General features: G+C 39.3%; 16 protein-coding genes, 1 long non-coding RNA gene and 1 other non-coding gene across 19 annotated transcripts; 12 read left to right on the top strand and 6 right to left on the bottom strand.

The window, feature by feature from the left end:
• The first annotated feature begins 9,739 nt into the window (after positions 1-9,739).
• Positions 9,740-11,274, top strand: LOC134813093 (uncharacterized). The gene is made up of 2 exons (XR_010159996.1): positions 9,740-9,958; positions 10,663-11,274. It is a non-coding gene; the product is annotated as an uncharacterized LOC134813093 (long non-coding RNA).
• Positions 11,275-12,383: 1,109 nt separating this feature from the next.
• On the top strand, positions 12,384-15,039 carry LOC134812331 (23 kDa integral membrane protein-like). The gene is made up of 3 exons (XM_063819716.1): positions 12,384-13,964; positions 14,104-14,242; positions 14,397-15,039. Exons 1-3 carry the CDS (start codon positions 13,814-13,816, stop codon positions 14,668-14,670), a joined length of 564 nt encoding a protein of 187 aa, XP_063675786.1. The 5' UTR covers positions 12,384-13,813; the 3' UTR covers positions 14,671-15,039.
• Positions 15,040-15,385: 346 nt separating this feature from the next.
• LOC134812305 (splicing factor 3B subunit 4-like) lies at positions 15,386-16,971 on the bottom strand. The gene is made up of 3 exons (XM_063819685.1): positions 16,854-16,971; positions 16,547-16,692; positions 15,386-16,424 (listed from the first exon to the last, which is right to left on the bottom strand). Exons 1-3 carry the CDS (start codon positions 16,969-16,971, stop codon positions 15,573-15,575), a joined length of 1,116 nt encoding a protein of 371 aa, XP_063675755.1. The 3' UTR covers positions 15,386-15,572.
• A 162-nt stretch (positions 16,972-17,133) lies between these two features.
• LOC134812980 (vesicle transport protein USE1-like) lies at positions 17,134-20,317 on the bottom strand. Its single transcript, XM_063820614.1, has 5 exons — positions 20,142-20,317; positions 19,108-19,298; positions 18,759-18,906; positions 18,223-18,361; positions 17,134-17,571 (listed from the first exon to the last, which is right to left on the bottom strand). The coding sequence occupies exons 2-5, from the start codon at positions 19,238-19,240 to the stop codon at positions 17,293-17,295; spliced, it is 699 nt and encodes a 232-aa protein (XP_063676684.1). The 5' UTR covers positions 19,241-19,298; positions 20,142-20,317; the 3' UTR covers positions 17,134-17,292.
• LOC134813230 (4-hydroxyphenylpyruvate dioxygenase-like) lies at positions 20,103-21,805 on the bottom strand. Its single transcript, XM_063820918.1, has 2 exons — positions 20,823-21,805; positions 20,103-20,298 (listed from the first exon to the last, which is right to left on the bottom strand). The coding sequence occupies exons 1-2, from the start codon at positions 21,803-21,805 to the stop codon at positions 20,103-20,105; spliced, it is 1,179 nt and encodes a 392-aa protein (XP_063676988.1).
• Positions 21,806-22,090: 285 nt separating this feature from the next.
• On the bottom strand, positions 22,091-26,671 carry LOC134812770 (uncharacterized). The gene is made up of 4 exons (XM_063820333.1): positions 26,468-26,671; positions 25,905-26,023; positions 25,595-25,719; positions 22,091-23,505 (listed from the first exon to the last, which is right to left on the bottom strand). The coding sequence occupies exons 1-4, from the start codon at positions 26,641-26,643 to the stop codon at positions 23,281-23,283; spliced, it is 645 nt and encodes a 214-aa protein (XP_063676403.1). The 5' UTR covers positions 26,644-26,671; the 3' UTR covers positions 22,091-23,280.
• A 28,369-nt stretch (positions 26,672-55,040) lies between these two features.
• Positions 55,041-63,178, top strand: LOC134812912 (uncharacterized). The gene is made up of 7 exons (XM_063820519.1): positions 55,041-55,374; positions 57,937-58,143; positions 59,678-59,863; positions 60,151-60,323; positions 60,523-60,671; positions 61,904-62,045; positions 62,281-63,178. Exons 3-7 carry the CDS (start codon positions 59,723-59,725, stop codon positions 62,384-62,386), a joined length of 711 nt encoding a protein of 236 aa, XP_063676589.1. The 5' UTR covers positions 55,041-55,374; positions 57,937-58,143; positions 59,678-59,722; the 3' UTR covers positions 62,387-63,178.
• Positions 61,470-61,542, top strand: Trnat-ugu (transfer RNA threonine (anticodon UGU)). Its single transcript has one exon. It is a non-coding gene; the product is annotated as a tRNA-Thr (tRNA).
• Positions 63,179-65,518: 2,340 nt separating the features above from the next.
• LOC134812215 (small RNA 2'-O-methyltransferase-like) lies at positions 65,519-68,001 on the top strand. The gene is made up of 2 exons (XM_063819476.1): positions 65,519-65,838; positions 66,109-68,001. The coding sequence occupies exons 1-2, from the start codon at positions 65,656-65,658 to the stop codon at positions 67,120-67,122; spliced, it is 1,197 nt and encodes a 398-aa protein (XP_063675546.1). The 5' UTR covers positions 65,519-65,655; the 3' UTR covers positions 67,123-68,001.
• A 96-nt stretch (positions 68,002-68,097) lies between these two features.
• LOC134812214 (decapping nuclease DXO homolog) lies at positions 68,098-73,364 on the top strand. Its single transcript, XM_063819475.1, has 2 exons — positions 68,098-70,056; positions 73,260-73,364. The coding sequence occupies exon 1, from the start codon at positions 68,126-68,128 to the stop codon at positions 69,329-69,331; it is 1,206 nt and encodes a 401-aa protein (XP_063675545.1). The 5' UTR covers positions 68,098-68,125; the 3' UTR covers positions 69,332-70,056; positions 73,260-73,364.
• Positions 73,365-75,330: 1,966 nt separating this feature from the next.
• On the top strand, positions 75,331-79,830 carry LOC134812213 (uncharacterized). Its single transcript, XM_063819474.1, has 4 exons — positions 75,331-75,534; positions 75,982-76,100; positions 76,286-76,410; positions 78,492-79,830. The coding sequence occupies exons 1-4, from the start codon at positions 75,359-75,361 to the stop codon at positions 78,714-78,716; spliced, it is 645 nt and encodes a 214-aa protein (XP_063675544.1). The 5' UTR covers positions 75,331-75,358; the 3' UTR covers positions 78,717-79,830.
• Positions 79,831-80,066: 236 nt separating this feature from the next.
• LOC134812212 (4-hydroxyphenylpyruvate dioxygenase-like protein) lies at positions 80,067-81,484 on the top strand. Its single transcript, XM_063819473.1, has one exon. The coding sequence runs from the start codon at positions 80,183-80,185 to the stop codon at positions 81,179-81,181; it is 999 nt and encodes a 332-aa protein (XP_063675543.1). The 5' UTR covers positions 80,067-80,182; the 3' UTR covers positions 81,182-81,484.
• A 199-nt stretch (positions 81,485-81,683) lies between these two features.
• On the top strand, positions 81,684-83,989 carry LOC134812211 (vesicle transport protein USE1-like). The gene is made up of 5 exons (XM_063819472.1): positions 81,684-81,859; positions 82,103-82,293; positions 82,493-82,640; positions 82,743-82,881; positions 83,552-83,989. The coding sequence occupies exons 2-5, from the start codon at positions 82,161-82,163 to the stop codon at positions 83,828-83,830; spliced, it is 699 nt and encodes a 232-aa protein (XP_063675542.1). The 5' UTR covers positions 81,684-81,859; positions 82,103-82,160; the 3' UTR covers positions 83,831-83,989.
• Positions 83,990-84,585: 596 nt separating this feature from the next.
• Positions 84,586-86,183, top strand: LOC134812210 (splicing factor 3B subunit 4-like). The gene is made up of 3 exons (XM_063819471.1): positions 84,586-84,703; positions 84,877-85,022; positions 85,145-86,183. Exons 1-3 carry the CDS (start codon positions 84,586-84,588, stop codon positions 85,994-85,996), a joined length of 1,116 nt encoding a protein of 371 aa, XP_063675541.1. The 3' UTR covers positions 85,997-86,183.
• Positions 86,184-86,601: 418 nt separating this feature from the next.
• Positions 86,602-88,253, bottom strand: LOC134813229 (23 kDa integral membrane protein-like). Its single transcript, XM_063820917.1, has 4 exons — positions 88,117-88,253; positions 87,307-87,476; positions 87,030-87,168; positions 86,602-86,875 (listed from the first exon to the last, which is right to left on the bottom strand). Exons 1-4 carry the CDS (start codon positions 88,251-88,253, stop codon positions 86,602-86,604), a joined length of 720 nt encoding a protein of 239 aa, XP_063676987.1.
• A 10,262-nt stretch (positions 88,254-98,515) lies between these two features.
• Positions 98,516-114,578, top strand: LOC134812489 (protein unc-13 homolog D-like). Of its 2 annotated transcripts, none has more exons than XM_063819940.1 (27): positions 98,516-98,630; positions 98,818-98,924; positions 100,078-100,201; positions 100,494-100,602; positions 100,812-100,903; positions 101,017-101,091; positions 101,251-101,331; positions 101,460-101,635; positions 101,765-101,903; positions 105,490-105,597; positions 105,835-106,012; positions 108,499-108,668; positions 108,917-109,048; positions 109,392-109,486; positions 109,631-109,772; positions 109,946-110,110; positions 110,294-110,408; positions 110,540-110,648; positions 110,888-111,032; positions 111,371-111,450; positions 112,027-112,219; positions 112,369-112,508; positions 112,692-112,797; positions 112,946-113,106; positions 113,313-113,446; positions 113,651-113,790; positions 114,021-114,578. In XM_063819940.1, exons 1-27 carry the CDS (start codon positions 98,529-98,531, stop codon positions 114,120-114,122), a joined length of 3,420 nt encoding a protein of 1,139 aa, XP_063676010.1. In that variant the 5' UTR covers positions 98,516-98,528; the 3' UTR covers positions 114,123-114,578. The 2 variants fall into 2 exon arrangements, with proteins under 2 accessions (XP_063676010.1, XP_063676009.1); XM_063819939.1 differs by having other exon boundaries at positions 111,338-111,450.
• Positions 114,579-117,526: 2,948 nt separating this feature from the next.
• On the top strand, positions 117,527-122,837 carry LOC134813228 (uncharacterized). Its single transcript, XM_063820916.1, has 8 exons — positions 117,527-117,685; positions 117,980-118,086; positions 118,570-118,661; positions 118,939-119,075; positions 119,306-119,427; positions 120,601-120,755; positions 121,987-122,118; positions 122,296-122,837. Exons 1-8 carry the CDS (start codon positions 117,527-117,529, stop codon positions 122,367-122,369), a joined length of 978 nt encoding a protein of 325 aa, XP_063676986.1. The 3' UTR covers positions 122,370-122,837.
• A 1,234-nt stretch (positions 122,838-124,071) lies between these two features.
• Positions 124,072-126,029, bottom strand: LOC134812307 (pituitary-specific positive transcription factor 1-like). The gene has a single exon (XM_063819687.1). The coding sequence runs from the start codon at positions 125,693-125,695 to the stop codon at positions 124,664-124,666; it is 1,032 nt and encodes a 343-aa protein (XP_063675757.1). The 5' UTR covers positions 125,696-126,029; the 3' UTR covers positions 124,072-124,663.
• Positions 126,030-127,661: the final 1,632 nt, after the last annotated feature.

Here is a 127,661-nt window from a genome sequence, read left to right as displayed (position 1 = left end):
GTTTTGAAGACCGCCTCTTGATAGAGTCGATCAGATCCCATGCGTGATCGCAAATATGTTTCTTGTGTGGTGAGCTTGATGATGGGTCACTGTCTGTAGCTGTTCGTTTCTTTAGGAAACGGTCCATGACGTTGTGATATAGAGTAATCAGATGATGTGGTGAAGGTACGAATGATAACTGATACACTATAATCGAAGTACGGTAACGACGAGGGTTCCATAACGGCCTGGGTCACGGTCCCGAAAGGGCCTGGGTCACGGTCCCGAAAGGGCCTGGGTAACGGTCCCGAAAGGGCCTGGGTAACGGTCCCGAAAGGGCCTGGGTCACGGTCCCGAAAGGGCCTGGGTCACGTGGCCTAGGTATGAGTTCCAAAAGGGCCTGGGTCACGGTCCCGAAAGGGCCTGGGTAACGGTCCCGAAAGGGCCTGGGTCACGGTCCCGAAAGGGCCTGGGTCACGGTCCCGAAAGGGCCTGGGTCACGTGGTAACTGGGTCACGTGGCCTAGGAATGAGTTCCAAAAGGGCCTGGGTCACGGTCCCGAAAGGGCCTGGGTAACGGTCCCGAATGGGCCTGGGTCACGGTCCCGAAAGGGCCTCAGGGCCTGGGTCAGGGTCCTGAAAGGGCCTAGGTCACGTGGTAACTGGGTCACTTGGCCTAGGTATGAGTTCCAAAAGGGCCTGGGTCAGGGTCCCGAAAGGGCCTGAGTCACGGTCCTAAAAGGGCCCGACTTTTAACATATTTTGGTTTTTACACTCGAAAATCTTAACGCAAAAATTTCAAAATTATGCGAAATTACGCGGAAAATGCTAGATTATGCGGAAATATGCAGAAAATTACAAAATGTGCGGAAAACAATAAATTATGCGGAAATGTGCGGAAAACGGTAAATTGTGCGATCCCGCACCCATCGCACCTAATATGTGCCTCTGCAAGTCAATATCAACATTCTATTTGATTTCTGTAACTCCATGGGCCTTGAAGTAAATATTAAGAAAACTAAGATTGTAATATTCAGCCCTCCCAAACGAAAGCAGTCCTATGAAACATTCACATTGGGAGGTCAGCCCATCCAGCACACCGATAAATACTGCTATCTTGGCATAATATTCCACAGAAATGGATCGTTTACAGCAGCAAATACTGAGCTGAGGGCCAAGGCTCTCCGTGCTCTCTATGGCCTCAAAGGCAAAATAGTTAAGGATGCCCTCTCACACCGTGCCCTTAATATTCTATTTGACTCCTTAATAAAACCAATCCTGCTTTATGGCTGTCAAGTCTTATGCCCCCACTCAAAAACCATGAGATACCTTTCAAAAACAGATGACAAAGCCAACCCCCAGCATACCTTGAAGTACATTGCACAAGACCACTATGAAAAATTCCACCTAAAGTTTATCAAGTGGTCTTTGTCTGTACATTCAAAAGCATCAAATATAGGTTGCTGGGGCGAAAGCGGGCGCCACCCTCTATTCTTTGAAGCCTGCAAACTTGCAATAGATTACTATAGTCGCCTTGAAAACACTGAAAACGAACTACTCTGTGCTGCATTTCACGAACAAATCATGTTGGGACTTCCTTGGTATACCAACATCTCAAAGCTTCTCACCAAATACAACTTCACCCCCTCATCTTCCTCAAAATCTAAGCTCTCCACCCAAATCAGTCATAACATGAGGGAAGAATTCGTGAATACCTGGAAAGCTGCCAAGGCCTCCTCGCCAAAACTAGAATTCTATAACTTAATTAAACATGATTTCGAACCAGAGGCATACCTACGAATTATCAAAATACCGGATGTTCGAAAAAGTCTGACAAGGTTTCGTATCAGCTGCCACAACCTCTACATCGAAAGGGGCAGATACGAAACCCCCCTTGTACCAAGAGAAGAACGTTGGTGCACCTACTGCTTTTTCCGCAAAGGGCTCAAGCCTATTGAGGACGAAAGGCACGTATTGATTGACTGTTTGCTCTACTCCTCAGTTAGGAAAAAATTCAATTTCCATCCCCTAAACATTACTGACCTAGTCGGTTTGCTCTCCAACAAAACTCTAGATCCTACCACACTCACTGCCACAGCAAGAGCAATCCATTCAATTCTCTCTGTGAACGAAAATTATACAGCCTACTATAAGAGCCCAGATTTCCACTCAAATACTGGCAAGTGCATAATGCTATAGGACCTTAAAATAAGATTGAACCATACAAACTCGATTTATCTATTTTTCTAAAACTAGCATTATATAACATTTCTAAATTATCCCTACACACTTGTAAATAATTAGAATTGTGTAACTTAAATTATTTCAGAATTACAACTATTGTGTACTCAATAAAGTAATTATCACTTTTGTATCCTTGTATCCTTGTATCCTTGTATCCTTGTATCCTTGTATCCTTGTATCCTGTATCCTTGTATCCTTGTATCCTTGTATCCTTGTATCCTTGGGCAAGAAAAGTGAGAATCACGGTCCACCCTGAAATCTGATTTCTATAACCAAATTGTGATTTTTATAACGAAATTATGGTAGCAACCGCCAATAAAGTTACAGCCCTCCATCCACTGCTTCAAAAGTCTTTTCTAGCACATATGAGACTTCAGGTAAAATATGATGATCACCACCCCCTTGGAACCCCATAATCTGAGTCGGCGGGTTTTTTTATGACTGGTAAAATTTTTGACCGGGAAAAATATGGCGGAATCTTCCAAAACCCACCACTTTATCCCGGTTATAATAATCCCGAGTAAGGTATGGTATTTTAGAAGATCATAAATTGAAACTTTTCTGTCGTTTCCTTGACCAAAATTTCGCAGTTTTGACTGAAATTTTCTTGAACGACCATATTACAGGGTCACTGAGGATGGCACAAGACACGATTGAGGTGTACTCAAAGTTCTATTCTCAAAGAAAGCTTTGATAAACGTAAAATCATCAGAATATAAATAGAGATTTTGGAAGATTTTTGAAGAGGAGCTTTTCTGCCGTCCCCTTGACCGAATTTTCGCGGTTTTAGCTGAAATTTTGACCAGTGACCAATCAGTGAGGTCGGTGAGAGTGACACAAGTTGCCATCAAGGTACTGGAAGCGGTATATCAATGAAAATTGTGAATATGTCCTACCGGTATTATAGGTAGGACATATTAAAAATTAATTTCAGTCTCCTCAACCCAAATTTCACTGTTTTGACTGAATTTTCTTGATTGAACATCTTACAGGGTCACTGAGAATGGCACAAGACACAATTGAGGTACTCAAAGTTTTATTCCAAAAGAAAGGTTTGATAAACGGAAAATCATCAGAATATAAATAGTGATTTTGGATGATTTTGAAAAGGAGCTTTTCTGCCGTCCCCTTGACCAAATTTTCACGGTTTTGACTGAAATATTGACCAGTGACCAGTCAGTGAGGTCGATGAGAGTGACACAAGTCGCCATCAAGGTACTGGAAGCAGAATATCCGGAGAAAACTTTGATGCTTGAATGGAAATTTTGAATATGTCCTACCGGCAGGACTTATTCGAATTTCAGCTCTCTGCGACCCAAATTTCACTGTTTTGACTGAATTTTTCTTGATTGACCATCTTACAGGGTACTGAGGATGGCACAAGACACGATTGAGGTGTACTCAAAGTTCTATTCCCAAAGAAAGCTTTGATAAACGGAAAATCATCAGTATATAAAAAGAGATTTTGGAAGATTTTTGAAGAAAAGCTTTTCTGACGTCCCCTTGACCGAAGTTTCACGGTTTTCACTGAAATTTTGACCAGTGACCAATCAGTGAGGTCGGTGAGAGTGACACAAGTCACCATCAAGGTACTGGAAGCAGCAGTGTTGTAACGAAGGGCCCTGCTGACCCTGCTTAGGGGGCCGGGGGCGCCAAATCGTCGTTTGAATGTGGGACAATTTCGAAAACTTAACGAAAGTACTAGCAAAACTGCGCGTTTCCCTCTAGATACACACTTTTTTAGAGATTTTACCGGTGTATCCTCTAAAATCACCTAATTAGTTTAATTTTAGGGAGGGCACCAAAAGGGGAGGGGGCGCCAACAGGGCGCTTTTTCGGCGGAAGGCGCCAACAGGCAACATTACGCCACTGGGAAGCAGTATATCCGGAGAAACTTTTGATGCAATGACAATTTTTAATATGTCCTACCGGTAGGACATATTCGAATTTCAGCTCTCTGTGACCCAAATTTCACTGTTTTGACTGAATTTTTCTTGATTGACCATCTTACAGGGTCACTGAGGATGGTACAAGACACGATTGAGATGTACTCAAAATTCTATTCCAAGCAGTGTATCTGGCTAGAAAACTTTGATGCAATGAAAATTTTAAATATGTCCTACTGATACCGGTAGGACATATTCAAATTTTAAATTTTCGTGACCCAAATTTCACTGTTTTGGCTGAATTTTCTTGAATGACCATTTTACAGGGTCACCGAGGATGACAAAAAAACACAATTGAGGTACTCGAAGTTTTATTTTAATAAAAAAGCTTTGGTAAACGGAAAATCATCAAAATACAGGGTGGGCCAAAAGTCGGTGGGTAAACGTTGGCCTTAATAGCTCAGTCACTGAGTGCCCAATTGAAATAATTCTTTCTGGTACGACTTACTTGCTCTAACCAGAGCCCTCTCGCTTGCGGTAGCGCGCGTCACGCAGTACGCGTAGACACATGGCTATGTTGTATGTGAAACGACTTACTACCACCACTGGTTCGAGGAATTTATCAAATCGAAACATATTAGAGTTCATTTTTTTCAAATGAAGGTTCATTTTTACATTTATTTGACATTTGATAGTTTGGATAGTCTTCACATAGCCATGTGTCTACGCGTACTGCGTGACGCGCTTCTTTCGGCGGTCGCACGCTACTGCAAGCGAGATTCACCTAACCATGTGCTTTCGCGCCACTTCGGGCGCGCTTGTTTCACAAGTCAAGAAAAGCACCTATCCCACCCGTGCGCGCAGTGTTGTGACCTCTCTTCGTCGTATTTTACATATATTTGGACGTTGACAATTTATTCCATTGATAATTTTAAAGTTTTAACATTTTTATATTAATTTCTTTTATAATTTAGTTCTAAAACGATTAAGGTTGCTTTCTGTGAAAATTTTATGTACTTTCGTAAAATAATTTTGATGTGGCAGCGATTTGAAAAAGAAATTAGTTAAAAATGATACAAAAAAATCGGAAATTTTTTGATATTAAAACATGCATAACTTGGGCTGTGTTGACAGTAGAAAAATAATTTAACCCTTGTCCGAAAGGTTTAGAAAATTTGTACACGCCGCGCATAATTGCCGCGCAATTTCGCGTGTCAAATCCGTCGAAGAGTGAACATAATTGATGAAGGAGCACTTTGAGATTTACATCTCGTGCGTCCAGTGTTGACGCCCTAATCGCGCTCTGTTCACTGTTGCCCCTCGTTATTCCATCATCCATACATCTGCTCTTAGTTGCTTCATAATGTTTCAGCAGTAATCAGCCCTGCTGTATTATATATTGTACTTGATTGTTGATACCTAATTAATTAACTGTTTACGATGGCAGTTATGGCGGATAATGATTAATCACTCTACAATCGCCTGTCACGTGACTTCTTCAACCCGTTCTGTAGATGGCCCTAAACAACTATTCGAAACCCGGAAACCTCTAATCTGATCCCAACCCTAACCCTAACCAAATCCTTTACAAAAGCATATACTGAAACACTAAAGAGTAATTAGGCTAACTTCCTTATACGGTCATATCACGTGATCGAGATAGTTTTTCGCCAATATCTCGTTAGGGGATAATTTTAACCTTATGTCATGGGGGTAATAGGTAAGTGCTTAGTAACCTCTTTGCTTTTATTCGAGCCTTTTATTAAATCGAAGTTACAGTTCTAAATAAATTCTAACGTTTAACTTTAATAAGCAAGTTTGGACGCAGGCTAGAAACGAGTTTAATCCACTAAGTTTTTGATTATTTGTACCTTTTTATCATACAACTTTTTAATTTCAGCAAATTTTAGTTAAAGAGTAAATCAAAGTTAGCAATCATTGAACTCAATAGTTAAAAAGGTGACTGTAAAAATAGAACTTAGATTTCGATACTTTTAAATGAACCCTTAGTTCTAATGATATAATTTTAAATTATAACTATAAGATGTTTAAATTTTCCTGATAGCTAGATCATAGTCATGTAGAAATGAGGTTAAACATTGTCATGCAGAAATTAGGTTAAAATCATTTTTTCCATAGAAAACACAGTCACGCCTTGACCTTAATTCTTGTACTAACATATTACTTTGGAAAAGTCAACAAAACAGTTGCAGTAAATAGTGTCTAAACGTGTCTTTCAGCATTCTTCGTTAGCTTTATGGTTGCCTGCAGCTCGTACAGGAAGAGCTCCACGTGGTGGTTCGTGTAAACGTCTAGGGATTGCCTGCAATATGTATGAGGATCAGTGGAACTGTTGGTCTTAACTCTTACTCAAATCCACCCGTAGGGCGCTTGGTTCATCGTGCTAGTTTTATTAAACGAATATGAATACTGTAGAATACTAAAATTTTCGTGATCTTATAAAATTTTGGTACACGTAATCCTGTAGTTCTAGATATTTTACAATTCTACAAATTTGGTTTACCCGCTACATTTCGTTCAGAATTACGATACAATTTGGAGATGAATTAAAGTAGCTATTTTATGTCCAACAAACTAACCTTGTGGCGGCGTCATTTTGTTCAGTCAACAGACAATTTCTTTCCTCATCAACTATTGTACTGATTGTGATGGGGAGTTAGACTGTATGAAATAATTAGACAATGATATGATTAATTGTAATTTAGTAAAAGTACTTTTAAGATGAAACTTATACTTAGCCACAAACCCAGTTTTTTTAATCTCACAACCCAGTTTCCTATGTTCTTGAATATTAGTCAAGAAATGAAACAGTATTAATTATTGCATGAAGGATCTACTTTTCTGTATTATATGATCTGCAAACATTACACAATACACTTAAAGATTACGAATTTGACAAACGAAATGTGGTGAAATATCTTTGGGGCTGTAGATAAGATTGCACTGTAAAATATACACATGTACATTGTACTTATGAAACAGTTGGCCAGTTTCCAATCGTTAAGTAGAGTCAGACAGTATAGACTCCAAGAAATACTATTGTAAAATATCGTTAAAACCAGAATAATCCTCCGACCGGGGCGTACCAATGATAAACTTTGCCTACGCACTACACACCGTACTAACTAGTCGTATAGAGACTAACACTAGCTACGACTAACACGTGTCTTACCCCGCAAAACCATCGATAACTGATGATAACCTATCTAATCTTATAACACTCAAATCCAAACGGTTTTTCTACATTAAACTAGAACATTCGAAAAGATCACTAAGCTATAACCATGCTGCATCAGCTTACCAATACCATATTACACTGATACCCGATCCACGATTTGGTATGTTACTTCGTGAATATGGTGAACAGGCCGTTGCTATCTGCACTGTATTTCAAACATATCCAGTGGGACATGTTCCTCGTCTCGCACATGGGATACACTGTAACTGCTCTGTCTCAATAATCAGACCACAAACAAGTTGGTAATAAACGTTACACATCTTCTAAATTTTATCACGTTTATATATACAACTAATCTAGTAATTCATTCATTGCTCATTCCGTATGTTGCATTTCATCACTTAACAATTAAGCGGACCAACTATTATTATTATTATTCCTCCAGGTTCAACGGAGAAGAGACATTGGTGTTAGCAGACTTCATTTCTAACACAATATGTAAGCATTTCTGGGAAATCATTTTATTATGTATTGATAAAAAACTAGCAATTGTATACGAAATCGCTAACAAAGCACATAACACGTTAAATTGCGCGCGTGTAACTACACGTGCCAGATTAAGCTCTACGTGAAGATCATATATTACAATAATTGTGCAACAGAAGGAATCCCGATAACTCTTGACCTCTGCTAGATCCGGAGGATGTCACCATTTTACCTTCACACAGACAGTCTACCTCTGGGTGTGTCCAAATTTTCAAAACCCTCCCCTCCCCGGACGTCTATATTTCCAACTGCTTTCACTTTTAGGAGCACAAATAATACTTGACAATAATACATTTAGTGTCGAACAGGTTTAGCATAGTTACATTTAGGTACTCGTTCAAAATACAGGGATCTAAACTTACAGAGTAATTAGTGTCAAAGAGTTGAAATAAATGGGGCTTTTTCGTTAATTCTGACAAAATTTCCAGACGTCCGGATTTTCAGAAACCACACCCTTCCTATTTGCCGGACGTCCTAAGTAGATGGCCCCTAACTATTGCATTTGGTTAAGAGGTCCGGTCTCAGCCGGGTCTCGGCGTTCTCCTATGGTAACTTCAGTTGCTCATCAAGATCAGACATCGCCACCCAGTCCCGAGATGCACTCAGGTCCCAGGATACCAAAACTACGCTCTGTGCACTCTTCTTCGCTGGAAACTTCTTGCTTCCCTCAGGCATAAAATCAATGCATTGCTTGGTCTCCTTCACTCTATTCTTAGACGTGTTCACTCGGCGTTCACAATGGAAAGTCACGTGGTCTGTGAGTTGTTTGAGAACCTTATCATGCCGCCACCTGTAACGCCCTTGGCTCAGTGAGACCCTACAACCAGATAGAATGTGTTGTATGGTCCCTGTCCTATCCTCACACAGCTTGCAAAGTCCATCCTCTTCTTCACACCGCTTCAATGCTAAGGCTGGTGTGACCACAGTACCATAAGTCACACTGAGCATAAAACCTGTGAGCGAATCACTATACTTAAAGAGTTTGTGCCAGCTCATGTCCGTCTTCATAACCTCTTCCCTCCACTGTCCCCATCTTGACTGCATCTCAAGAGAGCCGCATTGAACTTCATGTTCGAGGTTTCTTTTAACTCTCTGAAGGACCTCAGCTTGTTGTTCTCGGGCGTTCATCTTCTTCCACGGTTTCTTCCATTCTCCAAAACCAATCCCTGCCCTGCTGTACGGCTGGACCATTCCTCTCACCTCTTCACAGACTAAGTCCCTCTCAGCACAATCTAGTTCCTTGTCTGGTCTCCAAACTCTCCCTGACCTGACTTGCGGTTGAATCGCCCTTATCATGTCATCAAAAAACTGCTGGTAGGACTGATCTGCATGCAGCGTCGACATTTCTCCAGCTTCCAAGTATCGGACAGGCAGCTGATGGGCAAGGCCCCGTAGATGTTTGACTAAATAAGCAGATGTTACTCAGTGTATGGCCTACACCCAGCCACTTCCTCATCAAACTGTGCTGCCTCTGTTCTAATCCACCGACCCAGGAACTTGATTGGCTTTTCCGCTACGTTTGGAATCACCCCTCCCCCTAGACTAAAACTTTCTTCGACGCCTCCACTTCCACTGTTCTCTTCATACCATTCTACTACTACTCCCTCTTCATGACCAGGGCTCTTGAGTTGGAGGATTTCAACTGGAAACGTGACCAGTCCACATATCTCTTAAATATATTGAGCAGTGTTTTCATATCCTTCATCTGGGCACAAGTCAAACAACTGGATGGATCACATCATTAATTATACGGCACTAATATGCGACAATAATTAAAACTAAAATGAGAGAGTGACGTGCCACACCCTCTGAAATCAATGAAATTTGGCGAAACTTTCAGAAATACTAAGTTTGACCCACATGTGAAGGTCGCTAAACTATAAAATGTAATATTTCAGGTACAAATTCTACTAGTACGATTCGATGCAGTGGAAGAGGTTGAAGTTGACGTTTAAGCAGTCACCCTGCCGAACAAGAAATCAGTCAGGCAAAGAGGCTAGGTTGACTAGAAACTCAATCACTGTATCCGTGGAACTTGCCGGAAGCTATCTGAGTTATTTTACCTCCTTATTTCAAATGACCTCCAAACCAATTACATTGAAGAGGTGAAGAAACCATTGATATTTACTGAATTAAATGCAACTATAAAACCGAAATAGTAATACACTACTGACTACAAAGAAACATCTTACATGGGGCCAGGCTCATATAAGTGTTCATATGTTAGTTTTCATGTCATAGCCGTTGAAAAAATATGGCAGAATGACAGGCTGAATGTGGCCCAGTAGAAGAAAAAAACATTATAATTCTTTCCGACCATAATAGAAATACTATTAAACTAGAATGAAACAAAGAGTATTACATTTTTAAATTAGTCGAGTCAACCAAATTTCACAGAGAAGCTGGACATTTATACAAAAACTTAAACGCAATGTGTATGCGCCGTGACCATGGTCACGGCGCATAACCATTGCGCCGTGACCGTTGGTCACGGCGCATGTCCCGTAAGATGCTGCGCACATTTTTGATTTTAAAATGGCGGGAACACATTTCAACTGCCATTGATATACAATACATTGTAGTGCATAGTGGAGTGTGTGGTCTGATAGTAGACAGAGGATTTATTTGGAACATTTCCGGTGCCTTAAACTGTTCTCCACTGTGCACTGCACTGAGCACACTGACTATTTGATCGCTTAAACGAATAAGCGAGCTTTCAAAAACATAAGCTATCAATGTTTCATGCTGTACACATATTCAATATTGTTTTCTTTTTACATAATTGATAATATCCCTAATATATTTTCAGGAGTATAGGTAATCAGACACTAAAGAGGACCAATTATTCTATGTTCTACATCTTCAATGATGAATAAAGATCTCGGATTGCTTCTACTAATGCATGATGTGTTAAAATGAAAGAGAAAGAGAAACCACTCATTTATGATTTACTTTTAGTATTATGTCTTTCACTGTTTTGACAATGATATTGAAGTTGATCTTAAAAACTGACTATGAACCCTTGCTAAATGATTTGCGAAGGTGTTAGGGCTAAATATGCCTGTAGACATCACTTTCAGTGATTTTTATGAAATCAATGATTAGGGTATATTTTGGGACTGAAATAAGCGCAAGACCTTCGACGTTTCTATTGCTACTGTTTTTTTAATTTAGCAAATATACAAACAAATTTTATACTGTCGTAAAGATAAAATATTTAGTTATCGGATAGAGACTTGAAAATTAAGTATTACAATAACTAAGCTAAAATATTCAATGTTAAACTCAAAAATTTTCACGCGTTTATGAAGAAATATTTAGTTCTGCGCGTAGTTTTTTGGTCACATCTACGGCAAATTTTCGCCAATTTTGTTCATAATTTCAAAATGTTATTTAGTAGACAAATTACTTTCGGACTACATCCATATTGTTTATTTAAGTCTAAAAGAAACCACATTTATTTGACTTCAAAATTGTTCAATCTGAATACAAGCTAATTACGACGAAGGGAGGTCACGACACTGCGCGCAGGAGTGTATCCACGAACCCCGATGGGAAGGATCGTGCGCGCGCGTGCAGTGCTGACAACAGCGTCTATGTAGCGCAGGTAGTCGTGGCACTTCTCCCTTCAGTATGCAGTCACCACTTTTCAGGTTTCTATAGTGCATAGTCACAGTGTATAGGGGTTAATATAATTAGGGATAAACTAAAGTTTAGCTGTACTTACACCTACATTCACAAGCATGCAAGCTCACCTGGTCCAATGAGCGGGAAAGGTTGGACTCGGCGCGCGTCCTGGTAGGTTATAAACCTACAAGAAGTAGCGCGCGCCACTTTTTCTCGAAATGGCCCGAGGCAAGTGCTACGAAATAGCGCGCGCCGGGCTTGACGGATGATACCCCCCCCCCCCCCCCCCCCGAGTTAAAATGCTCCCCTGATGAGATATTGGTGAAAAACTGTCCCGATCACGTGATATGATTGACGGATGTTACTCGTCTAAATTTCTTTGACAGAAGAGTTCATCACGTAGTAGATTACCTGGGGAAGCTCCATGCAATGTAATATGTACGTACTACGGCTTAAGAGAGATGGAGATTAGATATAAGAGAATAATTTTACAAAAATGACAGTATAACAAACGTACATGTGCCAGGTGGTGCATGTGTTACGAACTTTTCATACACATGCGCTTCCATCATCAATCATATTCATACATATACTACACTATAATTATTGAATATATTATGCCATACAATTCCATCCATCACCATCCCACATCTATCCAGTGATCCACATTGGTAAATTTTAATGTAACCGTGCATGCAGCACCCAGCTTACGTGTTAAAAGCGCATGGCACAATTATAAATATTAGTGTAGACACGACGAAGAGGCAGTTGTTTATGTTGTGCAGATCTGTGTTAACGTTACGTTAAGTAAACAAACATACACCCACATCACCTCCGATCACCGATGTTGTTTTAGCTAAATAAACATAGACCAGCAAACGCCGTCTTTTCATCGGTGCATTTCAGCAGCAAACCATTAAACATCTGGTTATGTTTTGCCTTCCATTGTAATACTAATGTTGACGAGTTATTAGCTAGTTTCCAGGTGGACCTTTCATTTAAAATTAAATATTTCATTGAACTTGAAGCATGAAGGTTTCTTAGATGATCCAACGAGTAATTTACTTGCAGTTTTGATAGGACGTGGGTAATATGCCAAACTTTTCAATTTGTTGTATCGCTCAGATAAGATGCATGCGTCAATCGATAGGAAACGTCTGTTCAAACTTGATAACAGATTCGACTTTCAATTGTCATGCTGAATGTACCAGTTGATGATCAACTGAGTTGATCATGTTTTGCAGATGTAAGAGTTTAAACACCTCACATAGTACATACGATTAATGCGCTTTAAATTATCAATTATAACCTTAATTCTTACAAGCAGCAATTATCATGCATGCAGACAATCTGCTAACCTCAAATATAACTGCATAATGTCGCCAGGCAAAATTTAACTCTCAGATCATTTAAAAATGCACTTCATCCACAAGATGACAATATAATTGTATAGCTCATCTCGAATAATTGCTAGACCTCAGTGCTAACAGACTAAATAATATTAAGGAGGGTTGAGAAGCAGAAAGATGGGTATGTGTGATAACAAAACGAACCTCCTACTAATGGTAGTGAACGGAGTGACGGTGTTAGTGGGAATACTGGTCACTATTTGTGGGGTCCTGGGGATCCTCAACCAGGCTACTATCCAGGAGTACAGCGGCGGGTTTGTCAACATACTTATTATTTCTTGTTTGAACATGGCGTTTAAGCGTTATGTGCCCGATTATTTCCATCAATTTTGCTACTATTGAACAATGTACATTATTATGGACCCTACCGACCAACGATATGTTGAGAGAGAATTCAACGTTATCAGTATGCAGATTTCAGGTCATTGTACTCTAAGTAAAAAGACTGAGAGGTGTTATAAATTATGAGGGCCCCACCCTTCATTGCAAATCAGCTTCTTGGCACTACTAGTACAACAAGACCTATAGTCTACAGTTTGAACATTCTTGATTCTAAGCAAATGCTTACCTGGGGACCCCAGGCTATAATGTTCATAAAGATTCGGCGGAATGACAGGCTGAGCGCCGCCCAGTAAAGCAAATGCTAGATGTTTCACTTTCAGTGCACATGAAAGTGAAGCAACATGTACAGCCCCTGCCGAAAATCAATATTATGACAAACTGCAAAACTACAGGTCAGGCTTCTCCTACTGAAATTTTCGAAGCAGCCTGAGAGCCAGAATGCTATCGTCACCGGCACCACAGCACATGTTATTAAAACTCCCCCAAACAGCAACAAACTCTGTGGAGCTCTCCCCATGACATCCCCGGAACTTCACCCCAAGTTCACCCTTCTTCCCACACAGGTACAACATAGAACTGGTGATGTACGGAGTAGTAATTACAGGAGTTATTATTCTACTAGTAGGTGCTGTCGGCTGGTACGCTGGTCTAACAAGTAGCATCAAGGTGTGCAGGATATATTGTGTTCTCATCCTCATTATTATTCTGCTCCAGGCTGCCTTCGCTGTCGTTGGTAATTATCTTATTATTGCAATTATCATTCTTTAAAGAGGATATAGACGAAATTCCGCCAAAATCTTTTCCTATCAGAGTTTCCTTTGAATCAACGTCTTAACCATCGCTGAAGCGGATGATAAATGTCTAAATTTTAGAGTACCTACAAAAGGGAGATGTGGTAGAGGAAGTGGACAGTTACATGAACCAGACCTTCAACGGGACTGCTTACAATGACATGACAAACGCCACTCAGCAGATAGTTGACCTTATTCAAGAGAAATTGGAGTGCTGCGGGTAAGGGAATTAAGTTACATTGACAATTTGTCAATCATAGAAATTAAACAAATTAAATACTTCGTGCTGTGCTTCCCTTAACTAACATAATATCAAGAACTAGGTTGAAACCAAGACATTATAATCTGAAACACTAAATCACCTTCCTCTCCAGGTTGGAAAATTCGACTGACTGGAAGGGAGATCTGCCAGCCTCCTGCTGCTCCAGTGACCCTAACTCTAACTCTACCGAAGTGCTTGTTAAGTGTACCACTGAAACCGCCTACGCAGCTGGGTGCAGGGACGAAGCACTAGCCTTCGCTGATAAAGCTGTCATGTTCACATTCTATATCCTCTGCATAGGATTCTTCTTGGAGATCATGTGTATATTTGCTGCATGCTGGGTAGCCAGGGAGGCTAAAAGGTACTCCAAACTTAGTAGCCAGTAACTCCTAAACTGTTTGATATTGTCTAGTTATTGTGGCCAGTCTGAGTGGTTACGTTATTGAATATTTGGTATTTCTACTATTTACATTTACCCCTCCGTAAACATAGAATGAGCTAAATAGTAAATACCCAAGGCCAACGCCCTTCCCCTCGGCTGATGCCGCAATATATAGACTAATATGAAGTGCACTGCTGCGAGGCGGCAGAGTATTTACTGCAGTGAAGCAACCGCCTTTTGCGGAACCGCTGCACTAAAAGTCCCTTAATGAGACGATTATTTTAGGATTTTACTTGATTTGCAAAGGGAATTTAGTATTAGGGTTTATTTTAAATTGGGGATGTTTTAAAGCATCATTTAGTTACACTTACCTAAAATGTGTATTATTTCTCAGTATCAGGGAGGGGAGATACAACAGTCATTAATGTGCATTAATGGGCATAAATGGGCATAAATGGGCATTAATGTGCATTAATGTATATGTATATTTCAGCAAAATTCTATAATACTGCCATTAATGCCCATACTTTTTCCCCCATTTTTGCCCATTTTTCTATTAAATATGGGCATTAATGTGCATTAATGGGCATTAATGGGCATAAATGGGCATTAATGTGCATTAATGTATATGAATATTTCAGCAAAATTCTATAATACTGACATTAATGACCGTTGTATACCCCCCATCAGGGACGTGGACCGAAAAGAAATTTCATAAATGACAGGTTTTAACTTAAAGTCAAATACTTCATACAATATCAAATGGAAATAAATAAAAGATATCCGTCGGTGAGCATCAAAATATCGCTACACAGCGACCAGCGAAGTGATAGAAATAAGATGTGAGCTCTAAGTATAAATGTTAAAATAATTAATAAAAGCAGAAAAATAAAGCTTCTCGCCTTATTATTCCTGTCTCTGATCGATGCCGGGAGGGCGAGGAGGTCGATTGGGTGGTCGCTGTCCCATGAAGGGTGGTCGAAATGGAGGTCGAGGACCTCCTCGGAAGTTGCCGTCCGGTCGCGGTCCCCATCCCATGGGAGGTGGTGGCATGCCTCTGGGCGGCATGGGCGGGAAGTTTGAACCTGGCGGCATAGGAGGCATCGGTGGCATGTTATGCGGGGGCCCGGGGCCTCCCTTGTCTCCACTAGGTGGTCCACCAGGAGGTACAGGTGGGAAGGATGGCATCATACCGCTCGGAGGTGGTGGCATCATTCCCATTGGTGGCATCGGTGGCATGCCAGGCCGCATGTTAGGAGCCATCGAAGGCAGATTTGGTGGCATATTAGGCGGCAGCATTCCAGGCATCATGGGCGGTGGCATCGGCATTCCATTCCTTACGGGTTCCTCAGTCTCTTCTGTGGCAGGTTTTTCAGGTGGAGCGTCAGCGAACATAGTATGAGGCTTATCAGCAAGAGACAGAGGGTTCTGAGCACAGAGAATACGCTCTGCTGCTGACCCGTGTCTCTCATTCTTACCATCTTTCTTAAACGCGTAACTAACACTAATCGACCTGTTACACAAATACTGTCCGTTCATCGCCTCGATAGCAGCGTCACTCGCCTCAAAGTTTGCAAAGTTTATAAAAGCGAACCCCTTGGAGTTTCCAGTCTCTGGATCCCTCATAACTTTAGGGGTCTGAAGAATAACACCGAAAGCACTGAATGTATCGTAGAGAAGTTTCTCGTCTACTTCGGGGTCCAGGTTGCCGATGAACAAGTTCGCCCCGACGTCTAAACTCTTCTGATGGGCACTGGCCTGAGAGAAGGTATTATAAGTCATAATGTTAAAATTAACTAAAAATTCCTATCCTATAATAAAATAGAATAGAAGGAAAGTTTGCCATTTGGGGACGGCAAAACGGTTCGATTCCAACTTACCTTATTAACTCTGATAGGTTTTCCGAACATTTTGATCATGTTCATGATTTTGATGCTGTAGTCCGCATCGTCCTCTCCCATAAACTCCACAAAACCGTAACCTTGATGCTGCTGCGTAATACGATCTTTCGGCATATGTACGTTCACTGTGGATACCGTAATTATAATAGGGAACACGTAAATATTGGGTCTCAAATTAATATAATGTTTCCTGATCTCAATTAAGTATAGAAAAACTTCTGAACACAAGAATAAGAGACAAAATAAAAACGGATTAGCTCAAAGCGAGTGAACATGAATGTCTCACCAACTGGTCCAGCCTCGAGAAACAGTTCCCATAGCAAAGTTTCGCTCACTTTCTCATCCAGCCCACCAACGTAGATTGTGGCGTCCTGGTTCCTTTCTGCTATTGGGCCTGCCGCCATGGCTAGTAGAAAGGGATGATTATGATATTATAAGTATTACTTCAACGATAATCGTGATATGAACAACCAAGTTCAAATTTGCTATAAGATAGCGATTCATTAGAAATTTTGACTAAACTTTTTAATCCGCTGAAAATTATTGAAGCAATGAGTGGTCGAAACTCGAATGTAAAACCCAATAAAGTCTGGTAATTTATCAAGATCAGAACAAATTTATTAAACACTACAGTCGAAGAACTGTAACTGACTCTGTTTGAAAACTAAGTATCAAGATCAAAACACTAAATCAAAGCATCAATTACGTCAATCTCTTCCAGAATTTTATCTCTTCCTAGGAAAAAGTCTGATAAATATCACCATTACAACAAATATCACCATGACAACAAATATCAGAGTCCAAACCCAGCACTTGCCACTGCTCTGGTTAAACTTTTCCAACTGAGCCGTCTCTTTACCAAGTTTAGCTGTGTTTCGATCCACAACGTCCTGTACACCGGATAAGTTCTGGTTATCTTGTTGTATGATGTCACGTGCTGCCACCGAGACTTGTTTTAGGTTCTGAGTCATCTTTAGCATTTGATCAGCTAGCTTTGATTGTCGCTGAAAATAGTAGAGGGGTTATTTTGAATTCGCTTTAATTGACGCGTGTTCAAATGAAATTCAAAATTCAACGGACAGAAATGAGCAAGGTGAATGATGATTTTACTAGCTGAACCGATATATTATATCTGACCAAATGACCAATGCAATCTCCCACGCTTCAAGTTTTTTCTAACAGGTATATGGATTTAAGAGGGGATCAGGAGTTGTGATATCAAACTTAATAGTTCAAAGTAAGGAAAACTGCCTCAAAGTGATCACGTTTTGTTTACTTCAGTCGGTCGAATTCTAATGTACATTTGTTCATAAGCGTTGAGTCAAGTATCTTTTTGTATCCACGCAGCAAGGTATTTACACAGACAATTTCTATAAATGTGCGTGTTAAAGACATAATGATAGAAATAGAGTATTATTGTGCAAAATATGTAGCTAAGCTGCGCGCGCGCGCGTATTTAAAAAAAACAGAAGTTTATTTTCATCGCAATCTATGCTTCGCGCCCTACGTTTAATACTGTCTTACAGCGTGACTGCCACTTTCGTCGAAACAAGTGATGAGACAAAGATAGTGACATATCTGTGACCTCAGAATGGCAATGAAAGCCGAAAGAGAAATCTTTTGTTGTTAAATGTTCACATGCAATTGCATCATACCTCTTTGTGCTGCTTCACAACCTCAGAAACATCTTTTTCTGGTACATATTCTTCTCTAAAAGGAGTAGAAAGCGAAGTCTCAGCAGCAAATGCTGGGACCACTAATTTTTCAGGCGTTTTCAACCGTTGTTGTTCCTCCCTGAATAGAATCAGTGGCGTAACGAAGGGCCCTGCTGACCCCGCAGTGCAGGGGGGCGCCGTCTTAGGGGGGCGCCAAATCGTCGTTTGAATGTGGGACAATTTCGAAAACTTAACTGAAGTACTAGCAAAACTGCGCGTTTTGCTCTAGATACACACTTTTTTAGAGATTTTACCGGCGTATCCTCTAAAATCACCTAATTTGTTCAATTTTAGGGAGGGGCACCAAAAAGGGAGGGGGCGCCAACAGGGGGCGCATTTTCGGCAGGGGGGCGCCAACAGGCAACGTTACGCCACTGAATAGAATATGTCAGAATCTCTTGATAGCAGGTCAGGACTGAATACGAAAAACAAGCATTTAAGTTTTGATAAGGAATTTTTTAAATGTAAAAACCTACACTTTAGTACGACGGCGATGGATTAACTCCGAGATTTGGGACGGTCGCTCAACTTTCGTCTGGGATATATCAGCCATGACTTGTTCGAGTTCTTTCATAGACTTCTCGTAACTTACACGATCGTCAGCTGTCAATCCTGGCGTTTCTTCTGAAACACAGCTGTTTACAGCGAAGACCTTTAGCAAGGGTATAGGGTTTATTGAATTACTTTAGAATTATTCAACGGGCCACCTTAAAATTGATTGAATTTCAGCCTTATACACACGAAGAGAATATAATGTGTTAAATATGTTATTATATTAATTAATATATTCATTACTTAAACCTCAAGATTCAAGACAGTACTCACTGAGCTGCAAGTGTAGTTTCTTCAGATGCTCATAATAATGTGGTTTTCTCCAACTACCATCCTCCAGCGCGCGGGTTCTCTCCAACAGTTGCACAAACTGCACCTCATTACGTGTCCTTACCGTCAGACCCATCTTCCTGGGCGTCCGGGGTGAAGTCTGGTATTTCTAGTCCTTTCTCTGCTAGCGCTTTCTGAGGAATATGTATTCTTCAGAACTAACTATACTAGGCGTGGGGTCAGCCCAAATATCGACTAATATCGACCGGTAGATATTAGTTGCCCATGGACCTGACCCCACGCCTTATACTTACTCAGCACCAGAGGCGGCTCGTGGGAGCTGGCTGGCAGTTTTGTTGGGGGTCCAATCGATGGACTGGGGGGAGGGGGGCTTGGGAGCCGGCTCAAGCTGATCCCTCCAAACTACCGATTACATTACACACAGGGCCTTGTAAATGTAATGTGTAACACTTTACAGGCGACAGCAAACAAAAACAAAAACTTAAAACATGGGTGAAACAGGACACCACACGTGTACGATCTCAGCCGCGCTGTATCACAACAGTCAATAGTTCAAAGGGTCCTGGACCCCCAAATCGAGGCAAATCATAATAGATTACCTGTAGTGGGATGCGCACGATGTGATTTGTAACTTTTACAATTAACTATGTGTTAAAACTGCGCGGCTGAGTAGTCCAGAGGTAGGATTGGACTCCCTACAACACAAAATTTCACGAAGATCATGCGTGCGCTTACATTAAAACGTATGATAGTATTTAACGAAGACCTTTATATTGCGATTTGTTATTTCCTAACACTATTACTAATTACTATTTCTATTTTAAGCACCAGCCACCAGATAATAATTTAAAGGCGTCCACGGACACCTGGACGCCCTCAATAGCCGCCTCTGCTCAGCACTGAAAATATTAACTATATTGATGTGTCGGGTTACCCAGTCTGGATCTGATTTCTGAAGGGGCGTCGACACTCGACAGTCACTCTACTCCTATCTTACATATCTTTGAAATCCTAACCTTGACACAAGCCTGGTAGTTCTTAAAGAGGTCGTCACACTCGTCACTGGGGATTCCCTTGAGGAACTTCTCGCTGTACCACGAGTTAAAGCAGGCGTCGTAATCGTGCTTTAGAGGAGTGCACTCATCTGATACGCTGTTCATAGCACGTGACACACTGTAACATTACAATTGCTAAGGTGGATAACGTTACCTGTATGTCAAATAATCATTGTTTAATGCTGTTTTTCTATTTATAGAACAGATTGTAGATATTTAGTTTTTTATTGTGGTTTTAATTTCTTTCAATGAGTAATTGTTTGTATTGTTTGACTGATTTTTTGTTGTTATAGAAAAGCTGTATAGTATAAAATGGACAACAGTAATATTTAAATATTGTAAAATGTCGAGGTAAAAATAGAATCAAATTTTGTATTTAGAAAAAATACAAGAGAAAAGGGATATAATAAGTTAACACCCGAAATGTTTAAATATTTAAACTGTGGGTCACATCAAACATTACAAACAAGGCAACTTTATACAACGATATTTCATGAAACTAAATCTTATCAAGATCCAAAAACGGATTATAACTAGCGAGACACAATTTTATTATCGAGCAATAAAAACAGCTAACTGTGATATGAGGCCTAATTTATATTTTAAATCAAAACCTGGTCACTACATCACGACACAGCTGACGACTCCATTTTCTTCTGCAAAGCTGCGAACAAAGCCTTAACATTTCCCGTACCAAAACCCCTGGACCCCCTACGCTCTATGATCTCTAGGAACATCCCATCTTTTTCTAAAACACTTTCAGTAAAAACTTGCAGCAAGTAACCATCATCGTCCTTATCAACTATTATACTGTTCTCAAAAGCAAGTTTTGGATCAATATCTAAGTCTTGAAACTGAGCGAGTTTTTCTTCTAAAGTGTAGTAAGAAAATGGCTGTTCAATGACCCTTACACCTTTTCCCCTCAGTTCGCGAACTGTTTTGAAAATGTCAGAAGATTTTAACCCAATATGTTGGACCCCTCCGCCACTATTCGCAGTTAAAAATCTCTCAATCTGGTTGTACCCAAGAGTGTTTTGAGTGATTGGTTCAGAAAACGCAAATATAGGTAGACCACTCTCCCGGCCACAGTTAACAAACATTTCCATGCCTGACCCATTTACAACAACTTTCATTGTGCCTGACTCTGAACCTGCCAACTTATAAGGATCTACATTCATCAGTTCAGCGTACCATTGAGCATGAAGTTTTGCTGTCTTCCGGTCACAACAGAACAAGAAGTGATCCATGTCACGTGACATTAAAGTCTCATTTTGTGTTTCTATACACTTCTGATACACACGATGACTTAGATTAGCAAAAGGAGATAAGATGTCAATAAACGGCACCCCAGGGTGATAAGCACAGTTTTCTCTTATCTCTGATGATTTGGTTTTCAGGTTGGTGACACTGTTTTTAAACGAAAGGAGATTGGGGCAGGTAAATGCGACGTTTGTGACACGGCTGACATCGGTGGGGTTATTTTTGAGGAAGAGTTTGATGTTGTTAGATTTGAGCAGACAAGAATCCTTCTCCTCGTGAACAAGAGAAAAGGAGAAGTTTGAGGTGAAGATTTGTTTGGCTTTGGAGAAGTTCCTGCAGCCGATCTCAATGTGTTTCAGCAGCATGGTCAGTGGTCACGTCCGTTTTATTGGAATGTGTGGAATGTGGTTGTAGTAGCCTTGTTATCAGTACTGTTACTTTTTATCAGTTATATTCTTTCCTCATAGTCACTCACCACCTTCAAAATATAATGTGTGGTTGAATTTTGTAAAAGCTTGCTGTGCAACGTTAAGTATATATATGATATAACAACTTCAATACTAAATAATTAAATAATAACCACATAATTTATAAATTTTTAAATTTCCAGGCGATTTTGAATGTCTGATGAATCTGAGAAATAATTATGAAATGAAATTTGCATTATTCAGTTTATTTACTAAAACAAGAGTTTGCGTTAGACAAAGTGAAACAAGTGAAGTAAGTGTGCCAATGAAATTATTAATAAACAATAAACATACTAAACAGATACATACCTGATACACATACATAAGATATTTCCAAAGTGAAACAACGCGATCGGGTTAACACACTAAAAGTTTCATGTCGAAGCAATCGTCCGTGTTTCAGAACGACTGCTTTAGTAAGAAACCTTCAGTTTATTAAACCGTTGTTACACTTTGTATCCAGCTTCCTCTGCGCCGGGTCGAGCACATTAGTCACTGGATAAATCAAACCAAACATCATGTATAATACGTATAATTATATGGGTACACGATAAATAAACACATTACACACCAATATAAAATCTGAGTTCGGAAAAGAATTAACACGAATTATATTTTCTGAGGAAAGATCTTGCTAACGAATATTTTCGTTTAAGACTAAGTAGAATAATAAAACTTATCTGCAATGAGAAAATTTTGGGAAAGTGGAAAAGGAATGCTTATCAACGGCTGACAAATTTAATTCAGTTCAGAAAAAATAATTGAGACTGTGAAGGATAGGAAGAATCATGTCAAGGGAGATTTATTTAGATAAGGCTGGTAATTGGTTGCAGTAACGCAATAGCGCAAATAAAATTAATCAAAATAATGTTAAAATACAGCCAAAAACAGCCTTTTAAGAATTGTAAAATGGTTTGTTAAAGGGTCGTTCACATATTATGTAAGCCAGCCTAGGCAGGAGGAGTGGGTTTGGGTGTGGCTACGCTAGTTCCAACACAATAGCTATCTGTTAAATAGCATACGGAGGGAGTGGGTATAAAATGGCCAAAATCTGGTTTACGTAATTTATGTGAACGATATTTTCCGAATGAGTTTATAAATTAAATAACATACACCAAATATTACCTCATATTGTACAGATAAGTATGAAATTTATATTCTACAAAATAATTTTAAACCTGCAAAAGGCAGGTATCAATGGGTCGCTGTGTTATTGTTTTGTAAAAGTAAAAAAGCATGCTGTTTATAAAATGATATAGATAACCACTAACTCTATCAGCTATGTACTGTATATCCCTACCAATTGTTTTCTAGCCAAATATTTAATCTACAATATTGTTTTTATTTCCAAGCTTTATGATCTTCTTCTTCTTTTAATAGGGTTTCCACATTTTGTCAACCCGTATAAAAATCTCTCCAGGATCACTGACCACACCATCGCCTCCAAGAGTCACTTGTTTACAGTCACAGTTCGCGAACGAGCAAAATTGATCTATTTCCATGAGTTGGGTAAGGAAACGTCCGTGAGACACGACAGCTATTCTGGTCTCCGGTCTGGAATTCAGAAATTCCTTGAATTCTTCCACGCGCTGTTCTAACTGAAAAGGTTTCAGTATAAGATATATATCTGATTACATACTTTATAATATGTACGGTACCTGGTAAAAGTGTGATTATTTTTAATTAAATAACAATGATCAGAGCCAGAGGTAAAACCAAGATGGAACAATTTCAAATATTCTCGCTGTCTCAAAATATCTGTGTAAGTTATGATGACAGCTAGAAAGACAGGAATTAAGATGAGTATAACATTAAGATGACAGTTAAGATGAGTATAACATTAAGATGGCAAGTACATTATGAAGTTAACAGATGAACTTTAAACTCTTGTCTGCAGATTGTGTGAGTATCTTGAAGTGTTCTCTTGGCCCGGCAGCTGAGCTTCCTGAGAATTACCACAGCTGTACATTCTACTTTATGATAAGCACCATATAATTATAGAGATCATCCAAGATTGATTATAATTTAAAAATTAACAAGACTTCTAATTTTCTCACCGGAGAAGGAAGCATTATAACAGGACGAAAAGCTGGCCTGGTCGGACAAAGTCTACTTCGAATAAAGTTTTGAAAACTGGGCACAGTAAGACTGTAAACAAAAAAGTTGGAAGCAACGTTGAGATACATGCAGCTTTTAGCTACCCGAGAGAAATATAGACCGCCTGCGCTCTCCCCCACGAATAGCAGCATCAACATGTTCAGACCATCTGGTAAAAAAGAGACACAGTACACAGTAGCTGTAAGGACAACAGTGGCAACACCTTGCCAACGAACCTTGCTACGGGATTGCCTTGACACTCTTCTTGCATCGTGCAAGTGCTTCACCAAAATGATTGATACTAAAATCATCACAAAGGTCGGAAACAATATGTATACACTGCATAAATGGTCGGGATAAGCCAAACCCAAGTTTTGGAACTGAATTTATAAGAACACTTGTACCAATTACCATTTACATATACATCGTCTGAATCTACCAGAAGGAGAATACAAACGGAACTGAAACTAAAAACCCATAGACCTGCGCAGAGAATATGGGCTTGATTTATTGACCACGATCGAGTTTTCATGGGGTACTTGAGTATCAGCCACTTGCCAACAATCATTGTACAAATTAGAATTATTGAGGCACAAGTTGCATAGGCGTCTATGTATGTGGTAATCCAGCACAGTACATTCCCGAAGACCCAAATATTTGCAATCAATGTGACAATTTGAGGAAGTATCACAGTAGTTGATATTATCAGATCACACGTAGCAACGTGTTGAATGACCACCACAATGACTTTGTTCAGTTTAAAGGCCCGGTACTTGATTGAGGCTACAAGAATGGCTGTGTCCCCCAAAAGTGACGTCAGAAACATTAAGATCAGCCATCCAGCCCAAATAAAACGCTCAACATCATTTCTGATAACTCCGTTCTGGGTATCGTTTAAGATGTTGTCATGTAACATCTTGAGACGATCACTTTGGATTTAAAGCATTTAAAAATTTTAAAAGTACATATTGATTAAAATTTTTCGTTGTAAATCGTTGACGTTTTCAAAAATGCCTGTAAAATCTCCACAAAAGAGCAACTGATAAGAGATATGGTTAAACTATTCTGACTCTGATCTACAGCCTGATGTAAGTTATCTCACAGCATATTGGTATGATGATTGATGATGTGATTCTTCTAAAGCCGTGACTTGTAAGAGTGCAATCGTCACTTTGGGATCATTGGTATATTTATCTACTCACCAAAGAAATTTGGTGCCCTTTTACCAAAATTTATACCATGATCTGCATTTGCAAGATGGAATCATTGCTATACATTCATAAAGCTATACTTTTCAGAGTATTTCACCGAGAATTTACTAAGATTCAAGCCGTATTCAAGGTTGATGCTAGTCCGAGTATGAGTTCGTAATTGATGGTTCGTACTCCAGTTTTATGAATACCAAATCTGAGACTCATGAAAACTTAAGCATTTACTTGTCATTAATAACTTAAGTATTTACTTGTCACTAATTACTAAACAAATGCTTAGTTACGGGTGAAAGACATGACCAGAAATTGTTCCATATTTAAAAGTAATGTAAAAATGTATAAGAAATCGCTAACAATCCGTAAGTAAGATAAAACTAACATGTTCCTGCGACTCCTCCTCCGTCCACCATTCCTCTGACTCGACATGTGTAAAGTCGTGGTGAGGGAAGTCACGTGTCAGAACAGTTTTACTGCTCCCGTAATCACATCCTCCGTGTCCCATCTCTACAGAGTGGAATCAGTGTAATTTATTGCAGTTAATATATTGTTATGCAAATTAATAAAACTTGAAAATGGAAATATTCTTGGTTCTTCGACAAAATTCATTACATTTATAACTTGAAAATCTAGATTTTTACTTGAAAATCATTAGCGAACAAAGTAATTGAAATGTTGAAAGGATTAGTTACCAGTAGGGATAGGAGACACAAGTACAGGATACGGAGGCAGTTTACCGAACACGTAATCAGTTGTCAACAGAGCTCGTCTCATTGGAGACGTTATTATCAGCTCTAGATCAAACTTACTCCTGTCCAAGTATAAAAAGAAGTTATATCTTTTAATTGTTAATAGTACTATGTTAACAGTATGCATTGAAGGGGTATCCTAGGAAGTTTCTTGAACTTCTAACAGGTACCCCTCCTCATTTAACCCTCAATTTCCTATCATTCGGCTGAGTCGACCGAGGAGATCGCATAGATCCAATGGATCCTTAGCTACTCCCTATACTAGGTGACACTGGGATTTAAAAAGTAGGATATTATGAAGATTAATGGCTATTACTTAGTGGAGTTTATATTATATAAAACATATATCTCTCAAAGATAATACTCCATGAATTATTCTAAAAATCAATATTTCCGGATTTCCCGCAATCAGACAACGAATGAGTGTTAATATTCCATTTATAGATATATATGTATAACATTGTTTCTAAAAAGGACAATGAAATGATGAGGTTTAACATACTAACTCCAGGAGCTGTTCCTTAAGTTGTATGCCGAGGTTGGTTGCCTGTTTAACCCCCACCTCGTTCAGGGCCGGATCCCGCAGCGCTAGCCCCTCCTCCATCCTGTTCTCGTAGAACAACTTGTTGTGATCTCCCTGACCGTGTCTTATTAGCAGGACATCTTTCTTTATCTTACTCATCACGGATAATTTACCTGCTGTTGTTTTTAGTTATTGATTTGGGTGTTGTTATCGTTTGGTCTTCGTTTATTTAAACCAGGTTAAATCAAGAGGAAGTGATTTTGAGGCAGTTTCATAAATCAGAAGAAACTTAATTTAAATTGTTGGAAATATCCTAAAAAAGCTTTCAGATAAAAGGACTAGCTCTTCCAAACTTTCAATGAAATGCAGGTTTTCAAGAACTATTAAGTTATGAAATGCTGGACCAGTTAAAGCAATAAACAAGAAAACTCGGCGAAATCCGCATTTAAAGAATAAAACTTGATAGATACATCATAATATAATATACATTATTCAAGTTTTATTTTTTATGCGGATTGTTTTGACTGAATTTGGTAGTTGGTGTACGGCTGTGTATAATATACCCCAACATTTACCCTCGAGACCTAAAACAGGTTATCTCAACCGACCCGGTTCATCGAAGTCAAAACGCTTTAAAAGGACTTGGTCACTGTCTTAATAATATTTCTTTACTATGAAAACCATTATGGTTCGCACTACAAGGAGGTACAAGTCCTCAATACAATAAACTCTCAAATAGAATAAAGTTACATTTAGTATATCGATCATAACTTAAACTTTTAAAGAAGGTTAAACAAGTCTATACAAAGATACAATAAGGCGAAATTTATCAAAAATATGCATATCAGAATTCGAAAAAATTATATCACTTTATGCTACAAGTAGCCCCGGACCTTAAAATAATGATGATTATGCCTAGAATCTAAAAAGCTAAAATCAGATTTCCCCAAACGATACATTTACTAATATCCAATGTATTTAATTATAAAATTTTAAAACACCTCAGTTCATGGTGAAAATTATATGGCCAAACTACCAGGCAATATCCAATCAGAATTCCGAAAAAAAAATTTTGTATATCAACTTTTATGCTAACAAAGTAAGCCCCCGGTAAAATCCCTTAAAACAAATGAATGAAATCAATGCCTAGAAATTCTAAAAAAAGCTAATAAATCAGAATTTTACCCCCAAAAAACGATAAACATTTTAAACTAAAATCAATTCACCCATAAATTGTTAAATTTTTTTTAATTTAAAATAAAAATTTTTTAAAAACACCCCCCTCCCAAGGTTTCCCCATGGTGGGGGAAAAATTATATTGGCCCCTCCAACCACAAAAAAATCCTTGGGGAGGCCCGGGAAAAGTGCCTTTCCAATTGGAAACAACTGTTTTTGGGGTTCCCCCCCTCCAAAAATTTTTTTTTCCGTATACCCCAAGAACCCTTACCCCAAACCCATAACATATTTTTACAAAAAACCCCCGGAAATCCCCCGTTCCTACAAACAATTTTTGATTTAAACCCTTTAGGGGGATCCGTTCCCCCACCATAATTGGACGTAAATCCCAAGTCACCCGAGGGTTGGAAAGGGGGGGGTTTTTCAAAAAATGAATAAAAACGGCCTAAGTTTGGTAATTTTGACACAATAATCTTTATTGGTGGGGGGGGTTAAAAAAAACTGATACGGGGACAGGGTTAAATCCAAATTTTGACGCCCCCAAAAAATTCATTACGTTTGTTTAAAATATGTGGGAAACGAAAACCCCGGTTAGTGTAAACTAAAAAACCCTCAGCAGCAACAGCAAAAATTCTGGGGGAAAACGAAAATTTTGGGGACACACTCCCGCCGGGGTCCCCCCCGGCGGGTTTTTTTAAAAATGTTCCAATGGGAAGAAGCCCTTCCGGAACCCCCGGCCTCCAAAGGCAAATGACCCATGAAAATACATCCGAATATAATCCCCAAAAAACCTTTTTCGAGTCCCCAGCCACTAAGGAAAAAAGAAACTTTTTTCCCCCAAGGGTAAAGAAGAAATTAATTTTGGCCAGAGCCCTAAATAAAAAAATTTTTTCCTGAAAAAAAAATACAAAAGGAGACCTGGAAAATTTTTAAATAACCAAAAAAGGTTTTTTTTGGTGGTGGGGGGGGCGGGTAAAATAAATTAAAAAACCATAAATAGAACTAAAAAGAACCTAAAAAGTTTAAATAACTTTAATTTTTTGGGGTTACATAAATACCCTTCCCCCATTTTCAAGGTTTAGCCACTTGAATTTATTGCCACCATCCCTAATTCACCTCCCCCTTTTTTAACCTTTTTAGCAAAATAAATGTGTGGTGGGATGTTGTTTATTCGGTGAAAAACCAACTTCCGGGCCCCAGAAAACGGTAACCTATTCAATGAAACCAATACGTTTTGTTTTCACTGAAAAGGGAAACCAAGTACCCTGAAAAAATGGCGGTTGGGGGGGTCTTAGCGTGTTCCCATTCTGCAAATACCCACAAAAAATTGAAAAAAAAAAGAATTTGCCAAGAACCGCCCCCCTCGGTCAGTCAAACCCAATGCCTTGGTTCAAAAACCGCCCAAATTTCAAAAAGAAAACCCCCTACTGAATCCAGAAAAAACCCAAAAAACATGGGGCCCCCAATACCTCCCGTCCCCCCCCCCCCCCAATCCTGGCTTTTTTGTAGGGGGCACTTCCCCCCTTTTTTTTAAACCTGTAAACTCCCCACCCTCCCCATGAGTGGGAAAAAAACTAAACACCCTATACCGTTTATTTTTTAATCTCCGGAAACCGAAATTATATCCCCCCCCAAGGGTTTTTTTCCCAACCACCAGCCAACAAAAGGGTAAGGAAATTTGGAAGGCCAAAACCCGAAGGAAAAAAGATCCATTTGTTTATTTTGTTCCAGCCCCCTGGTACCCCCCCCCCCCCCCCCCCGGTTATTTTTTAGAAAAAAGAAACGCCAAAAGGATTTATATTAAATATCCTACCCCGGAAAATGAGCTCGGGTTAAAAAAAACCAAATTTTTTGGTGGTCCCCCCGGGAAAAAGGAGTAATTAAGGCGAACCGGGCGACCGGGTATTTTGAAGAAAAGTTTTTTGCCCAGTTTGCCCTGTCACACAACCGAGGCAGCGTCCCCCAGCCCCCCAAAAAAACACCCCCCTTTTTGTAGAAACCTTTTTTCCTTCGAATCACCCAACAACGGTCCCACATAGAAATTATCCTCCCAACGTTCCCCTGAAACTCTAAACCCCCCAGGCGTCCCCCCCCCCACCCTCCGGCCCCTCCCAAGCCCAGAAGATAGCATAAAACTTTTTTTGTATCCTCCCCCCCGAAAACAACAGTTTGCTAACGCACACAAACCAATCCCCCCCCCCGGTTAAACTCCCCGCGCCTGTACCATCCTGCTCCCTTGGATGACCGTTCCCCCCCCCCCCCCCCCCTACTGTAAATCCCCCTCCCGGGAACTTCTTAAATTACACCCCATTAAAATAAACATGTACTCCCCCTGCAAAACTTGTGGTGAACAATTCCCCCCTTTCCCATTTAACCGAAAGGACCCTCTTACAATCAAAAACCGACATCTTTTTTTTCTGGTGTGGGTTATATTTTTTCCTAAATAACCATGGTTTTAGATCCTTTTATTCCCCCCGTGGGTTATGTTTCAATCAACACCCCTTTTGAACAGGGCCCAACGGAGTTATTTATTTTTTTTTGTTCAAAAAAAAAAATCGGTAATAAAAGTTTGGGGGTGTCCAATGGTACAAAAATTTCCAGCAATAACCACGTCCCCCCCTTGCACAAAAAAAAATCCCACCCCTGAGCCTCTAAAAATCCCGGCAAAAAATCAAGAAGATGGGTGTGGGGGGAAAATTCCCATTATTCCCCCCAAGAAAAAATCCTCCTGCCCTAATAAAAAGGGGCCAGATCGGAAGGCCCTGGCCCAATCTTGTTGCTGGGGGTCCCCCCCCCCCCCCCCATAACCCTTTTTTCCCCTCCCCCCTCTATAATACTCTATCCCAACCCTTTCCGCTAAAAAAACCCACCCCTCATTCCAAGAAGTCGCAATTGGAAAAAAAAAGGTTTTTGTTTGAATGTTTAGTATTTCGTAAAACTCCGGGGGGAATACCAATAAAATCTTGAACTACTAACCATGGTAAAAAGAAACAGTCCCCCCCGTTTTCAAAATACTTCGGTTTTTGGAAACCCCTGTCGGAACCCCAAAACACTCCGTGAAGGTTCCGGGATCATAAGCGGGTATAAGGGTAAAGCTGGAAAAAATAAACTTTTTTTTAGGGGGAAAAAGTTGTTATCCCCGGTAGTGGGGGTTGGAAAAAAACAAACCAGATAAATGAACGTTTCCCGTCCCCCCTCCCCCCCCTCTACCCCTCCGAAGGAGGGAAAAAATGTGGGGGGCTTTTTGATTGGTTTTCGCCCCTTTTACCCCCCTCATTGTCCTCCGGTTTGCGGCCCCCATCCGGTAGACCCCGCGGGAGCTATACTGAAAAATTACCGGTTTAGCCTTTTTTTCTTTTTTTTGGAGTGGTTTTTTTATTGGTTTTTCCGGCAAAGTTGGTTTTTGCCAGGAAAACTTTTAAAACAAAATTACGGGAGAGGGGGGGCCCCCGGGTGAGGGGTTGGGTCCATCCCCGGGGGTCAATTTTGGGTAATTTTTTTCGAATTAAAGTTTTTTTTTCTAAATTGATAGAATTGGGAATAACCCTTTTGGAAATGGCGAAAAATAAATTATCTAAAAATATGGGCAAAGAGAAATGTTTTTTTGGCCATTTTTTTCCGGAAATGGGTACAAAGGTATTTTATTTTTTATAATTTTTTTTTTTTCGAATTAAACAAGGGTGAAAAAATGGTTTGGAATGAAAAAACACAACCCCGCCACAAAACCCCCCCGCACCTGTTTTGTTTAATCTTAAAGTTTTGCAAAAACTTAAAGATTTTGCAGTAAGGATGCGCCATTATAAAACAAGCCCCACTACCCATACGTATTTACGTGATATGGTGGGCCCGGAGGGCCGAGGGTCCCATGGCCCCCCTAAGTGGGCTTTCCTTAAATTTTTATAATTCACCACAGAATTATCCTTTATTATCAAGGCAATAAGGATAAGTGAATTAAACATTTCAAAAACCCGAGAACTGGAAAAAAAATGTTGCGTTTTTTTTCGATTCAAACCCAAAGTCTCCCCAAATGAACCCTTAACAGAAAAAATTTAGAAAGATTTTATCCCTATTTTTTTTTAAAAAAAGGATTGCCCCCCCCCACACCATTAAAACATTCCCCTTTGTCCCCCCCCCCCACCCCCCATGCGGCAAATAACTTATGGGAAAAAAATACTTTTAAAATAATACATTTTATTATGAAAAAAACTCTTAAAATTCTAAGAAATGTAAAATCCCAAAGGAGATCCAAAATCATTATGGCAGTGCTATGGATTGGATTTGAAAAATAAACCCCCATTAAAAAATATCTGAAATAAAGAAATTAATTGCAATTAATTACTTACAAAGGTTTTTCCAAATTCCGCCCCCCCAAAATGACAGAAAAAATTGAGAGCAAAAAAGGAAAAAAAAAAGAAAAATCCGACAAAAAATGTTTCGTTGGAATCCCTGAAAAAAAAATTAAATGAGAAAAAGGAGCCGACCCCCAGGGCCCATGAAAAAATGAAATAAAAATGTTAAGACCGCAAAAGTATGCCAAACAAACCCAAAACCCCCTAAGCTACGCCCCTAATTGGTTTAAATCAAATAAAAAACAAATGAAAAATTTCCCCCCCCCCATAAGATAAAAAAAACCGGAAAAGTTTACAGCCTTTGGATGTGATTGAAATATTTTTTTTAAAAATACCAAACGTCCCCCTATTTTTTTTTAAAGGACACTTTTAAAAAAACTGGCCCCCGGGGGGGGCCGGTTTGCCCGTTTAACATTTCTTCTTTGCCAAGGAGTAAAAAGCATTGCCCCGAAACCCAAATTTTCCCTGGCTGGGTTAAATAAACATTTTTTCCGAAAAAATTAAAATATTTATATAATTTAAAAACACCCCTTTTAACCTTCTTGAATTATGTGATGAAAAAAAAAGTTAAAAATCAGAAAACATTCCTCCCCCTTTCATTAATAAACCCTCCCAAAAACCCACTGGCCCCCTCCCCCGCCGCCTCCCCCACCCACTACAATCAAAATCCAATAAATTTCCCCCCCACCTTCACCCAAGGACCAATCGAGTCCCCCACCCTGAGAAGCCCAGGACCCTCCAGATGGGCCCGTTATTCCAGGTTTTGAAGTTTGGAAAACCAATTGGGGCAAATACCCAAAAACAACCACGATTACTCAATCCCGCCATCCCTCCCTCCCATCTAAACCTCAAAGTTTCACTTGGCCAAACGGCACCCACCGTGCCCCCCTCGCCAGCCCCCCCTCCCCGCTTATTGTGCTTCCCCACGTTCCCCCGTCCCGAAAAACTACACGATGAAATGATAACCTACAACTTGGGAGAAAACAGGGTGTTTGTTTTTAGTGACAGGTGAGCTTATGGGGGAGATGGGGAACGTGAAAATACTCTTCCAAAAAGTTCCCCCTTCCCCTCCTAAAAAAAATGAAATTACCTGGTCCCCCCCCCCCCCCCCCCCCCCCCCCATTAACCCCTAAACCGTCTTACAACGTGTAAAAAATCAGCCTATTTTCGTTGGTTCCAGGGTTTTTTGGGAAAGTTCATAGGTTTGGGGTTTGTGGGTCTTGTCCCCCCCCCACCTAACAAGGTGGTTAAAAAAATTCGTAAACTGAACTTATTTTTAACTTTTCGTAACCCCCAGGTGGGCCTAGGGGTGGTGTTTTGGTCCCCCCACCCCCTTTCCTATCTGGGAATGAAAAAGCGAGTTTTGGTATGTTTTTTTATAATAGCGGGGAGGGGGTTCCCCCCCTGGGTCGAAAATATGGGCCGCCCCCCCCCTGGTGTAGCCAGTGCCCCCCCCCCCCGTAACTTGGGAAAATATATTCACCCCACCTAAAGGTTGGGGGGGTCCCCCCCCCCTCCCCACCCTCGAACTAAAAGTTTTATAAGGTTGGGGTAAATCATACATGACTGGAAGATTGGGAAACTTCCCCCCAATCCACAATAAGCCCAAAAAAAACCCTCGTCACCCCCCCCCCGTCTCCCACACCTCCCCCCCCCGGGGTGTTCCCCCCCCCAACTTTTTCCCCCAACCTTGTTTGGGTCACCCCGCCAAGTTGGGGTCCCCCCGACCCCTTATTCTGGAAACCCAGGTAATCAAAAAACTCGAAAACAAAAAACATTTTTAAAAAAACTGAGTTTTTGGGAGTTGTGATTTTGCCCCGCGGGTGTTTTGGGGTTTTTTTCCAAACTGCCCCCCCCCCCCCGAAAAATAAAAAATTATCTGAAAAATGCGGTTCCCAACCAGAATCGTTTTCCCTTGCTTGTTAAGGTGGGGTTTGTTTTCTATGGAAGTTTTTCAACCCAATCGCACAAAATACAAAATCCCCAAAGGGTTGTCCGTTGGGGGGGTAAAAAAAAACTGGAAGTCGAATTCCCCAACACACACCTTGCCACTGCCAAACAATGAATAAAAACTGAAATGTTTGTCAACGGTTCGGCGGCCTCGTTTTTATTTTGTTTTATTAAGAAAATGGAATCCCGGAAACCAAGAGGGGGGTTTACTCAGCGTGTTTTTTTTATTTTTTTGTTTGGGTGTACATATTATCCCAGCAAGCCCCCCGGTCCCCCCCCTAAATGTCCCCCAAACCCGGCAAATAATCTTGGTTTAACGGGAAATTCCCCCTATAATTCCTGATGAATTACTGAAAACGAAGTTTGGGAGTTCTTGCCGGGTGGGCCAAAAAGGTCCCCCCCTTGGGGCCAAATGTTCCGAAAAACCTGGGGGCCCCTTTTTTTATTTGTACAGTGGCTCAAACGAACCCCTGTTTGGGGTTTTTATGGGAAAATCACGTGGGGGGTTTTTAGTTGTTGCCGTTTTTTTATTTTTGTTAACCTTAACTCCATTTGGGTTAAAAAAAAATTAGTGGTTTTCCCCCCCCTACTCCCCCAATGTAAAAAAAAAACTTTATGTAATAATGTTACATAATTAATTGAGGAAAAGACAAAAAAAAATCCCGGAGAGGAGCCAAGGCTCTGTTAACAAACACCAAACGTTAAAGATATCCCCGGGCTGGGACAAAAAGGTGACAACCCTAAAACACTTTTTAACTAAGTATTTTCAAATATTAATATTCCCAACATTAAACATACGGAAAAAATAACGAATGGGGTCCCCCATAACCTAAATCCCATAAGGGCCTTTTTACCAAAAAGTTTTTTGAAAATAATCTCAGCATTTAAAACAAAGAATTGTGGCCTTTACCGGCAAGCATATCTCCCACCCACCCCTATGGAAAGTCAGAGAAGGAGGTTTTCGAAACTTTTTTGTGAACGGCCAAGTTCTCCACTGGGAACTCAAAAAAAACCTCCTGGCGGCCCCCTTTTTATTTAAAAAAAACCGGAAACCTCAGTTTATTTTTTAATGTCCCCCCCCCCCCCCCCCCCCCCAACCCCCCCCACCCCCCCCCACCCTCCTGAGAAGTTGGGGGGGTTTTTATTCTTCCCAGCCCCTTCCTGGAAAATTCGCCGTCCCCCCCCCCCCACCCCATCCCCCCCCCCCCACCCCCCCCACCCTATTTTCCACATCCCCTCCAAAAAGCCCAAAATTCTTTTAAAAATCCCCTGGGTAAAATTCCTTGGCTATTTTTATCCCACAAAACATTGGGAGGAGAAATGGGAAGAAAAGGTTTTTGGGGGTTTTTTTTGGGGGTATGGTTGGGGGTTTGGGTTTTGTTTTTTTTGTTATTTTTGTCTTGGTACTTTGGTAAAGCTGGAATACTCAGAAGAATTGGGGGTGTATAAAAACCATTTAAATAAAGGTTGGGTCCCCCCAAATTAAGTTTGTGTGTCGTTTTTATCCCACCACCAAAACCGGGCCCCCCCAAAAAAAACCTTTTTTAGGGGGTACATATTAAACTTTTCATATTAGGTAAAAAAAAGGAATAAAAAGTAAACTATTAAACAAAAACCTAAATGCCCAAAATTTCCAACTAAATTAAAACCCGTAAAACCTGGCATATTGGAGAAAACCACCCCCTTGGAAACTTGGTGCCCGTTTTTTTAGTTTTATTTTTTCTAGTTTTTATTTTTTTTAGAACTGAAAGAATATAAGCCCCATAAAAGAATAAAAAAAAACCAGGTTTTTTCCCGATATAAACAAACTCATCCAATAAAACAAACCAAAAAATATTAAATTTACTTGAAAAAAACCCAATTCTTCCCACTACCCCCTCCCTTGCAAAAAAAAAATAAAAAAGCGTTATTGAAAAATAAAACCATTAAATACAAGTGGGACCATAAAAATATACAACAAACACGGGTGAAATAAATTAAAAATTAAAAAAAGATCTGCCCCCCGATTTAAAAGTTCAAAAAACGTTATTTAAGTGAAAAAATGGGGTTCAATAAATAAAATTGAAAAGTTTGTGGAAATTTTAAAAAAACCTCCCCCCCGAAATTAACAAAATAATATTTTTTTTTAAAAAACCCAACACCTAATAAAAAAACCGAAGCCAAAAAAAAAAAATAATTAAATATTTTTAATTTAATTTTTAACTTTAAAAATTTCCTATAAATTCAACCTTTTAAACGTTTAAAAAATTTATAAATACCTTTTTTCCCTTCCCCTAAATAACCAATGATTGTGGTTTCCCCCAGAAAACAAACCCCTTCCCCAATAAAGCCTCAACTAAAAACACTAGATTCCCCACCTAGCCAAAGACAAAAACGCCATAGAAAAATCCATAAATAAATACCCCTATGGAACAAAGCTATAATTTAAAAAAAAGCAGGGTCCCTTGTCTTACCACTAAATTGGAAGCATTGGGTTTTCAGATTGATTCCAATGTTTTTAGTTTTTTTGTTAAAAGCTGGTTTAAAAAAAAACAAATGGTCAACATTCCCCCGAAAAAAATCAATAACGGCCCCCCCCCCCCCCCCCCCCTATCAAAAAAGTACCGCCCAAAATTCTCCCCATGCCCCCAAGTAAAGCCCGAGCCCATTAATTAATACATTCTCCACCGGGACCTTGTTCTGAAATCCCGAAAAAACTGGGATTCCCCGGGAAATGAACAAGGAAATTTTTTTCCCTGTAAAATTTTTTTCAGACCCTCAAAATTAAAATGACCCAACCCATAGGCCACAAAAGCTCCCCGGCCTCCTTTCCCCCAGCCCCTCATAGACCAACATCCATTCCCACCCAGAAAAGGCCAAAAGCCCGTAGAAACATAATGCCACCTTTCCTATAAAATTAAAACAGTGGGGTGTTTTTGTTTACATTTTAAAAAAAGTCCGGTTCTTTATTTCCCCCCACCCCTCTGCCCTTTTGTTTTGGGGGTCACCTAGTGGGGGGCCTGTTTTTTTCCCCCTCCCCAATGTACCCCGAAAACCATTACCCCCCAGCCCCACTGGGACAAAAACCCTCACCCGCAAAAAAGTTTTATTATAAACACCCCTCCCCTTTTTCCAAAGAATCGGGAAAATCACCGGATCATTATTTTTCCCCCACTAACCATTGGGGGGGGTAAACCCGTGGGGAAAAAAAAAAGTCCCCTAGACCCCCATAACTTTCATTTCCTTTGGGGGGAAGAAAAGAAATACCCAAAAACAAAAATAACCTCGTTTTTCCCCCCCCCCCACCATCTTTTGACCATGTCGATAAAGTGACGTCCCAACAAACGATCCCTACAGTTTTAAAACCTACCTTTCAACCAAATCGTGTTTTATAAGGTATCAGGTTTTTGGAAAAGTTTTTTTTTTTAAGGCGCTCACCGGAAACATTGGGTCCCCCCACTTGAAAAGAGAATTATCCAATCCAACCCCACATAAACACCCTTGGGTGCAGAACCCCTAGAATAAGGATAACGGGGGTTTATCCTATTCCCCTTAACTGTCAAAAATCCCGGGTACTCAAACAGGCCCCCCCCTATCCCCTTAAAACAAAGACATCGTAACAATAACAAAAAAAACATTTGGGGGGGGAAAATGTCGCGGAGATCTAAGATACACCCAATCCTGGTTTACGATAATTGGGTGGTTATTTTTAGATTCCCCCCCAGGCCCCCCCCTAAAATCACAAATGATCACTATTTAAACCCCCCCAGCAAACCAACTTTAAAGTCCCCTTGGCTAGCCTTTTAATATGGATGTTTTAAAAAAAAAAACAAAAAAAACCATTTTAAAACCCTGGCCTTTTTTTGTTAAGAAACGGGTACCCCCTGTAAAAACACCCTAACGCTCGATAAAATATTTGGTGTGGGCCCCAGACAGCCCACTGCTAACTTCTCCTAGGAAATAACCCCACGTACCCAGTTTTCCCAGCCAACGGGGTGGGGGGAACCCTAGGTAAAACAAAAACCCAAAAACCTGCGCCCCCCCCACCCCCCTGAAACCTAACAAGACCCACAATCAAACATCATCTCCCGAAAAAAAAAACTAAAACGTCCCACCCCAGGCCTGAAACTTTAAAAGCCCACGGACTTGGAAAAACTAAAAACTTAAACCTCGAGATCCGGAGTTTTTTTTTACCCTGACCCACTACTTACCAACGGGCGGTTTCTAGTGGTAAAACTTTGGGGTTTTGGAATCACTTGGTTAGAGCCCCACGTTAAACAAAAACTCCAAAGTCCCGCCTCCCCCCTTGCGGCTAGGTTTTTCCCTCCCGAGTTGGGCCCCCCCCCCGGCGGGGTCAAATCGCCCCCTCCCCTTAACAAAAAAACGGAGTTTTGATATGTTGGTTGTTGAGAAAGCTGGGGGTAAAGAACCCTTATCCACGGGGTTGACAGGAACTAAGGGGGTTAATACACGTGGGCCCGAATAGACAGAAAACGAAAGTGGGGGTTGAAATTGGGAAGGAGGGGTGAAAGGTAAAGGCCGAAACCCCAGAAGGTGATAAACCGAAAATAGAATCTTAGCAAACAGGTTTTTTGTATTTGGACAAAAGCGAGGGGTTGAGTATCCCCCCACCCCCTCTGTTTTGTAAATAAATTCCCGGGGGGGTTTTTTTTGGGGCGTTTTTTTCCACCCTCCCCGCTCCCCCATTTACTTAATAGCCCCCTAAACAAAAAGAGTTAGAATTAAAATTATCCTACTTTGTCCCCCCCCCCCCAAAATTATGTTGGGTCGTATATTAATAAAAACATTTAATTATTATTTTTAATTTTTATAAATATAAGGTTTTTTTTAATATTTTATACAAAGTACCCCAATAGACCTTGGAGTTTTTTGTTTTCTGCAAAAAATGAACTCACTTGTTTACACAGAAAATAATTAACAAAAAAAAAAAAACGAAGGCAAACAGTATTTTTTAAAACAAACCTACCCAACTTTTTAAGTTTTTCAAATACTGAAATTTTTGCGTTCCATAATTAACACGGATCAAAACAAAATTTAAAAACCCAACAAAAAAAGAAACTACCAGAAAAACCCCCCCTCTTGGACATTCAACGGGGAAAAAAAAAGGGGCGAGTGTGGAAAACAAATTCACCCAAAAAGTTTTTTTAACCTTTTATCCCAGACACAGTTTATTGTTTTTTTTTCCAAGGGCCGCCCGGACAAAAAATCCTCCTTTCTCCTACACGTAAAACTCGTAAGGTTATAAAAGAAACCCCCCCTGTACAAAGTCCAGCTCAATCAGAACCCTTTACAATCTATCAACCTATCTGAACATAATTGAAGGGGTGAAAAAAACATTATACTAAAAATATCGGAAGAAATCTAAGAAAATAACATCCTTTCCCACCCGGCAAATCGGAGGAAAAAATAAAAAAAACCATAATAAAAAACCTTTTTTTTTGACCAATTGAACAACCGAGAAAACAAAAATCAAAGAGTAAGGAAAAATAATTGAAATTAAGTTAAAAAAGCTGTTGAGTTTTTTTTTCTTTAAATTGTGTCCCCCCCCCCCCCTCCCCCCCTTTATGTCCAATTTTTTAATTTTCAATGGTCCCCTCCCCAATAAGTTGTTTATAAATCTCCCAGTCCCAAGCACATTTTGTCCCCTCCCTTAAAAGTGGGGATAATTAACCTACTCTTCCAAAAAATTTCAACCACCACGCACTCAGCCGGGGCGGGGGGGGTTCCCCCCCCCCCCCCCCCAAATAAAAAACTATTTTGTAATTTATGCAAGATAAAAAAATCAACTTCCAAACACCCCTGGGGTGGTAAAAATTAGTGGGAATAAATTTCAGTCCCCCCCCCCAACCCCCCCCCCCCCCACACAAAATGGGGGGCCAGCCATTTTAAAATAAGCTACCAGTAAAAAAAAACGTCCAAAATTAAACGTAACAAAAAAAGTTCCCCCCCCCCCAAACAGACCCCCCCCCCACCCCCCACAAAAAAGTTGGGCACAATTAACCCCAGACTAAACATTTCTTATATTGTATTGAAAAGAAAACCCCTAAAAAATACCAACATAGAAAAAAAAGAAACACCCAAATGGAAAGTGTCGCCAAAGCCCACCCCTGGGTTTCCCCGGTTTCCCCCCCACTCCCCCGGCCTAAACCATGCTTTCCAAAAAGCCCAAAAATGTTTTTTACTAAATTTTTTTTTCCCCCCCCTTATTCTGGGCGGGGGGGGAAGACCCCATTTACACAAATTGAAACAAAACCCGTTTAATTTTGACCCAAAATGGACCCCCAGCTGTTTTTGCAAGTTGAAGTTTTTTTTTTTTTTTGAATAACCCTACCCATCACCCCTCCAAATGGACCCCCCCAACTGTTTTTGTTTATTTTAGGATGTTTTGGAACCATTCCCCCCTCCTTTCTCTACCTGAAATGAAATGTTTTTATCCGCCGAAAGGAAACCTTATTTTGGTAACGGGTTAGACCCCCAGGCAGTTACAATCCCCCCCACCCTCCTGACCCGTTTCAAGAAAAGAAAAAAATCCCAAACTGAAACCAAAATAAAAATGGTTGGGGGGCCCCCGTTTTAGGAAAAAAAAAGTGGACCCTAATTGTTTGTGGTTATAAGGGTTTAACAAAACAAAGAAAAAACGGGGTTTTTTTTTGTCCCCAAAGTAGAAAAATATGCACAATTTTCCCTTTTTGGTCCCCCCCCCCCCAATGGGTAAATAATTCCCCACCCTTTCCCCCATACGACCCGCCCTCAATAAAAATCAAACAATACAAAAAAACTCCGGAAAATTTCAAAAAGATGAGGCCAAAAAACCAAGTGAATTTGTGGGCTTGGGCAAACCCTTTAAAAGTTGAAGAAAAATGCGGAACGAAAAAAAAGGTTGATTTTCAAGAATAAATCCAATAAATTGACAAACGGAAAAACAAAAACAGCCTTTTTTTTGGAAAACTATTACATAACCCTTCCCCCTTTCGTGTTTGGGGGTTAAGCCCGGGATTCCACCCATCCCCCCCCCACCCCCCCCCCCCCCCCCCCCCCCCCCCGGAAAAGAGTTAAAAACCTGTAGATTCGCGGGGAAGCTCAGATACAGCCTAATCCGGTAGGGGGTAGCAAAAGCCACCGTGTGTGACGTGAACAATTGGTTTAGAAATTTTTGGCGACCATAGGGCCCATCAATTGGGCACCGCACCCCACTCCCTGCCACCCAAAACACAGCCCCCGATTCTCCCTAATTTATATAGCTTCCTCCTTCACTTTTTTCTTTCCCGTTGGGGGAAAACAAATAATTTTGTTGGGGGTCCAATTGTCCCCGTCGCCTGGAGGGGCAATCACCGTTAACCCCACCATAATAAACAAATTATGGGTAATAACATATACCCCATTAATAAAGATTACGGCCTCATTACCTCATTATTAATTTTTACCATACAACTCCCAACTTTGGGTATGTAAGAAATTTTTAATCTTTGTTGTTTTTTGGTAAATTTGGGTGAAATTATGCACACCGTTTGTACCATTCCCGTTGCGCCCCGCTATTAAACCAATTCCCAAGTGATTAAAAAATCACACACTCCCCCTTTATTTTGAAAAATTAAAAGTACCAAACCAGTTTTCATGGATAAAACACACAGACGTTTGGTCCAAAGGAAGGTTGGGTGGGCCCAATAAAAACCCAAATAGTCCCTCCCACATACCCACTGGGTGGGCCTAGTTAAGGCACAGTGGGTGTGTTTGTGTGTGTTTAAAGGTTTGTTGGGGTTAATAACCATTGGAAGTCCCCACTTTTGTGGCCACCCCCCGCCCCCAAACAAAGATTTGAACAAACAGTGTACCCCCCACCCCCCCTTGAAAAAAAATTCCCCCTAAAAGCCTTTCCGATGGAAATTTTTGGGACACTCCAATGAACCCCCACCCTGGTTTTAACAAGACCCATGCCCCCCCCTCCCCTAACCACCCTGAAGCTTTGTTACGGAGGGCCCCCCCCGATTGAAAATTTTTTGTTGGGAGAAAAATTTTGACCTAAAAATTTTAAATTATTTAAAAACATTTTTTTTTCCCCCCCCCATTATGGCCCCCCCTGGGATCTAGGCATATTAAAAAATGTAAATAAAGAAAGACCCCCCCCCCATCCCGGAACCATTCCGTATAACCCTTTCACCCCCCTCCATAGTTGGAAACAAAAAAACTGGTGGGGGGGGTTATAAAAAACCCTCACAAAGTTGGTACCCAGTTGGGGTGTAACCTCACCAAAGTATATCCCACAATTTTTCCCCCCAACAAATGTGCCAAATTTACCTATCCTTAATTCAAAGGGGGGGCCGGAATTTCTTGTTGATAAACAAATCCCCGAACTGTCAAAAAATAAATAAAAAAATGGAAAGAATTTGCTCCACATTGAAAAAAATTATGAAAAAAAAGATAAATTTTTTAAAAGATGAGTTGAAATAATGTTGATCCTACTTCCATGCCAGGTTTAATATTATTGAATACCAACATATCCTTTAAAAACAATTATTTTTTTTACAAGTGAACAACTTACCGAAAAACCACATAAAAATTATTTTTTCCAATTAACCCCCTCCCTAAAAACACCGAAAGAAAATAAAAAATTTTCCTATCATTTTCCCCCCCCTCCCATAATGTTAAAGAACAAGAAACCTTTTTTTGCACAAAAACATAAATCCCGGAGTGGGGGTTGAGGACAAAGACAGCCATCAACTGAAAGCTGAAACAAAACTCCCCACTTTTGTTAATAACATTTTTGGGCCTTCAAGGGAAGGTTACCCCCCTGAGAAAATTGGACAAACCTTCCTGGTGTTATTTCGGTGAGGGAAACACAGTCCCAAAACACCTGGGGGGTTTCAAAAAACCATCCAAAACCCGGTCCCCCCGGGGAAAATCCAACCGAAAGCGAAAAGAATGTTGGGGACGTTATTATGTTGGAAAAGCGTCCTACACGGGACGTGATTGAAAGGGGGTTTTTCCACCCCCATGAAAAATGCCTATCCCGTCCGCCCCCAGGAAAATTATCAGTGTTGGAAATGCCCATAAAAAAAAATCCAAACTTCCAAATAACCAGAAAAACACCTACTTCCCTCCTCGCCCCATACCAACCACCTCACCACCCTTTTTTTAAATACGCAAGTTTTATAAAGGCTAAACAAATTTTCCCCCCCCAAAAGCACATTTTACCCACAGAATGAAAATATTGGTACCACAGAAAAAAGCCGGGTTGTAATGTTTAGTTGGGATGGGACCGAAAAGTTACAACTCCGTAAAATGGGTACCCCGTAAAACAAAATAGAATTTACCGTCACCTGAATTGAAAAGGGGGTAACAAGACAGATTTGTTTTATTTTTTTTTTTATTTGGAACAACCCAGGCAAACAAAATAAGTTTTTGTTTCAGGAAAAGAAGTGGGGGAGGAGTATTGAAAAACTTGGGTGAACCGGGGTGGAGAAAAAATAAGGTCTCAAGGGGTCACACAAACAAAAATAAAGAGGAGCAGGTAGCCTTAATTTGCTGCCCCATATTGGTAAAGGGTGGCCCAAATCCTCCCTAAAGATCATACCTGGGGCACCCATACAAAAAAGTCCAAAGGTTGTTTTTTTCTCACTTCCGCCTTAAGATATTAAACCAAGCGTTGGACGATTAGTAAGGTAAATGGCGTGGGGGGGGGAAAACCCCGTATAAATTGGTAAACTAAAAAAAAAAAGTATTTTTCACAGCACGTAATTTTTTTTTTTTTTCCCCCGAAAAGCACATTCGGTAGAAGCACCCCCCTTTAGGCAATAAGTTATTTTTGAAGGTTTTTTGTTTAAATTCCCAAAGAAATTGAAACCGAGCCCAAAAGCAAAAGTAATTCCCAAAACCCGAAAAAATAAAGCATAAATTTTTTTAAACAAATACCCTCCCTCTGTGATTTGAATTGGTTTTCGGGGGAAAAGTTCCCCTCCCTTAAAATAACCAAAATCCCCTGACTCGTTATGGTTTTTAGTGGGGGGGATAATTGAAAAAAAACCTTTATTATTTAAAACCACAATGGAGTTTCAATTCCCTCCCCCCCTATTAAAAATAAAGCCTGAACGTTTCCCAAGGTAGGGGGACAGCCCGAGGAAAAAGGGGGGTTTTTTTTGGTAGAAAAGTTAAAAAATCAAGAAGACTTTGGAAAAAAAATCCCTTGCAGTAAGTCCCTGTTTCACTCCCCCCCTTTCCTGTTTGTAAAAAATAAAAGCATGGGGTGGGGTTACCCAGAAAAAAGATGGAAAATTTACGATCCCAAAAAACCCGCCACAGTACTGCACAGTTTTTTTTGAAAAAGAACCCTTGCAGTGGAGAGAAGGGTATTTTTTTAGTTGTATCCCAAACCCCGTAATGCATTGCACATTAATTTAAAATTCCCCCAAGCTACATGTTTGGACAGGTTATGGGCCCGCTATGAAACTGGGCCCCTGGTAAAAATTAATTCAAGAAAAGGACATCCCGAGATTTTCCCTCCACCGACACTAAATCCCAACCGAACCCCCAAAAAGGTATGGAACAATATTTTGGTTTTTGGGCCAAGTCCCGGGGTGTAAAAACAAGCACCCCTGGGCCCTTTGTTAAAGCCCCATTTTTAAAAAAAAGGCCAACGGAAGGAACCAGTATGGTGAAACCTAACTGGGTTTTGTTTTGTTTTTTTAAACCTGGTTTTTTTTAACCTTACCGCCAGTTGAAACATGAGGGTTAACAAGTTTTGGGGTTAAAGTTTAAAAAATGATTAAGTTGGGAGGATCTTATATAACACATTTATTCACTGACAATTCCCTCCCCGTTATCGACGTTCTAACTTCCCCCCGCCCCTCCCAATCCCGGGAAGAGAGGGACCCTCCCACTTTTTTTTCTGCCCAATTTTGTTAGATACCCATGGGTAGGATTCCCCTGTTGATGTTATTTTATAAAACTTTTAACCTTTTGAATTTTTTTTTAAAAGAAAGTTTTAATTCCCGAAAACTGGAAAAAAAAAGGCCCCAAATAGGTTTTAAATACTTTTAAGAGCCAAATGTATGGGGAAACATAAACATTTTAATCACAGGACAATTTTCAACCCAAATGTTTATACAAGGTGTTAAACGGCAAAAGAGAATTAAATTTTTAGACAAAAACAAAAATTGCTGGTAATACACATTAACATATGCAAAAAAAGTGGTACAGACCTTGGAGTACCCCCCATCATAATTAAACGTATATTTTTCATTAAATTAAAACATTTTTTAATTTAAAATTTTACTACACCTTCCGTTTGGTATTTACCGCGGTTAACTTATAACGGGATTGGTAGACAAAACGTTGCACACTGGAAGCCAAATTTTCCCCACAGCCTTGTTTAACTTTTATCGGGAAAATGAAGGGAAAATTTTTACCACAATCGAAACCATACCTGTGGAAAAATTAAAAAATTGGATTGTAAGAAATAAACATGTCTTTTTAATAACAAAATCTTTACCCTCTCCCCCCACACTAACCCTACAAACATACTAAAAGTTGGGGGGGGTCCAAATGTCCCCCCCCCCCCCCCCAAAAAAGGATCCCCATACACCCGGACCATTATGAAAAAAAAAGAAGGACCCGGGTTTTATAAAAATAAAACCGGTTCCCCACCCCCAACAACCCCGGAATTCCCAACCCAGCGGTCCCACCCCCCCCCCCCCCCTAAAGGCAAACCGATGGCCAAACTGTTTTTTGTTTTGGGTAAAAAGTGGGTCCACCCACACCTTTTTGGAAAGTGATTATTTTAAAGGGTATAAAGGTTGGTGGGTCCCAGATAAGGCCAAACCGTCCTTAATTTTCCCCTTACTTCCAAAAAAGCAAAGTGGAGTTATGTAAAATTTTATTTCCAATTTAAAATTAATTTCCACAGACCCTGTGGATTACAACGTGGGCCCTTTACAAAAAAGAAATTTCCCCACAGAAATGGGGGTTCCAAATTAATAAAAGTACATAATACTTATTATTATAATAATGAGGAAATGGCTTTATTTTGGTTAAAGGAATGGTGCGGCCGAATTTAAATGGGTATTTTACATATTTATTTTTTGCCAAAAAATGTTAAAAAAATATTTTATCCACAGAAACAATTGTATTTCCTAAAGGAAGTTTATATCAAGTAGGGGTCCCCCCATGTAAAAATTAACCCTTAATTCCAACGGGAGAAGGGTAAATTTAATATAAAAATTTACCATAAATATACAATTTTTACAATAAAAACCAAGGGTTGCCACATTAATAAATGGGGGCCGTTTGGGGGCCCCCCCAAACCAGTGAAAACCACAACAATATCAAAAATTTTGCTAAGCTAATTTTCACCTTCACATTTGGCATACGTACATATTCAATAATCCCAAAATACTGGGTTTTTTAAAAAATCTTTAACCGTAGATAAAAAAACATTATGGTGTAATTTTGTTTAACTGTGAACATTTTTATTTAAAATAAAAGTTTAATTTTTAACTTGAAATAATTTCCCTAAAACGCACAACGTCCCTTTAACACTAAGAAAACTATTTCGCATAACCTTCCAAGAACTAAACATTAGAAGTCATATACATTAAAACTAAGATAATTTTCCCCATTGCATTATTATATCACGTTATTAGCCCCCCCCGCCGCCCCCTCCCCACCCGGCCCAAGAAGTGCAAACATCCAATTTTGCCCCTTCCTACAACAGGGGGGAAAGTTTCCAAGTGACATTTTTCCACTCGGTGTTTGCGATAGTCCTTAGTCAACATCAAGAAACATGGGCTTTCTTTACTGGATTACAGGAAAAAAAAAACCTTATGTACCAATGTTGCTCTCGCTTGTGTGGGTACAAGTCAAAAATAATTAGGGCCCCCCCAGCCACAAAAGGTACGAGGAAGGTTTTTCCAAAATGCCAAATGCTGTAAACAGCAAATATGCAATGGAAATATAAAGGAAAAAATAATTATTGAAAATTTTTTAAAAAAATTCCCAATTATCTTTTAGAACAAAATTTAACTTTTGCAATATTTTATAAAAAATCCCCCCAGTAGCCAGATAGGGGAAGGCCGGAAGGGGTTTTTGAGTTTTTTTTTTTTTTTTTTATTGCCACTTCCCTTTTCTGCAAAATAGAAATTTTTTTTTTTGCTACTGAATTCGGGGAAATTATTTTTTAAAAAGGTCCCCCAATTGGTTAAAACTCACAAAAGTCCCACCCGAGAAGCCCCGCAGGGGTGGGGGTTTGGGGTTCCCCCCCCGCCCTTTTAAAGTTCCCCCCCCCCCCCCCCCCAACCCAGGTGGGGGGGGGGGGGCCCCCCAAACGCCCCCCCAAAATTATTCCCCCCCAAATATTAAGGCCCACGTAAAATATGGGAAATTTGCTCAAAAAATAAATCTCCCAAGTTTTTTTCCTGAAAGGATCCCTTTAGAGGACAAACTCCACAAACCTTGGGGGGTTTTTTAATAATGCACCCCTGCAAAATGTAAACAAATGTTTTTTTTTTTTTATTTTTATCCTTGGCAAACATATTTTTTTTTATGAAAAATTACTTTTCAAAATTTTTTAACATTACAAGATACTAACACTGTGGCCCCCCCGCCCAACCACCTAAAAAAACAAAATCTTAACTGAGTTGGCCCCGATCCTCCCCCCCCTACAGGACAGAAAAATAATTTGTGGATTCAAAACCAAATGTAAAAAAATTTCAAAGGGAAACACCCCCAGAAAAAAACGCCCCAAAAAGTCAAAAAAATCTTGGTAAAGTCGGGAAAACCACCAACCCCGCAAACAGCCCCCTAGTTCTCCCCCCCTGTTAAATGCAAAAAAAACAATTCAATCCAGAAAATAAATAAATAAAATGTTGATAAAAAAAACTTCCAATGATCCCCATCAGTCCCACCCCCCCCTCTCCGAAAGCCGTTTAAGCGATCAGTATGGTATATCCCCTTTATTAATAACAATCAAACTCCGCTGAGGCTACCCCCCCTCCCCCCCCCCAAACATTCCCCCCGTCTGTCCCCCCTTGCCTTTAACTTCCGAAGAAACTAACCTTTTCCTGAAGGCCCAGCCTCCCCTCCCTGGCCCCCTTCGGCTGAATCGGTTCCCGGGGGGCTGAAAATGGTAAAAACCCTGAGTTCCCCCCAAATACCCCCCCTCCCCACATTCTTTGCCTTTTTAGTTTTTTATTTTCCCTCGCCTTGCCTATCAACCCCCCTTTGCCCCCGCCAACATGAAAAAAAAAAAAAAAATTCCAGAAGCCCCGCTTGAAATGAGGGTGAAACCTTATAGGTTTTTTTTTAAACGTGGCCCCTGGGGGGGGTCCCCCCCCCCCCCCACCCTCCAATCTTGGATACAGGTTTTTATTCCCCCTGCCCCCCATCCCTACAGCAAAAGAAACGAAATCGGAAAGGGGGTTTTTTTGTCTCATCTTGTGTTTTTTCTAAAGTGAAACCTTCAAGCTAACTCCCCCCCCCACTCCTTTTTCCCAGACTTTCCCTTCACTCCTTTGATTTTTTCCTGGGGGTAGAAACCAGTAAAAGAAGAAAACCAAAAAAGTATTGAACTATCTATCCTCCTTTCCCTCTCGGAAGGCAAACGTTTTTTTTTTATATCAGAAGCAAAACAGCTTTTTTCAATATTTTCCCTTAGGGCTCAACGCCCGCCCTAGGGGGGCCCTGCAAAATGAAAATTCCCTTTTCAAACACCTGGGAACGACCATGCCCTATTTTGGACAAAGTTTTTTTCCGCTTTTTCCCCACTGGTCCCGTCCTGGGAGGAAAAAAAAAAACAGAGGGGTTTCAAAACTTTCCCTTTTTCTTCTCAAGCCAATTTAGTCCCCCCCCACCCCCTTGCCAAAAGTTTTTTTTAATTTCACCAGTTGGTATTTCCCACCTGATTCTGCACATCCTTTTTCGGTCCCCCCCCCCCCTCTCCCCCCCCCCCACCTTCAGTTTATTTGGGTCCCCCCGATTTTTCATCTTTTAAAAAGTTATGGGTAAAGCCTTTGAAAAACAACAAGCGGGGGTGAACAAAAAACCTTGGGGGTTCGGAGAATGTTTTCGATAAAAGTTCCCAAATACCAATCACAACAAGCGTAGCCTTTTAGGTTGAATCCTTGAAAAGGGCCCCCTTTTGTTTTTGAAGCCGGGGTTTTTTCTTTTTTTTACGTTAACCACACAATAAAAAAACTTGGATTTTTTTTTTTTCCCCCCCCTGAAAAAACCAACCTGGGCCCCGCTATTTTTGTGTTTTTGCAACACGCAAACTAAAATGTGTGTGTAAAGCAAATAAAATCCTGAAGCCACCCAAAAAAATTCCCTTGTTATTTATCAGCAATAACATTTGCACTGAATTTGAAAGTTGTTAGAGTATTTCCACAACGCTATTTGTATCCATTGTCCCAAATTTCCTCCCACGTATTTTGTTTTTAAACCCTGAATTGTCCAATGAAACCCGCCAGGGCCCCCCAGTTTTGTTAGTATTAATATAACACCGAGTAATTTATCTGGCTACACAGCGGGGGGGAAGAGCTTTTGTTGTTTAATTTAAACCGACCCCCACGCACAATGCAATTAAAACCTGAAATAAAGAAAACCTGAAGGGACATGAATTGCCCAGAAAAACTGCTTATTATTTGGGTACAAACCGATTAACATGCCCCTTTTGGGGCATTAAAGACAAAGCCCCATGTTATACAATATTTAAATAAAATGGTTAAATATCATGGGTTGCCCCATCTAGTGCAAATGTCACAAACTTAGCCTCTTACCACGGACCCCCTTATTTTAATTTTTAAAAAATATAAACAACTATGGTGACATCGATACCTCATAAAATTGTTTCCCCACAAGTTTTCCCCTCCCCCCATATTTTCCCCCATCATCCCTGCCCCTTCCTGCCTCCCGCAGCTCCATCTGTTGGTTCCACCTCAGTTTTTTATCCATTTTGCTCTGACTTCCCTTAAATCCCCAGCGTACCTTCCCCTCCCAGCTCCCGCGCAAATTTATTTTCAGGTTCTCCCCTCCTGAAGGCAACGGGCCAGGTCCTAAAACCTCCACCGCCCGCCATTCCACCCTCCCCCCTGTTTGGCAGCCCCCGTCTCTCTCGTAAACAAATGCGCCCAAAGCAAGAGCAACGCATTTTTTCTGCCGTGGCTTGCTTCCCCCATCCCCGGGGGAAGACCATTCAAGATACAACGGGACTGTTTTTTTCATTGGTACCCCACCAAGGGTTTTTGGGGTAACCCCCAAAGGAGAAAGAGAAAGTTAGGAAAGCTTCCTGGTTTTAATGATGGAATGGGTTGGGCTGGGTTTAATTGTAATGTAGCTGTGTATTGAAAGTTTGGAATGGCAAGTTGGGGGCTGTTGTTTTTTTTAGGGCAAAGTTACCCCGAAGGGTAAAACCGATATATTGGTGAGGGTTTGTTCTTCCGGGGAAGGAATGGTTTGTTCCCGGGAAATTATTGCTTGCCCTTGAAGCTGGTACATCAAATTCCCCACGCTCCCAAGATCCTGAGATGGTGATTTACGTATAGCTGGGTAAAGGTGGGGGGGGGGCCCTTGATCTCATTGATGGGTTTTGGGCCTGGGGTCATTCTTGCCGGGTTATTTTTTTTAATCAGCCCTTGAACAACTTCAGGTAATGAGTCCCAGGATGGAATACAGCAAAAGTCCAGGCCCCCAACCAATCTCCCCTCCAGCATTTTCCCCTTTGGACCGAGGGAGCCCTCAAGATGGGGTGGGCCCCTGCCCTTGGAGAGGAGAGCGTTGTGGTAAAATCTGAAAGTGATCTCAAGCAGGTTATATTGAAGGAATTGCCTATGCTTGGGGGATTGGTGGTTAACTCCCCCCCAGGAGGCGGGGCCCCCCACCTTGTTCCCCCCCCTTTTCCAAGCCGCTACCATTTTTTAATGTGGGCTTTTGCAGCCGGTCAAATTACACCTATCAGAAGCCAGCAAATCTAACAGTTTTCATCGTCCTTTATCGTCACCCCATAACAAACATTAGAAAGGACCCCGTTTAAACTTGAATAATATTATCCATCATTAAATCATCTAGAGGGTTTTTATTTAGAACAATTCAAGGGTCGAGACAATTTTTTTTCGCCAAAAATGGAAAGCCCTTATTTGCTAACAAAAATGGGGAAGTAATTTATTGTATTATAAATTAAAATTTTTTATCAAACGGCACAAGGAACAGATTGGCCATACTTAATGTTAATAAATATTCGATCTGTGTTTTTAATTGAAAATTAATCTTTGTGCAGGAGTCCCATTGACAAAACTGTTTTGTTTCAAACCTTAAACAGATACTAAAATTTATGAATAAATGGATTAAACACTTTTGCCCCTATGAAAATTTTTTATATTTGGTGCAGGATTCATTGACAACAGAATACTGTTGTATTTTAGACACCTTAATAATTTAAAAGAAAGGATAAAAATCCAAAGACAATTGGAAACCAACCACAACCTAGTTCACCAAAGAAAATAAAAAATTTTGTTTTGTTGGCTTAGTAAATGGCCTTTTAAAGCCCTCCCCTGGAAATTAGTTACTCCCCTTCATATCACAAAGGTCCCCCCCCATTAGCAAGCGAAAATTTCTTCCCCCTACCAACTTCATTCCAACGCTGGGTAATCCGTCCCCCCCCCCCCCCATGCATTACTGTCTAAGAGCTCTGGGTTTTTTTAATGTTTATATCGACTTTGTCCCCCACGCCAAGCTTACCCCTGTGCACCCCCCAATTTTTCCAGCCAAAACTGACCACACAGAGAAAAGATTCCCAGGTTAGGCCATTTTCATTTCAAAATCCAATTCGAATTTTTTTTGCCTTGCCCTATAAATAGGTTAACCCCTAACACAACCGACAACACCAAACTCACAAGAGAAACCTCCTTCAAATACAAATTTACATGCATAAAGTAATCCATATAAATAATTAATTTTAAGTCCCAGAAAAGGAAATCACATTTTTCATGGTTATTTAGTTGAATGTTGAAAAAACTCCCTACCCTCGGAACCCATGTCCCCTCCCCTCCCAGAATAGCTCTGTAAAATATAAGAATGTTCCCCCATTTTATAAAATAAATTTTTTAATACCTGAGGTGTAATAAGTACATTCCCTTTTAACCAGATTTGTGTACCCTTTTTTTTATCTTGGGAATAATCTAAATTCTGCCAAGGCCACAAATTATTTTTGCCGCAGAATGGGGCCAAATAGAAAACAATTGTTTTCTAAGAGTAATGCCCCACCCATACGTTAACTGGATGGTTAATACTTAAGCCCTCTTCTTCAAAGCTTAATTTTTAAAAGGGTCAATCAAATATTTTTATTAAAGCCAAACAAAACAACCACTATGACATAGCAACATTAAATGTTAATTAATAAATCAATCCAAGTTAAAAAAAAATAAAAGTAATTGAAATTTGGAAAAAAAAAATACTCCCACTGGCTTTCCTATATTGTTAAACAAAGTGGTTTATTACCATCTCTTTCTCAACAACAACATCCCGGGATCGGGGGGGAAACGACAACGGCGGCGGGGGGAGAGGGAGGAGGAAAAGAAGAGATATTTGTTATAAAAAAAAAACACACTTTGGTTTAACAAAAATAATAAGAAAGACCCAGTGAGGTAAATTTTTTTCCCAAATTTTCACAATTAACTTATTTTTTTTTTACTGGATGGATTTAATTTAAATACAAATTAATGGTGGTGTGCACTATAGCCTCCCCAATATTTTTGTGGCTAATAAAAATTATGTAAGACCCTATTAATAAGCGATTGAAAGAGAGCTATGATTAAAAACCATTGCAGTTATACTTATTGGGGTGGCCTAAACTTCCCCCCCCCTTAGAAAAATTGGTTTTCCATTTGCCCATTTTCAGGGGCGCAAAAAAATTTGGGCTCTTGGCAAGAAAATAAGATAATAACCAAAGATTTGTCCAAAAGGTACACTAACTGGTTTTTAAAGGGAATGGTTAACTAACACCTCCAGTATTTCAATAAATGGGACAATTCCTAAAATTTTTCCCCAGAGCTTTATTCCCTTTGAACCATGGGTCCACAGAGGTGGGAAAGTTTTTTTTCAACATTTCCCCCAAAAGTTTTAAACCATGAAAAATGGTGGATTTTATCCCATTTTTTCCTGGGGACCTACCCATAATTTAATTATAGGGATACCTATGCCCAATAAATGAAAAATTTTGGTAAAATACTGAGGGAGGTTCCTTCCCTTGTGTTGTGGGTTGGTGGTTCGTCCCCCCGGTTGTTGGGTAAGAACCTATTATAGACAAAGGCCCAAGGCAAAAATTTTGCAATAGGGAAAAAATTTAATGAAAAATGCACAAAATGCCCCTAAAAACCTGATCTCCTCCTGTGCAAGTGGGGGGCCAGAAATGACAGGGGTAAGCTCCTTAGGCCCGTGCACAAAGGGTCGAAATAAAAACATAGCATACACAGCTCCCTTTGACAGTAAAGCAATGACGGGAAAGTTCCCACAGCCGTTTTTTTGAATGAAGCTGGTAGAGAATTCGCCTATGCTTTGACCGTGTTGAATATGAAGGAAAACCTACAGAAAAAAGGCTTTATCATTAAAGGCCACCAAACTTAGCCACAACAAAAAATTGTTTATCTCCTGGTTGTGACCCTAGGGTTGGTAAAGGGTTTTTTTATTACCAATTTGTCCCCACTTGATTTTATCCCTTTTCTTTTTTTTAAAATTATTAAGGTGTCCACACTAAAAATTTACAACAGTAAAAATTCCTTTGGTTTTATTTGTCAATTGAAATTCCTGCAACCAAATAATTCCCCATTGGCAACAAACGGTTTTTTTTTAGTTTTTATCCATTTTTTTATCTAAAATAGTAATTGGTAAGTTAAACAGTGTGTCAAATGAACACTGGTCAACAAAGATTATTCATAAAAAAAAACACAGTCGATTAATTATTAACCATTAAGTATGCAATTTCTGTCCCCCCCCTGCCGTTCCCGAAATAAAAAAATTTAAATTTAAATCATAACATAATTACTCCCCATTTTTTGGTTTAGCAAAGCTTCACCATTTGGAAAATTGTCACCTCGAACCCCTGAATTTGTTTTTTTCCTAATTTACCTCAAGAATGATTATGGAATGGATAATATTTTTCAGTTAAACCCGGTTCCCCCCCCCCCCCCTCTTAATGTGTTTTGATTTGGTGGTGACCCGAAATAAGAACCAGAGAAAACTTTAGATCCCTTGGCCCCCTCGAAAACTGAAAGTGAGTATTACCCGCCTTGCAAACGCCACAATAAAAATGGTAAGCGGCCCCCCCCTTTGAAAGAAAGAGGCACGCCCCCTCCCTGAGTGTTTGACCCTCAATCCCAAAGGCGCCATTCCCCCTCAATACCGCTGGAAGCTCCACCTTACTTCAGAAAATTTTACCCACAAGGCCCGGCTCTTCCACCACCTCCTCCCAAGCGGCCCCACCAACTGAGCCACCTACCACCGTCCAGGAGCCCTGAGGGGAGATGGGGTTGGCGCCTGACTTTGCTTTGGTCCCCTCCCTGGGACTCCATTAATTACCCCTGAATGTTCCACCCAGCCTAAAATATAACCCCCCCGGCAAATGAAAATTCACCAGGCCACCCCATCATGGGAAGATCAACCCACCTTTTTAAACCAAACTTATACGAAAATTCAACCAATCCTCAAGGCTGAAACGTTGGAACCCCTTGTCCGAGCTTTCAAAGCAGCAATAAAATATTTTTTCCTCCCCGGAACCCAAACCCATCTTCCCCCCCCCCCCCAGGGAAAAGACAAACCCTCCACAAACGTTGTACCCCTTCTCGGAAACTTTCCCCTAAACAAAGCACTTTGGGCCCCTCAACCCTTTCCAACACAAGCTACAAATTAACATTTACCCAAGGCAAACCATCAAATAACCCCCGGAGGCCTACCCTACTTTCCTTCCTTCTCCCTTTGGGTAACCCAACCCTTGGTTGGGTAACCAAATGAAAAACAGTCCCCCCCCCCCCCCCCCCCCCCCCCCCCCCGTTTTTGTTTCCCTATAAATAAAAGTCCCCTCCCCCCCCCCCCCCCCCAGAAATGGGAGCAAAGCCACCGGCAGAAAAAAAATGCGTTTTGGCTTGCCTGCGCAAAATTACGAGGAAGAACAGGCCCTATGCCCAAGGGGAGGGTGAATGCCGCCCGGTGGGGGAAGGTTTAGACACTGGCCCGTTGGCCTCAGGAGGGAAGGGAAACCTGAAAAATAATTGGCGGCGGGAAGCCATGGAGAAGACCGCTGGCCCCCTAAGAAAGTGCCAGAGCAAAGGAAAACTGGAAAGGCTGGGAAACAAAGAGAAAAAAGGCGTGAATGCTAGGAAGGGCAGATTGGATGGAAAATGGGGAAGGGGAATCCCGTGTGGGGGAATTTTTATGAAGGGTTCCCGTTACAAATAGTTTAATTATTTTTCAAATATAAAATAGGTCCGTAGTATTAAGAAGGCTTAATTATTTTACAGGTGCACTAGATGGCCAAAACAAATGAAAAACAAATATAAACCGTTTAAAATTAAGTAATTGTAATAAAACAAATGGTCCCCCATAAAATGGGGGCCCAAAACGCCTTATTATTATTTTGTTTAACCAAAAAAAAATAAGCCAATTTTTGGCATTTCATTGACCTTTTTTTCCACTGGGTTCACGCCCCCCCACCCCCCCCCCCCTTATCCAGTTTTTTTTAATTTGCAAATTTTTGGCGTCGGTTTTTAAAACAGCACCCCTCACTTGTGGGTAAAAAGCAAGATAAAAAAATTAAATACTCCCGTGGTAACATCATTAAACTGGGCCCCCCCCCAGCCGTTGTAACAATTGTACATCCCAAATGGGTTAACAAATACTTGGAGAAATCTTTGAAACAATTGACAAAAATTTAGCCGTTTTGGAATTAACTCTACACCTCCAAAATTCCAAGATCAATGGTTATGCCTGAAAACGAAATTTTTGGGTGGGGGGGCTCAATTAAATGCTGTAACTCAACCGTGAAAAGCGTTCAAGCCCCGGCCAACAAAAGGGTGTTCCAGAAAAACCAAAATGTTGTTACCGAAAAGAAACGCCCTCAACCAAGCCTCAGATTCACCAAGGCTTAACGCTGTGGTGGGGGATTGGGGAATTTGGGGGAAACCTTTTAAATCGACCCCATTCCACCGACCAGTTAATTTGTTTATCCCCCGCTTTGTTGGGTTTTTATCCAGCTACCAAAAACCCCTAAACAAAGATTGAAAATCGAACCAACTGCAAGGAACCCCCCGAAAAAGGATTTTGCGATAGAAACACTGTGGGGATTAAAACCTGCAAGTGGGAACAATTGCCCAATTGAAGATAGAAGAAGTGCAAGAATTGGAACCCTCTGTTTACAGACGACCAGTTTGAAAAGCGAAACTCCAAAAGCCCCCCCCTGGTCCGTCCCAGTGTTTTTAGTTTGGTGAAGAAATTCACCCCCCAAATGCAGCAAAGGCGCTAGCCAAAACCTAAAGAAATGGAAAGGCTGCCTGCCACTGAAACGTGGGGCCCTCCTCCGAGGAAAGAGGAATTGTAAAGGTCCCCAAAATCTGGTCCAATCCTATAACGGTTTGTCCCCCCCCCCCCCTTACCAGAAAAAAAAGAGTGAAAGAAAATCCTGGGGAAACAAGGAGAGTGGCTTGAAAGGTTAACTAGAAAATAAAACATAGGGATTGAGAAACCCCCTCGAATCGTATTTCTTTGCTGTAAAATAGGAGGGGAAGAAAAAACTGGGGGAATCAAAAAAATGGAGAGGACCAGCCCGTTAAACTAATCAAGTATTTTCCAACCCTTCTCAGCGGCTTTTCAAATCAGTCGGCAAAGTGTATGAGCATAGCCCGAGAAAAAACTAAGAAGAAAGTTGGGGAAAGGGGGTTTTTAAAAAATGACCCTCAAGTGGGTAACAAACAGCCCCGACCGAATCCCAAGAGCCCGAGCCAAGATGAGCTTTGCCCCTATTGCAGGAAAATAATAAGTTTTTTTTGTTCCTTGACAGTTAAGCAGAAAAAACGGGGATTGGAGCCTCAAAGCGAGGTTCCATGTTTAATAAGGGAAAACCATAAAGATCCGTAAAAGGCCCCGCCCCCCTCCCGAGAAGGGGAAACTGGATTGGACAATTGAATTTTTTAATCAACATAAATATTATTATTGGATTTTTTCATTTAACCTCGGAACTAGGCTTGTGCCGGTGTGGGTATGTTCCGACTACAATTTTTTTAAAACTGGCGTATTGTTTACCTTGGTTTCTCCCCCCCCCCTTATGAAAAAATTAAACATACATCGTTGTCCATTAGAATCGCTATAAATTCAGTTAAGTGTAAAATTTTGTTAATATTATTTTTTTTGGCCCCCCACAATGTTATATTGTTATGTAACAATTTTTTTGAAAAGATTTCCATAAAAAAAATAGTGGCCCCAAGGGAAAAAAAAAAAATAAACCCATTGTTACATTGCAGTCACCCCATTTTTAAACCCAAGTTTTTTTTTGAAGGTCCCCCTCCTCAAACGACCCTTCAGAAACTGAAAAGAATTACAAATTTTCCCATATACGTTGGCCCCCTAATATGACAAAAATAATGGGCGGGTGGTGGCCTCCCCCCACAAGGGTTTTTGGTAACAGCAGCCTGACCCAACCCTGGCGGCTCTCCGGGTGGGATTTTGGGAAGTGTACCCAAATTGGGACCCTTTATAACCCCGGAATCCAAGTTAGCCAAAAAATTCCCCTATGCAGAGAAGTGCTAAAAAAGGGCAAACCTCCAACCCCTCCCTACCGGCCCCCCTCCCCTGCAACTGGATTAAAATGTATTGCCATTATTCCTAAAAGAATAAACATTTTCAATTTAAAACAAATTTCAAAAAAAATTTCTATAATTCCCCCCCCATTTGGCATATTTGCAGTAGCCCATTTTGCATGAAAACTCCTTCCTATCCCTTACCTTTGCAGGCAAATACGGGGGTACCACAAGCGAGAAAGCCAACAATTTGTTTAAAAGTTGTTTCCAATGAATATCCAAGTAAAAAGGAGCATGGAATGTAACAAGAATCCGCAAACCCCCGGAGTTGCAAAAAATGTCCCCACTGAAACAAACATGTTACCCCCTTAGTAATGAAAGCCCCATGGGAGAGGCAAATCCTTTTATTTTGGCCCATGGTGTGAGGCCGCGGTCCCCAACCCCGCCTAAACCTTATAAATCAAAGTTTTTAAATTAACATCTTTAAATAAATTCAAGTTACAAATTAACTATTATTTTAAATAAATCACGTTTTAATTTACCTTTTTTTTTATCTAAAATAAATCAAAGTTTTAATAATATATTTTAAGATAAACTCAAAGTTTTTAAATAACCAATCTATTTATCTACGTTAAGATTTTTAAAACATTTTTATTGTTAATTAAATACCTGGTACGTAAGCCCCAGGAGATGTTGAAATTAGCCTTTTAGCAAAACAATGATATTGGTGGGGTGTTTTTTCAAACTGTTATTGGCCCCCCACGGCCCCAATTTAATGTGGGCACCAACCCTTTTTTGTATTTTATTGTAAATAAATATTAATGTTAAATTTATTAATTTAAGTACCCCTTCCTTAAGAATTAATTTAATACATGAAACACTGGAACATTCCCTTTCAAGTAATAAAAATTGTTTCCCCCCTGATAAAATATAATACAATTTTTTGCAAAAAAATTACTTGGTTAAAGATCCCCAATAATTTTGGCCCCCCCCATCTTTAAACCAAATAAGCCCCTTTTCCCCCTCTATTATATAATTATAATTTATTTATGTCCACCTTATTTAATTTATGCATAAAACCAATTAGTTTTCTGTGGGAAAATTTTTCCTTTTGTAGCACGTTGTTAAAAAATCAGTCACCTGTGGACTATTAAATTGAAAATATAGTTTAACAAATTAAGCTTTTGTGAAAGTAAAAAAGACACGACCCCTTTTGCGTCATCTGGCACACACTTTCTACCCATTGCTTAGAAATCAACCTCAAAAGTTGTGAACCCCACTTTTTTACCAAACCAAAACAGTGCACGTCCTAGACCACCCGCTTTGTTGAACCGGTTTGTGTATGAACCCCCCGGGTTTTTTAAAAACCGGCCTTCCCTTTATTCAAATGGCCGGTGTAATTGGACCCCCTTTTGACCCATGATCAAAAACCCACATTCTTTTAAGTATTTGGTAGGTTTAATGGTGGGGGGGGGGTGGGGGGGGAAGAATTCTTTTTTTTATTAAACATGTTTACTGACATTTCCAATTTAAAAATCAGGTTGGTTTTTTTCGATGTTTTTAAATTTCTTCAACCCCCGAAATAAAGTAACAACAGCTTTTTTTGTGGGGGAAAATGCCCTCATTCGCAACTTTCTACAATCCTTAAATAGTACCCGCTTTAAAAACAAGAGGGAGAAAATTATTTTTTTAAATTTTAAATAATTTTTTAATAAAACGGTTTAATTTAGGGGTTTACTTCACGTAACCTTACAATGCAATGGGATGTAATCAGCAATTTAATTTGGGTCCCCCATAAAATTTAAATCTGTTCGTTTAAACACCACTTTATATAACATGGTTATATTCCTTGAATCAAATGGTTTATTTCACATGGGCTCAATTAATTACAACATACTTGCCTTTTCATTTTCCCGATTGACACCTTAAATCAAAAAAGTTAAGTTATTTTAGATAAAAATCAAAGTTAAGTTTTAATAAATAACATCACAGATCTACATGGCATCTACAAAAGCAGAAAAAGAGTCCCTCTATCCCGGGATTGAGGCGGAAGTAGAAGCGATAACGGGAGACATGTCAGAATTTGTTATAAATCTCACTACAATACTTTACAACCTGTACCCTATGTTCAACTGCGAGGTAACAGCTTAAACCAGTAGTTTACCATCTGTCCTTCATTGGCTTTAAATTGGCTTACAAGGCCAGGGTTGCTTGTTTTACACCGACTTGCCAACAAATCACTTTTGGGTTCGTTGGATAGTGTCGGTGATCTGTCCTTCTTGATAATACCGCAGTCAAGCGCCAACTCCAAGTAGTTGATTAATATGCATGCATACGGGATTGGGAACAACTCTCCATCAGTTCTTCAACTGTGCAGTACTGCGTTTTGACTTAATCATCTTTCAGTAACAACATCTATTTAACAGGAAGGAGTGAGACTACTGCAGATCAAGCTCTCTGATACTTTCTACAACCCCTTCCTAGCTCCCCTCCTGGAAACGTTCAGCTTCTTAAAGGAGGATGAAATCATTGTGTTTAAAAAGTATATCACTAAACACGGTCAGGATGATATTAGGACCTTCCCCGACATCAAACAGAGGTATGTTAAAAATTATGCTTTATTTTCGTTGATATTTGCTGCTCGTTCATCTAGAATACAAACATCAACTTATCTAATGGGTGCTCATACGAATGTTCTTTCGAAAATACGCTGTGAAACTTTTCTATTAGTACCATTACGTCACGCATACCTTAAATAGTCCACGACTTAAGCTGAAGATAACACTTTGATATGCCAGGTATTATCTAGGAGATGCACCATACCAAGCAGCAATAGACTCTCTGCTCTCTATACCTGAGACTTATTCCCCTGTCACCAAGTTCAAACTCCTCACTTCTTTCCTGGAAACTATTTGTTCCTGTGTCAAACTCTTCTACCTTCAATCAGGTACGGTAATATACGGTACCATACGGTACTCTGTACATCCACTAACATACCCGCTTTCTGTACAATTCATCTGTGTATGTCATGAAATTGTGCTTATAACTTGTATAAAAAGGGAGTGGTGCGAGAGTAGTCTGAATTGAGTTGATTTTAGCATATCACACTGATAATCTGACGGGATGCATTTTCAATGGTGGAACCCCTTCATCACGTCCGTGACGTTAACGTCACATCTTTCGCTCGTTGATTCCCCCGACCGGGTTGCTGGTTTGACCCCCAGTGTTTGGACTGTGTTCCTCACGAACAGAGTGTCATCTCAGACCTTCCCCTGAGCAAAGTTATAACAAGTGTTTGTAGCTCAGTATGCTGTCTTCTCACCACTCCCGGTTATGTTGTGCAAAAGTTCTATACATATGGAGGGAATTTAGAAAATATTTTCTTGTGTTTTAGGAGGGGTATTGAAAATTATTGTTTCGAAGTTCACTTGTAAAATATTGTTTAAGATATGTGTATCAATATATTAACCTGCATGAAAGTAGATCAACATTTCAACTCAACTTAAAATTATCTTTTCAATCAATGTGAGAATCTCATTACTGTCGATGTACACAGAATCGCATGATAAGATAGAATTGGCACATTTTGTTGAAATTGTATACTTTGTGAGGTACACGGTACACTTTGTGAGGTACACAGTACACTTTGTGAGGTACGCATGGTTCGATGGGTCTCTATTACATTTTATTGCCTGATCAGGGCAATGGAAATGTATATATATTTAGTCAATTTCTCACAATCATCGCCTCCGTAGCTCAGTGGTTAGAGCACTGGTCTTGTAAACCAGGGGTCATGAGTTCAATTCTCATCGGAGGCTGATTCAGACACTGTGTCATCTTTTGGGAGCACAGACTATCATGGTTAAACACTTAACACACACACACACACACTGTGCTTACTAGCACAGTGTATGTGACTATTTGTTTTATTGCACTCCTTTGAACGTCTGTGTGTTACCTGAACTGTGGTACTAATTTTCAAAAAGAGTATTTTAATCACTTGGAATGTTAAAGCGCACGGAATGAACGGTCATATCACAATTACAACAAAGATAATTTCTACACAAGTTGGAGTTGGAATTAAATTAATAGTTATACGCGATCTTATATTGGGTATATGTACATATTATTATATTGGGTACGTGATCCCTCGACAATGACCCCAAATATCCCCCACAGGAAAAAGTGAAGAGGAAGCTAACGAGATCGGCTGTTTGGGAGCAGATGACATGATGCCTATCTCCATCTACATCATCACCCGGGCTGCTACACCGGAGCTGATATCAGAACTACAGTTTCTCTACGACGCTACACACGAAGAGTAAGTATTAGTTCAAAAGCTGTGTCTTTTGTCAATTATGATTATCTTGAACCTTTCGTTCGCAATTTCTCAATTTAGTTCAGCCACAATCCTGATGCTCATCTTTGATCGTTTTTTTGATATTTGAGTCGTATGAAAGAATATCCATGACAAGAATGTGCATACTTGACAAACCCGTTTTCTTTGTGTACCCTAACAACAATAGTCCACTCCTAACGCCCACATATTTGTTCAGTGATCTGAACGGTCAGGAAGGATACTGCCTGGCTACCGTACAAAGTTCCTTCGCGAACATCATCAGTAGAGAAAGAGAATGTCAAACATCCAACAGTGGTCAATGAGATGTGGTCAACTCACTCAACAGTGGTCATTGGTCAACGGTTGTCAATGTAATGTCGCCAGATAGGATTAGTAACCATTGCTTTGAATAATGGTGCGACAGCTGGGCTTGCGACACTTCCTTGTCTTTTCTATGTTGTTTTTAGTTTCTTTCAATAATATAATAATGTAGTGGTAATTTTGCAACTTTTTTGTGACTTTTTGTTACGTATTTGGACAGGAACGATTTACTGTGCTATTAAGCAGCCATTGTGTGACTAATTATCGCAATAATTACACAGGTGTTTGGAAGTGATTTATCTGCTAATTAAATGTTTTATTTGTGACCGCGCTGAGCGTGGTGGTTGAATTTTGAAGAGTAGTTATTCCCATTTAAGAGAAATGTGCTGACTGAGATATAACTTATGACATGAAATAAGGAGGACACGAATTTAAGAAACTCAAAGCTTACTTAATTTCAATTTTTCCTTATCTTGATTTCTCAGTGTTCAATGTAAAGGTTTTAATATGTTTTTTTTTTCTCAATTTCGTGGAAAGAGTATTTTCTAGATTCTATATTTAGAATATTTCACCCTTCAATTATTCAGAAGTTAGATAAGTCTGATTGAGCTAGACTTTACAGGGTCTACTTACGAGTTCGTTTAGAAGGATTTTTGTGCGCCCTGAAAAATGTTTGATAAAGTTAACTTTTGGTGATGTTTCAAACTCTCCCCTTTTTTCCCCGTTAATTCAGAGTTTTTGTGTTCTTTGTTGTTTAATTTGATCCGTATTATGAGCAAATAGTATTACCTAAATTGGTGTTTGTTTAACTGCTTCGTTCATGATATCTTACTCATTTTTTGCAGAAAACTCAGAATTGCTGTATACATATTACATATTATATACTATATATATAATGTATTAATATACGCACGTAATGACAATGTAGATATTATCTAAATCTTTTGTTAGCTTAAAGAATGGGAAAACGCAAACCCCACGAATACAACAGAGGACTACTCACCTCGCTTCAAAACCTGCTAAGATCTCGTTGTCTCTGGCTTCTCCTTACCTTCACCCTCTTCACACTTGTTCTGCTGCACGTGATTAACCCTTATCTGTCACGTGATAGTCTTACCCAGCTCTCACACATATCAAAACTCGTCTTGTCAGAGGATGACCCGCGGGGGTCACTCGAGAGGAACCTAGCCGCAGAGACTGAGTACGAGCTCTACAAGTATCAAACAAGTTACCAGAACTCCCGATGTAGTGTCAGTAACTCCGTCAGTGTTTCAGTCAGTGGTAAGTCAGCCTGGTTGACGTTAGTTCGAGATGATGATGTGTCTGTCGTTCAGGCAGTTGTACTAGGTCACGTGCTTGGTAAACTGTCGTGTGTATCAGAGAAGTTAGCAGTGCTGCACAATACGAGCGATAGTGTTACAGACCCGTTACAAAAAGCAGGGTTTAAAATCATAAAGCTACCAGACTTAAGTTGTGCTGGGTTAAATAGTGATCATGTGATTTTAGGGGCCTGGAATCTAACACAATATGACAAGATTGTGTATCTAGATACCGCTACATTCCCAATACTATCTCTGGATAGTCCTGTTTGATACGATACAGTTAGGGAAGATATCCTCTCCTTATCAGTCAGCACCAGGTGTGGTGGATATCTCTTTCAGTGGGACAATGTTCGGGCTTAAACCTCAAACTGATACTTATAACAGATTGTTGAAGGAGTTTAAAAATAGACGTCAGTACGAATGTCAAGATGTGACGAGTTTTTTGTGGTATTTCTTCACCAAGAATGAAAGTTGGGTCAGACTTTCCCACGGTTACAATGTTAGGAATGATCGGTATTTCCCGATGAAGAGTTATAACTTTGCGGAGGTTTCCAGGCTGGGGTATGTTTGGGAATGGGAAGGAAAGCCCACTAGACAACAAGCAGAGAAGATCGATAAACCACTGTTTAATCTAGAAGATTTGTACGCTTTCTGGTGGAAGATGTTGTATGAGGGGCTGGAAGAGGCGGAGCTGTGGCATTGGTGGCATTATGAGTCTGAAATTTACAGGAAATTCCTTCATTCCGATCCAGTTCGGGATTTCAGAGCCGTTGATATTTATTAAATGCTCGGTTCTTGGCAAGATGCCGACTTTTGAAGGGGGCGTTGTTCGGATGTGACATTTGATACAGCTTTTACAACATCTGACATCTGAAACATGATCATTAGTGGTAAGAAGAGCTAATTATAGCTTTGTCACTAGGTATTATATGATTCTATGCGTTTCTTGCTAGTGAATAGTGTTGTGAGCTTATGGAAGGTTTGTTTTCTGACAATATGGTAATTAGAAAGTAATTATAAATTTAAGTGATTATGAATTTAATTTAAATTAAATTAAATTTTATTATGCTCGTTAGTTTGTTAAAATTATTTTATTGCGGAGTTTTAAATTTCAACTCATTATATACCATTTTCATTTAATAACGTTTTACTTTTAAGGAAAAATCGTAAAAAAATGAGGTCCAAGATTTTCAAAATTGAATAAAAAATCTTCTAAGGCCTATCTCAAAATTCGGCTCGACAGATATCTTCTAAATGATCCATAGAACATATCCTAAAAGTTTCAGGGTGATTGCTCAAAAAATGTAGGAGAAGATAGATTTTTAGACTCGATTTTCAGGGCGCGCGATTGAAAATCGCTTGCGCAATACAATTACACATAAGCGCTGACCTTTGACTGGCGATAATTTTGGCCAGGAACAATATTTTTCCATGGGACCAAAAGCAGCTGATAGATATCACTCCCCTCTATCAGAAACAACTATAAAATCAATTTCGAGAGAATTTTGATGAAGACCCCCCCCCCGGCCCCCTTAATCGCCAGATCTTTTATTATCGTGTGTGTATATTTTGCCAATGTTTAATGTTTTATTTCAATACTTTTATTTTTCAGAGTAGTGAGATTTGTTTCAGTAATATAATATTGTTTTTATTGATGTTTATGGAACCTGTTTTACTCTAGAGCTTATCTTCAGTTCTAAAAATAACTAGAACTATAACGCACAAGTTCAAGTCTCAATATGCAGTTTTACGAGTTAATGTGAATAGCATTAGTTTGTTAATAGTTACTTTTATCCTTATTATTACTATATAAGTTATGTACCCAAAGTTGCCCGTGTGGTGATAACGAACCAACTTATGGACCACTATAATGTTTATAACAATCTCTAGTATCAGCTACAAAGTACAAGAACCCCAACACACCCCCAAAACACCTCTCCTCTCCTCCAATGTTTGTGATAAAGCAAGATCCCAGATTTAAAGATGCTGAGGATGAAGACGAATACCAGGCTGGAAGAAAAAACCCCATTCTCAGAGACATTAAAACTTGTCGGTTAAAAGGGCAGCAGGAGGTTGAGTCCAGTGACTCCGTCAAGTTCGAACCTCCTCTCTACATTCAGAGATATGCTGCGGTAAGCCACATTTTGTTAAGCTGAGATTATTCAAACTTTTGGTAAGCATGATTAGTATGGGGCCCATCCGTATTCCGTATGTATGTGATATTAATTTTGAACTTATTAAAGTTTAGTTGTCACCTTTCACCCGGGATATTTTACGTGGTGTAAAGAGCTGGCACCTCTCCTGATTTTCTTCTCATATTATGTACATATACATAATTACATATGAGTAGAAAACCACGTACCAATGAGTTAAACGCAAACTAACCACGTGATCCAACACAGGTCGTTGAGCACTGTAAAAGGGGCCAGTTTCGGAACATTGCAGACTTTGGCACCGCAGAACTCACCTTCGTTCAGTATCTCAGGAATTTAGATTTCGTTAACCAGATATTTGCCGTGGACATTGACCGGGGCTTGCTGAATTGTCACAAACACCGCTGTAAACCCCTCATGTTCGATCATCTTAATAAACGAGCCGAACCATTGAACATTTCAGTTTTATGTGGCAGTGTGTTGGAATTCGACTCCAGGTTACACGACTTGGATTGTATTTGTGCGATTGAACTCATAGAACACCTACAAGCAGAAGATGTGAACGCATTTTCAGATAATTTATTTGGCAGTTTGAAACCCAAACACGCGGTCATCACAACTCCAAACTCAGATTTTAATGTTTTGTTCGAGTTTGAACCTGGTCAGATGCGACACTGGGACCACAAGTTTGAGTGGACCCGGGACGAGTTTTTGGCTTATTGTGATGGAGTTCAATCTCAGTATGATTACACCTATAAACTATTCGGGGTGGGAGACCCACCTTTAGAGAATATATCAGTCGGGCACTGCTCACAGGGCGCCATATTCACCAGACTCGCTATAAAACTAGCTTCATCCACAGAGACCAACACCAGCCACCTGTACGAAGTTATCAGTTCAGTAGATTACCCTGTAGCGGACAAGTCCCACACACCTGACTTCCACCTGACCAACGAGCTGATTTACACGTGTAGACGGTTAGGTATGGACCAGTATCATTTAGAGGGAGATGAGATATCAGTCATCTCCATAGCTCACCTTCAAACCTTTCCCAGTGTGGATCAGTATCGTGTGTCGGACGAGCACATAGCGGGGCTGGCGCGTGCGTGCAGTGAACTGGAGGTGATGGAGGATGGGATGAGTATCGTGGTGTGCAATGTTCCAAACTCACCTGAGCCATCTGAGTCTGATCTCAGTGACGATGGTCTGGGTGAGGTGAATATTGATGATGTAGTGTGGGAGGCGGCGGAGGAGCAGTGGTGAGGTTTATGAGGTAGATCTGATTTACTTTTCATCATATTCAGAGATAAGTTTTAAATATATAATATAATTTCGAATGTACAGCAGAATGTTCGCAATGCTTTTTACTCTGCAGATAATGTAGCACCGCCCCGCCAGTTTTAAAGTGTTAAAATGACGTGTATTTTAAAATATTCAATCATCACCAAGCTGTAACTTCGTTATTGAATTTCATTGTTTTATGATACATAGAGTAGCTTGGTTGGTGTGCACTTGCGTCTTACATTTATTCAATCAGCCTGTCGCTCTTTCATTTATTTTTCAGATCAACATTTGCGATTTTCTTTTTTCTCTCTCATTCTGTCATGCGGATTGAAACTTTGTATTAATGCAATAATTTCTATCAGATATTTATGTTTATCAACTCAATCATAGCAGCCATATGATTTTGAATCTGATTATTCTAGATAGAGTCAAATATTATAAATTTATTTCCAAAGTTTGCATGACAGATGTTTAATGGCATCTTTTAAAATAGGATAATCTTCTAATTTTAGTCATGGAGACTGGTGATCGAGCACATCAAGTTCTCGTTGAATTTATTCATTATCTATGCCTTAATAACTAAGATATTGTGTAATTATAAAATTAAGAAGCCAATGCCAGGCTGCCTCGCACATATCACGTAATACGTGGTACGTGCTTGTGCTATCCTACTGCAAATCTTTAAGTTGCAAACTATATTAACAAAATGTGCGGGGTGTCATCACCATTCACCTTTAATTCGAAAATTTAAACCTTTACCATCCGAAAATGGCAAAACATTTCTCTGCCATTATAGAAATTTCGCCATCAAGGTTATCAATTCATCATTTAGAACTAAATTCGAAAAATTCCAAATGACGATGACACCCTCACCGGCCCCTCTCCCCGTATTTGTTTTAAAAGTTTCCTGCAAACATTTGCTTGAACAAACACTCAAAAAAGAAAAGCTAACCGATAATTTCAGTATTAGCTCCGCGTCCGGATGGCGAAACGAAGAGGGAAGGCGAAACATCAGCCCAATCCTCCTCGAGACGAACGTCATCCTGGTGTCAACCACTACCGGATAAAATCCCCTAAAGTATATTCCAGCTACCCTTATACCAGCTACGAACCTCACGAGGTTGGGTGTTTCCAAACCGATATTGAACGGAATGTTCTACCATGTAGTTCAGATATGTTCCCCCGGTTCGAATCTAACATCAACCTTCCCATCGATCTGAATGAGGGGTTAGAGGAGTATTATGAGAGGAAAGGTATGGACAGCAACAGATTGGCCAGCTCTCTGCCTTTATGGCAGAGATTCTTGAAATGGATCACCATCTCTGATTTCGATTTGAGCTCAGTTGATTTTGTTGCAAGACGTGGTATTCTGAAATACATTGGACACACTTTATACGATTTTTACAAAACTCCGTGGCTGTTCAAGGTGTGTAAATACAACGGGAAGATCTACATGTATGAACCCACACCAGAAGATCGGTGTAAGTCCATCGTAAAGAAGGATCCACAGTGCAGGAAGTACATGTACTGGGGTAAGAAGTTCGAGGATACAGTGACGTCATCAAAGGAGCAGATGAGCGGGAGTTACCGGATGGTTCGTAGCAATGTCGGGAGATACAAAGTGCTGCTGGGAGCCGAGGTGGACGCTGTTAGAGTTCAGGAACGTGAGGAATCTGACGATGTTGTGATCGAGAAAGTTCTACAAGGGTGTGCTGACTGCTCGGTTGAGCACTGCAAACTTCTCAACCGGTGTCGCTATTACTCCTCCGACAATGCTACCGAGCTCATCGAGATTAAAACTTGCGTCAAACGACAGGTGAAAAACAAGACTTCCTTCGGTTGGCTTCAATCCTACCTTGCTGGTGTGAAAACCTTGATATTCGGTTTCCGAGATAACGAAGGTTTAGTCCACTCAATGGAGGAGTACAATGTAAAGGAAGTGCCCCTAAAAGCAGATTGGGACGGAGGTGCCATGTTTGGTCTGATCAGTGGGGTTCTGAATTGGTTGAACCAGCATGTTGACGAGGGCTGTTCTGGCACTCTTCAATATTGTGGTGCAGAAAGACACGCCATCGAGTTCAGGAAAAACGATCATGAAGGTCACTTTCTGCCGGATTGGTTCACGAAACATTTGCTAAGTAAAGAGAATAGGATGAAATCAGCTGACCTGAATGGAAGTTTTATGTAAATAATTATTATATGTCTTTGTTATTTGTTTTTTAATACCGCCACCACAACCTTTTGTAATAATTCATTTCATGATTCAGGAAATTTTATGGCTGCAATATCTTCTTACTGAAGTCTCCTGCTGACCCTCGAAAAGTGATATATTCAGATTTCATGTCATGCTTGAGGCGGGTCCGGGAAGCTCATTGACATTTTAAACCCGCGACCCGAGTGTGCCCAAAATTTCGTTTCCCAGATTTTCTGTTGATGCTGAGGTTTTATTAACGGGTCGTTCACATATAACGTAATCAATTTTTGGCAAATTGATTACCCCTCTCCGTAATCAGTTTTACACATAGCTATTGTGTCAAAATTACACTAGCGTTATCATTTGGAAACCCCCCCTTCCACCCTCGACTGATTACGTAATATGTGAACGATCCCTAAGGGTAAAAATGTTGTAGAAGGGATTCGGGTTTTGTAAAATGTATGGTTGAAAGTCTGGGTACGAAATTTTGGACAAGTTGTCAATGAGCACTTCCGGCCTCAAGGATTTTGTGGCCATATAATTTTCACCATGAACTGAGGTGTTTTAAAATTTTATAATTAAATACATTGGATATTAGTAAATGTATCGTTTGGGGAAATCTGATTTTAGCTTTTTAGATTCTAGGCATAATCATCATTATTTTAAGGTCCGGGGCTACTTGTAGCATAAAGTGATATAATTTTTACGAATTCTGATATGTAGTACAGTCAAATCCGTCCTAATTTAAGCCTTTGTCGGACAAAATTCGCAACAAAGCGATTTTAACGGGATATGGTCGGGACAGGTCCCAGGAATCATTCCAGAGAGTTCCCAAAATCCTCGACTTCAGGAAAATCCACAATTACCACTTTTTTACCACCTTTTTACCACTTTGGTTTTCTGCAAATAAGTCACGTTCTGAATATCCTAGAAGATTCTAGTTTAAAGCATTGTGTTTAGAAAACAAAGAAGAACAACTTTTCCTTTAACAACTTTTTCAAAAATAAATTATTTAATTAATAAATTAAATAATTAATAAAATTTCAAATATTTCAAAAATATATTTTCATAAAAAATGTTCACAATTACATTCCACGTGCAATGAACTAATTTTTATAAAAATTTTCACTTTCAATATTTTGGACTTGTAAAATTTTCGAAATTCGTAAAGAATAACCACTATTTATCACTTTTTACCACATTGAATCTCCGCTAATAAAACGACTTCTGAATGTCGTCGAAGGTTCTAGATTGAACCAATGTGTTCAAAATATAAAAGAGAACAACTTTTTATCTGACAACCTTTGGATTAGATAATTAATTGATTTATTAATTAAATAATAATTAAATTTTTAAAAATTTCAAAATATACTTTTTATCAAAAATATTTGCCGTGACGTAAAATGAATTTACTTGAATAATAGAACATACACCGTCACATAGATTAGATAACAGATTTAAAAAATTCAGATAAATGGAATAAACGGTAAAATATCAAAATTTGTACGATACTATTATAGCTTATTTATAAATATTTACACATCATATCTCTCGACTTACAGAAACATCAACTGGATTAGACCACAGAACTGCCTCTCTGCAAATCAAAACATCTGCAAAACGATGTGCGAAACGGATTGAAAATGACGAAGTTATCAAGCAATTTGTTTATCTCGTTAGCGAAATTGATTGGGTTATCAATGATTACCTAATTGCTTATCACGTGACAGGGTGCTAGGATACCGTAATTGGGCTTTCTGCACGATTTCTGTGCCACGCTTTCACTGGATCAGACACCACCAGTCGGATCCACGGAGTTGGTAAGGATCGGCTATTCAGAACGATTCCGATAGTGGGAATCTAGTGCACTAAGCTACGGAGAAAGTCACGAGAAATTTTTGGGCGAGCGAATTAGGAACTTAGTAAGAGCCTAACGTATGTGTACTATACCACCTCCCCCCTCCCCCGCACAATAATTTACCCTGTCTGTAATCCGGTTTGAGGATTTATCATTTAGTGCGATCTCTACGTTACAGAATGGACATTTGTTTAAACTGTGTTCGCGGACTAAAGATGGTCCTGTCTCAGTTACAACGAACTCCTCTTCATTGGCCGATATAATAGTTAACAGCACTATGTTTACAGTATGCACTGAAGGGGTATCCTAGTTGCTTGAACTTTTAACAGGTGCCCCGCCTCATTTAAACCTCAATTAAGTTTCCTATCATTCGGTTGAGTCGACCGTTGAGATCCCTTAGATCCAATGGATCCTTAGCTACTCCCTAGACTAGGTGACACTGGGATTCGAACCCTGAACCTCTGCGCAGAAGGCGGATGCTCTAACCGCTAGGCTAGATATGAATCTTTGGAACTGGTCTATGGTCACTGTCTGCAATAATACACACAAGACGTCACTCAGAGCTGAATCAGTCATGCCGTTGTACTGCCGTTTAATTTCGTTCAGTGACCAGGGGTTGTTGATCCAACCTGTGGTGCGTTGATTTCTTTATTTATACAAGGTATGAGAGGCGTCAGGATAAAGAATAGGACTGTACGTATCCGTTTCAAATTTGCTGGGCATAGTTTAAAAGTTAGTGCACTTACTTAAAAGATAAATAGTTTAAATAGTACCTGAGGACAGCAACCCTTTCCATATTTCATTCCATGCAAATTTACATTGTCGATCATTCGCCCTCTTAAAGCTATTCACCGAAACTAACTCCTCATTTGCCTGGTAAATTAAAACATTGTATTGGTTAAGAATAGCTGATTTCATAAAAATCGAGATCACTAGATGAAGCAAGACTTTCAGTTCTTGAACAGAAGTCGCAATCTTCAACAGCAGACATCAAGTGCGAACAGCTCCCGCCAACATTCTTATCGTGTTTACCATCAGCAGCAGGTGTGGGATGAGAATGACCTAGATCCGATAAGCTGGGATGGAAGATGAACAATGGGACACATGTACCAGTGACCACTCTTATGAGTACAGCTCCGAAAAAGCTCATTCAAAAAATCAGTTGCAAATGTTTAAAGTCAGGTTGTGGCAATGCTTGTTCATGCAGAAAAGCAGGAATACATTGTGGATCAACCTGCCTCAAATGTCAGGACAATTGCAGCAATGTGCCAGCTGAGGACTCATAAGTTAGACTGTTATCTAGTATATATATGGTTATATAAAGTACTACTTCGATTTCCCGATTAATTTAATGGAAATTTGTTAATTATTCGTGATATGTAATTTTAAAATATTTTGATCAAAAATAATTTTTATAATTTTTGGATATTTGTTTAATAATCGAATTAACTAATTAATTAATTATCTAATCCAAAGGTTGTCAGATAAAACTTTTTTCAGATTCTCTTTATATTTTGAACACATTGGTTCAATCTAGAACCTTCTACGATATTCAGAAGTCGTTTTTTTAGCGGAGATTCAATGTGGTAAAAAGTGGTAAATAGTGGTTTTTCTTCTCAAATTTCGTAAATTTTACAAGTTCAAAATATTGTTAGTGAAAATTTTCAAAATTTTCATAGAAATTAGTTCAATATTCGTGGAATGTAATTGTGAACATTTTTCATGAAAATGTATTTTTGAAATATTTTAAAATTTATTAATTATTTAATTAATTAAATAAATAATTTATTTTTGAAAACGTTGTTAAAGAAAAAGTTGTTCTTCTTTGTTTTCTTAACACAATGCTTTAAACTAGAATCTTCTAGGATATTCAGAACGTGACTTATTTGCGGAAAACCAAAGTGGTAAAAAGGTGGTAAAAAAGTGGTAACTGTGGATTTTCCTGAAGTCGAGGATTTTGGGAACTCTCTGGAATGAATCCTGGGACCTGTCCCGACCATATCCCGTTAAAATCGCTTTGTTGCGAATTTTGTCCGACAAAAAGACGGATTTGACTGTACTAATGCATATTTTTGATAAATTTCGCCTTATTGTATCTTTGTATAGACTTGTTTAACCTTCTTTAAAAGTTTAAGTTATGATCGATATACTAAATGTAACTTTATTCTATTTGAGAGTTTATTGTATTGAGGTCTTGTACCTCCTTGTAGTGCGAACCATAATGGTTTTCATAGTAAAGAAATATAATTAAGACAGTGACCAAGTTCTTTAAAAGCGTTTTGACTTCGATGAACCGGGTCGGTTGAGATAACCTGTTTTAGGTCTCGAGGGTAAATGTTGGGGTATATTATACACAGCCGTACACCAACTACCAAATTCAGTCAAAACAATCCGCATAAAAAATAAAACTTGAATAATGTATATTATATTATGATGTAAGTATCAAGTTTTATTCTTTAAATGCGGATTTCGCCGAGTTTTCTTGTTTATTGCTTTAACTGGTCCAGCATTTCATAACTTAAGGGGACATATACAAAAAGCTTTATGTCCCGAACAGGCTGTAACTTCATATTAAGAAAGTATACATTAAAACAATAAGATTTGATACATTAAAAATTATTTTTGAGGAACCGCACTTTCGAAAAAATAAATATTTTCTTTTTCGAAAGTTTTGAAAATTTTGAGAAGTCTGTCAGTGTTATACCGATATTTCAGTCGTTTTTAACTTTTTTGGCTGATTTTTTAACTGAACATTATTTACAATCCGTACAAGAAGCCCATTAAAGGATTTTATAATTAAAATATAGATGAAGAAGTTACAAACCAAACAAGGTCGAGAGAAGCAAAATTGAAATTTTTGTAAAAATCAAAGTTGTATATTTTACCATTCACCCAGGTCATAAGATATCGCTTTAAAAATTCTTGTGAGTGTAGCTGATAATCATATCCAACTTTATGAAACAGGATTTCTCTCAGTTTTGAGTTTTAAGGTATGAAATGTGGCCTAAACGACTTAGTAAAATTCATCGTAAAAAAGGGCCAAACATGGCAGATTTAAGGCTTAAAATGCCTATAACTCAAAAAGTATCAGTTTTTTTGAAATAATTTTTACAGGATCGTAATCAGCTTGGTAAGACAAATCTTTTAGTACCAAATTTATAATAGTTAAAGACACCAAATTTATAAAAAAAAGGGTACAATTTGTACAAAATTTATACAAGGGGGCCGGGGACCCTTGTGTTCGAGCTGGAAAATTATTTAAGACAATTTGTCTTCTAAAATCATCTATTTGGTACTAAAAGATTCGTCTTCTCAAGCTGATTACGATTCTGTAAAAAATATTTTAAAAAAACGGATACTGTTTGAGTTATAGGCATTTTAAGCCTTAAATCTGCCATGTTTGGCCCTTTTTTACGATGAATTTTACTAAGTCGTTTGAGGCCACATTTCATACCTTAAAACTCAAAACTGAGAGAAATCCTGTTCCAAAAAGTTTGATATGATCATCAGCTACACTCACAAGAATTTTTAAAGCGATATCTCATGACCTGGGTGAATGGTAAAATATACAACTTTGATTTTTACAAAAATTTCAATTTTGCTTCTCTCGACCTTGTTTGGTTTGTAACTTCGTCATCTATATTTTAATTATAAAATCCTTTGATGGGCTTCTTGTACGGATTGTAAATAATGTTCAGTTAAAAAATCAGCCAAAAAAAGTTAAAAACGACTGAAATATCGGTATAACAGTGACAGACTTCTCAAAATTTTCAAAACTTTCGGAAAAGAAAATATTTATTTTTTCGAAAGTGCGGTTCCTCAAAAATAATTTTGAATGTATCAAATCTTATTGTTTTAATGTATACTTTCTTAATATGAAGTTACAGCCTGTTCGGGACATAAAAGCTTTTTGTATATGTCCCCTTAATAGTTCTTGAAAACTTGCATTTCATTGAAAGTTTGGAAGAGCTAGTCCTTTTATCTGAAAGCTTTTTTAGGATATTTCCAACAATTTAAATTAAGTTTATTCTGATTTATGAAACTGCCTCAAAATCACGTTTTAAGCACTTCCTCTTGATTTAACCTGGTTTAAATAAACGAAGACCAAACGATAACAACACCCAAATCAATAACTAAAAACAACAGCAGGTAAATTATCCGTGATGAGTAAGATAAAGAAAGATGTCCTGCTAATAAGACACGGTCAGGGAGATCACAACAAGTTGTTTTACGAGAACAGGATGGAGGAGGGGCTAGCGCTGCGGGATCCGGCCCTGAACGAGGTGGGGGTTAAACAAGCAACCAACCTCGGCATACAACTTAAGAAACAGCTCCTGGAGTTAGTATGTTAAACCTCATCATTTCATTGTCCTTTTTAGAAACAATGTTATACATATTATATATCTATAAATGGAATATTAACACTCATTCGTTGTCTGATTGCGGGAAATCCGGAAATATTGATTTTTAGAATAATTCATGGAGTATTATCTTTGAGAGATATATGTTTTATATAATATAAACTCCACTAAGTAATAGCCATTAATCTTCATAATATCCTACTTTTTAAATCCCAGTGTCACCTAGTATAGGGAGTAGCTAAGGATCCATTGGATCTATGCGATCTCCTCGGTCGACTCAGCCGAATGATAGGAAATTGAGGGTTAAATGAGGAGGCTTACCTGTTAGAAGTTCAAGAAACTTCCTAGGATACCCCTTCAATGCATACTGTTAACATAGTACTATTAACAATTAAAAGATATAACTTCTTTTTATACTTGGACAGGAGTAAGTTTGATCTAGAGCTGATAATAACGTCTCCAATGAGACGAGCTCTGTTGACAACTGACCACGTGTTCGGTAAACTGCCTCCGTATCCTGTACTTGTGTCTCCTATCCCTACTGGTAACTTATCCTTTCAACATTTCAATTACTTTGTTCGCTAATGATTTTCAAGTAAAAATCTAGATTTTCAAGTTATAAATGTAATGAATTTTGTCGAAGAACCAAGAATATTTCCATTTTCAAGTTTTATTAATTTGCATAACAATATATTAACTGCAATAAATTACACTGATTCCACTCTGTAGAGATGGGACACGGAGGATGTGATTACGGGAGCAGTAAAACTGTTCTGACACGTGACTTCCCTCACCACGACTTTACACATGTCGAGTCAGAGGAATGGTGGACGGAGGAGGAGTCACAGGAACATGTTAGTTTTATCTTACTTACGGATTGTTAGCGATTTCTTATACATTTTTACATTACTTTTAAATATGGAACAATTTCTGGTCATGTCTTTCACCCGTAACTAAGCATTTGTTTAGTAATTAGTGACAAGTAAATACTTAAGTTATTAATGACAAGTAAATGCTTAAGTTTTCATGAGTCTCAGATTTGGTATTCATAAAACTGGAGTACGAACCATCAATTACGAACTCATACTCGGACTAGCATCAACCTTGAATACGGCTTGAATCTTAGTAAATTCTCGGTGAAATACTCTGAAAAGTATAGCTTTATGAATGTATAGCAATGATTCCATCTTGCAAATGCAGATCATGGTATAAATTTTGGTAAAAGGGCACCAAATTTCTTTGGTGAGTAGATAAATATACCAATGATCCCAAAGTGACGATTGCACTCTTACAAGTCACGGCTTTAGAAGAATCACATCATCAATCATCATACCAATATGCTGTGAGATAACTTACATCAGGCTGTAGATCAGAGTCAGAATAGTTTAACCATATCTCTTATCAGTTGCTCTTTTGTGGAGATTTTACAGGCATTTTTGAAAACGTCAACGATTTACAACGAAAAATTTTAATCAATATGTACTTTTAAAATTTTTAAATGCTTTAAATCCAAAGTGATCGTCTCAAGATGTTACATGACAACATCTTAAACGATACCCAGAACGGAGTTATCAGAAATGATGTTGAGCGTTTTATTTGGGCTGGATGGCTGATCTTAATGTTTCTGACGTCACTTTTGGGGGACACAGCCATTCTTGTAGCCTCAATCAAGTACCGGGCCTTTAAACTGAACAAAGTCATTGTGGTGTTCATTCAACACGTTGCTATGTGTGATCTGATAATATCAACTACTGTGATACTTCCTCAAATTGTCACATTGATTGCAAATATTTGGGTCTTCGGGAATGTACTGTGCTGGATTACCACATACATAGACGCCTATGCAACTTGTGCCTCAATAATTCTAATTTGTACAATGATTGTTGGCAAGTGGCTGATACTCAAGTACCCCATGAAAACTCGATCGTGGTCAATAAATCAAGCCCATATTCTCTGCGCAGGTCTATGGGTTTTTAGTTTCAGTTCCGTTTGTATTCTCCTTCTGGTAGACTCAGACGATGTATATGTAAATGGTAATTGGTACAAGTGTTCTTATAAATTCAGTTCCAAAACTTGGGTTTGGCTTATCCCGACCATTTATGCAGTGTATGTATTGTTTCCGACCTTTGTGATGATTCTAGTATCAATCATTTTGGTGAAGCACTTGCACGATGCAAGAAGAGTATCAAGGCAATCCCGTAGCAAGGTTCGTTGGCAAGGCGTTGCCACTGTTGTCCTTACAGCTACTGTGTACTGTGTCTCTTTTTTACCAGATGGTCTGAACATGTTGATGCTGCTATTCGTGGGGGAAAGCGCAGGCGGTCTATATTTCTCTCGGGTAGCTAAAAGCTGCATGTATCTCAACGTTGCTTCCAACTTTTTTGTTTACAGTCTTACTGTGCCCAGTTTTCAAAACTTTATTCGAAGTAGACTTTGTCCGACCAGGCCAGCTTTTCGTCCTGTTATAATGCCTCCTTCTCCGGTGAGAAAATTAGAAGTCTTGTTAATTTTTAAATTATAATCAATCTTGGGTGATCTCTATAATTATATGGTGCTTATCATAAAGTAGAATGTACAGCTGTGGTAATTCTCAGGAAGCTCAGCTGCCGGGCCAAGAGAACACTTCAAGATACTCACACAATCTGCAGACAAGAGTTTAAAGTTCATCTGTCACCTTCATAATGTACTTGCCATCTTAATGTTATACTCATCTTAACTGTCATCTTAATGTTATACTCATCTTAATTCCTGTCTTTCTAGCTGTCATCATAACTTACACAGATATTTTGAGACAGCGAGAATATTTGAAATTGTTCCATCTTGGTTTTACCTCTGATCATTGTTATTTAATTAAAAATAATCACACTTTGACCAGGTACCGTACATATTATAAAGTATGTAATCAGATATATATCTTATACTGAAACCTTTTCAGTTAGAACAGCGCGTGGAAGAATTCAAGGAATTTCTGAATTCCAGACCGGAGACCAGAATAGCTGTCGTATCTCACGGACGTTTCCTTACCCAACTCATGGAAATAGATCAATTTTGCTCGTTCGCGAACTGTGACTGTAAACAAGTGACTCTTGGAGGCGATGGTGTGGTCAGTGATCCTGGAGAGATTTTTATACGGGTTGACAAAATGTGGAAACCCTATTAAAAGAAGAAGAAGATCATAAAGCTTGGAAATAAAAACAATATTGTAGATTAAATATTTGGCTAGAAAACAGTTGGTAGGGATATACAGTACATAGCTGATAGAGTTAGTGGTTATCTATATCATTTTATAAACAGCATGCTTTTTTACTTTTACAAAACAATAACACAGCGACCCATTGATACCCCTTTTGCAGGTTTAAAATTATTTTGTAGAATATAAATTTCATACTTATCTGTACAATATGAGGTAATATTTGGTGTATGTTATTTAATTTATAAACTCATTCGGAAAATATCGTTCACATAAATTACGTAAACCAGATTTTGGCCATTTTATACCCACTCCCTCCGTATGCTATTTAACAGATAGCTATTGTGTTGGAACTAGCGTAGCCACACCCAAACCCACTCCTCCTGCCTAGGCTGGCTTACATAATATGTGAACAACCCTTTAACAAACCATTTTACAATTCTTAAAAGGCTGTTTTTGGCTGTATTTTAACATTATTTTGATTAATTTTATTTGCGCTATTGCGTTACTGCAACCAATTACCAGCCTTATCTAAATAAATCTCCCTTGACCTGATTCTTCCGATCCTTCACAGTCTCAATTATTTTTTCTGTAAACTGAATTAAGTTTGTCAGCCGTTGATAAGCGTTCCTTTTCCACTTTCCCAAAATTTTCTCATCGCAGATAAGTTTTATTATTCTACTTAGTCTTAAACGAAAATATTCGTTTGCAAGATCTTTCCTCAGAAAATACAATTCGTGTTAATTCTTTTCCGAACTCAGATTTTATATTGGTGTGTAATGTGTTTGTTTATCGTGTACCCATATAAGTATACGTATTATACATGATGTTTGGTTTGATTTATCCAGTGACTAAAGTGCTCGACCCGGCGCAGAGGAAGCTGGATACAAAGTGTAACAACGGGTTAATAAACTGAAGGTTTCTTACTAAAGCAGTCGTTCTGAAACACTGACGATTGCTTCGACATGAAACTTTTAGTGTGTTAACCCGATCGCGTTGTTTCACTTTGGAAATATCTTATGTATGTGTATCAGGTATCTGTTTAGTATGTTTATTGTTTATTAATAATTTCATTGGCACACTTACTTCACTTGTTTCACTTTGTCTAAAGCAAACTCTTGTTTTAGTAAATAAACTGAATAATCCAAATTTCATTTCATAATTATTTCTCAGATTCATCAGACATTCAAAATCGCCTGGAAATTTAAAAATTTATAAATTACGTGGTTATTATGTAATTATTTAGTATTGAAGTTTTTATATCATATTATATATATTAACGTTGCACAGCAAGCGTTTACAAAATTCAACCACACATTATATTTTGAAGGTGGTGAGTGACTATGAGGAAAGAATATAACTGATAAAAAGTAACAGTACTGATAACAAGGCTACTACAACCACATTCCACACATTCCAATAAAACGGACGTGACCATGCTGCTGAAACACATTGAGATCGGCTGCAGGAACTTCTCCAAAGCCAAACAAATCTTCACCTCAAACTTCTCCTTTTCTCTTGTTCACGAGGAGAAGGATTCTTGTCTGCTCAAATCTAACAACATCAAAATCTTCCTCAAAAATAACCCCACCGATGTCAGCCGTGTCACAAACGTCGCATTTACCTGCCCCAATCTCCTTTCGTTTAAAAACAGTGTCACCAACCTGAAAACCAAATCATCAGAGATAAGAGAAAACTGTGCTTATCACCCTGGGGTGCCGTTTATTGACATCTTATCTCCTTTTGCTAATCTAAGTCATCGTGTGTATCAGGAGTGTATAGAAACACAAAATGAGACTTTAATGTCACGTGACATGGATCACTTCTTGTTTTGTTGTGACCGGAAGACAGCAAAACTTCATGCTCAATGGTACGCTGAACTGATGAATGTAGATCCTTATAAGTTGGCAGGTTCAGAGTCAGGCACAATGAAAGTTGTTGTAAATGGGTCAGGCATGGAAATGTTTGTTAACTGCGGCCGGGAGAGTGGTCTACCTATATTTGCGTTTTCTGAACCAATCACTCAAAACACTCTTGGGTACAACCAGATTGAAAGATTTTTAACTGCGAATAGTGGTGGAGGGGTCCAACATATTGGGTTAAAATCTTCTGACATTTTCAAAACAGTTCGCGAACTGAGGGAAAAAGGTGTGAGGGTCATTGAACAGCCATTTTCTTATTACACTTTAGAAGAAAAACTCGCTCAGTTTCAAGACTTAAATATTGATCCAAAACTTGCTTTTGAGAACAGTATAATTGTTGATAAGGACGATGATGGTTACTTGCTGCAAGTTTTTACTGAAAGTGTTTTAGAAAAAGATGGGATGTTCCTAGAGATCATAGAGCGTAGGGGGTCCAGGGGTTTTGGTACTGGAAATGTTAAAGCTTTGTTCGCAGCTTTGCAGAAGAAAATGGAGTCGTCAGCTGTGGCGTGATATAGTGACCAGGTTTTCATTTAAAATATAAATTAGGCCTCATATCACAGTTGGCTGTTTTTATTGGTCGATAATATAATTGTGTCTCGCTAGTTATAATCCGCTTTTGGATGTTGATAAAATTGAGTTTCATGAAATATCGTTGTATAAAGTTGCCTCGTTGGCTTGTTTGTAATATTTGATGTGACCCACAGTTTAAATATTTAAACATTTCGGGTGTTAACTTATTATATCCCTTTTCTCTTGTATTTTTTCTAAATACAAAATTTGATTCTATTTTTACTTCGACATTTTACAATATTTAAATATTACTGTTGTCCATTTTCTACTATACAGCTTTTCTACAACAACAAAAAATCAGTCAAACAATACACAAAATTACTCATTGAAAGAAAAATAAAACCACAATAAAAAACTAAATATCTGTTAACAATCTGTTCTATAAATAGAAAAACAGCATAAAGCAATGATTATTTGACATACAGGTAACGTTATCCACCTTAGCAATTGTAATGTTACAGTGTGTCACGTGCTATGAACAGCGTATCAGATGAGTGCACTCCTCTAAAGCACGATTACGACGCCTGCTTTAACTCGTGGTACAGCGAGAAGTTCCTCAAAGGAATTCCCAGTGACGAGTGTGACGACCTCTTTAAGAACTACCAGGCTTGTGTCAAGGTTAGGATTTCAAAGATATGTAAGATAGGAGTCAAGTGACTGTCGAGTGTCGACGCCCCTTCAGAAATCAGATCCGGACTGGGTAACCCGACACATCAATATAGTTAATATTTTCAGTGCTGAGTAAGTATAAGGCGTGGGGTCAGGCCCATGGGCAACTAATATCTACCGGTCGATATTAGTCGATATTTGGGCTGACCCCACGCCTAGTATGGTTAGTTCTGAAGAATACATATTCCTCAGAAAGCGCTAGCAGAGAAAGGACTAGAAATACCAGACTTCACCCCGGACGCCCAGGAAGATGGGTCTGACGGTAAGGACACGTAATGAGGTGCAGTTTGTGCAACTGTTGGAGAGAACCCGCGCGCTGGAGGATGGTAGTTGGAGAAAGCCACATTATTATGAGCATCTGAAGAAACTACACTTGCAGCTCAGTGAGTTATAATAACCATGTCTTGAGGTTAAGTAATGAATATATTAAATATAATAACATATTTAACACATTATATTCTCTTCGTGTGTATAAGGCTGAAATTCAATCAATTTTAAGGTGGCCTGTTGAATAATTCTAAAGTAATTCAATAAACCCTATACCCTTGCTAAAGGTCTGCGCTGTAAACAGCTGTGTTTCAGAAGAAACGCCAGGATTGACAGCTGACGATCGTGTAAGTTACGAGAAGTCTATGAAAGAACTCGAACAAGTCATGGCTGATATATCCCAGCCGAAAGTTGAGCGACCGTCCCAAATCTCGGAGTTAATCCATCGCCGTCGTACTAAAGTGTAGGTTTTTACATTTTAAAAATTCATTATCAAAACTTAAATGCTTGTTTTTCGTATTAAGTCCTGACCTGCTATCAAGAGATTCTGACATATTCTATTCAGGGAGGAACAACAACGGTTGAAAACGCCTGAAAAATTAGTGGTCCCAGGATTTGCTGCTGAGACTTCGCTTTCTACTTCTTTTAGAGAAGAATATGTACCAGAAAAAGATGTTTCTGAGGTTGTGAAGCAGCACAAAGAGGTATGATGCAATTGCATGTAAACATTTAACAACAAAAGGTTTCCCTTTCGGCTTTCATTGCCATGCTGAGGTCACAGATTTGTCACTATCTTTGTCTCATCACTTGGTTCGACGAAATTGGCAGTCACGCTATAAGACAGTATTAAACGTAGGGCGCGAAGCATAGATTGCGATGAAAATAAACTTCTGTTTTTTTTAAATACGCGCGCGCAGCTTAGCTACATATTTTGCACAATAATACTCTATTTCTATCATTATGTCTTAAACACGCACATTAATGGAAATTGTCTGTGTAAATACCTTGCTGCGTGGATACAAAAAGATACTTGACTCAACGCTTATGAACAAATGTACATTAGGATTCGACCGACTGAAGTAAACAAAACGTGATCACTTTGAGGCAGTTTTCCTTACTTTGAACTTTTAAGTTTGATATCACAACTCCCGATCCCCTCTTAAATCCATATACCTGTTAGAAAAAACTTGAAGCGTGGGAGATTGCATTGGTCATTTGGTCAGATATAATATATCGGTTCAGCTAGTAAAATCATCATTCACCTTGCTCATTTCTGTCCGTTGAATTTTGAATTACATTTGAACACGCGTCAATTAAAGCGAATTCAAAATAACCCCTCTACTATTTTCAAAATAACCCCTCTACTATTTTCAGCGACAATCAAAGCTAGCTGATCAAATGCTAAAGATGACTCAGAACCTAAAACAAGTCTCGGTGGCAGCACGTGACATCATACAACAAGATAACCAGAACTTATCCGGTGTACAGGACGTTGTGGATAGAAACACAGCTAAACTTGGTAAAGAGACGGCTCAGTTGGAAAAGTTTAACCAGAGCAGTGGCAAGTGCTGGGTTTGGACTCTGATATTCGTTGTCATGGTGATATTTATTGTAATGGTGATATTTATCAGACTTTTTCCTAGGAAGAGATAAAATTCTGGAAGAGATTGACGTAATTGATACTTTGATTTAGTGTTTTGAACTTGATACTTAGTTTTCAAACAGAGTCAGTTACAGTTCTTCGACTGTAGTGTTTAATAAATTTGTTCTGATCTTGATAAATTACCAGACTTTATTGGGTTTTACATTCGAGTTTCGACCACTCATTGCTTCAATAATTTTCAGCGGATTAAAACGTTTAATCAAAATTTCTAATGAATCGCTATCTAATAGCAAATTTGAACTTGGTTGTTCATATCACGATTGATTGAAATAAATTTTCGTGCACATACAGAATGAATGGTTAATAATTTAATATTATATATGTAGACCAAGGTCTGTGCACGGGATGCTTCCTGGAAGAATCCAGTTCTTTTAGCGGGGCACCCTACCTAAAGCCAAATTGAGATATAATAATCATATTCCTAGAGAAATAATTTCAGAAATCGAATACCAATCAAATAATATGATATATAGGAGTAGTAACCATATTTACTATGCAAAATGCCCCAACCACATAGTGTAAATTTATATAGAATTCAAATTCCATATCATCATTAAACCTCAATAGTCAATATAATAGCCCAAGCAAAATTAAATAACTTCTTATATACCTTACTGTCATACTACAAATCAATTAAACATTTGAAATCTGTTAACCAGAGAATAAATTTCTAAACCTAATGCAAGTGAAATAATTATCGTTGAAGTAATACTTATAATATCATAATCATCCCTTTCTACTAGCCATGGCGGCAGGCCCAATAGCAGAAAGGAACCAGGACGCCACAATCTACGTTGGTGGGCTGGATGAGAAAGTGAGCGAAACTTTGCTATGGGAACTGTTTCTTGAGGCTGGACCAGTTGGTGAGACTATGTTTTGTACATTCATGTTCACTCGCTCTAAGCTAATCCGTTTTTATTTTGTCTCTTATTCTTGTGTTCAGAAGTTTTTCTATACTTAATTGAAATCAGGAAACATTATATTAATTTGTGACCCAATATTTACGTCTACCCTATTATAATTACGGTATCCACAGTGAACGTACATATGCCGAAAGATCGTATTACGCAGCAGCATCAAGGTTACGGTTTTGTGGAGTTTATGGGAGAGGACGATGCGGACTACAGCATCAAAATCATGAACATGATCAAAATGTTCGGAAAACCTATCAGAGTTAATAAGGTAAGTTGGAATCGAACCGTTTTGCCGTCCCCAAATGGCAAACTTTCCTTCTATTCTCTTTTATTATAGGATAGGAATTTTTAGTTGATTTTAACATTATGACTTAAAATACCTTCTCTCAGGCCAGTGCCCATCAGAAGAGTTTAGACGTCGGGGCGAACTTGTTCATCGGCAACCTAGACCCCGAAGTAGACGAGAAACTTCTCTACGATACCTTCAGTGCTTTCGGTGTTATTCTTCAGACCCCTAAAGTTATGAGAGATCCAGAGACTGGAAACTCCAAGGGGTTCGCTTTTATAAACTTTGCAAACTTTGAGGCGAGTGACGCTGCTATCGAGGCGATGAACGGACAGTATTTGTGTAACAGGTCGATTAGTGTTAGTTACGCGTTTAAGAAAGATGGTAAGAATGAGAGACACGGGTCAGCAGCAGAGCGTATTCTCTGTGCTCAGAACCCTCTGTCTCTTGCTGATAAGCCTCATACTATGTTCGCTGACGCTCCACCTGAAAAACCGGCCACAGAAGAGACTGAGGAACCCGTAAGGAATGGAATGCCGATGCCACCGCCCATGATGCCTGGAATGCTGCCGCCTAATATGCCACCAAATCTGCCTTCGATGGCTCCTAACATGCGGCCTGGCATGCCACCGATGCCACCAATGGGAATGATGCCACCACCTCCGAGCGGTATGATGCCATCCTTCCCACCTGTACCTCCTGGTGGACCACCTAGTGGAGACAAGGGAGGCCCCGGGCCCCCGCATAACATGCCACCGATGCCTCCTATGCCGCCAGGTTCAAACTTCCCGCCCATGCCGCCCAGAGGCATGCCACCACCTCCCATGGGGTGGGGACCGCGACCGGACGGCAACTTCCGAGGAGGTCCTCGACCTCCATTTCGACCACCCTTCATGGGACAGCGACCACCCAATCGACCTCCTCGCCCTCCCGGCATCGATCAGAGACAGGAATAATAAGGCGAGAAGCTTTATTTTTCTGCTTTTATTAATTATTTTAACATTTATACTTAGAGCTCACATCTTATTTCTATCACTTCGCTGGTCGCTGTGTAGCGATATTTTGATGCTCACCGACGGATATCTTTTATTTATTTCCATTTGATATTGTATGAAGTATTTGACTTTAAGTTAAAACCTGTCATTTATGAAATTTCTTTTCGGTCCCTGATATTGAGAAATAATACACATTTTAGGTAAGTGTAACTAAATGATGCTTTAAAACATCCCCAATTTAAAATAAACCCTAATACTAAATTCCCTTTGCAAATCAAGTAAAATCCTAAAATAATCGTCTCATTTAGGTACTTTTAGTGCAGCGGTTCCGCAAAAGGCGGTTGCTTCACTGCAGTAAATACTCTGCCGCCTCGCAGCAGTGCACTTCATATTAGTCTATATATTGCGGCATCAGCCGAGGGGAAGGGCGTTGGCCTTGGGTATTACTATTTAGCTCATTCTATGTTTACGGAGGGGTAAATGTAAATAATAGAAATACCAAATATCCAATAACGTGACCACTCAGACTGGCCACAATAACTAGACAATATCAAACAGTTTAGGAGTTACTGGCTACTAAGTTTGGAGTACCTTTTAGCCTCCCTGGCTACCCAGCATGCAGCAAATATACACATGATCTCCAAGAAGAATCCTATGCAGAGGATATAAAATGTGAACATGACAGCTTTATCAGCGAAGGCTAGTGCTTCGTCCCTGCACCCAGCTGCGTAGGCGGTTTCAGTGGTACACTTAACAAGCACTTCGGTAGAGTTAGAGTTAGGGTCACTGGAGCAGCAAGAGGCTGGCAGATCTCCCTTCCAGTCAGTCGAATTTTCCAACCTGGAGAGGAAGGTGATTTAGTGTTTCAGATTACAATGTCTTGGTTTCAACCTAGTTCTTGATATTATGTTAGTTAAGGGAAGCACAGCACGAAGTAGTTAATTTGTTTAATTTCTATGATTGACAAATAGTCAATGTAACTTAATTCCCTTACCCGCAGCACTCCAATTTCTCTTGAATAAGGTCAACTATCTGCTGAGTGGCGTTTGTCATGTCATTGTAAGCAGTCCCGTTGAAGGTCTGGTTCATGTAACTTTCCACTTCCTCTACCACATCTCCCTTTTGTAGGTACTCTGAAATTTAGACATTTATCATCCGTTCAGCGATGGTTAAGACGTTGATTCAAAGAAAACTCTGATAGGAAAAGATTTTGGCGGAAATTCGTCTATATCCTCTTTAAAGAATGATAATTGCAATAATAAGATAATTACCAACGACAGCGAAGGCAGCCTGGAGCAGAATAATAATGAGGATGAGGGCACAATATATCCTGCACACCTTGATGCTACTTGTTAGACCAGCGTACCAGCCGACAGCGCCTACTAGTAGAATAATAACTCCTGTAATTACTACTCCGTACATCACCAGTTCTATGTTGTACCTGTGTGAGAAGAAGGGTGAATTTCCGGGGTGGTCATGGGAAGAGCTCCACAGAGTTTGTTGCTGTTTGGGGGAGTTTTAATAACATGTGCTGTGGTGCCGGTGACGATAGCATTCTGGCTCTCAGGCTGCTTCGAAAATTTCAGTAGGAGAAGCCTGACCTGTAGTTTTGCAGTTTGTCATAATATTGATTTTCGGCAGGGGCTGTACATGTTGCTTCACTTTCATGTGCACTGAAAGTGAAACATCTAGCATTTGCTTTACTGGGCGGCGCTCAGCCTGTCATTCCGCCGAATCTTTATGAACATTATAGCCTGGGGTCCCCAGGTAAGCATTTGCTTAGAATCAAGAATGTTTAAACTGTAGACTATAGGTCTTGTTGTACTAGTAGTGCCAAGAAGCTGATTTGCAATGAAGGGTGGGGCCCTCATAATTTATAACACCTCTCAGTCTTTTTACTTAGAGTACAATGACCTGAAATCTGCATACTGATAACGTTGAATTCTCTCTCAACATATCGTTGGTCGGTAGGGTCCATAATAATGTACATTGTTCAATAGTAGCAAAATTGATGGAAATAATCGGGCACATAACGCTTAAACGCCATGTTCAAACAAGAAATAATAAGTATGTTGACAAACCCGCCGCTGTACTCCTGGATAGTAGCCTGGTTGAGGATCCCCAGGACCCCACAAATAGTGACCAGTATTCCCACTAACACCGTCACTCCGTTCACTACCATTAGTAGGAGGTTGGTTTTGTTATCACACATACCCATCTTCCTGCTTCTCAGCCCTCCCTAGTATATAGCAGTCTGAGGTCTAGTAATTATTCGAGATGAGCTATACAATTATATTCTCATCTTGTGGATGAAGTGCATTTTTAAATGATCTGAGAGTTAAATTTTGCCTGGCGACATTATGCAGTTATATTTGAGGTTAGCAGATTGTCTGCATGCATGATAATTGCTGCTTGTAAGAATTAAGGTCATAATTGATAATTTAAAGCGCATTAATCGTATGTACTATGTGAGGTGTTTAAACTCTTACATCTGCAAAACATGACCAACTGGTATATTCAGCATGAAAATTGAAAGTCGATTCTGTTGTCAAGTTTGAACAGACATTTCCTGATTTCCTATCGATTGACGCATGCATCTTATCTGGGCGATATACAACAAATCGAAAAATTTGGCATATTACCCACGTCCTATTAAAACTGCAAGTAAATTGCTCGTTTGTGGTTTGATTATTTAAGAAACCTTCATGCTTCAAGTTCGATGAAATATTTAAGTTAAAGGTCCACCTGGCCTAGAAACTAGATAATAACTCGTCAAAATTTATAGTATTACAATAGAACAAGGCAAAACATAACCAAATGTTTAATGGTTTGCTGCTGGAATGCACCGATGAAAAGACGGTGTTAGCTGGTCTATGTTTATTTAGCTAAAAAAACATCGGTGATCAGAGGTGATGTGGGTGTATGTTTGTTTACTTAACGTAACGTTAACACAGATCTGCACAACATAAACAACTGCTTCTTCGTCGTGTCTACACTAATATTTATAATCGTGCCATGCTTTTAACACGTAAGCTGGGTGGTGCATGCACAGTTACATTAAAATTTACCATGGATAGATGTGGGATGGTCATGGATGGAATTGTATGGCATAATGTATTCAATAATTATAGTGTAGTATATGTATGATTGATGATGGAAGCGCATGTGTATGAAAAGTTCGTGACACACTCACACACATGCACCACCTAGCACATGTGTGTACTGTCATTTTTGTAAAATTATTCTCTTTATATTATATATCTATCTAATCTCTATCTCTATCTCTCTTAATTAAGCCGTAGTGGCGTAGTACATACATATTACCTTACACTGGAGCTTCCCCAGGTAATCTACTACGTGATTGGCCTTGGTGATGCAGATGAACTCTTCTGTCGAAGAAATTTAGACGAGTAGCATCCGTCAAATATCATATCACGTGATCGGGACAGTTTTTCGGGGGGGGGGGGTGTGATTCGGAATCAGCGTCCGAAAATACTTTGAATGAAGTTAGTTTTAATTTTGAGAACAATCTCGAAGATCGACTGTAAAGTGATTTTCGCGCGTGAAGCACGTACATGAAGCTGGAGAAGGAAATGTAATTCGTGAATCAAGCCAACTGCTGACAATGAGCATTGAGCCACTTTACTTGCTTCAGTCTTCACGATGTAAATCCTTCGCAGCTCGGCGTGGCCCAGTTAATTAATAGTTTTCAATTGTTAATGGACTATCCCAGCGCGCGCTACTTCGAAGAAATTTAGACGAGTAACATCCGTCAACCCAATAAAGTGGTGCATTTTGCCGATATACCGAAGTGGTTGCATTTTGACGAACGCGAATTTGAATGGTCTAAATTTCTTCGTAGCGCGCGCCACCTTTTCTCGAAATGGCCCGAGACAAGTGCAAGGAAATAGCGCGCGCCGGGCTAGTCCATGAACAATGGACAATAGTGCATCGCATTACTGGGCGGCGCTCAGCTTGCCATTCCGCCGAATCTCTAGTGTTTATGAACATAATAGCCTGAGGTCCCCAAGTAATGCATCGAGCTACAAATTGGAGAACTTCGACGCGCCGCGCGCAAACTATCATTCTTGCTTTGCATCAAAAAATATCATTAACAATCTTGATGGGTTGACATTGTCAATCGAAATAATCATTACCTGTGGACCCCAGGCTATTATGTTCATAAACAAATAAAGATTCGGCGGAATGACAGGCTGAGCGCCGCCCAGTAAAAATAATTAACGTTATAAATGACAAATGAGCCACAATTACAAACTTCGCTTGTTCATGACCTGAAAACAAGATCAGGCTAATCATTGTAGTTTAAAACCTAACTTATTAAAACACGCACCGAGTTGGACTCGTCGACGGTTTTGGAAAATTTCGAAAGTTTTATATTTTGATGATCTTCTGTTTATCAAAGCTTTAAAAAAAAAGAACTTTGAGTACCTCAATTGTGTTTTGTGTCATCCTCGGTGACCCTGTAAAATGGTCATTCAAGAAAATTCAGCCAAAACAGTGAAATTTGGGTCACGAAAATCTAAAATTTGAATATGTCCTATCGATATCGGTAAAACATATTTAAAATTTTCATTGCATCAAAGTTTTCTCCAGATATACTGCTTCCAGTACCTTGATGGCGACTTGTGTCAATCTCACCGACCTCACTGATTGGTCACTGGTCAAATTGCAAGTTGTCAGTAAAATTGTCAGAGTAAAATTGTTAGTGAAATTTCGGTCAAGGGGACGGCAGAAAAGCTCCTTTTCAAAAATCTTCCAAAATCTCTATTTATATATACTGATGATTTTCTGTTTATCAAAGCTTTCTTTAAAGTAAGTAAGTAAGTAAGTAAAGATTATGACATAACATCATCACAAGTGTCTACAAAATATCATTGCACTAAATAGAAAAATAATTTAAATAAATATATTTTTCCATCAACATTAATAATTTATTAAATTCAATTTTATTAATTAATAAAATCAAATACATTATCTATAAATAATTCATTAATACTTCCCAGTGGAATAAAGATTTACAAAACGCTTCTTTACCACAAAAGGATGGAACCAAAGATATTCATTATGTTTCTCCTTATTGCTTAAATAACTGGGTCCTTCAATTTTCCCTGAAACTTCATTCGAAACATTCCAAAAATAAAAATCATTTACACTCAATGAAACTAATAAAATCAATGAAACTAATAAAATCAATGTTTTAGCTCATTTTACAAAGTCAAATATTTAAAACAATTAAAATTGTACAGTGCTCAATTTGTAAATGACTAGTTGATCTTTGCTATTGGAAGTTTGCCAAGGACTGGCAGCTAGCGGGGCAAGGAATGCACGGGCTTAGGGGCTTTTGTGCACACCAGAACACTAGCTCGGTACATTTTTGGAAACTAGAAGGACTGAAAACTAAAATTGTTTTTGATGGAGGTTGAGGCATGTTTTTGAGAGGGACTGTATAATAGCTTGTGGTAACAACAGGCCTTTACTTTAATAGGATGAAGTTTTGGTTTTAGGACAGGGAGAAGGCATTAAGAAAATTTGCTCTTTGTTAAAAAGGCAGAGGATAAGCAATGTTGGTTATAATATGTATCAATATCTAGATCTTCGTTAATCAATTTTCACTAAATATTTTTAAAATTTGAATAGGGAGGGGAATTCATCAACTTTATTAAGTACCTATCAAAAATAAATCTTATCAATGTAATAGTTCAAAAATCATAAATCATAATCCTAAGTTAAAAACACTTTCTCACTACACTGCGCTCACACACGTTAGTAAGGCAAAGGAAAATGCCACCCAGCTAATTTTCAATTTCAAGTGAAACAAATTTTAGTGAAACAAATTTAAAATTTTATCCTTTATTTTACAATCATAATATAATAATATTTATAAGCCTCCGTTTTGAAAGTTTTAAATTTTAATACATTCACAATTCTATTTAAAATTCAATTTTATGTACAAGTCAATAACTGGCCGCCAAAGCCGCGCATTCTTGAAAACAGGATTAACTTGATTATAGTTATACGACTATGTAAATTTAAAACTATCCGTGGTTTTTTCTTTCAAATAAATAAATTATAATTTTACCTAAGTCCAAAGCCAGCTTTGAAAAATTTACTATTAAATCATAATATATCGTCAACTTTAAATATTTACAATGCAACAATTCATTAATTTGTAAACACGCGTACTCCAGCCCCTAAACGCATAAATTGTTATGCGGCGCGGCTCAAGCCGCGCACGCACGTATTATTTTATACTGTTTGCTTTCTAATAAATATCGTGCCAATTTGTACGTCTAAATTGCAAACGTTCATGTTTTGTGTAAAGTGAATCCAATTGGGACTAGTGACAAGGATAAGGACCCAAGTGCCTGTACGGCTTTTTCGGGCCCCTGTGGACCACTACTCTTGAAATCACTCTACAACATTGAACATCTATATCTACTACGTCATTTGGCAATTGTTGTCATTAATCTAACTTTCTAATTAATTGCCGAGGGGGAAGAGTAAACGCTTCACATTAAAATTCAATATACAAAATTCAAAACCATCAATACGGTATTAAATATTATGGACAAGTCTATAGATCTATTTCGTAGTCATATATTCACATGATTTGCTTTATATTATCTTAATACTGTAATGAAGTACAGTAGGAAGTACAGTTCAAGATAATCATTTTGGATGTGTGGACCCTAGGGTAGACTTGGTGTCAAAATTTAAATTCGAAATTTTTGTTTGTCCAATCAAGATCAGCATGGTTATGCTGGTTGAAGAACACTGATTTTAGAAATCATTTCTTTCTTAAATCCTTCCAATCTAACTTTAAAGCTTAAAACTGTCGAGCAGTTCTTGACATCTGGAGGGAGTTTGTTCCAATAAGGAATGACTCGCTCCGGAAGAAAAGAAGACTGGAGATTCTTCACTTTAGTTACACTCTTACTACATCTATTGGTTGAAACAAGATTAAGACCAGATCTGCTCAATCTGAACAAACCCGATCCATATTCAGTCAAACCACTAGTTACTTTAAAAGCTTCAACAAGGTCCCCACGTATTCGCCGCTCTGCCAGCGTTGTCAAATTGAGAATATCCAGTCTACGGCTGTACGGAAGAGTACCCACCTCATCAATAAGACGTGTAAACCGCCTCTGGACGCTCTCCAGCTCCAAAACAGTCCCCCGACTTCCATGAGCCGCAACTGGATTCCACAATTGGACACAATACTCAAGATGAGGTCTTATCAAAGCTTTATAAATAGCTATCATTACAACCTGTTCTCTAATAACTAAGTTCCTTACAATCCAGCAGATCATACGATTTGCTTTAGAAATACATGCTTTTATCTGTTCATTCCAAAGCAAGGAGCTATGGGTAATAACCCCCAAATCTTTTTCCTGTGCAGATACTTCTAGTTCTACTCCATTTACAATATAGTTCAAGTTAGGATTATTATTCAGATTAATATGAACTACTTTACACTTGGCAGGATTGAAGTTTAAGTGACAAATACTCTCCCAATTTTCGAGTTCTAAAATATCATCAGATACACTTCCATGGTTAGCTGCATTACAAACTAACTTGAGATCATCTGCAAATAATTTAATCTTATTTTTAACCACTGTCCATTTTATTCCTGCACAAAAAAAACTGAAAAAAGACAAAGACAAAAGGGACAAAAGGGACAAGAGGGACAAAAGGGACAAAAAAAGATAATAGGGACAAAAAAGACAAAAAAGACAAAAAAGACAAAAAAGACGGGGACAAAAAGGACAAAATGGACAAAAAGACAGGGACAAAATAAACAAAATGGAAAAAATGGACAAAATGGACAAAATGGACAGGGACAAACGAGACAAATGTTCAGGAAAAAGAGGAGGAATAAGAAAATCTTGATTAGAGGACGGGCATGCTTTTTCTCCTACTTCATAGGAAAAAGCGAATACCCATTAGCTTGATATTGTCGGCATATTGTTAATGGAAAAGTAATTGTGTGGGTCTGGGTATCTGCTTCTGGCCGCTATGAGCGTTATGATATTATAAGATGATGACTTTTTTGATATCACCACTTGATTAATGGGATTAATGAAATATTGACTGAACCGTGTACACATTTATTTATGTGATGCCGTTGATGAATTCTGCTTATTTCAGTCCCTTCAGTGGTTTCAGTTGATTCTAAGTACAGCAAAACACTGACATGAAAATCTAAATTGTTGATGTCGAGTAGAATATATATACATTCTCTACATTTGAGCTTGTCTAATTTTTTGTCTCATTTGTCCAAAATTTTTGTCCCTTTTGTCCCTAGTATTGTCCATTTTGTCCCCAAAACACTGTCCTTCACAAAAATATGTAAAAAAAGACAAAGACAAAATGGACAAAATGGACAGTGGTACCCCCCCCCCCCCCCTTTATAACATCTAAAACTTTAAAAAAATTTAGATAGAAGTTTTGGGAATAGAACTTTGAGTACATCTAAATCGTGTCTTGTACCATCCTCAGTGACGTGACCCTGTAAGATGGTCAATCAAGAAAAATTCAGTCAAAACAGTGAAATTTGGGTCGCAGAGAGCTGAAATTCGAATATGTCCTACCGGTAGGACATATTCAAAATTTTCATTGCATCAAAGTTTTCTCCAGATATACTGCGTCTGATTGCTTCCAGTACCTTGATGGTGACTTGTGTCACTCTCACCGACCTCACTGATTGGTCAATGGTCACTGGTCAAAAGTTCAGTAAAAACCGTGAAATTTCGGTCAAGGGGACGTCAGAAAGGCTCCTCTTCAAAAATCTTCCAAAATCTCTATTTATATACTGATGATTTTCCGTTTATCAAAGCTTTCTTTGGGAATAGAACTTTGAGTACACCTCAATCGTGTCTTGTGCCATCCTCAGTGACCCTGTAAGATGGTCAATCAAGAAAAATTCAGTCAAAACAGTGAAATTTGGGTTGCAGAGAGCTGAAATTCGAATATTTCCTACCAGTAGGACATATTCAAAATTTTCATTCAAGCATCAAAGTTTTAAGAAAACAACAAATTTCAAGAAAACAGCAAATTTTTATTTAAATCAATTATAGCAACAATTTGAAAAACTTTAAAGTTATTCTATTACCAAGGAATATACTACGGGTATGGTGACTTGAACTATTGAGTTGTTAAGTAGATTAAGATTAGTAAACATGCACTTTCATTGTATTTATAAAAACTAGAAATTAGGCTTCACGGTAAAATGGAGAAGCAGGCTGATCTTGGAGAGAGCAGACCGTAAAGTTTACGCACCCACCAGGGCTACCTCCCTACCCCAGTTGTTCTTTTTGGTTTATCAGCTTGTATTGTTATATTTATGGACCCCAAGTCACCACACTTAGAAAAAGTATGTGACAACATTAGTTAAAAGTTAATGTCATCATATCAGTTAAAAACAGTAAAAGTTAAGTTGAGGATTGAATTTCCTCGTTAATGTAATGGTTCAAATGGTTGAGAATATAATAATGTTAGAATTTGTATCTGCTGCAGCAATAATATCGATATGTCATTTGTCTAGAAAATCTTCGCCACTTCAATAGATATTGGGTCGGAAATTTGGTGAGTGAGTGATGAACTGGTTTGGTCTGTGACTGAGTGAGGGACGATGTGAAAGTTGTGGTACGTCCTAGTATTATTATTGTTGATGGATTGGGATCCTAGGATGATAGTTTTACAGCTTAATTTAACCAAAGATACAGAAGTAGTGAGGATTTCCCAATCCTCATTTAGAATCCGTTTATGTATGCTATACCACAATTTGGAGGCTATGTAAATTGTAAAGAAACGTGTTGGTTTTTCTTGGGAGGATTATGACATTGCTTGTATCACGTTTTGATGAGTCTATAGTACAATACAACGAGTATGGAGTGCGAAATTTCATAATTCGAAATATCTCAGATATACAGTGGTATTTGTACAAGTTTTGAACAGTAAGCAATTTTAGCTTTTTAGTCGATTAAAAATGGGCTTGGTGTGCTCTTTTTCGAAAAAAGCAGCTCCTAACCTCTGTTTTGTATAAGGTCTGGCTCGTGCACAAGTAGCATGTTTGTCGAGATATGCATTGAGGTCTCCAAAAAGTATTCTTATACAACGTTTCTGAGTTATGAACAGCTTGTCGTTTGGTTGGTCTTTGAGGGCTGAGCCCCAAACACTTATTCCGTACTTGCAAGATGTGATTCTAATAACGCAGAGTATATTTTTTGGTAGTGTTCCCCTGGAACTGAATGTTTAATCCTGTTAAGTGCTCCTGTAGTGGATCTAATTTTAAAAAAAAATTCTATATGTGGGCCCCAGCTAAGTTTTTCATCAATTACTACACCAAGAAATTTTGTGTTGCTAACCTTGACAATTTTTGACAGAATTTTCTCCGGCTATTCTGCTTCCAGTGACTTGATGGCAACTTGTGTCACTCTCACCGACCTCACTGATTGGTCACTGGTCAAAATTTCAGCTAAAACCGCGAAAATTCGGTCAAGGGGACGGCAGAAAAGCTCCTCATCAAAAATCTTCCAAAATCTCTATTTATATACTGATGATTTTCCGTTTATCAAAGCTTTCTTTGAGAATAGAACTTTGAGTACACCTCAATCGTGTCTTGTGCCATCCTCAGTGACCCTGTAAAATGGTCGTTCAAGAAAACTTCAGTCAAAACTGCGAAATTTTGGTCAAGGAAACGACAGAAAAGTTTCAATTTATGATCTTCTGAAATATCTCCTCGTATTCTGAAGATTTTTTGTTTTTCAAAGTTATCTTCAGTAATCTAGCTTTTAGTACCTCAATTGTGTTTTGTGATGATCCCAAGATTGTTGTGTTGTGTTGTAAAACTAGTAGGGTCAGGAGTTCTATAACTTACCTAGTAACAGGTGCCCTTATTAAGGCATGGTACGCACTACAAAAGGAAGGTCATATCATGCTCATTGTTTTCAAATTGGTCCAATATCCAATATAAGTGTACACGTTGTTTAACATGTAATTCTGATTTAAGTAGATTTTAATTTGTTGGAAATGACCCTGCCCCCAATATCGTATTGCTAGACTCCTATTCATATGTCTAATAATTACTCGATACATCTTTATTTTACTGTGTTACATTTTAAGGTCATCAGTGATTGCCACCAACTTTTTAAACAGATTCTCAGACCACTTCACTATTGTTACAAATTCTAGAAAACTTTACACTCTAAGAATTATATACCGAGGCAATTTACGAGTCTTAAAATTAACATGCAGGTTCAGTCACAGATTAAGCAGTTTTTCGAAGACACCGAAATGTTTTCATTTAAGCTAAAGTGAGTACCTATATATATAGATTATAAATATAATCCTATTAATCATGCATATAACCTTATTCACTCATCACGGCTACCAGTCATTGAATCAAATCCAAGGTTGCAAACCTTACATCACTGTACAATGGACCGGTCAGGTACTTCGAGAATATAACTAGGTTATAGAACATTCCTTGAGAGTGGTTCGTACCTCTTGAATCTGGATGGAGACGAAGATCGACTTGTACCTTATCGGAAAAAGCGATGATCCTCAAAAATTTCGGAATGAACGAGAATTTTCTTTGTATGTACTGCAGAGTGCAGGGCGTGGTAACCGAAAATTTTAACGGACGTTAATTTGGGTTGACACATATTTTAGGTGCTGAGTCATCATTTCAGCGCCCACGTTTCCAACCAAATAAAGTCTGATAAGGCATCTTCAGTATGAAAATATGAAAATTTTTAAAATTGATTATGTTTGATATCAAATTCCAAATTTCTAGATAGCCATAATTTTTAGCGGGAATCATGATCGATGACCTTATTCGGTGGTTATTAGATCATTTTGAACAGTAGACGAAGGTGTTAAATTCTGCTTTCGTACATTTTGACGACCCTGGCTTTGAATTCGCTTATACTGCAAATTTTACGTACATGTTGTTCTGTAAAACCAGTTCTCTCAGATTTAACGATTTCAAATATTATGACAGTAATTGTTTAACTGGATTGCGTTGCTTTGCACCTTGTGATTCACGCTAAATACGATGAGCTAAGTTTCGGTCTTTATGATAAAGATAAGAAATTGGAACTGTAATTTGGCTGGTCCCAAATTCGAAAGCGAATCCGTCCGAGTACTGTATATATAAGTTTGATATGATGGACAAACTTGCATATTATGTTTCATTTCTTCTCCTCTTACTTAAGTTGTTTCGCTGCGTGCTTACTTTAAAACAATAGTCGTGTGATGTGATAACTATGCTTCTCCATCACATATTAAACCGTTATATTTTGTTAAGGTTAGGGTACACTTGTTCCTTAATGTGATACAAATGGTACATGCTTAATTGTCGACTTCATATTTCATATATATCACTCAATGTTTATCTTTACATAATTCTGTAAAATTTTCTTAAAGTTTAAAAAGAATCCGTCTCCTTCTAGATTGTAGCAATGTCGAGATGTCGAGATCAGTGTCCACAGGTCAAGTCATGTCCAGTTCAGTGTTAACAAGTCAGTCAGACCTAGCACCGGACAACATCCAGGATCTCCCCTCCATTACCGTGAGTTTCTATTTCACTCAATTACCGTGAAATATCATTACCAAACACATTGTACAATGTATGTATATTTAATTAAGTAATAAAATGTGCACTGCATCTTTTGATAAATAAAATATTCCTTTAACTTGTTCGTTAAAGGGCTTTTAAAAGGAATTCCTGTACTAATTACATTTTTTACGTGCCGCAGTTAAACCGAAAACAGGCGGTCAAAAGAAGGAGATGGAGCGCAGCCAACTCGATAACAGAGACTTCTCTCCAAAAGATACACGATGAGTCTGAGCGAAGATTATCCAAGTACGTGACAACTGTAAACTAGTATTAAACAGTAAACACCTTATTTCTTACTCGGATCTGTAAATTATCACTGATATCACGGTATTTAACAGTGCAGTGTCAAGTTTCATATGGAACAAAACGGGCTTAGGGTCGAGTAAAATACTGATTCTTTCCTTTTTGAGCTGGTTTCAGTTTAAACTTGGGATCTACTGAAAGCAGGGGATAATTTCGAAACTTGGGTTTCATAGATGTAGGCTGAGTAACAGGAAGTGAAATACTCGTTTGACGTCCCTACACTATATACTATGAATAATGAATATGCTACACTCAGTTTCTTAAAAAGAGCTAAGTGTTGTGTTCAAGTGGTCTCTAAATGCCGACATGTTAATCGTTGATGTCAAAACTAATGTCTTTTGCATTCCCTGAATAGAAACTAGTTACCAACATTCTACCTAATTAAAATTTCGGTCAAATTGTAATCGTGACCTTACTTGACTCGTCCATGTTGGAAAATATAAAATATGAATAATGAATGATCATTGATCATGGTTCGGTCTTCAGAAAAATTTTAAAGCAGGTATTACTAACGTTTCAAACATTAAAATTCAATCTTTGCAAACATTCCTTTCCATGTGTAATGTAATTAGGGACCACATCAATAAAATGATCGCTTAGAGACTGGCCAGAATGCGCGCGAAACTTTGCAATTTATGTAACGCGCGATTACCAAATCAATTGTAGCTGTACAAAGTTTCTCGAAAAGTCATCTAGTGTGTTATCAATATTCGAACTGCGCGCTTTAATCCAGGCACACTGGCACATGGTAATTCAATGGTTGTTTTGGAGTCTTGCTTATTCGAGCTTTTCATCCAGAATTGAAACAAATTATTCATATTATGGAGCCAGGGTGTGGACTGGCTACGTTACACCTGGTTAAAACACTTTCATCCCAGTACTTAATACGCAGTATTAATAAATGTAATGGATTTGTAGTGTTGTAATTAGTATATGTACTTTACTGTGCATATGAGGTCATAGGCAAAACACGAAAGTAAAGTTCAGCCAAGATCCATAACAAACTAGTTTGTGGTTAACCGAGCTATAGCAAATCTTTAAACAGCATGATTTTCTACTTGTGAATTGAGAATGAAAAACCAATATTTCGTTTCAGCTTAACGAATGATAATTTCGAGAAATTACGAAGGGCGACTGTACGCCTTAACAAAAAAGAAGAAGATAATCTTAATGGCTTGGTATTGGAAAAACTTAGACAGAATTCTTTCTCTGTCAAGAAGGTAAGGAAATTCCTTAAAGGAATGCTCTGAACGACTTAATGATAAGTTTTAAACTTTTTCTGTTATTTTTGAAATAAGCAAAAAATACAACATTTTATAGTTGTTGATCACTACATTTGTCATTTCCATGGAATTACAGTACATAAGCTTCCTCCAGATATCCTATTCCTATTACAGCTTTTCTGTTGCGATAACATCTTTATACCACTATATCGGTTATTTACTAGTACATAGTATTGTTCAATTCACTACTTTATTCTTTCCTCTGGAGTGATATCTCTGTATGGTTCAGGTGGATGTTGTATCTGCCACCCGAAGTATCGCAACTCGGTTTCAATCCGTGTGTGAGCCTGACTTACTTATTGCTGGTCTAAACGCTATCATCAACAGGCTCGGGAGAAGTAAAAACCCTTTTTTAAATTGTTGTTACGTTTTTAAAAATCTCAGAATGCTTTATTATTATTTTATCATTATTTGTCGTGAAGCAGACTTAAGTCACATTTGTAATTTTGGTCGTTTAAATGAAAGCCTAGGCTAGCTATTAATTATTTTGTAATGCTCGTAATAGACAGGCGATAATTTCAAAGTTTAAAAGATTCATCTTTGCTAGGTAGCAACCACTTTGAAACCAGAGATTTGATAGAGTATGTGAGACTGGTCTTCAAGAAATCCCAGTTTGAAACAGACAAATTGATACACGTGGTAAGCTTCTATCTTGATTCTTGTGTTTCTCAATCTTTATTTATAGTCTTTGTTCATTTCTACCGTATATTTGAATCTGACTACTTCCTTTTTTCAAAATACACTATTTCCAGTTGAGAGAACGAAACGAGTCAGCTCACTCACTGCAGATTTTACTTGAACGAGCAAATCTCAAAAGGGCTCCTAAGGTAAATAGAACGACCCTCTGTTATAAAATCACTTTCTTCTTTGGAACCGAAAGGATACCGGACTGATTGCGAATTCAGTCAGATATCTTGGTCTCGATTTCAAGAAAATATGCCAGATTTTAACAGCATCTAGAAATGTTTACCACTTAAATATTGCAGAGTTCAGCGTTTTGCTCGATGACACTGAAAAAGCAATACGAGCCAGTTCACTTCTTTCTTTGTAACGAGAGCAACACAGTGGTATGAAACATTTAATCAACCTATGCAATTCATTGATTAACTTATATTATTGTCATTTTCAAACTCATGGTCGTCCGAATTATGGAATCAGCACCCACCCAATGAGCTTCAAAATCTCAATATTACAGTTGTCGACCCTGTGCGGTTCTCAAAGTCCACTGTGGGACGTCACTCTGTCCCTACCCTTGGAAACGACTAAAGGATACTCCTTAATCTTAGCGGTATGGGAAACCAAGACACAGGCCACCATGGAAGTTGTTAACGAGGGGAAGAAGTGCATGGGACGTGTCGAGATCGACCTTAAGTCAGTTTTAGTTAGACTGTTGTGAATCATACCGTATAAATCATATTATTTCAATAAAAAACTGGGCTCCTTCATCGACTTCTAGATTTGTAAACATTACCTCTACAGTTAAGCACCGTTACCTTTCAGCTCTCAGATAGCTACGGGTGAACACCAATGGTGGGAACTGAGTAGCGCCAGGAAACCTAACCGCAAGAAGATGAAAGGCAAGGTTAATATGGGGCTGCGGTACAACGCTGATATTGGTCGTCATAGCAACGCTGTAATGGTAAGCTTAACTCGCTATTTTTTACTACTATTATTGTCATACTTTTCGTCTTATAATTGAGGTAGTTGATATCAAGCGATGGTTTGAAGTCTAATGAGAGCTGACTTTAACTACTTCAGAGATAACAGAGCGCGGTCCAAGCTTCTAAGACCGATTCTAGATCAATTAATGTTTTTTTTTCCTGTCTATCTATACCAATATCAATTATTTTATTAAATCAAAGTTCTAAACAAGGGATAGTTAAAAAACAACGCCCAAGTCTAATCTTTCCCTAAAACAAAAACTAAAAATTAAAAACTTCATTGCAATTTCCGCCAATATCTCTTGTCATAACTCAAATTACGGAGATAATGCAGGTCAAAGATATTATTCAAATAAAGATTTCTTTTACATAAATCATGCACAATCAGCGAGAATAGATTGCTTTGGGGTCTTCCTCTTCTCCCTGGTAAGTCCAGTGTATTGATGGCAAAAATGAGGGAAGAAAACGCTGGTCCGTCAATAGGACCCCGCAAAACATGTCCTAACATTCTCCACCGACTACGGGCCACTTTGTCTGACAATGGTTCAGCATTGCAGCGTTTATACATGTTTTTGTTGGAGATGACTCCTGGGTACTTTATATTCAAAATAGTGCGAAGATGTCTGCGGTGAACAACATCTAGTTTTTCAAGGAATATTTTGGGGACGGCCCAACCGATACGACTAAAGCATTATACAGTACTAGACGTTTGTTTAGGGGCAGTTTATCACTCCAGGCCTTCTTGTAATTGTTAAATGCAGCATATCCCAGGTTTATGCGACGCTGAATATCAGCTTTGCTACACAAGACGGACCCTAGAGTGATACTTTTCCTCCATGCTTCATTCCCCGACACTAATTTTCCATCACTGTCGACTTCACCCGTACTAGCTAAATAAACATGAGTGAAGTCCGTTTTGTCTTCATTGACAAAGAGGTTCCATTTCTCGAGTATAGCTGTTGCCTGGGGCAAAATAGCTCTCAAGTTGTCTTCCTCTTCATCATTGAAGTCAACATCATCAGCATATTCAGTGTCAAGTGGAAGGCCAGCAATAGTAATCGGGGGGATCGGCCTATCTAAACTGATTGTTATAGTCCATCTAAGTTCATTCAAAGCACCAGCCAAGACAAGGGTGAACAGACAGCCGGATAGACAGTCACCTTGGAAAGCTCCAAGGAGACTTAAAAACTCAGCTGAAAGAACTCCATTTACCTTCACCCGTAGCTTTGTGTTGGACAACAACAACCGGACAATCCTCAGCTCATCCTCAGTACAGCCACACAGTTTCAGGAGTTCAAGAATCGTAGTGCGTTTGATCGTGTCAAACGCACTAGACATATCAATGCCCATGCGATGATACTCCCATTTTTTCCTTTGGACAACTGACAGTAGAACTCGCTGACACCAAACAATATCAGCACAAGAACGAGCGCGTTTATATGCACACTGCCATGGACCAGTGAAGGCGTTCACTTTTTCTTCTATCCTTTTAAGAGTAGCCATAGACAGAATTTTTCTGGCTGCATTGGACAAGGTGAGTGGACGTAAATTCTTCAGGGGACCAATAGGTTTTTTAGGCTTCTGTAAGGGTGTTATAGTAGCCTCTCCAATGGAAGTGGGGAAAATATGTGTCTCGAAACAACTGTTTATGATTCCAGCATAATGTTCATGGACTGTACTATTAGAGTACTTAATAAGCTCGTTGGGTATTCCATCGGGACCATTTGCCCTCCCATTTTTCAAGCTAGAGGTGGCTGCATGTATTTCAACTCCAGTAAAAGGGACATTGAGAGCACGTGGTAGACCCTCAAAAGGCTCGAGAGGTTGCTCATTGCGAGTCAGCTGTTTTTCGAGATAGTCTCTAACAACAGAAGCTTTCATGTCGTCAGATGCAATCAAACAGCCATTTTCATCATGAACACCAATCGAGTTATTAGGTGGTTTACTTTTCTGAAGATGTCTTACTGCTTCAAACATTTTCCTTGAATCGTTTGTGTTAGTAATATCACTATAGGTCTGATCAGCTTGAGCAGACCTCACTTCAACTAATCTTTTATGGATACTATTAGTGAGGTGGTTGACGGATGACCTCAATGTAGTTCGATCAAGAGATTGATTATTGTTAAGTAGCTGTCGGAGATCGTGACGCTTTTCAACAAGCTCTTTGAGAGTGTCATCACTGCTGTGATGTTTCAAGCGAGGTTTAGGTTTTGGGCCGATGGAAACATTGGCAGCATCACGAATATGAGACATAAGATTTTGAAGGTCGGCATTTGGATCGTTGCTGGTCACAAAGTTTGAGAACTTGCCTTCAAGGGCCAAGTGATATTTATGTTGCATATCTTTGTTGCTTACAAGTTCTGATATATTATAAGAAGGAACACGACGTTGTTTAGGTTTGAAACAAAGATGAATGTTGCTGAAATTGATGCGAGCAATGACAAGTCTATGATCTGAAAATGTTTTAGTACCAGCATAAGTTCTTGATTGAGTCAAAAGACACTTAGATCTATTTCGGCATAGTATGTAATCTATTTGAGAGTATACAGGCAGTGTCTTCTTACTGTACCGACCAGCCGACCAATCCTTCCGCCAACCAGTAAATGATGTAACACGTCTGCTAGGTTGTATAAAACTAGTGTTCACAGCAAACAGATTATTTTCTGAGATAAAATCCAGTAATCTAGAACCATTTTCGTTCCTTACTCCCATTCCGTATTTCCCCATATATCTACCAAAACCCTGTTCAATATCAGAAGGGGATAATTTACCCAGTTTTGAATTAAAGTCACCCAGAAATTGCAACTCCACATTAGAGGGTACATTCTTGGCCTCTCTTAGCTGCCCATAAAAGTTATCCAAAACAACTGGATTTTTACGGACTAGCCCCTGATGTGGACAGTAGGCATTGATTACCCTGCAACGTAGGGGTGTACCGCTACGTGAGGGGATGCAAATATCGACATAGCATACCCGGTCACTGATGTACTTCCAGCAAACCACATAGTTCATCATGCGAGGACTGATTATAAAACCCAAGCCTCCATGGCGACTGTCCAACTGCTCGAACAGAAACAAGTTAAAACCGTTGCGCAAAACAAGGCTGTCTGATTCGGTGACTTTAGTTTCCTGCAGAGCGCAGATGTCGACATTGTACTTTTCACAGTCTAATCCTAGTAACTCACGTTTACTATGTAGGCTATCGTCTTGCTGAACACCGAGCCCACGGATGTTAAATGTGGCGAAGCTAATCATTAATGCAATGGTTGTTGATACAAATGATTTCTTCTTCGGGTTAAATATGTTGGAGTTGGCGTCACCACCGTCTCCACCGCTGACATTACTCGAACTGACCATCTAAATATGTATACTAATAATCCCAATAAATCTGCCGGTTTCGACTGAGCAAGTTCATACTTTTGCACCGTTTTAACTTTTGCACTGTTTATACTTTTGCAATTCAACTGCGATAGTGAACGTGAAGTCCCGGCTCCCGGTCGTAGGCACGGGTTACACTAGTATCTAATAATATTAATATGCTCTTTACATTTAACTTCTACACAGGTTTATGCTGGTATGTTATCAAAGTTCCTGTCGGTGGACTACCCAAAGTCAGGAAGCTTGTCCAGCACGGCAGGCTGCGTGTTAGATCTACAGAGAACCCAACAAAAGGTAATTCCAGGCACAACCTCGGCAACTGTTTCTAAATATTGTTAGTTTCGAGTAATGTTTCATCCAAAGCAAGGGGCTTTGGTTACCGCACTATATTTCGACAGCACTATAATCTGTCCCTAACCTTACCCTTATCCCTAACCCTAACCAATGAGTACCTTTTCGTAAATATAGTGTTGTACCAATATTGTGTAGTTACCAGGGGCTAATTCTATAGAGACCCACTAATCGTTTCAGTTATCTGAAGAGGAATACCAGTTCGCTGATTGGCTGGTACAAAGTGAGCTCTACATCAAGACAAACAACCATTTCGAGAAACTTTATAAGAAACTACACCTTCTACTGGAGTGTGTGGATACTCCTCAGTGTTCACTCTCAGAACAAGATCTTACTCTTCTCTGGAAAACTTTCACAGGTACAACCTGTTCGGTTAACTAAAGTAACTATAGTAACTATAGTAACTATAGGAACCTGTTCGGTTAACTGTAACCCTTTCTCTTAGTTGTTTTCAGTCTCAGCTCAGGTCCTTATTTCAATTGTCAACTAACTTATCGGCTTTAGTTTTTCGGCCTTAATTTGGCAAACTGAGAAGTTTGTCCGGCCCTAAGCATGGCCAAAGGAGCTGGATTTCACCAAATCACTAATAAGGGCAGGACAATTACAGAGTAGGGCCGATAAGGTATCACAAGGGTGATATTCACATATTAGCAAATATTTGAATAATTGATACGAGTTCGAAACCAAAAATAACAAAAACGCTTTCACAGTTTAAACTTCATTGTAGTTATTATTTATCCTATCTAGTCGATCAAACGGGATCAAACTGAAATTTACCCAAGAAAACATTTCAACTATGCGACTCATAGGATTTTACACTATATCTAGTCTATTACACATTATAACTGTTATCCTATCACACACAAAAGAAGTCTATTTTATAGACATTTTTTGTTATAAAGTTTGTTAATGTTATAAAGTTATAACTTTATACACTGAACCGAAATCAATAATCGCTTCAATTGAGAGACTGATTAAATTTAAAAACCGAAAATGTTATTTGTTTCCTTAGACATAAATTATACTTGATCAATCTCGATAGTATCGTAAAAAGGTTCTTCAGGTCGTATTGTGGTAGAGGGTGGTGAGGTATTCAGTTGAATCACGTTATCAACATACACATGTTCAGCGCTGACTGTTTCTCCTCTATTACGTTTCCTTTTTATCCACGTCAATGTTGCAAGTATTGTGAAGAGTACGTTGCCGAGTAGAGATACCCCTGCTAGTACTATCCATGCAACTTGTAGATCGTCTTTAGTTCCTGAGAAATTCATTTATGAAGATATCGTAATGATAATATCAAAACTTAGGGTAGCACTTTTATTAAATGCCTGGTATGTATTATAATTCGGAAGGCAACAAGCTTTACCTGAATGTTCTCTAGTGACCTCCATATTAGCAACTCCTCTTTTGCAGACATTTCCACTGAACTCAAAGCAGCAAATAAACGAGCTAGACTCAGTGGCAGCATCAACAATCAGCACAAAGTTTTGTCTTCCGTTTTTAAAAGGCCCTGGGGAATAAAACTCAAACCCTTTGTCTTCCTTAGTTATTTCAGACTCATTAATATTGTGAAGCCATTTCATGTAGGTGGGAGCTTGGTTTGCACCAGAAAGGACGCAGGACAGCACTGCAGTGGTCTGATTACCCGTGACATGGTAACTGATGGGCGAGATGGTCACGTGATCAATATTCAGAGTAGAGCTGAGAGTCCTGCCTCCAAGCCCTCCATCAGCAGTTAATGTGCAGGTGAAGGTCTGATCTGAGGTGATGCCACTTGCAGTTAGAACCGCTACCTTATCAGAACCAGAGAAATCTGTGGACAAGTTGTAGCACCCTTCCTCTCCTGTTATGGGACTACCATTTTGAGACCATTTAACTGTGATACTTGTTTCAGAGGATGCTCCTGTGAGACTACATGATACCGAGGTACTCTCGCCTGTTAATGTGACTGTGTTTTTACTACTGGTAATGCCCACAACGTCAATCTGTCCTGTTTCTCCAACCAGGTTACCGTTCACCCACGCCCAGCATGTCAAGGAAATATCTTTCCTTAACGCTTCCACTTCTATAGACCAACTGAATACTTGCTCTCCTGTGGTCTCTAAGTCAACAATCCTGTACGAAACACCATTCTTCTCAAACTGACCTGCAGCAATTCCAATTATTTTAGAAGCCGAAGAATCAGTCCACAGCTTCACATTCACGGTCTCACCTTCATCAGCAGTTACCGAGCAAGTCAGAGTGGCAGTTTCCCCTGAGAAGACCATGTCGTTGGTAACTGTCATGGTGAATACTGATATGGCTGGTTGGACGACTGATAAGGTCAGGATGACTAGTGAAAGCGGATAGAACGTCATCACGACCACGGATTATATGCTACTCGTCTAGAATAGAACAGAAGCTGCAAACGAGTGTGTGAGTAACTGAAGATATGTGAGGCGGAATGCAGATCGACGGATACATCATATTATACTGGCTCTGGTATCTTAAGTTTTCCTCAACTGCTCATTTAATGAATTAGCGTGTTATAAAAAGTTCTATCTTCACTTCATTCCGTGCTACGGTTCTTTACACACGGTTTTTGTCTGCTCAAAGTTTAAGTTCAGTAACCACTGTTCTGTTCACTGAGGTATTTGCCGGAATTGCAATCATGCGGCCCGTTATGCAGTCACGGTCTGATATCTTATCCAATAAAATATGTGGTATATATTATGGTTATCTCTTTTTAACTTTGAATGACAAACTCTTCACACAAAAACATCAGCGCCCGACCGACCTGCCTTGTCTGTTCTATGACCAAAACATCTAAGAATATATTGTCGTTACAAGTCACATTTTCAGATGTACAGACGAAGTATATCGAGAAGATGCAGAATCTGAACGCCGAGTACCCCTACGATTTGGAGTCAGCTGTTCTGAACGTTAAATTTTTTACAAAATGTTACCTGGCTATCTCACAGTGTGACATGTACTCAGTGATACACATGCCTGTTATCAAACAGGCTAATTTGGTGAGAATTTAGTTGAAATCTGGGTTCCTACCTTGTATACTATCAGATGCGATAATATACTTGACAATTCGTCTATAGTAACTTAATTCTTTAGTTAGAACACTGCGAAATTCTCGTTAAAGTACTTTACCTATGTGACCATCGACAGATTACCGAATTGCCCTTTACTGGACAGCTCACAGTTGATCTTTGTGTTTCTAACTTTGTGTTTTTAACGAACAATAAACAAACACATATTATGTATCTAGGAGCTGGAGGAAGCATTTAAAAAGAATTCAACCCTTTGGATTGAATCTATTACATCACCCTTCAAATGCGATACTAATGGAAATTACCGGGAGATGGTCACGAAATTAAAAGATATGACTAACGCTGCCCGGGTAAGACTTATTAAACTATTCAATTTTAATAATAATGTGTTGTTAATGACAATGTAATAAGTCAGACCCACAATTCAAATAAAGTCCATGCTCGCTATTTTCACTACGAAGAATTTAATATTTTGAGTAGTAGCCCGAGCTAGCATCTTGCACCTATTCCCTTCAGCTGGAATCTCACTTAATCAAAGTTGGCTGTTGAATACATACGTATACGAAGTACGAACGTGTAATTTTTATTTACAATATGAAATCACATGTATTATCATTAATCACATGTATTTTTTCTTCCCCTTATATTTGAGATAAATTTGGCGGCCTTGTTAATCGCCCTGTTTTTCCCCAGTTAGAGCTTAGGAATGAGTCAAAAACATACGGACCAGCTTTGGAAGGAACACCATACTCATCTGTTCTTCTTTATCAGATAAACGAGAAGATCAGGTAGGCGAGTGACTGTCATTAATTAATGGCTTCTTAAAAATGATGATATTTTATAGATTTAAATCTGAAAACCAGTAATCATGACCCCACATTGCAGTGGTAGCGACATTGCTTTCTGTTTTAACAACCTTATATTTTGATCAGTAACGTCACTATTAACGTGTTGGCCAAAGTGATAGGCTTCTTAAGAGCAGCCCGACCGGAGTCTGAAACAGAGGTGCAGGAGGAGGATCTCCTGAACGACTGTCTGGGTCTTTACGTGGCTGTTGCAGATCTCAAAAAGCTGGTTTGATTCATCAAAAATGATCCGTGTTTTTAGGAGATTTCTAATATTTGCTATTTGTGTCAAGTTGATAGTTAAGTACAGGTGTAAAAATGTTCATAACTGCCTATAGATGGCGCTGATTCTCCCCCCGGCCCTCAGTGAAGACCACCCTTCGTTACTCCCTCTCACCTCAGTGTAAAGACATGGACCCAGACTCCAATCATGCACTGGACAACTTCCACAGCTGGTTCTACAGTGTTGTAGATACCTGGTTACACATGGTTCAGGTGAAGCATCATACTAGGGTCACTAAGTGTGTGGACTTTGACCCGCTGGACAGACTCGACATGCATGTTCCGGTAACAGTCTCGAGATTCTTGTTTTAAGATTTTTATTCCATCAAGTGTCAATAGTTACGGGATCATACACCTTTCCTTTTGATAGAAACCTAGAAATCTATCCACTTAACCCTAGATTTCAAAACATCGTTTAACTACTTAACTAATTAATTAACTAATTGCAATAATTGCCTCTGTCTTCAGTACTCTTCGTGTGTAGTTGACGTGGCCACGATGAACAACTACCTCTGTGAGATAAAGGACATATTCGACTTCCCTGACGACCAAAGCCGATACGCCGTTATATCAAAACTCAGCAGTAAGTATATTGTTACGACAGCAATTAAAGCAACTAGAGCGATGATCGATTAAATTTTGAGTTGAACTTTAATTTCTGCGTAGGTTTCAGTACAGGAAGATGGAATGTAAAAACCGACCTCAATTTTTCAGAGCAAGTTTTTGAAAGTGCACTGCAACTATCTGAATTGCTGGTAGAAAAAGGAAAAGCTATGATAGATAGAGGGCTAAAGAAATCCAGCAACGATAAACTAGAACAAGAGTTAGTGTTAGGAACAAATCATTTTGTTTAGATATAATTGATCTTCGTCTGCTAATAGGCGATATAAAACTTAGTTGGTATTATTCAGAGCCGATACCGCCTTGACTTTTTGCCTTGCTCGACAGAAACAGTAGGTGAATCAAAGTTCAACACTAAAAATAGACAACATAGTACACCACTACCACTAGAATACCATTGTTTACCTGCCCTCATTATAATTACCCGTTACATTCCAACAGTGAGATACTGAAGAAGTCTCTGGCAGTGACATGTTCTCTGAGGGAAAACAGAAACTTTATCGGAACTTTGCCTGAAGTGCTGGGCTGGGACTCCTTCTCTAGCACCACTGTTCACCACCAGAAACTGAGCTCCAAGCTTGATGAGGTACACGTGCTTCTTATCTACACGTGCTTCTTATCTACACGTGCTTCTTATCTACACGTGCTTCTTATCTACACGTGCTTCTTATCTACACGTGCTTCTTATCTACACATGCTTCTTATCTACACGTGCTTCTTATCTACACGTGCTTCTTATCTAGGTGCACTTATGACTTGCTTCTTATCTAAGTACACACTACAAATGCTTCTTGCTTAACCCGAGTCGAATGTGACAAAAACACATTCTCTGAGTCTAAATGTTTAAAATTTTCTTATTTAATATTTTCTAATCCAATATCTCCATCTTAGGCGGACAAAGTCATTTTACGTTTCAAAATTCAGTGGATGAAGATAGTTTGTGAAAGTTTGATCGAACCCAAATTCGTGGAGGCATTCGAGAAGTTCATCAAACAAGCTTACCGGTGAGTAATGTATTAATGATAGTTGATACAACCATAGCCCGAGTAGTAAAAACATAGCTACTAACGTTTATACCGAATCCAATATTATACATACGATGATTACAAATAATCATTTCGGTAATATCAATCTAGTAATCATTATGTTTCCTCTATTATTACGGCCAGGTAGCGCAGTTGGTTAGAACGCCTGTCTTACAATCGTTAGGTTGCGAGTTCGAAACCCACTGACTGCCTGGTCGTGGGGTGAGCGTCGTCGACGTTCAGCTAAGGATCATGAGTGGTCTATGCAGCCCCCCGGTCTACTCAGCCGAATACTCGAGAAATCGGGTGTGAGGGTTAAATGAGGAGCTGCACATTGCAGCAAAGTCTCGGACGAAGAAAGTATGGTACACACTACCTTAACCGTCACTGGCCAAAAAGATCCTTCGGCTTCCTGTAATTGGCTGGTTGCACTTGTGTAACATTGTGGCTGTTGGAATACACCGAAGTAAAATAAGTGTCTAGATAAAAAAAAAAAATTCTATATTATTCTATAATCTATATTCTATATTATTCTATATTTCTTCTATCATTTAGTCGGGACAGTACAGCCTCGGATACGCTGGTAAACATGTTACTGGAGGAGCTCACCAAGATACACTCTAACGTTGAACCCAGCTTGTTTGAGGACATGCTCACTATAATCTGGGAACGGATTATCCTTCCTCAGTTTGAGAGGCATGTGGCAAAGAGGCCCACCAAGATTAAGAACTACTACGATATTCTTCAGGTAGATATTATATCACACTGGAGTCATTTCAAAATTCGTGAAGTATTCGTAATACATGTCTGATGAAATAAGATTTCCCGTAGAAATATCATCATGAATGAAGTATGTATAAATTGTAATTATGAATGAATTTTAACTTTTCTATCCAGGACAGTTTCAAGGAGGTTTCCGAGTTTTTTGTATCAGAAATGAGTACGTTGGATCACGTGATTACCCAGAGCCTACGGTACAACAAACTCATCTACATACTTCAAAACCTCACCATCTCACTCGACGACCTCTTGTTCAGGTGGAAATTCAAAATAATTTAGGTTCGGTCACAGAATGCTCGTTTGATGGCAAGACATTTTTCGTTTTACGGACATAGAACATTCGGAACATACGATCACAGAATGGTAGTTGACATGAGGGCAGACCGACCACGAAATACGAATGTCATTCGTTTGGCTAATTAATTTGTTTATTAATCCAGGTATTTCTTGGAAGAGAGTATACAGGAATCTAAACAACATTCCGAGCTTGGCTTCATTACATTCACTGCATTTCTAACAAAACAAAAGGATAAAACTATTGTCAAGGTGAGCGACACAGAGAATGGTTAAAGTTCAATCGCCGCCGAAATTGGAAGAAGCTTAAATTTATTACATTTTAATGGCTCGTTTTGCAGGTATATCCAGCATAAAATATAATCTAAGGGAAACTTTATAAAATCTGAAAAATGTCCAGGTGACGGTAGTAAGATGCTCAGGACTACCAATAATGGACACGCTGGGGAAGTGTGACACCGTCGTCAAGGTTACCATTCAACCCAGACAAACCTCACATTTCTCTCACCTCAAGATTCAGTCCACTAAGCCTGTCTTCAACGACCTAGACCCGGTCTTCAAGTATGTTATATTTGTGAGCTGCTTTCATTGGTGGTCCTTGTAAGAGTCTTATCGAGATTTGATACCTAACACACCATTTTAATCATACCATTTTAATCATACTATTCAAAACTTTTTGCCATGATTTAAACTTTTTACCACGATTAAAACATTTTACCTCGATTTGAATTTTCGACCACATCTCAACGACACGCCTACAATTGCAGCCAAGAGTTCGAGTTTTCATTTTTCACGGATGTGAACGAGCTGGAGGAGGGAGCTTGTATCCAGTTTACCATCTGGGATAAAGACAGGTTATCTGCTGACGACTTTATTGGCGAGACACTCTGTGATCTTAATTGTAGGTTCACTGCAATCTTCACGTGTTTTTATAATTTGTTACAATATATTGGATTCAAGTCATGATCATTGATATAGCTATAGGTTAACATAGATTATAGATCATCGAAGATAGGTCTGTATATATTCAAGATTTATTTATTTATGCAGTCAACAGTGTTTAAAATAATTTCTCAATCATTGAGCTAACTTGTTCCCTTCTCAGCTGTTCCATTCAACAAGCCCGAAGAGTTTAAGACACATATAGCCCTTCCAGATCTAAAAAGTTTAAGCTATGATGTGATCGAACACCGATGTCCGTATGAGAAGACTGCTGAGAAGTTCATTAAGGAGCGGTCCCTTCTGGTAAGTTCGCAGAAAACTCAATTATAATTAACTGTAATACTAATAATGTGAACTACGGTAACCACAAAAAAGGTTTCCCGATATATCGGGAAACCTTTTATGTGTTTACTGTTTACCGTAGTTCACATTATTAGTATTACAGTATTAGTATTACATTCCGGCCATTTGTAGAGAAACTGATGTGGTGATATCTTAATCTTATTGATAAACAATTAAATCGCTACCCGCAGATCAACGAGGCAGGAGAGGAGTTTATTTCGAAACGAGCATCTGCTCTGACGATATTCCAAGATCTCAAAGAACGGATTCGAACTTACTCGCTGACGGATTGACCATAATAAGTGAAACAGGTAGATGAAGTTCACAGCACGCTACCTAGTCTTATATCAGCACAGAAAGAGAAGATCTGAAGAAGAATCAGAAATAATGCTAGTTTTTAGCAGTGTTCAGAATCAGAAAGTAAATGAACAGACAGGCCAACATATTTCTGTGAGATTTTCCAGATCGAAATAATAATAAAAGAAGATAACGAAAAACAGATTTTGTTGATGTCTTGTTTAATAGATTATTATTTATAGTTATGAATCACTTGGTCTCCTATTTTCGGACACCCTGGCCCTAGGCCTATGATAATGATAGAAGTAGCGAATATATGCTTTCTTTAGTGGAAATTTATAAATTTTGATGCAGATTAAGTGTTAAGGTAAGAGCAGATGTATAATTCCAGATGTATAATTCCGGCTATTGAGATAGCTTGGGATGAATAATTGATTTTACTTTAAACCTCATATTAACTGTTTCACTTTTAAATCTTTTAAATGGTCCTACCATACCAGGCATTTTACTGGTGGACAAACTTAGCTATATTAGTTCGACTGAATTAGCACGACTAAAAATAGAACAGCCCTCAGCATCTTATTCAAACTTGTATTATTCAGGATGCGGCATCAATTTCTAATCCTGCACCCACTACCCCGGCCCATTGGCATTGTTCACGTCAATAAATACAACTGCTTTTGTACACCACCAGGTCACTGAATAGTGACCACATCCTCCACCTCCTTTCATAGAATATACTCCCCTTTGTTTTCAATATCCGGCAATATTCGGACCGGATATTGAAAACGAAAGCGACCCAATGCCAACTATATGAATATTATTTGTGAAGGTTTCAGACCCTGGATCACCACAATTCAAAAGTTTTGACCTGCTGACGTAGGTTACTGATAGTTAAAATGAGGATGTTTCTTGGTTTATGCTTGTTTGTTGTAACAATTGAGAGTGGACGGTGTGAGTCTGGGACGATTGACGGAACTCTCTCGGAAATTGATAGTTTGTTGACTGTTAACAAACGTGCTGAACGGGGACGATGTAAGTTGATATCCCTTTAAATAAAATTCATGAAATTGAAACAGTTTGTACTGTGAAATCACAATATACGTATGTATAAGTTTGTGTAATTTGTTTAAAAGTTTAAATAGGTTCGGTTCACAATTTGATACAGAAATATTACATGTCTTTTATTTTACCTCTTATCTGGGAACTAAAACTAAAACAGTGACTATTTTCAACACTTAACACAAAATATATGAAAATTTTCATCCTCAGTGTTGAAACTATTTCAAAGACTGTTCAAAACATTTCGCAAACTCTACAAACGAAGCTACGATCCCAACGAGTCAGGTGGCAGATTCAAACAGTTTGTCAAAGCCGTTAAAATGATACTCTCCATCAACAAACAGGGCTTTGAATTCAAAGCGGAGATCAACAAATTTACAGACATGGTAAGTGATAAGTTCTCAGTTAGTTCTCAGGTAAGTGATTAGTTTATTAGTTCTCAGTTGACGTTTTTTCCGTGACTTTATGTAGAACAGAACTAGGGTTCCAGAAAATGCTCTCGACATTAACCGTTGGCAAGGGTATCGAGAAGTTCATAGAGTGGTCCATTGTTGCGTACAAAGCTGCACCTATATCCTTGATGAAGTCTTTGTAAGCTCTTTCGTGGAGGAGTGTGATTGTAACAGCACCGTCAGTAGCTGCAATATCCACCCGCTCTCTTATCTTGTCATCATCCCAGCCCAAAACATTTTGACCGTTGACTTCTGTGATAAAGTGGTTGGTGGGGATACCGTTCCGAGCTGCCGAGGTCCCCGGAATGACCTTGATGATCTGAGCAGAGCGGATCCTGAAACCAAAATGTCCAGAACTATCCCTGAGTAGCGTGTACATCTTCTCGTTAGGACGATCTCTGACAAAGAGCGTCAGTTCGTCTCCAGAAGAGTTGATGATTTCCTCCACCTGACTCAGCAATATTCCCGAGCAATATTCCTGTCCTATCCGGAGGATCTGGTCGCCGTATTTTAGCCCTGCTCTGACAGCAGGACCATCACTCTCGATATGATTTACATACACGCCATTATCCATTACCGTAATCTTGAACCCAAAACAAGGGGGTTTATCTTCCTCCAACAGCAGTGAAAAGTTACGAGGTCGATACACCAGCAGCATCTTGACTCCGTCCCTGATTCTATCTATTTGGTTAGCCGAGGATTTGCCAGTGATGGGCATGTGAGAGAGACCTTTGTTGAGAGTGTAAACCCCATCCTCACCATGATACAACCCCATCCACTCTGGTAGATCAGGGTGGTTAGAGTGAGGATCCACAGCCACTTCAAACTGCTTCTCGACCAGATAACAACTGTCAAGATCCTCAACCGTCGGGAAGTGGTCCCAGACTTTCTCTCCTTTAAGAGAGTCGGCCTTCTTCACTGTGTGCCGCTTTACCGGACCATCTGGAACAAACATCAGGTCCGCTTGTCTGACAAAAGACCTCTGGTATTTGTCTGATAGTTCGTTGTCGTATTCTGGTAACCTGTTTTTCTTTGCTGCTAGTCTACGTTCACCATCCTCAGTAAAATGCCTCCTTCGGTACTCCAATAATTTATCGTCCAGATGGTCCTCATCTTTTTGACCTCCCAGAGTGTTGACACTAAATCTACTGACAGGTCTGTCAGTGGTAGGAGTTAGATCCATTTCATCGTCTTCGTCAAACTCTGTGATATCCCGTTCACTGAGTCTACTGATGGTCCTGTCAGCTTCTTCTAGAACTCTCTCGCTGAAAGACATGCTGCTGGAGGGTCGGGAGGAACTCAACAAACTTACAGCAGAGTCATTGTAGAAAGAGTTAGGCCTTCTCTTCGTCTTAGCATGGTTCTGAGGGCTCCTGTAACTGAAGGAAGATTGAGGTCGTGCAGGGAGAACGGGGCTCCCGAACAGACTGGTCTCGTCTCCAGTAACCACCTCATGGTGCCCCATTGCTGAGTGCACCTCCCTTCTAGCCCCATCCTCACTAACATAACGGGGTCTTCTGGTGCTCATATCGCGGGCCGGAACTATCTTATCATGATCAAATCAACTGTAACAAATGAAACCGGTGTTTATGTCAGCTGAAATACTGCCAAATCTATTTGTCTTTAGTATTTCGTGATGGTCTGACATCCAGCCCAAGCAGCTTACATCTTATTTAGATACGTTAACTTCACTGGTATGGTTAATTATCAATTATCCTTGTTAAAATATTATCATGATGTAAAACATAACATGTTAATTAAGTGTATCCACTACCTTTTGACCTTATTTCGATCTGACCATCTTTAACCTAGTGTAAACAGATAACCCATTACAGAGTGAAGACGAGAAGAACTCAAATACGGGGGTAAATGCGAGCGAGTATCTCATGTTTGAAGAGCGGGACAATGCTATGAGTGGGGGAACTTGGGTAGATTTAGAAAAGAGGCTGAAAGCAGCACCGGATTCATTAGATTGGGTCACTGAGGGGAAGACTCTAAAACCACTTGAACAGGGGGACTGTGCTTCTTGTTGGGCTATGGCCACGGTCAGTCAGATGTTTGGTGATGATTTTGGGTGTAGTTTAAGTTATAAGCATACTGATATCAAGATATCATCACTTTAGTGGAAGGATTTAGATTTCAGATTTGGTGGTTGAGATCTCTGGTAATATAATAATAGCAAATAGAGAGCTATACAGTGTTTACACTCGAAACGCCTGGAACATTTAGCATACATTTAGCATACACTTAAACTCTTAGTATTACAAAGATTTAAATACTGCATAATATACAGAAAGTGTTAAACTAAGAAAGTATAGTTAACTTTTATTTACTTACAGATTAGTGCTGTTGAAGGTAGATATGCGATAGTGACAGGGAAATTAAAGAGATTTTCGGTGCAGGAGTTGGTCGATTGTACTTATGAATACACAGGAAGCGACACAGGGTGAGATAAAATAGCGTATTTTGATTCAGAGATCTCATGATCATATAATACTTACATTATGGGTTAACGGGTGATACTCGTAAAATATTTGTTCCAAATATTTGTTCCAATCAGGACCGTCGACGAGTCCAACTCGGCGCGCGTCCTGGTAGGTTGTAAACCTACAAATTATGGGAGGCATATACCCGTATATTAACAAATTAAAATATTTATTGTTCTTGTAAAGGGGGTTTTAGGGGGTTTGGAAAAGCTTGTAATTTCTACACAATAGTTATGTGTAAAGTGGTATGTGGGGGTCTAGAATGGTTAAAAGAATTTGTGAAGAAGTTGCACATGCTAACTCATTTGAAGCTCATATGGGCCTGTCATGGGCCACAATGGACCTGTCCTAAAACTACACACTATAATTCCAAAGGAACTGTCTAGCAAGCAGACCACGGACACAAGCATAATTAGATAATTAGTAGTAATCACCCTGAACAGGTGCAGTGGAGGCTGGTTTACTAAATCCTACAAGTACATGAAGACAGGAGGACACCTTACTCTTGATGCTGACCTTCCTTACAATGCTAAAGGTAAGAACATAGTTACCTGGATACCTGCGGTTTTGTTGTTCTGGCGGAGACAGGAGAGAGAGAGGTCCAGCAAAGAACATAACTCCATAAAATTATAAATATAATGTTCCTCACACCGCAGCACGTACAGTTTTATCCAAATCGAGTCTTCAAGTAGTAAGGATATGACGATACCATTGTCATTTGTGATCTTGCGAAAGCAAAAGCCGTCAATCATCTGCATGTCACTTCAAATGAGTTATTTAATATTTAATATTTAATGATGATTATATCTCAGATGGAACGTGCACATCAGCCAGCCTACCCAACGGTTTCAAAGCAGCAAGTCTAACAGCCTGGAAACAGGAAAAGAACCCGACTTTCGACCAGATGGTGGTTGCTATACAGGATGGCCCTGTATCTGTTGGGGTCAAGGTATAATGCACCATTACTCAGTTCACATTAACATTCACTCTTTAGAGGAGGGTATCGAGTAAGTCTACGGGATGGTCTGCGGACTAGGTTGGGTTACTTGGATACTGCCTAGCGGAGTCCGTGGACCTCGGACGACCAACTTGACCAGTGCCCATACTTGGTTTATTTTTGGGCCAATTATGCCTAATCGACTTTAACATACGAATAAAGCATAAAGGTTTATATTTTAGGCCCAGGACGATTTCTTCCAGTACGGCACAGGAATTTACTACAATCCGACCTGCTCAACCGACCTCAATCACGGGCTGGTCGGTGTGGGCTACAGTCCCAGTTACATTGTTCTGCGAAACAGGTACATCCAGTTTGTACTTACTATTACAGTATTACTATTAGTATTCAACATTCACTTTCAAAGGATGATATACTTTGAATTTAGTATGTAGTGCTGAAATTGGTGCTCATTTGATTGGGAACCAGCTTTGTTTACTGGTTAATGTTTACTCAAGAATTTATACATACGATAATATATACAATAATTTTATACCTAAATCTGCTAGTATAAAACCAAAATAACTCTAAGAATATACACCGCACGAAATTATGGACCTGGAAGTAAGATTAAAACTTCAGCTTAATACACAAATCAAAACAAAATATTAGAAGATTGGCAGTCTTGTGTTGAAAGACGAATATGATTTAGAAGCTTATCAAAAAATTAAAATCTTAGCGAACCAAGAATCCATAAATTCAAACAAATCTCTATCTTAACACATTTCAAACAACAATTTTGTCCACACTACTCACTTTGCCTCCTTTGATGAAGTGTCTTTTATCTGGCTCGTCGTTCGATCTCTTCTTGAGGCCTAAAACAAGCTTTTGCTTTTCGGCACATTCTTCTGGAGACCTATCTGGACTGATAAAGACTTTACCGAAAAGTTCTGAGCTACGGAAATGCCTTGCTCTAGTCAAAATCTGCTGCACGATTGTGGAGCTCGTCAACATCACCTTAACAGGTCTATCAGCCACTTGTTTCTTATCCTTGGGTTTATTCAAACCAATTCTGCTAGCTTCTATTTTTGGCTTTTCTCCAAGTTCCAACAACACTTGACCGACCTTGTCACATAACAGCTCACCTTTCTCTTCTTTAAGACCAAATAAAATCAGATTCCGACTTCGGTCTCCTTCTCAATTCTGCCACAACATCCTTAATGAAATTCTTCAAGATGTTTCTATCCGAATCCAACAAAGGACCTGCAGAGTGCAGCTGAGGTTTTTGATTCCTGTACCGCGGTGCTGTATGTCTTTAACTCTGATTTCCCAGTATCCTCAACTGATGCTACAACCACAGATTTCAAGTCATCAAGCTGCTTGTCCTTGGTAGCTTGGTGTTGAATTTGGATTTTTTGATTTATAAATAGAGATGATGAAAATTATACTATCAGTAATTGGTAATTATAGTATCACGTAGCACGTCGACATGGCGCGACATAACCTATTAATCGAAACTAAACTCCATTATCTGCAGCTGGGGGTACGATTGGGGACAAGGAGGGTACGTGTATTTCACACGGACTCATGGCAATGTGTGTGGACTTACCTCTTACATGGTCTGGGGAACTCTGACTCCTAACGGCGGGACAGACGACGACCCAGCAGCCATCCCTGAGAGTGCTAACGGAGGTTAGGGCCGCTGAAAGTGAAAGTGAAAGTGAAAGGTTATATACGGTTATGTAACTGAGTAACTGTCACTCCGAGGGATAAATGATCATGAATTGTATAACTATTATTGTATACACTTACAGTTGGCCTGAAAATTATGAAATTGATAGAAAGCCAACCATTTGCTTTTCAAATGTCTGTTCTTTCGTAACGACTGTGCTTTAGGGCTTCAGGGCTTGAAAGGTCCCACGCTGTAATGTGTCTCATAATTCTTTGTTTGCAGTTAGCTTTTATCCAACTCCCCGGCTTGAGGGAGTGTCACTGTCAGGTTACTTGGGTATTAGTTTTACCGTTTTTTAACTGAAAAAGAAAAACAACAACAGTCTCACCGAAACCCTTATAACTTTATAACTCTAACATATAACCCGAACCCTGACCCGAGCCATAAACAATCGAATTCGTGTTTCACTAGCCTGTCGCGTGACTAAAACAGTATTTTGCTCAATTGCTCATAATACATCATTCCTCAGGGAAGCGTTTCAACCCTACATTTCATATGCTCAAGGCCCTTTTAATTGTAAAAAATGTAATATCCTTGGCGAGCGATTTAGTGGGACCGCTCTAATCTCGATTCTCACACCCCTATCTCACACATCGCTCTAACCTCACACATCTCTCTAATCTCACACACCCCTCTCTAACCTTACACCCCTCTCTAACCTCACACACCCCTCTCTAACCTCACACACCTCTCTAACCTCACACCTCTCTCAAACCTCACACACCTCTCTAACCTCTCACCTCTCTCTAACCTCTCACCCCTCTCTAACCTCACAACCCTTTCTAACCTCACACCTCTCTCTAACCTCACACCCCTCTCTAACCTCACACCCCTCTCTAACCTTACACCCCTCTCTAACCTCACACACCTCTCTAACCTCATACCCCTCTCTAACCTCACACCCCTCTCTAACCTCACACCCCTCTCTAACCTCACACTCCTCTCTAACCTCACCACTACCTCCTAACCTCACACTCCTCTCTAACCTCACACCCCTCCCTAACCTCACACCCCTCTCTAACCTCACACCCCTCTCTAACCTCACATCCCTCTCTAACCTCACACACCCCTCTATAACCTCACACATCTCTCTAACCTCACACACCCCTCTCTAACCTCACACCCCTCTCTAACCTCACACCCCTCTCTAACCTTACACCACTCTCTAACCTCACACCCCTTTCCCTGTAGTTTGTAGAGACCAGGAGCCGGAGCAGTGCGGGGAATACGGACTGATTGGGTGCTCAGATCCGATGACCAGTAACTTCATGAAGACAAACTGCAGGTTTACCTGCAAGATCTGCACTGTGCCCACAGGAGACGGTTAGTCCCTTCTCTTCAATACATCACATAGATAAAACTGAGCTGTTCCTGGCACCATGCCAATCAACACTCACCAAAATAACCAAATAGCGTGTTTAGTAGCAAGCTTGTGGTCAGGGGGTCCTCCCTATTTTCATGTAAGGGGTCGTGCTAATCAATAACAATCCCACTTTCCAGACGATTGTCCTCCGGGTGAGATAAAATGTGGAGCGGAGTGTAAGGCGCCGTCCATCTGTCAGCATTCTGGATAGAGAGTAGAGATCTTGACATATCAGAGGGCAGCCGGTGGTAGTACCAGTGCCAGTACCAGTGACTCTAATCTAGTGGAGCTACCACTGCCATGCCACCGGTGGCACCATTATGATATCAGCTGCTCTTTAGTTTATATGGAAACATGAACTTTCCTGAGCTGAGATTAAGAATCTAGCAGTGATATCTAGGACTCGAAGTCAATAAATTTTAATTTAGAATTAGAAACATTAGTTATAATTATAATTAGCGTTGATCGTTGATTTGAGCTGAAATGTTTAATTTGGTAGTATATTTTGAATAGTATATTTTGAATGGAGCAGAGCCCGTCAAAAACTATTTTGAGATCAAGAGCTGATTCCAAAGAGGACTCTTACTGATTATAATAAGTGGGCATATTGTCTTATTTTATCATTTGGTCACAGTACTTGATCTTCAACTTTAAAATTATCACAGTTATTACATTTTATGAAGTGGTTGTCTTTCTTTGTTCGTATCAGCTACAACTGTATTGAAATCACTATTTCAGTATCAAAGAGTTTTCGAGAACATTTACATTTTCCCATATTTCTTCATTCTTGCCTTTTGGGTTTATATGAGGCTGAGTGCCAAGGTTGGGATTAATTAATTATGACTGAAGCTATTGCTCACGTACAATTATTAAGACATAAATTTGGACAACAGCCGCCGGGATCATGTTTCAAATTCGGACAACAGTCTCCAACCATATTCTGACACAAATCCTGTCCGAACACAAGTCGAGTTCGGACACAAATCGTGTTCGGACACACATCGTGTTTGATTCTCAAATACCATAAGACTGGCACATGGCAGGTACCTTGCTCAAATATTCAGATACAGCGGGAGGATGCACACTCTGCTTGAGAAGTATCAGTTACACCCACAACTTCTCTCCACCATTCTGTGTGGAGAGGAGGGCACCCACCGTAACCCTTCCATGTGTGTCTAATCTAATCTGGACTGCCAGGGAGGGGATACAGCTAGTTTTAAAGTTATCAGCAGCCCGGGACAGATTATCAAAATACGTCCCTGACGTCATCTCTCTTTAACTGAGCTATGTTTTTAACGTGAGAGCATTGCTGATTTACACAATTAAGTGTTTACCCCGCGGTATCGAGGGAAAAGGAGCGGGCCGATGATTATAAACCTACATTCAGTATGTTTCACACGGTAAGTGGGGTAAACTGAGGGTGAGATGATGGGAGCTTTGTCCCTGTTTAATGAGATCCTTTTTAGAGGGCGTAAATAACAAACAAGCAATTCACCCAGTTCCCAGTCTCAAGTCTTTCTCAGGTCTGTTTGTCGAGCTGCTGGATTGATCCAATTATTTACGAAAATATTGCTGTGGATTATGGATCCGAGCAGTTTAAAATAATGTATCGGGTAGGGAGATTTAGAAGAGAGACCACTTTAGTAAAACTTCCGGCATATTTAGACAGCAATATCCGGGTGTGGCATTTAACTTTGTTACATGTTACGTGGAAATTGCTGGATACATATTTTGAAAACATTTATGAACGGTTGCCCTTGAATCTCAAATTTCTAAGAAAGAATTAATTTTTGAATTTTTGCGTGATTGAAACTTGCGTCTAGAATTTACAGACGCACGATATAATTTTATATCAATGCATCAGGTGAACGAAATAAAAACAACTTACTTTAAATTCAAAAAATTAGCAAAATATCAACGATAAACAAATTAAAAATACACTTTCAACAGAAATATAATCTCAACAAAAATAAAAATCGCGGACGTCGAATATAAGTCTTTGATTGGTTCATCGTCAAATAAATATTACATCTCGGTAGCTATTCTCAAACGTCAAGATCACTTTTCAACTTGCACTGTGCACTTAACAAATCTCGGAACAATTTTACTGGAAAATTATTCATGCTTAAGGGTAGATTGAAGTTATTGTGCAACGGTTTCAGCGCTAATTCATGTCATGTTGTCAAATTTCGCAATGTGCATTGTGCTTAATGACCTTCGATGTAGATCGCAACGATCTTCGACGAAATGATGGATATAATTTATCAATAAAACTTACTGCAAGTTAAGCATCTAACTCATAAACAGCAAAGCAACAGTTTTAATTTTTCTAAAATGTATCAGCAAAATGTCTTTCTGATCTAACGTTTACTTCTTTCTCGAGCATATAATAAGTCCACCGAACTTAATTCAGTTTCAAACCCTTCTTCAATCCAACTAGGTTTGCTGCGAGTCATTTCTATTTGTCTATAATGGAGACGAAGAATTCTCCGGATGTAATTTGTTTCACTCGGTTTTCCCGATCAATAGTCCATGAGAGAAACTATGGTGGGGGTGGTTGTGATGATGACTCAGCTGCTGGAGGTGATGAGAAAATCCGAACCCTTCTGGATGGATGGACAAGGACGTCTTCACCCTCTTTTCTCGCTGTCTTCGATTGCAGAACCACACTCTTACAACTTCTTTCTCCAGACCCAGACTTTTGGCGATTGCTTGGATTTCTTGAGAGGACGGCTTGGATTGTCGTTCAAAGTGCTGTTCCAAATTATCCTTAGCTGAAACTCCGATCGTAGTTCTTCGCTTCCTCTTCCTCTCGGACGGTGAAATCTCTTGTCCGTGTTTCCCTGATTTCTCCGTCTCCTCCAACCATTTCCTGAGAATGGGCATCAGCTTGCAAGCGTTTTTGAAGCTCAGCTGAAGGTTTTCAAATCTGCAGATGGTAGTCTGGCTGAAGTCTGTTCCGTGAACTGAAGCTAGGGCTCCTCCAACGTTGGTTTGTGTGTATCCAAGCTTAATCCTCCTAATCTTGAACTCATTAGCGAAGTCTTCCAAAGTTTTCAGCTCCGGAGGGTTACCGAGAGCTTCAGGGGAGGTAAGCAACAGGGGTTTGTCATCCGACAAGCGAGGCGGAGAGACCGGGTGAGGGTTGTGGTGGAGATGTTGGTCCTGAACTCTAGCCAAGTGCTGACTGCCGTGGAAGGAAGGCACATGATGTTGTCCGGTCTGGTGCTGCTGAACATGATGGTTCTGCAGAGCGTGAATGTGCGAGAGGTTAGTGGAGGAGGGGGTCTGCATGGCTTGGGAGGTGCAAGGTCTGGAGAAGCCGTGCGAGGAGCTGCTCATGTTGGCGGGTTGGAAGGAGGAAACCACACTTCCAAGGTTGAAGTTCGGGCTGCCACAGTTGAAGGGGGAGACCTGAGTGAAATAGTGCGGGAAGTATTCATGAACCATAGTTGGCATTTTTCCTGGGTCAGGTTTTACCATCGACGATATGGTGGGAAGCGATGAATTAATCAAGGGGTTCATAATGCTATTCATGGTACTTAAAACCGTCACACCACAAAGCTGATGAATAAACTACAAATAGTCTGCGCTGAGCTAAGCAACTTACTTCTCTCCACCGCGAGCCGCGTGACCCCATTGGTCAAGGCGTTGTGACGTCACGTGCGTGAGAGCCAATCAGCATGCAGCAGGATTAGAGAGGTGAGCTGCTTGTGCAGGGAAGGGGCGAAGGGTTCGTTCATGTAAACATTATCATTACACTCGATAGGTGTGGAATCCTCAATCCAGGGCCAATATTCCCCATGCATGTTGATTACTTTGTTTCATTCCTTTATCCCAGGTAGGGTGCAGCCTAATTGCATAATTGCATTCTTAATATGTTACTTTCAAATTGAGGGATTTACATTATGATAATAATATATACTTGAAGTGCCATGGCATTGGCAAGGGCTCAGAGAAAATTGAATATTCAAATCCGATTTGAATAAGAGAAGACTAAAAAAGTTGGCAACAATTACTATGTGACGAGCTTGGATTTGATTGGACGCTATAGGTAAAATTGACACCAAAAGCTCAACAGGAATCCAGCGGACCACAACCTTTTGATAAAACTCCGATAAATCATAAAATATGCAGTAACAACATGACAGCACCGAAAATAAAACCATGTTAAACAGCCACCAGCCGCCAGGTAGTCACTGTAAAACTTATGTCACCAAATTAACCACAGAATGCAGAACAACAAGCTGCTGATTGAAACGTCAAAATCTGCCTTCTCTTCAGTTGTCATGGCAATTCCTCCGTCAGGGTACAGAGTCACGGACCATAAAATGAATCTGAAGCAGTGAAATAATAGGAAATTCCTATGTTAATCTAGTTATAACAGTTTCATTACCATACTCCACATGTTGGTTTACTACTAACTACATCATCAGCAGTAGGTACCTATGTAAGTACAATGCACTATCTCCATGTACAATGTACATGCACATAGTCTAGGGAATAGTGCCGAAACTATCTTACGAGTGTAAATACCCATTTTTGCTGTGGTAAGATGGTACCTAACTCATTTAAAAGTGATATGAAGCAGGGGGGGGGGGGGGATAAATTGGCAGGGATATGACGAACAGGGCATCAGGAGTGATGGTATCTCACTACACAATCTGAGACAACATTTCTACACAATCTCCAGCAAACATTTTACTTAAAAACACTTGATCCCAACTTATCAGATAACAAACTACTGTCCACTACTACAGTCTTATAGCCGTGAAGGTCTGTCCAACAAGTCGTCCCCTCTCACCTCTTCAACCACCAACATGTAAAGAAGTCAGTTTAGATATCATGAATATGATTAAGCGGACCTCTTTACACTTGATCAAATTCATAATCTAATATTGAAGAGGCACTGAATAAATCACTCATCATCATGAGACTATAACCTTCTATTTCCGTGTACACTTTTCCGTGTGGCTGCATGTCAATTGTGAGTAGTGCCAGTTTATTGTTCTCTCTAGCAGCGGGGTCTTACTTTTCCATGGTCTACAGTATGGTATGCTAGATTTGCCTCAATTTTCCAACTAGATCTCTGTTCTAATCGATTTAGCTTGCCTCGTGGTTACTATGGTTACTGCCTCGTGGACAGGTGATTTGCACTCGTTTACACGCGTTCACACCCCCGGAATCTTGAGACTTGCACAATGCACCCACAAAATTGTCAATCATGGCTTGAGCTGTTGAATATTTAATTCCAACACGCGCTCACCTCAACCCTCACAATGCAAACTCTCTGCTGAGTCGATATTAGAGGCCATTGTTCGGAAAAGTGCTGACTGTTCGATTTATGGTCAAATCAAAATTGGGAAGAATATAAATGTTTTGTTCCCATGTTCTATAGTATGACCGACGATTCTGGATTCGAAAAGCTGGCATTTTGGACCAATAAGAGGCATCAGAGAACCATTATCACCGCAAGATATAGTGCCTCAAATCTGAAACAAGT

The sequence above is a fragment of the Bolinopsis microptera genome, chromosome 3 (genome assembly GCF_026151205.1).
Source record: "Bolinopsis microptera isolate Bmic1 chromosome 3, MBARI_Bmic_1.0, whole genome shotgun sequence".
In the NCBI taxonomy this organism is placed as follows: domain Eukaryota; kingdom Metazoa; phylum Ctenophora; class Tentaculata; order Lobata; family Bolinopsidae; genus Bolinopsis; species Bolinopsis microptera.
Note: the sequence above shows the minus strand (reverse complement) of the source record. Positions and strands in the feature narration are given on the sequence as shown.

Coding starts and splice junctions, on each gene's coding strand:
- LOC134812210 (XM_063819471.1), top strand. CDS start 84,586: ATGGCGGCAGGCCCAATAGCAGAAAGGAACCAGGACGCCACAATCTAC. Junction 84,704..84,876: donor TCTTGAGGCTGGACCAGTTG/GTGAGACTATGT, acceptor CGGTATCCACAG/TGAACGTACATATGCCGAAA. Junction 85,023..85,144: donor AACCTATCAGAGTTAATAAG/GTAAGTTGGAAT, acceptor ACCTTCTCTCAG/GCCAGTGCCCATCAGAAGAG.
- LOC134812770 (XM_063820333.1), bottom strand. CDS start 26,643: ATGAGTAAGATAAAGAAAGATGTCCTGCTAATAAGACACGGTCAGGGA. Junction 26,024..26,467: donor CTTAAGGAACAGCTCCTGGA/GTTAGTATGTTA, acceptor ATACTTGGACAG/GAGTAAGTTTGATCTAGAGC. Junction 25,720..25,904: donor TGTGTCTCCTATCCCTACTG/GTAACTAATCCT, acceptor TCCACTCTGTAG/AGATGGGACACGGAGGATGT.
- LOC134812214 (XM_063819475.1), top strand. CDS start 68,126: ATGGCGAAACGAAGAGGGAAGGCGAAACATCAGCCCAATCCTCCTCGA.
- LOC134813230 (XM_063820918.1), bottom strand. CDS start 21,805: ATGCTGCTGAAACACATTGAGATCGGCTGCAGGAACTTCTCCAAAGCC. Junction 20,299..20,822: donor TTGCAGAAGAAAATGGAGTC/GTCAGCTGTGTC, acceptor GTAATGTTACAG/TGTGTCACGTGCTATGAACA.
- LOC134812331 (XM_063819716.1), top strand. CDS start 13,814: ATGTACGGAGTAGTAATTACAGGAGTTATTATTCTACTAGTAGGTGCT. Junction 13,965..14,103: donor GGCTGCCTTCGCTGTCGTTG/GTAATTATCTTA, acceptor TCTAAATTTTAG/AGTACCTACAAAAGGGAGAT. Junction 14,243..14,396: donor GAGAAATTGGAGTGCTGCGG/GTAAGGGAATTA, acceptor CTTCCTCTCCAG/GTTGGAAAATTCGACTGACT.
- LOC134813228 (XM_063820916.1), top strand. CDS start 117,527: ATGTTTGAAGAGCGGGACAATGCTATGAGTGGGGGAACTTGGGTAGAT. Junction 117,686..117,979: donor CTTGTTGGGCTATGGCCACG/GTCAGTCAGATG, acceptor ATTTACTTACAG/ATTAGTGCTGTTGAAGGTAG. Junction 118,662..118,938: donor CCTTCCTTACAATGCTAAAG/GTAAGAACATAG, acceptor ATTATATCTCAG/ATGGAACGTGCACATCAGCC.
- LOC134812215 (XM_063819476.1), top strand. CDS start 65,656: ATGTTTGTGATAAAGCAAGATCCCAGATTTAAAGATGCTGAGGATGAA. Junction 65,839..66,108: donor ACATTCAGAGATATGCTGCG/GTAAGCCACATT, acceptor GATCCAACACAG/GTCGTTGAGCACTGTAAAAG.
- LOC134812212 (XM_063819473.1), top strand. CDS start 80,183: ATGCTGCTGAAACACATTGAGATCGGCTGCAGGAACTTCTCCAAAGCC.
- LOC134812305 (XM_063819685.1), bottom strand. CDS start 16,971: ATGGCGGCAGGCCCAATAGCAGAAAGGAACCAGGACGCCACAATCTAC. Junction 16,693..16,853: donor TCTCGAGGCTGGACCAGTTG/GTGAGACATTCA, acceptor CGGTATCCACAG/TGAACGTACATATGCCGAAA. Junction 16,425..16,546: donor AACCTATCAGAGTTAATAAG/GTAAGTTGGAAT, acceptor ACCTTCTCTCAG/GCCAGTGCCCATCAGAAGAG.
- LOC134812489 (XM_063819939.1), top strand. CDS start 98,529: ATGTCGAGATCAGTGTCCACAGGTCAAGTCATGTCCAGTTCAGTGTTA. Junction 110,111..110,293: donor GACTCGACATGCATGTTCCG/GTAACAGTCTCG, acceptor CTCTGTCTTCAG/TACTCTTCGTGTGTAGTTGA. Junction 113,447..113,650: donor GACACTCTGTGATCTTAATT/GTAGGTTCACTG, acceptor TTCCCTTCTCAG/CTGTTCCATTCAACAAGCCC.
- LOC134813229 (XM_063820917.1), bottom strand. CDS start 88,253: ATGGGTATGTGTGATAACAAAACCAACCTCCTACTAATGGTAGTGAAC. Junction 87,169..87,306: donor GGCTGCCTTCGCTGTCGTTG/GTAATTATCTTA, acceptor TCTAAATTTCAG/AGTACCTACAAAAGGGAGAT. Junction 86,876..87,029: donor GAGAAATTGGAGTGCTGCGG/GTAAGGGAATTA, acceptor CTTCCTCTCCAG/GTTGGAAAATTCGACTGACT.
- LOC134812213 (XM_063819474.1), top strand. CDS start 75,359: ATGAGTAAGATAAAGAAAGATGTCCTGCTAATAAGACACGGTCAGGGA. Junction 75,535..75,981: donor CTTAAGAAACAGCTCCTGGA/GTTAGTATGTTA, acceptor ATACTTGGACAG/GAGTAAGTTTGATCTAGAGC. Junction 76,101..76,285: donor TGTGTCTCCTATCCCTACTG/GTAACTTATCCT, acceptor TCCACTCTGTAG/AGATGGGACACGGAGGATGT.
- LOC134812211 (XM_063819472.1), top strand. CDS start 82,161: ATGGGTCTGACGGTAAGGACACGTAATGAGGTGCAGTTTGTGCAACTG. Junction 82,294..82,492: donor GAAACTACACTTGCAGCTCA/GTGAGTTATAAT, acceptor GCTGTGTTTCAG/AAGAAACGCCAGGATTGACA. Junction 82,882..83,551: donor TTGTGAAGCAGCACAAAGAG/GTATGATGCAAT, acceptor TACTATTTTCAG/CGACAATCAAAGCTAGCTGA.
- LOC134812307 (XM_063819687.1), bottom strand. CDS start 125,695: ATGAATAGCATTATGAACCCCTTGATTAATTCATCGCTTCCCACCATA.
- LOC134812980 (XM_063820614.1), bottom strand. CDS start 19,240: ATGGGTCTGACGGTAAGGACACGTAATGAGGTGCAGTTTGTGCAACTG. Junction 18,907..19,107: donor GAAACTACACTTGCAGCTCA/GTGAGTACTGTC, acceptor GCTGTGTTTCAG/AAGAAACGCCAGGATTGACA. Junction 17,572..18,222: donor TTGTGAAGCAGCACAAAGAG/GTATGATGCAAT, acceptor TACTATTTTCAG/CGACAATCAAAGCTAGCTGA.
- LOC134812912 (XM_063820519.1), top strand. CDS start 59,723: ATGGCATCTACAAAAGCAGAAAAAGAGTCCCTCTATCCCGGGATTGAG. Junction 60,324..60,522: donor TTCCCCGACATCAAACAGAG/GTATGTTAAAAA, acceptor TTGATATGCCAG/GTATTATCTAGGAGATGCAC. Junction 60,672..61,903: donor ACTCTTCTACCTTCAATCAG/GTACGGTAATAT, acceptor TATCCCCCACAG/GAAAAAGTGAAGAGGAAGCT.